Below are 144,179 nucleotides of genomic sequence, written 5' to 3' on the forward strand. Positions count from 1 at the left end.
GTGACTATATTAAGTCCCCCCATGCCCGAAGCTGTGAAGGTGAAAGCCTTAATAGACTCTGGCTGCACCCGCTGCCTCATTAGCCCAACACTAGTGGGAATCTGGGCATCCCATCGAGGAGACTGGAACAACGAATCTCATTTGGCCAGTTAGATGGATCCATAGCAGGGGGGGTGCCAGCTACCCTAGCCACTCTACCAACACACCTCTCCCTGGGCGAACATGAAGAGGACATAACGTTTGTGGTGACCCCAGGTATGGAATGCCCAATCATTCTAGGGATGGAATGGTTGAAAAAATGGAACCCTGGGTAAATTGGAGGACGACAGAAATCAAATTCCCAAAGGGGGACCCTATGGACTTAAAATCCGAAGGGAGGCTACCACAATCAAGAATAGAAAAAGCATCCATAGGAGAGGAAAAAGGATTAACAGAAATACCAGAGGAATATAGAGACCTTGCTGAAGTTTTCAGTGAGGAGAGGGCGAATGAGCTCCCCCCCCCACCGACCCACAGACTGTACCATTGAATTCAAGCCTGGGGCCAAACTCCCGAAGCCCAGATTATACTCCATGAGCCCAAAGGAGAAGGAGGAAATGGAAAGATTTATTAAAAAAAACCTGGAGAGAGGTTTCATTGAGCCAGCCAAGCCTAAAGTGGCTGCCCCGGTCCTTTTTAGAGAGAAGAAGGATGGCTCTTTACGTTTATGCGTGGATTATAGGGCCATGAATACAATCAGTGAAAGCAACCTATACCCGCTGCCCCTCATGAAAGACATGCTGTCACACCTATCGAAAGGGAAAATTTTTTCTAAACTAGACTTAAGGGACGCTTACTATCGCGTGAGAATCAAGGAAGGGGACGAATGGAAGACTGCATTTAACTGCCCCATGGGGTGCTATCAATTCAAAGTCTTGCCATTTGGATTACAAGGGGGCCCTGCAGTCTTTATGCAATTAATCAATGACGTTCTAAGGGAGCACCTGTTTAAGGGGGTCCTTGTTTACTTGGACGACATTCTTATCTGTACTGAAACAAAAGAAGAACACGTCAAACTTGTCAGAGCGGTTTTAAAGAAGCTGCGAGCCGCTCACCTATATGCCAAACTCTCAAAATGCGAATTCCACCAGGAAAGGATAGACTACCTAGGCTATCGCATATCCCCACAGGGCATTGAAATGGACCCAGAGAAGGTCAGAGCAGTATTAGAATGGGCACCACCACGCACAAGAAAGCAACTACAAAGTTTCCTGGGCTTTGCAAATTTTTACCGCCAATTCATCCCCTCATTTGCACAGATAGCCTTGCCCCTCACTAACTTACTAAAAACGAAGGGAACATCCTCAGTAAAACCTAGCCAGCCACTAAAATGGACAATGGAGTGCCAAGCAGCGTTTGAGAGACTCAAGAGACTTTTTTCTGCCGAACCAGTACTAAGGCACCCAGACATGGACAAACCCTTCATAATACAGGCAGATGCAAGTGATGTGGCAGTGGGGGCTGTGCTATTACAAGAAAATGATGATGCAGTATTGCAACCCTGTGCATATACATCTAAGAAAATCACGGAAACAGAACAGCGCTGGCCCGTATGGGAGAAGGAGGCTTATGGGATACGTGGGGCATTACTCACGTGGCGACAGTTCCTGGAAGGCAACAAAATCCCCTTCCAGGTATGGACTGATCACAAAAATTTAGAAGCCCTGAAAACTTCCAGGAAACTCAAGCCCAAACAAGCCCGCTGGTCCCAGCATTTTCACCAATTCCAATTTAAGCTCAAACATTTACCAGGAAGAAAGAACTTCCTGGCAGATGCACTATCTCGCATCCCCCAATATAACAGCGCACGAACCACAGACTCTAGACCAATAATGGCAGAGTCACAACTGGCAGCGCCAGTAACCCCAAGAACCCAAGCCAAAATAAAACCACAACTGGAAAGCAAAACGGGATTGAATTCAGCAAAAAGTTTGGAAAACAGATCTGATGTTCCAGCAAACAACAATGGGTGAAACAATGAGAGACGGATGTGCACTGAGAGTGTTGTGTGTGCGTTAAAACGTAGGGGAAAAGTATATATACCAACAACCAAAGACTAACTTTATCGCAAACTTTGCCATGAACACATCAGCAGGCATTTTGGATTTGTAAAAACTTTACACTTAATTAAACGGCAAATTTGGTGGCCATCAATAAAAAAGGACATAGAAAGTTATGTTGCCAGCTGCCCAACCTGTGCATCAGCAAAGAGGTTGCAAGGGAAATCGCCAGGGCTGTTACAACCAGTGGCAAGTCCCTCAGCCCCCTGGAGGGAAATAGCCATGGATTTTATAGTGGAATTGCATGAAAGCAATGGGAATACTGTTATCTGGACAGTCACGGACCTATTTTCCAAACAGGTGCACTTTATCCCTTGCCAAAAAATTCCCACTGCACAGGCCTTAGCAAAACTTTTTATCCAGCACATTTACAGATTGCACGGGGCACCCCAACGCATCATCTCTGATAGGGGAGTGCAATTTACGTCTACATTTTGGAAGGAATTTTTATCCCTCTTAGGGACCACTCAGGGACTGACATCTAGCAATCACCCTCAGACAGATGGACAAGCGGAACGCTGCCAGTCGGTACTTGAGCAATATTTGAGATGTTTTTTAAATTTCCAACAGAGTGATTGGACGGACTTACTTCCTTTTGCAGAAGTTGCCTACAATAATGCAGGCCACTCCAGCACAGGCTACACTCCTTTTCAAATAGCCAACGGCCAAAGTTTCAACCCTATGCCAGAGTTAACCCCAAAAGAACCAACGATCCCTTCACTGAAAGAATGGATGGAAAACCTACAAAACACCTGGCCACTAGTCAGAAAATCACTAGATGAAGCTAGGCGGGCATACAAAGCACAAGCAGATAAAAAAAGGGTTGAGCCTACACCATTCATTATAGGAGAAATGGTGTACTTATCTACAAAATACCTAAAGTCCCTACAGCCCTGTAAAAAACTTGGACCAAAATACATAGGACCTTTTCCAATTAAAAGAATCATAAATCCCGTAACAGTAGAATTAGAGTTACCCAAAAATCTCAGGCAAATACACCCAATTTTTCATTGCAGCTTGCTGAAAAGAGAGCATCAGTCACCTCTACGGCCAAAAATCCCCCCCCCACCACCTCCAATCATGGTGGAGGGGGAACAACACTTCGAAATAAAAGAGATCCTTGACTCTAGGAGATATCGTGGAACAACTCAGTACCTAGTTGCCTGGAAACACCTCCCTGCCTCACAAAATGAGTGGGTCCATAAACGTCACGTCAGAGCCCCGAAGCTATTGAAGAAGTTTCACACAGAGTATCCTAACAAGCCTAACTAAATTTTTTACTTGTGTTTTCTTTCAGGTGGATCTCTCTTATTGTTAAGAGGGGCCGGATGTCAGAATCCAATTATATTTCATCTTTAATTATCAAACATAGAAACTCCCAATTCTGCCTTCTCTGGATTCTGCCATAAGAGGGAGAAAAGGGGGAGAGCAAAGGGGCTTTATGGCCCTCACTTCCCTTCAGCACACTTCAAAGGACTGAATGTGTGTTTATTGTGGCCTCTAAGCTTTAACATATCAAAGAAGAGTAATTGCCTTTCATGTAGTTATCTGAAGTCTCCATCCAGACGGAAGAAAGAAAAAGGGGTGGAATTGTGATACTTGAAACTATCACTGGAAGGGGGGTTGATTGGGTGGGACTACTGGGGAACCCCTTAAAACCTTGAATGGGAGAGCTTGAACCCCAAGTCCTGTCTAGCATGCCTGCAACCATTTTCTCTTAATAAAGGATTCCTGTTGGAAGAATTATTCCAAGAGTTCTGTCTTCTTAAGATGCAAAGTGGGGTGGGTCCTCACAGCCGCCACCATGCCAGCCAAGAGGAAACTGGTGTCGCTGGCCCTCAACGTCACCCCACCATCGCTGAGGGACTCAGCCCCACTGGAGGTGGCGAGTGCAATGGCTCCAAGTGAGTGGGCTTGACCCCAGTGGGGCTTCTGGAGTGGGGTGCTGGTTATGGGTCTGAGGGGAGTGGCTGAAGGGCAAGGTATTTGTGAGGGGCGACCAGGGTGAGCAAGAAAAAAGGAGGAGAATTTGCTCCTGGAAGGTTATTTTGAGGTTGTGAGGGGTTGTGTTGAGCTGAGGCAATGAAAGGTCGGTGGAGTTGCTGGGAGGGAGGACGTGGTCAGCCTTTGGAGGAGCATCCCGATCTACAAATGGGGGGGTGCCGCATCCAGGTGAAGCCCTGAGAGCTAGACAAAGCGGGAGGCAGTGGAGCAGCTCAGAGGAACCAGGGGTGCTGGTGCTGTTGGTTGAGAGAAACTTCATTGGCCTTTAGGATCCAGGAAAAAGTGGAGGAAGGATGGGGGCATTGCCATGCGCCCCATGGGAAAGAGGAATGAGATCCTGCCAGGCAGGTTCTTCTGCCTTGAGACAGTCTAGTATGCCAATCAAGGAGAATACTTCTGTCTCAGGGTTAAAATGAAGGGTCCTTGGGGGAAGGTCTCTGAGGATGGTGATTTTCTTGTAGATGTTTCAGGACCCAAAATGGGATAATAAGTGAACTGATGATGTTACCTAGTTTGGGTCATGAGATGTCTACAAGAAAGCCATGAAGCTCAGAGAGGACCAAGGAACCCACAACTGCCCTCCTCCTCTTCTCTTCTCCTTCACTCCACAAACCCTCTCTCTTCTGGCACTGCTGATGTTACCTAGTTTGGGTCATGAGACATCTGCAAGAAATGCTGAATGGAAATGGCATCTTGCCTTTCTGACAAATGTAACAGAGCTACTCAACAGTTTCAATGTGCAACTTAAAGGAAAGGGGAAGCTCATCTGTGATATGCATTCATATGTGAAAGCATTTGAAGTAAAATTGGACATACTCATTAAACAAGTGAGAAAGGAAAACTTCTGCCATCTTCCCACAATTTAAAAACTATTTGTGGAAAAACTAGCAGTTGCATTCCCAAACAAAACATGTGTGGATTCACTGGAAATGTTGTATATTTTCTTCACTTAAAAACTCATTCAAATAATTAATCAATCAATTTTTCTTGTTTCATTTTTTCATTTTATACTTGATTTTACATTGTTCTATAATCATTATTTTTTTCAAATTATAGTCTGCCCGCCCCAACAATCTGAGGGACAATGAACTGGCCCCCTGTTTAAAAAGTTTGAGGAACCCTGATGTGAAGGAATAGCACCTCAAATTGTTTTTCAATTGGCTTCTCCATCATATCTAAAAGAAAACAATTATGTTTAATTAATATTTGTATCTTAAATATTTTCTGCATCATCATTTTTATATTTATCCAGTATATTTTCACATATTTGTAAGACCACTGTTGTGTCCTGAGCCTGCAAGAGCTGAAAGCAGGCTCAGAATGTTGCAATTGATCCCGGGCATTCCAAAAGCTGCCCGGGGCCAGACAGAGTGGCGCCAGCGTGAAAATGCTAAATTCCTATTGGTTAACACTGTCTGGTTTCTGGCCCTATAAAAGGCCTGCGTGCCTTTTGCTTTTTTGCATGGTTGTAGGAGGAGGGAATAAAGTGTTTGTTAATTGTCACCATGTGTCTTCATCAATTACACACGAACCAAGAACTCAACATTGGTGATGAAGGTGGGATCCTCTGCAAGCAATAAAAAAAAAGAATTAAGGACTCACCCAGGAAGTCCTGACTAGGGGGAAGACGGCGTCTGCATCAGCGTCTCAGCCTGCCAGTACAGCGTCGCTGGGGGTGAGCTTGGCTAAAGGACCCTTTCCCAAACATCAGCTTGCAGAGGAGGCAATTGGTGAAGGTTGTAAATTTTACGATGTTGAAGATTGGCTGCTTGACTGATTTTGATGTCTCCCACCCAGAGAGATGGAATTCCTACGTAGCACGGGTGGAGAACTACTTTAGAGTAAATCAGATAAGAGAAGACGGCCTGAAGGCAGCAACTCTTTTGTGTGCCTGTGGACAAGAAGCTTTTGACATCGCAGAAAATCTGGTGGCCCCTGCACTTCTGGAGTCAGTAACATATGCTGACTTGAAAAAGATGTTGAAGGAACACTTAAAGCCGAAGTTATCCATCATTGCTTGGAGGCATGCATTCCAGCAGAGAGACCAGAGGCCAGGTGAATCTGCTGCGGACTTTATTGCTGCCTTAAGGCAAGCAGCCAGGCCTTGTGAGTTCAAGGATCTGGAAGAGAGGCTGCGAGATTGCTTCGTATGTGGCTTAAGAAACAGAGACTTACAACAGAAGATTTTTGCAAAAGAAGATGTCTCCTTCCAAGACGCGATACGAGAGATGGCAGCTGAGGAAGCAGCAGGCGGGTCTGTGAAGGCTTTGAGGCTTGCCAGGAACCCTCCAGCCACAGCTACCATCCATCAAGAGGACGCTCAAGAAGAATCAGAAGCGGATCCTGAGGAGGAGGTGGACAGACTTCACCAGCCAGCTGAGAGGAGGCCAAAGGGATGTCCAGACAAGGCCCCAGCATCTCTTCAGTGGTTCGGGTGTGGAGGATGCCACAAGCGAGCTGACTGCAGGTTCCGCTCTGCCATTTGCAGGGCATGTAGCAGGCAAGGCCACATAGCCTCCATCTGTTTGGGTCGCCAGAAGGTCCAACCTTGGGAAGAATTGCTTCAGAAAGGTACCAGCGTCCCCAGCCAACACAGGGTGGGCTTCTGTGCATCGCGCAGGAGTATTGTTAGGACAGAGACACACACAAGCCCCTTAAGAAGAAAATTTGCATTAACATGAGATTGCAATGGGTTCCCTTATTGATGGAGTTGGACACAGGGTCCGCTCTCTCAATTATTTCAATTAACACCTTCAAAAGGATTTGCAGAAGCAGTGGCCTTCGAGTTAAACTCAGGCCATCGAACCTAATACTCACTGATTTTCAAAATTCTAAGGTATGTGTGAATGGGGAGGCCACACTCAAGGTACACCATAAGAATTTTGAAGGTTTCCTGGATGTGGTGGTAGCTGGGGGTGAATGTACAAGTCTTACTGGACTTGATTGGTTCGAGGCTCTGGGAATCCAAGTAACTGTGCTGCACAACTTGCAAATGTTGGGCCTTGCAGAGGTTTGCAAGGAGTTTGCAGATGTGTTTAGTTCAGAGCTAGGATCCTACAAGGGGCCTTCCATTGCACTACGGTTAGACCCAACCATCATGCCCATCAGGGTAAAGCCTAGGAGGGTACCTTTTGCCCTCAAGGGTAAGATAGATGCTGAGCTGGACAAATTGCTCCAACAGGGCATTTTAGAACCTGTGGATTCTAGTCCATGGGAAACCCCCATAGTAACGCCTCTAAAGGCTAATGGGGAAATCCGTATATGTGCAGACTATAAATGCACACTGAATAAAGCATTGCAACAGCACACTTATCCAGTGCCTGTTGTAAGCCACATTCTGGCCTCCCTCACGGGGGGGGGGGTGCATTTTTGCAAAACTTGACCTGGCACAGGCCTATCAACAGCTACCTGTTGATGAGGCATCGGCAGAGGCCCAGACTATTGTAACTCATAGGGGGGCCTTCAAGGTCAAAAGACTGCAATTTGGGGTAAATGTAGCCCCTAGCATATTCCAAAGTGTCATGGAGAGCACACTTCAAGGTATTCCTGGGGTCTGTCCCTACTTCGATGACGTCCTCATTGCTGGGGAGTCATCTCAAAATTTAGCAAAAAGGCTAAGGGCTGTCTTGCTTCGTTTTTGAAAAGCAGGCCTTAAATTAAAGCAGGATAAATGCAAGATAGGAGTCACTTCCACTGACTTCTTAGGGTTCAGGATTGATGCCCAAGGCATTCACCCTGCTGAATCCAAATTGCAAGCTATTCAGCAGGCCCCAAGCCCCGAGTCCAAGCCTTCTTGGGGCTCTTAAATTTTTACCATGCATTTCTCCCACATAAGGCTGCAGTGGCAGAGCTGTTACACAGGCTCTTAGACAAGCAGTTTCCATGGCAGTGGACCAAAGTCCATGACAGGAGCTTCAATGAGGTTAAGGCCTTGCTCACTTCAAATGCTTTTTTAGCACATTTCAATGAGCAATTGCCTGTTTGCATTACATGCGATGCATCTCCTTATGGGGTGGGAGCAGTACTTAGCCATCTGAAGGCTGATGGGATACAAGTCCCTGTGGCCTATTATTCAAGGACTCTGTCATCTGCAGAGCAGAATTTCGCTCAGATTGACAGAGAAGCCTTGGCCATAGTGGCTGGCATAAAGAAATTCCATGATTTCTTATATGGCTGCCACTTCACAATCTATACAGACCATAAGCCTCTGCTGGGTTTGTTTACCACTAACAAACAGACACCACATATCATTTCTCCTCGTATGCTGAGATGGTCCATTTTCCTGTCAGCATATGACTACACTCTAGTTCACAAACCTGGAAAAGAGATGGGTCATGCAGATGGCCTAAGCAGATTACCTCTGAAACAGGTAGAGGCAGATCCTGCTCCTGCTATCAATATTCTTTCCATTCAGGAGTTGCCTGAATCTCCCCTAAACGCTGCAGAAACTGCCACTGATCACATGCTTACACGCGTGCTGACCTGGGTGTTGTCAGGATGACCTGACAAGTGCCCAGATACTGAGTTCCAAAGCTTCTGGCACAAGAAGCATGAGTTTTCCATTTTCAAGGGTTGCCTATTATGGGGTAGCAGGGTAGTAATCCCAGCCTCATTGAGGTCTAGAGTCTTGCTCTCTCTGCATGAGGGACATCCTGGTATAGTCAGGATGAAAGCGCTTGTGCGCAGCCATCTTTGGTGGCCTGGAATCGATAAAGCCATCGAGGCTCAGGTGCACGCTGCCAACTGTGCCAACAGTCATGGCCTGAAATGCCTCAGGATTTCATAGGTAGGAGGAAACTCAAACCCCATGGTCAAGGGTGCATATAGATTATGCTGGGCCCTTTCAGGGGCAATTCTTCCTGATCGTTGTTGACAGCCATTCCAAGTGGCTAGAGGTTGTTCCTGTTTCCTCCACTACTACCGCCAGGACCATCCAGGTGTTGAGAGGAATTTTTGCATCGCACAGGCTTCCAAATGTCCTGGTTTCAGATAATGGCCCTCAATTTACCTCTTTTGAATTCCAGGCTTTTCTTCAGGCCAACTTTATCCAGCATGTGACTTCTGCTCCCTTCCACCCATCCTCCAATGGACTGGCAGAGAGAATGGTGCGCACTATCAAAGATGCTCCCAAGAAACTGACTTATGGTAACTGGCATCACAGGTTAGCAAATTTCCTTCTTGCACACCGCACCACACCATGTACAGCCACGGGGAAGAGCCCTGCAGAACTCCGCTGGGGTCGCCGCCTCATTACCAAACTGGACAGATTGCACCCAGACCGGGTGGCTTCACAGGTGTCACAACTGCAGGCACCTAGGAGACTTCAGGTGGGCGATCCGGTTTGGGCCAGGAACTATGGGCCTGGACATCTTTGGGTCACAGCTGTGGTCTGCAAGGTCTCTGGGCCGTTGTCATACGAAGTTGCCTTGGATGACGGTCGCATTCTTTGCCAACACATAGACCAGTGGTTCTCAACCTGTGGGTCGGGACCCCATTTGGGGTCAAACGACCATTTCACGGGAGTCGTCAAACCACGCTGTCCGCCATTTTTTCCCTTTTCGTTAGCTGTCCTACTCCCTCTTATTGGTGGCCACACCCACTTGGCCACACCCCTGGGGTCACCACAACACGGGGAACTGTATTATGGGGTCACGGCATTAGAAAGGTTGAGAACCACTGACACAGACCAACTGCGTTGGAGACTGGACTGCCACCCTTCCGCTCCTGGCTCTGCTCTGGGGGGGGGGAGGACCATAATATGTCACTAGCTGCTGAGGCTGTTTGGGGGTCATCCCAAGATTCCGCAAGTGCTCCAAACAGAAATTCACAGGATAGGGGGTCATCCCACACATCCGTTATTACTCCAGACAGGGAGTCACACCGGGGGTAACCACACTATTCAAACATGTCAGATAGTGCTCCAGACAAGGAGACAGACCGGGGGTATCTACATAAATCACACACAGCTATAGAAAGGGAATTCCATCAGGGGCACACTCATAATTCAGCAATTGCTCCCAAAAGAAAGTCAGTAGCAAAGGGGTTTGCCATGGAGGTGGCTCCTGACTCTGGCACCTCTGGCACGTGCTTGGGGGCTACAGAGTACTGGGGCACTTCCGCCACTCAGGCCTCTTCAACTGCTGGCCTTCGGCTCAAGGGACAGTGTTCCCAAGAGAAGTCCATTGTGGGCTCAGGGACTTCCACCCCTCTGAGGTATACTGGTTTGGACTCAGAGGGTCCAACCAGTCAGCAGCTGGGTGGGTCAACCAGGTATTTGGAGCATCAAAGTCCTGGCCTGCCTAGCCTGGTAGGCGAACAGGTAGGCCAGGCACCCTCAGCAGGGTCACCTGGATACTTAGGGCATCAATGCCCTGGCTGCCTAGCCTGGTAGGCGAGCAGGTAGGCCAGGCAACTTCACCGGCCCTTAGAAGGTCGCAGCAGGCCAAGTGCCCACCTAAACATCTAGCAGAATTTGTGAGGTTGCTGTCAACCCATGAGGAACCTGGCTACGAGGTCCTGAATGAAGAAATCAACATTTAAGTAAGAGTGTCATATGCTATTTTGTTTTGGGTATATTTTAATTGAGTTAACAATTATTTTTGAAAGAGGTTGCATACGTGCAGACCCAAGCATTTCCGCCCTCCTTGCATTTGGATAATGCATCTGTATACCACTCTCCCTGCATTGCACAATGCACCTGTGTGTAAGCTAGGTGTGTTCTATCTAGGGGGGAGGGGTGTTGTGTCCTGAGCCTGCAAGAGCTGAAAGCAGGCTCAGAATGTTGCAATTGGTCCTGGGCATTCCAAAAGCTGCCCGGGACCAGACAGAGCGGCGCCAGCCTTGAGCGCATGCGCAAGGCACGAAAATGCTAAATTCCTATTGGTTAACACTGTCTGTTTCTGGCCCTATGAAAGGCCTGCATGCCTTTTGCTTTTTTGCTTGGTTGTAGGAGGAGAGAATAAAGCGTTTGTTAATTGTCACCATGTGTCTTCATCAATTACACACGAACCAAGAACTCAACAACCACCATCTCTAATAAAATGATCCTGGATTTTGACTACGTTTCCAATACTTATTAAAACCCCTTTATACATTTTTGCTAGTCTATCTGGGGTGAAGTACCAATGATACATCATTTTATAAAGGTTTTCTTTCAAGCTGTAATTAAATATAAATTTTAGTTCAATGGGCTAATCATTTTTCTGAGCCAGTAATATCAGAAGCTATGGTGACCTGATAACAGAGTATTATTCTCTCTTTCTGCACAAGATCTGTACTGGATGGTATAAGGACTTTATTAATATTAATATTGGTTGCTCAGCTATGCCTCAGCTATCTTTAATATTAATTGTGTTTGGAAATGACTGACTCTTAGTGAATGTGGGATGGAGTTTGTCATTGTTCATACAAGATTAATACAATTAAATAGCAGATATGAAGAGATTTATAGCTGAAGAAAGTCCAGATCCACTACATTTTCTGTGATGTGTCTAAAACTCAAGTTGTTTTTAAAAGGCCATATAAGATTCTCCCTATATTTCAATTTCTTCATGAACTTTCATTATTGAAAGCAATCCCAAGAAATGGCATCCATCCTGAATTTTCAAGGTGGTTACATATTTAGATTTAGATTTTAGATCAAGAATCTAACACAGGAACCAAGTTTCAACTTTTTGCCCATGTTTTATTGCTACTTGGAACTGAGAGACCAGCATGTGCTACATTTGCAATGACAAAAATAAATTAATGAATGAATTAAATTAATTAATTAATTAAAGGCCAAATTTTAATTAGTAGAACAGACAGAAACCTTTTTACTGGTCATTGACCAGTAAAAATACTTTCAATAAAACAAATAAAATAAAGTTAACCCCTAACATCAAAATTGTTGGCAGCCATTTGTGAGCGAAGCTCACATGTAATGTAGCAAATTTTTGCTATTTTTAGAGGAATTAAGTTGTCCTGATTGCCTAACAAATAATGCATGTAAAAATTACCAGAGTGCCACAGAAAGTTTAAAAAGGGTGGCAAACATCCTTGTAGAAATGACAACACAGAAAAACATGAGCTGTAGTTTCTATGGTACCCACGTCAGAGGGGTAGTGTCAAGTTTCATATGATGTTTTCCTATATTTCGCTTCCAAAACAGCTATGGGAAGAACATTAAATCACACTACAAATGAGCTGTATTCAATCTGGGGGTTGTGATATGATGTAATTGTGAAACTAGTTTAGGCACTAGAATTTGGTTATTATATTGTGAGAAAAAGCAGTGATTTCTATTTGACCTTCTTTATCTAAACTCCTTTGCCTTAATATTAATTTAGCTTGATCTGGCCTTGAAGTTAAAATGGCATCCTTGGAAAAGTTGTATTGTCTCAGTTTCTTTTAAACAGCTATTCTCCAAGAAGATTTGAAGTTGTCTGCCTAAATTAGATGAATCAGTTCACTAGAACTCTGATGTAGTTTTAGAACAGAACAGAACAGAACAGAACAGAATATTTATTGGCCAAGTAAGATTGGAGACACAAGGAATTTGTCTCCAGTGCATAAGCCCTCGTGTATATACCTGTATAAACAACAAAGTAATATAATCATAAGATACCAATAACAGAAAGGTAATAGGAAGGGTGAGAGGGATATTAGTAATACAGCCATACTACCTGGGTAAATATTCTTAGACATAAGATAATACTGTGATTGTTATGTCCTGGACTCTGATTGACAGAGCAGGTTCAGGAAGCTGCACTGAGACCTGGGCAGACCATGTGGCCTGCCCAGGCCAGACAGGCTGTCTCCGGCTTACTGAGCATGCGTGGGAGTGGGAAAATACATTGCATTCATTGGCTGGTGCTGTCCCTTGCAAAAGGTATAAAAGGGGGTGGAGCCATTTTGTTTGCTCTTCTGTTGAAGCTGAATAAAGAAGTTCCTGTTTGTTACTCTTCCTCATTCAATGCCTACCAACGCGAGAAACAGAACATTGGCAATGAAGGTGGGATCGTGCTGCAGAAGATTCAAAGGCTGACTTCACAACAGAAAACCTGCAAGTGCTTAGAAGTTTGGCGTTCCAACTTCCTTCCACTCTGCCTGTCAGTACGAAGATGCTGGAGGAGAATACGGCTAGGGCCACCCTAGAACCCCTTCGAAAGCCTGCGCAGCACGAGGCGTTGAAAGAGGCCGCCAAGAATCATCATGGCAAAGATTGGGCATCTGTCTGAGTTCGACGTCACGCATCCAGAACGCTGGAGCTCCTAAGTTGCCAGGGTGGAAAGTTACTTCAGAGTCAACCAAGTTCGTGAGGATGGACTTAAGGCTGTGACGCTGCTGTGTGCTTGCGATCAAGAGACTTTTGACATTGCTGAAAACTTGGTTGTTCCAGGACTCTTGGAATCCATTGCTTAAGTGGAGCTTAAAAAATGCTAAAAGAACATTTTGAACCAAAGCTGTCGGTCATAGCATGGCAACATGGTTTTGAACAGCGGAACCAGCGTCCAGGAGAATCTACCGCAGACTTCATTGCTGCTCTGCGTCAAGCTGCAAGGCCTTGCGAGTTTAAAGACTTGGAAGAACGGCTACAAGACCAGCTAGTTTGCAGTCTGAAGAGCCAAGAGCTTCAGCAAAAGTTTTTTGCCTCTCACGGGCTCCCAGATGTCCTCGTCTCTGACAATGGACCTCAATTCACCTGCTCAGAGTTCCAGTCCTTTCTGAGGACAAATATGATTAGGCATGCTACTTCGGCACCTTTTTACCCGACCTCAAATGGCCAAGCTGAGCACATGGTGCACACCACAAAAGAGGTCTTGAAATGGCTCACCTATGGAAACTGGCATCACAGGTTGGCAGATTTCCTCCTCTGCCACCGTACCATTCCATGCACATCTACGGGCAACAGCCCAGCTGAGCTCCGATGGGGTCGCCGCCTTATCACCAAGTTAGATAGATTACACCCAGACCGGGTGTCTTCACAGGTGTCACAGCCATGGGCACCAAAGCATTTGTAAGTGGGTGATCCGGTTTGGGCGCAGAACTATGGATCTGGATATCTCTTGGTGCTAGCGGTGGTCTGCAAAGTTACTGGGCCACTTTCATACGAAGTGGCCTTGGAAGATGGTCGTGTGCCACACAGGCACATTGACCAGCTGTGTTGGAGGTTACCTAGCCACCCTTCCGCTCCTGACTCTGCTCTCGGGGGGGAGGAGGACCATGATTGCGATCATGGATCTCAGTCTCTCAGTGAAAGCATTTTGCCAATGAGGCAGCTCCTAACTCTGGCACAGTGTCCATGGGACATTGCACTCAACCAACTTGCCACACCACTCCTTCTGCAGGCAATGCGCCAATGGGCCACTGCACTCAATCAGATTTTCATGCCACATCTACCTCAGGCTTTGCGCCAATGGGACAGTGCTCCCAGCTGGCTGTTTATGCTGATCTGGGGAATTCCACCCTATCAAGGAACTCTGGTTTGGGCCTACCGGAAAGGGCCAGACAAAGTCAAATGGACAAAGGTTTGGGCTTACCAGAACAGACCAGCCTTCACGATCTGGTTTCACCCATATCAAATGGGTCTCAAAGTCCCGGTCTGCCGAGCCTGGCAGGCGAGCTTGCAGATCGGGGGCTTGCAGCAGCTCCGACACAATCGGAGCAGGCCAAGGGCCCACCAAAGTTTTTAAAGGACTATGTGAGGTTTCTGTCCTTACAACCATAAAATGCTTGTGTATTTTATTGTAATGGAAAAGCTTGTGTATGTCTTTTGGGGAACTGACTTAATTATGCTATGATGTAATGTATGAGGAATGTTGTATATATTCCTTGTAACTGATTTCAATTATTATTTTGGTAAGTGAATGACCTATAATGTTGTGTATTATTGGTTGTTAATATAACATTGTGAGGCCACATGTAGTATTGTAAAATATTAAGTATCTGTTCCTGAACCAGGAGGGGAGGGGTGTTATATCTTGGGCTCTGATTGACAGAGCAGGTTCAGGAAGCTCCACTGAGACCCGGGCAGACCATGTGGCCTGCCTGGGCCAGACAGGCTGTTTTCAGCTTACTGAGCATGCGCAGGAGCGGGAAAATACGTTGCATTCATTGGCTGGTGCTGTCCCTTGCAAAAGGTATAAAAGGGGGCAGAGCCATTTTGTTTGCTGTTCTATTGAAGCTGAATAAAGAAGTACCTGTTTGTTACTCTGCCTCATTCAATGCCTACCAACGTGAGAAACAGAACAGTGATCATTAGATGTTCAGCAGAGTGATGGCACGAGGGAAAAAACTGCCTTTGCATCCAGTTATTATGGCATACAATGCCCTAAGCGGCGTCCTGAAGGGAGAGATTGAAACAGTTTATGTCCAGGATGTGAGGGGGTCTATAGATATTTTCTCAGCCCTCATTCTGGTTTGTGCAGTATACAGATCCTCAATGGAAGGCAGCCTGGTTGCAATTGTTTTTTCTATCTGTTGAACTCTGTGCCTGTCCTGTTTAGTTGCTGTACCAAACCAGACAGTTATTAGAACTCCAAATGACAAACTCCATAATTCCTCTTTGGTGCTGTATCAACAATTCCTGGGGCAGTCAGGTAAAGCTTTTAGCCAGTAGGTAAAGATATTTATTCAGAGACTGGATTCAACTTTACAGTGGGAAAGCACTGTGGTTTAAGATTCTTATAAATATTTGGTTTGAATTCTTTCTAAATTTATCATTCTGTTATATGATCCTAATTGGTCTTTGTATAACAGTTGTGTTTGGGCTTTAACAGCAAAAAACTTAATTGCAGATAGTGCTCCTCTAGAAAAAAAAAGTTTGAATAATTGGGGCAGATCTCTATGCATTGCAGGATACCTAATCCAGGAGAGCATTTCTACTTCCTGAAGCTTGAAAACTATCCCTAGATATTTAAAGATCTTAACCTGCTCAAGGGAGTGCCCACATAAATTGCATTCCCTCTTTTGGGAACTATCTTTGTACGCATTTGCTATCTCTTGCCATATCCTTAATTCCAGGATTTCTTCATATACACTAGGCTCCATGTTTACTGTTTAAATATGTATAACTCAATTGTTGGCTTATTGACATGGTATAATTTCTGCCATGACTTAGTCACTGCACAGAAGATGGATAAAATCTTGATAAAAGTTCCCTAGGAATAGAATGTGTTTGATATCCAACAACAGCCAGAAAATCAAATTGATTTTTCAGTTCTAATTATTGTAACTTATTCTTAAAAATATTAATCATAATTCAGATATCCTATTACTCTGAGTCATATGATCAGATAGCATAAAATACTTGTAAGAAATCATAACCTTGCATAGTTTTGAAATTTCAGCTTCAATCAATCAAAAGGGACAAATTTAAAAAATGACAGATTTTAGGGATTTTCCAGTGATGTTGCTGAAGAATAGACCCAGGGAAGAGATTTTCCTCCCCCCCAGGTCTGATTTTCGCCTGCCGGTGGGCCCATATGGGCTGAAATCCACCCCAGAGAGGTGGCCACCGAGGGGTGAAGCTTTGGAGATCATGGGTCGGCAGTAGCCAGCTCGCTGGAGCCAAAGGAACCCCCAGCAGAAGAAAGGCAGACCGCATTTATGTGGTCTGCCATTGCCAGCTGATCATCGGAGAGGGAGAAGAAGCTCAGAATGGCAGCAAGCAGCTGAGCCGAGTGAGAATACCATCTTATTTCTTACTAGAGGTGGATTTTTGGTAAAGAGCTTTTTGTCAGCTCAACAGCGAGCCCTTCACTTTTAGGGAGGTGGTGGAATTTCTTCCCCCTCCCCTGAACTTAAGCAGTGGTTTAAGCTTTTTGGCAATTTAAAAATGCTTTATATAGTAAAGCTGTCTGAGGCTTGAAATTTGGAAAGCTCCTGACATGATGGAAAACTCCACCACCTCACACGTAAAAAACTCATTCCAGTTTATAGAGATCATAAAGAAACAAAACTTACAGCCCAGCGACCTACTCATGAGCTTCGATGTCATATCCCTCTTCACCCAAGTTCCTATCAAAGAAGCCTTGACAGCTATCCAAAACAAATATAACCCCCCCCAAACACATCTTAGATCTGACCAACCACTGCCTATCCAACGCATACTTCATCTATAATGGACAAAAATACAAACAGAAGGAGCACCCATGGGATCACCCCTCTCACCTGTCATTGCAAACCTCTTGTCAGAATCCAATTATATTTCATCTTTAATTATCAAATATAGAAAACCCCAATTCTGCCCTCTCTGGATTCTGCCATAAGAGGGAGAGAAGGGGGAGAACAAAGGGGCTTTATGGCCCTCACTTCCTTCAGTATACTTCTAAGGAACTGAATGTGTTTATTGCAACCTCAAAGAGTTTGAATGTAGTTAGCACCAAAGAACCTTACCATAACAAAGGAGGTTATTTACCTTTCATGTAGTTTATCTGAAGTCTCCATCCAGACGGAAGAAAGAAAAAAAGGGGTGGAATTGTGATGCCTGAAACTATCACTGGAAGGGGGGGTGATTGGGTGGGACTACTGGGGAACCCCTTAAAACCTTGAATGGGAGAGCTTGGACCCCAAGTCCTGTCTAGCATGCCTGCAACCACTTCTTCTTAATAAAGGATTCCTGTTGGAAGAATTATTCCAAGAGTTCTGTCTTCTTAAGATGCAAAGTGGGGTGGGTCCTTACATTAGACAGGACTTGCAAAATTAATCCACCTGGAAGGGAGACCCTTGCCGGGGGATTTTGCAAAAATTTACCATGTCAGACAATGGAGCAAGAGAGGGGGAAAACTCCCTGGAAAGAGAGCCGCTGACCCAGTTGGAACCTTGCCAGATGTTGGGATCCAAGAGGTCAGATTCCTCAGGAGAAGAAGTGGTGGAGACACGGGACCACAAGCCTCGCTGGTCAATGGGCGTTGGAAAGAAAAGTGAGTGGGGAAAGGAATCAAAAAGGTGACCCTGAGACGGGGGACCAAGCAACCAGAATGGAAGCAGGAGATGGAGAAATCCCTGCACGCAAGTGAAGAGGGAGGAAGCTGCGCACCGTACTCAGACTGGATCCTAGAGAAAGCTATTGACCTGATGAAGAGAACTCTCAGCTCCCTAGGAGAGAAGAATCCTGAGCCCTACGGCCACCCCAGCTCCTGGAGCCGCAAAGGGAGAGACACCGAGGGGGACGTGGAACCTGCAACCCCGGGGACATCTACTGATCCAGTAGCCCCCACCCCCTACCGGACCACAGATGGCAATCTGGACGGAAGACACTACCACCAACAACGGAGGCACCGATCCATTCCAAGATGTCCACCGTTGGAGGTGAAATTCAAAGGGGAGCCAACACGCTTGGGATTTTTCCTAACCCAAGTCCTCAGCTACATGGAGGAATATGGGCAGGACATTCACAGCGACAAAGCCCGCATCCGGATCGTGCAATCTGCCCTGGATGGACCGGCTGCAGATTGGGTGGTGAACTTGCATGACTCCAATGCCCCAGAACTCAGTAACTTCAACTGTTTCATGTCCTCTTTGAGAAGACGATTTGAAGACCCCCTGGCTGATCGCAAAGCCCGTGAAAGGATAAAAACGATGAGGCAAGGCAAACGCCTGGTGGCTGAATATACACAAGAATTCCGGGCCATTGCCAGCAAACTGAATTGGCCAGAAGACATCCTCCTTAGCCATTTCAAAGACGGACTAAACTATGATCTATATGACGCTTGCCTGCCCCGAGGGGACCCACACCGACTTGAGGAATGGTACGTCTTGGCAGAGGAAGCAGAGATCGACATATTGAAGAGGCACCGCCGAGGAAAACAATGGAGCCGCCCCCCGCCTGAGCTGACACACGAACCGGTGAAATCATCGGCTACAGCCAAGAAGCAAATGGGGTGTTTCAAGTGCAGAAGAGAAGGGCATCGAGCTGTAGAATGCCGCTCAAAGGCCGCCCAGCACAACCCAGACAGATCCCCAATCAACAAATCCGGAAAGTCTTCAGCTAAGACAAAACAAACGGCCATGAGAATGATGGAAATTGCAGAACCCCCCACTTCTGCTCACCAAGGGGAAAGAACTCCAGCCTACACCACAGGGCCGGTGGATGCCTCAGATGACAGCTCAGAGGGCGAACCCCTGGTAAGTGGATGCATCACACCCATCTTCAACACAGTGACTATATTAATCCCCCCCATGCCCAAAGCTGTGAAGGTGAAAGCCTTAATAGACTCTGGCTGCACCCGCTGCCTCATTAGCCCAACACTAGTGGGGAATCTGGGCATCCCATTCAGGAGACTGGAACAACCAATCTCAAATGGCCAGTTAGATGGATCCATAGCACGGGGGATGCCAGCTACCCTAGCCACTCTACCAATACACCTCTCCCTGGGCAAACATGAAGAAGACATAACGTTTGTGGTGACCCCAGGTATGGAATGCCCAATGATTCTAGGGATGGAATGGTTGAAAAAATGGAACCCCTGGGTAAATTGGAGGACGACAGAAATCAAATTCCCGAAGGGGGACCCTATGGACTTAAAACCCCAAGGGAGGCTACCAGAATCAAGAATAGAAAAAGCATCCATAGGAGAGGAAAAAAGATTAACAGAAATACCAGAGGAATATAGAGGACCTTGCTGAAGTCTTCAGTGAGGAGAGGGCGAATGAGCTCCCCCCCCACCGACCCACAGACTGTACCATTGAATTCAAGCCTGGGGCAAAACTCCCGAAGCCCAGATTATACTCCATGAGCCCAAAGGAGAAGGAGGAAATGGAAAGATTTATAAAAAAAAACCTAGAGAGAGGTTTCATTGAGCCAGCCAAGCCTAAAGTGGCTGCCCCGGTCCTTTTTAGAGAGAAGAAGGATGGCTCTTTACGTTTATGCGTGGATTATAGGGCCCTGAATACAATCAGTGAAAGCAAACCTATACCCTCTGCCCCTCATGAAAGACATGCTGTCACACCTATCGAAAGGGAAAATTTTTTCTAAACTAGACCTAAGGGAAGCTTACTATCGCGTGAGAATTAAGGAAGGGGATGAATGGAAGACTGCATTTAACTGCCCCATGGGGTGCTATCAATTCAAAGTCTTGCCATTTGGATTACAAGGGGGCCCTGCAGTCTTTATGCAATTAATCAATGACGTTCTAAGGGAGCACCTGTTTAAGGGGTCCTGGTTTACTTGGACGACATTCTTATCTTCATTGAAACAAAAGAGGAACATGTCAACCTTGTCAGAGCGGTTTTAAAGAAGCTGTGAGCCGCCCACCTATATGCCAAACTCTCAAAATGCGAATTCCACCAGGAAAGGATAGACTACCTAGGTTATCGCATATCCCCCCAGGGCATTGAAATGGACCCAGAGAAGGTCAAAGCAGTATTAAATTGGGCACCACCACGCACAAGAAAGCAACTACAAAGTTTCCTGGGCTTTGCGAACTTTTACTGCCAATTCATCCCCTCATTTGCCCAAATAGCCTTGCCCCTCATTAACTTGCTAAAAATGAAGGGAGCATCCTCAGTAAAACCTAGCCAGCCACTAACATGGAGAATGGAGTGCCAAGCAGCGTTTGAGAGACTAAAGAGACTTTTTTCTGCCGAACCAGTACTAAGGCACCCAGACATGGACAAGCCCTTCGTAATACAGGCAGATGCAAGTGATGTGGCAGTGGGGGCTGTTCTATTACAAGAAAACAATGAAGGGGTATTGCAACCCTGTGCATATACATCCAAGAAACTCACGGAAACAGAAAAGCACTGGCCCGTATGGGAGAAGGAGGCTTATGGGATACATTGGGAATTACTCACGTGGCGACAGTTCCTGGAAGGCAACAAAATCCTCTTCCAGGTGTGGACTGATCACAAAAATTTGGAAGCCCTGAAAACGTCGAAGAAACTCAATCCCAAACAAGCCCGCTGGTCCCAGCATTTTCACCAGTTCCAATTTAAGCTCAAACATTTACCAGGGAGAAAGAACTTCCTGGCAGATGCACTATTTCGCATGCCCCAATATAACAGTGGACGAATCACAGACTGTAAACCAATAATGGCAGAGTCACAACTGGCAGCACCAGTAGCCACAAGAACCCAAGCTAAATTAAAATCACAACTGGACAGCCAAACTGGAATTGAATTCAGAAAAAGTTTGGAAACAGACGAATGGTTCCAGAAAAACAAAAATGTGTGCACAATGAGAGACGGATTGCCTTGGGTAGGGGAAAAGTTATATATACCAACAAGCCAAAGTGTCACTTTCATGCACCTTTGCCATGACACAAAATCAGCAGGGCATTTTGGATTTGCAAAAACTTTACATTTAATTAAACGGCAATTTTGGTGGCCATCCATGAAAAAGGACATAGAAAGTTATATTGCCAGCTGCCCAACATGTGCATCTGCAAAGAGGTTGCAAGGGAAATCGCATTGAAGAACATAAGAACTCAGTCACAAAAGAGGAACCAACATCTTCTCTGGTCCAACACCTTAAAGCCACAGGACATGAAATTGACTTTAAAAATACCAAAACTATCACCAAAAATGAACATTTTAATAACAGAATAATTAGAGTAGCCATCGAGATAGAAAAACGCCCACACAGCATGAACAAACGAGATGATACTTCCCGCCTACCAGCCATTTGGAAACCCGCCCTTATTGACAAACAACTCCCTAACACAAAGAATGACACCAAACTCATAAAAACCACACAGGATGTCACCACCACACATCCACGCAAAAAGCAAACCCAAAGCCACACCGGTGATAAGGCACGAGCAAAAACCAGAAGCCAAACCACAGCTGCTTCATTAGCCATTTTAAACCCCTCCAATCCATACATGAAGCAAACTGACACCCACCATGAAGATGAGGCATGAACACGAACACGAAGCCAAAAAATAGCAAGGAAGCCCACCATCTTAAATCCCCCTGAAACTCAGACTAACCTGAGCACAACAAAGCCCCCACCCAAACAGAACACTCCCCCATCCAATCAGAGCACAACCAACCCCTCATCTAATCAGAGCACAGCCAAGCCCCTAACCAATGAGAACATACCTCCACCCAATCAGAACACAGCCAAGCTCCCACCCAAGTGGCAGTTAAAAGGAAGAAACAGCTGAGACCACACATTGCTCCTCAAAGCACGAAGCTGAAAACACCAGCCTGAAGATGATGAATGGGACTTCGTCGAAACATTGCCAAGACACTTCCAATTTTACACGAGAGAAAACCCGAATAACCAAAGACCTACATACAAACACCCGCACGCATTGAAGAACATAAGAACTCAGTCAAAAAAAGAGGAACCAACATCTTCCCTGGTCCAACACCTTAAAGCCACAGGACATGAAATTGACTTTAAAAATACCAGAACCATTGCCAAAAGTGAACATTTTAATAACAGAATAATCAGAGAAGCCATCGAGATAGAAAAACGCCCACACAGCATGAACAAGCGAGATGATACCTCCCGCCTACCAGCCATTTGGAAACCCGCCCTTATTGACAAACGACTCCCTAACCCCAAAATCTTAAACCCCTCTGCAACTCAGACTAACCTGAGCACAACCAAACAGAACACTCCCCCAGCCAATCAGAGCACAGCCAAGCCCCTAACCATTCAGAACACACCTCCACCCAATCAGAACACAGCCAAGCTCCCACCCAATCAGTTCATACCCCCACTGGCAGTTAAAAGGAAGAAACAGCTAAGACCACACATTGCTGCTCAAAGCACGAAGCTGAAAACACCAGCCTGAAGATGACGAATGGGACTTCGTCGAAACGTCGCCAAGACACTTCCAATTTTACGCGGGAGAAAACCCGAACAACCAAAGATATATATATATATATATATATATATAGATATATATATTAATATATATATAAGATGCAAGTGGGGTGGGTTATTACTATAATATATATATATATATATATATATATATATATATATGTAGGTCTTTGGTTGTTCGGGTTTTCTCCCGCGTAAAATTGCAAGTGTCTTGGCGACGTCTTGACAAAGTCCCATTCGTCATCTTCAGGCTGGTGTCTTCAGCCTCCCGCTGGCAGATCTCTTTCTTCACAAGTCACTGGTATATTGGTGAATAATGTAGGCTTGGTCAATCTCATTACTTTCAAGGCCAAGAGATGTTCTTGTTTGGCTTGAGTCACATCCATTGCCTCAGCCACGCCACTTGGGTCTTCCCTCCTTCAGTCAAGATCAGAAGTGGGCCGCCGCCGCATCACTCCCCATCCACCCTATAAAAAGAAAAAATCCGCCTGCTTCTGGCTGCTATTTTCCGCTATTTTCCATCAATAGCTTGTGCTTTGTATGCCTGCCTAGCTTCATCTAGTGCTTTTCTAACTATTGGCCAGGTGTTTTGTAGTTTTTCCATCCATTCTTTCAGTCATGGGATCGTTGGTTCGTTTGGGGTTAATTCTGGCATTGCGTTGAAACTTTGACCGGTGGCTATTTGAAAAGGAGTGTAACCTGTGCTGGAGTGGACTGTATTATTGTAGGCAACTTCTGCAAAAGGGAGTAAGTCCGCCCACTCGGTCTGAAATTAAGAAAACATCTTAAATATTGCTTAAGTACGGAGTTCATTTTTTCAGTCCCCCCATTTGATTGTGGATGATGGCTAGATGTCAGTCCCTGAGTGGTTCCTAAGAGGGATAAAAATTCCTTCCAAAATGCAGATGTAGATTGCACTCCCCTATCAGAGATGATGCGTTGGGGTGCTCCATGCAATCTGTAAATGTGCTGGATAAAAAGTTTTGCTAAGGCTTTTGCACTGGGAATCTTTTGGCAAGGGATAAAGTGCACCTGTTTGGAAAACAAGTCCGTGATCGTCCAGACAACAGTATTCCCATTGCTTTCAGGCAATTCCACTATAAAATCCATGGCTATTTCCCTCCAGGGGGCTGAGGGATTTGCCACTGGTTGTAATATTCCTGGCGATTTCCCTTGCAACCTCTTTGCAGTCGCACATTTTGGGCAGCTGGCCACATAACTTTCTATGTCCTTTTTTATTGATGGCCACCGAAATTGCCGTTTAATTAAATGTAAAGTTTTTACAAATCCAAAATGCCCTGCCGATTTTGTGTCATGGCAAAGCTGCATGAAAGTGACTCTTTGGGTTGTTGGTATATATAACTTTTCCCCTACCCAAGGCAATCCATCTCTCATTGTGCACACATTTTTGTTTTTCTGGAACCATTCGTCTGTTTCCAAACTTTTTCTGAATTCAATTCCAGTTTGGCTGTCCAGTTGTGGTTTTAATTTAGCTTGGGTTCTTGTGGCTACTGGTGCTGCCAGTTGTGACTCTGCCATTATTGGTTTACAGTCTGTGGTTCGTGCACTGTTATATTGGGGCATGCGAAATAGTGCATCTGCCAGGAAGTTCTTTCTCCCTGGTAAATGTTTGAGCTTAAATTGGAACTGATGAAAATGCTGGGACCAGCGGGCTTGTTTGGGATTGAGTTTCCTGGGCGTTTTCAGGGCTTCCAAATTTTTGTGATCAGTCCACACCTGGAAGGGGATTTTGTCGCCTTCCAGGAACTGTCGCCACATGAGTAATACCCAACATATCCCGTATGCCTCCTTCTCCCATACAGGCCAGCACTGTCTTGTTTCCGTGAGTTTCTTGGATGTATATGCACAGGGTTGCAATACTCCATCATCATTTTCTTGTAATAGAACAGCCCCCACTGCCACATCACTTGCATCTGCCTGTATTATGAAGGTCTTGTCCATGTCTGGGTGTCTTAGTACTGGTTCGGCAGAAAAAAGTCTCTTTAGTCTCTCAAACGCTGCTTGGCACTCCATTGTCCATATTAGTGGCTGGCTAGGTTTTACTGAGGATGCTCCCTTCATTTTTAGCAAGTTAATGAGGGGCAAGGCTATCTGGGCAAATGAGGGGATGAATTGGTGGTAAAAGATTGCAAAGCCCAGGAAACTTTGTAGTTGCTTTCTTGTGCGGGGTGGTGCCCAATCTAATACTGCGCTGACCTTCTCTGGGTCCATTTCAATGCCCTGGGGGGATATGCGATAATCTAGGTAGTCTATCCTTTCCTGGTGGAATTCGCATTTTGAGAGTTTGGCATATAGGTGGGCGGCTCGCAGTTTCTTTAAAACCACTCTGACAAGGTTGACATGTTCCTCTTTTGTTTCAGTGAAGATAAGAATGTCGTCCAAGTAAACAAGGACCCCCTTAAACAGGTGCTCCCTTAGAACATCATTGATTAATTGCATAAATACTGCAGGGCCCCCTTGTAATCCAAATGGCAAGACTTTGAATTAATAGCACCCCAAGGGGCAGTTAAGTGCGGTCTTCCATTCGTCCCCTTCCTTAATTCTCACACGATAGTAAGCTTCCCTTAGGTCAAGTTTAGAAAAAAAATTCCCTTTCGATAGGTGTGACAGCATGTCTTTCATGAAGGGCAAAGTGTATAGGTTGCTTTCACTGATTGTATTCAGGGCCCTATAACCCATGCATAAGTGTAAAGAGCCATCCTTCTTCTCTCTAAAAAGGACCGGGGCAGCCATTTTAGGCTTGGCTGGCTCAATGAAAACTCTCTCTAGGTTTTTTTTTATGAATCTTTGCATTTCCTCCGTCTCCTTTGGGCTCATGGAGTATAATCTGGGCTTCGGGAATTTTGCCCCAGGCTTGAATTCAATGGTACAGTCTGTGGGTCGATGCGGGGGAGCTCATTTGCCCTCTCCTCACTGAAAACTTCAGCAAGGTCTCTGTATTCCTCTGGTATTTCTGTTAGTCCCTTTTCCTCTCCCATGGATGATTTTTCTATTCTTGATTCTGGTAGCCTCCCTTGGGGTTTTAAGTCCATAGGGTCCCCCTTCGGGAATTTGATTTCTGTCGTCCTCCAATTCACCCAGGGGTTCCATTTCTTTAACCATTCCATCCCTAGGATCATTGGGCATTCCATGCCTGGGGTCACTACAAACGTTATGTCTTCCTCATGTTTGCCCAGGGAGAAGTGGATTGGTAGAGTGGCTAGGGTAGCTGCCCCCCCGTGCTATGGATCCATCTAACTGGCCAAATGAGATTGGTTGTTCCAGTCTCCTCGATGGGATGCCCAGATTCCCCATTAATGTCGGGCTAATGAGGCAGCGGGTGCAGCCAGAGTTTATTAAGGCTTTCACCTTCACAGCTTCAGGCATGGGGGGAATTAATATAGTCACTGTCTTGAGGATGGGTGCGATGTGTCCACTTACCAGGGGTTCACCCTCTGAGCTGTCATCTGAGGCGTCCACCGGCCCTGTGGTTTAGACTGGAGTTCTTTCCTCCTGAGGAGCAGAAGTGGGGGTTTCCGCAATTTCCATCATTCTCATGGCAGTTTCTTTTGGCTTAGCTGAAGACTTTCCGGATTTGCTGATTGGGGATCTGTCTGGGTTGTGCTGGGGGGCTTTGGAGCGGCTTTCTACAGCTCGATGCCCTTCTCTTCCACACGTGGAACACCCCATTTGCTTCTTTGCTTTAGTTGATGATTTCACTGGTTCGTGTGTCAACTCAGGCGGGGAGTGGCTCCATTGTTTTCCTCGGCGATGTCTTTTCAATATGTCGATCTCTGCTTCCTCTGCCAAGATGTACCATTCCTCAATTTGGTGTGGGTCCCCTAGGGGCAGGCAAGCATCATATAGATCATAATTTAATCTGTCTTTGAAATGGCTAAGGAGGATGTGTTCTGGCCAGTTCAGTTTGCTGGCAATGGCCCGGAATTCTTGTGTATATTCAGCCACCGGGCGTTTGCCTTGCCTCATCATTTTTATCCTTTCGCGGGCTTTGTGATCAGCCAGGGGGTCTTCAAATCATCTTCTCATAGGAGACATGAAACGGTTGAAGTTCCTGAGTTCTGGGGCATTGGAGTCATGCACGTTCACCACCCAATCGGCAGCTGGTCCATCCAGGGCAGATTGCACGATCCGGATGCGGACTTTGTCACTGGGGATGTCCCGCCCATATTCCTCCATGTAGCTGAGGACTTGGGTTAGGAAAAATCCCAAGCGTGTTGGCTCCCCTTTGAATTTCACCTCCAACGGCGGACGTCTTGGAATGGATCGGTGCCTCCGTTGTTGGTGGTAGTGTCTTCCGTCCAGATTGCCATGTGTGGTTTGGTAGGGGGTGGGAACTACTGGATCAGCAGATGTCCCCGGGGCTGCAGGTTCAACTTCCCCCTCGGTGTCTCTCTCTTTGCGGCTCCAGGAGCTGGGGCGGCCGTAGGGCTCAGGATTCTCCTCTCCTAGGGAGCTGAGAGTTCTCTTCATCAGGTCAATAGCTTTCTCTGGGATCCAGTCTGAGTACGGTGCCCAGCTTTCTCCCTCTACACTTGCGTGCAGGGATTTCTCCATCTCCTGCTTCCATTCTGGTTGCTTGGCCCCCCATCTCAGGGTCACCTTTCTTGATTCCTTTCCCCACTCACTTTTCTTTCCAATGCCCATTGACCAGCAAGGCTTGTGGTGCCGTGTCTCCACCACTTCTTCTCCTGAGGAATCTGACCTCTCGGATCCCAACTGGCAAGGTTCCAATTGGGTCAGCGGCTCTCTTTCCAGGGAGTTTTCCTCCTTTCTTGCTCCATTGTCTGACATGGTAATTTTTTGCAAAATCCCCCGGCAAAGGTCTCCCTTCCATGTGGATTAATTTTGCAAGTCCTGTCTAATGTAAGGACCCACCCCACTTTGCCTTTTAAGAAGACAGAACTCTTGGAATAATTCTTCTAACAGGAATCCTTTATTAAGAGAAAATGGTTGCAGGCGTTCTAGACAGGACTTGGGGTCCAAGCTCTCCCATTCAAGGTTTTAAGGGGTTCCCCAGTAGCCCCTCCCAATCACCTTCCTCTTTCAGCGAGTCTCAGGTATTGCATTCCTAACCCCTTTTCTTTACTGCCAGCTGGATGGAGACTTCAAAGAAAACTACATGAAAGGCAATAGCCCCATTCTTATGCTCTTTTGGCAATACACACATTCAGTTCCTTTGAAGTATACCGAAGGAAGTGAGGGCCATAAAGCCCCTTTGTTCACCCCCTTCCCTTCCTCGTATGGCAGAATCCATAGAAGGCGGAAATGGGGTTTTTATAATTGATAACTAGAGATGAAATATAATTGGATTCTGACATATATATATATATATATATATATATATATATATATATATACACACATATACTTAAGTGTGAGCAACTATGTAACAAATAGGAATGAGCAGTGCTCCCAAAATGGCATCTGACACAGTGAGACAAAACCGGGCGTTTCCAACTGCCTCACAAAATGGCGGATGCTATGAAACCAGGGTGGAGGTAGGAGAGATGAGATCCTATAATAGAACTTAGATTGATCTAAGGCAGGGAACTACTACAATTCTTCACCCTTCCAGGCTTTGAAATCGATGTAAACGAGTCACGCCTATCAGCTGTTATCCGTGACTGAGCTCACTGACCTTAAATGAAGCTTCATTCTCTCTGAACGGCAGCCAGAGGAAACAATGGGAAAATAATAAAGTACTTGTCCCCTGCAGCGCTCTCCGAGCATCCTAAGCCATCCGTCTGCTGGCCGAAAGGTCTTCGGCGATGATTTGAAGGCCAATGGACTCAAAATGGCGGCCGTTAGAATGGACCTCCAACCGGGCCCCCGTCAGAAAGGAAGGCCATGTGGCCTCAAAATGGCAGCCGCAAGAAAGACTGTTGTCCTCCACAATGGGAGTAGAAAGACTCAACCTCTGCTTAATTTAAAGAAAAAAAACACCCCCCTCACCTATCTAGAAGGGGTATTGGGAACAAAACTCAGTAGACTGCTGAGTTTGGTGAAAGAAAGCCGCCCTCCCTCCTTTTCTGGAGAGGAATACTACTTCCTCCCCTGATAGAAAGGGAATAAGGGCCAGAAACCCCAGTAATCAGAGTTGTAATTCTCTAATCAACAAGAATCCACCAATGGTTTACAAAATCTAGTCTAACCTGCCATCCAAAAGACCTGAGAGTCAAGCTATCACGTCCTCATGGGCAAAAGACTACGATGAAACTGGGAGGTTCCAGTCAAGGAAGGGCGTGACAACTTGACAACTTAGTCTGATTGGGCAGGAGGACTGAAATAACCCATTGGTGGATTCTTCAGTCATCGTGCTGGAGAAACTACAATATACATTCTATTCAAATAGACATAAGTCTTGGTCTAGAATTGATATGATATGGACATCCCTTGACTTGAAAATGATGATACAAGAGATGGCGATAGAAACTAATGTTTGGGCAGAACACAACCCAATAAAAATGACCTGGAAAGGAACCAAGAAAAAACTAAAATGGTCTTTGAATAAATCCATATTGAAAGAAAAAGAATTTGTACAACTAGCAACAAAGGAAATGGATTTTTTTAAAATAAACAAGAAAGAAGAAACATCCCTTCAAAATGTATGGGACATGGCCAAAGCATATTTTAGAGGCTATAACTTATACCTCTAAAAATAATAAAGAAAAGTAACGATTACAGTTAAATCTGAGAGAAGAACTTAAAAAATTGGAATTAGAGTTACAAATAGACCCACAAAAGAAAATCCTTAAGAAACAAATGGAGATAATAAAACATACATTAAACCTGGCAGAAATGGATATAATCGCACAACAGATTAAACGGACTAAACAGATTTTTTTTGAAAATGCCAATAAGCCAGAGAGATGGTTAGCATATAGATTGAAAAAAGAAAAAAAAAAGAACGATAAATAAGCTACAAGATTCAAAAGGAAAATTACAGTTCCATAATGATGCAATGAAAAAAAATATTAAAGACTACTATGAGATACTTTATAAGGCAGAGGAAGCTCCTTAAGAAAAAAATACAGACATACTTAAAAAAAAAACAGACTTGCCAAAAATCCCAGAGAATATTTGAAATATACTAAATGGGAAAATATCAATGATGGAGATTACAGAAGCTATAAAAAGACAAAAGAAAGATAAGACTCTGGGTCCAGATGGGCCACAGAATTTTATGTAGCATTACAAGATGTATTAAGTCTGACACTGAAAGAATGTGTAACAAAATCTTTTTGGAGACTAAAATACCAAAGTTGTGGACTGAAGCTAATATTACTTTGATAGCCAAAGAAGATACCGACCTTACACACAAAAAAACCTACATACCAATATCGTTATTAAATGTGGATTATAAATTTTTTGCTTCAATCATGGCAAAAAGAATTAAGAATTTTTTGACTGAATTCATACATACAGATCAAAATGGCTTTTTACCTAAGAGACAGATAAAAAATAAGAATGATTTTGGATGTTTTAGAATACTATGAAAACCACCCAGGGAAACAGATGACATTAATATTTCTTGATGCGCAAAAAGCTTTTGACAATTTAAATTGGCAATTTATGTTTCAGCAGCTGATAGAAATGGACTTTGGGAAAAATTATATAAATGCAATTCAAACAATTTACCACAAACAAATGGCTAGAATAATTTTAAATGGAGATTATACATAAACCTTTGATATTAAAAAAGGTACAAGACAGGGATGTCCACTATCCCCACTGTTAATTATACTAATATTGGAGGTACTGACTAGAAATATTAGACAAGACACCGAAATTAAAGGATTGGAGATAAAAGAACAAAAATATAAATTACAAGCCTTTGCGGATGACCTGGATTTTATCTTGGAGGAGCCACTTGAAACAGCTACCAAACTGTTGGAGAAAATAGAAAAGTTTGGAGAAGTGGCAGGTTTGAAAATAAATAGAGAAAAGACTAAAGTATTAACAAAGAACTTAACAGACAAACAGAAAACTCAACTCACAAAAAATACAAACTTACAAATAGTTAAAAAAGTTAAGTATTTAGGAATCTACTTAACAGCAAGATGTATAACATCAGGGCTTTTTTTTTTGTCATAGAATCCCCAGAACGGAGTTCCGGCACCTTTTTTGGATGGAACCTTGTAGGGTAGGCAGGGCGGGTTGTATGACATGTGTGAGTTTCGGCACCTTTTTTTTTTTTTTTACAAAAAAAGCACTGTATAACATTAAAAGAAGACAACTATGAAAGATTGTTGAAACAAATAAAATTGGACTTGGAAAAGTGGAAAAATCTTCAATTGTCACTGTTGGAAAGAACAGCCACAGTGAAAATGAATACTTTACCGAAAATACTCTTCTTATTCCAAATGATTCCTGTAAAATTGGGAAAGTTCTTTTTTGATGACCTAAATGCAACAATATTGAAATTTATTTGGCAAGGAAAGAAAGCATGAATTAAAGTGAAAATGTTACAAGAAGCTAAAGATAGTGGAGGATTTGGACTCCCAGACTGGAGACTATACTATCAAGCACCCATCTTACTATGGCTTAAAGAATGGATAACACTGAGAAATAAAAGACTATTGTACCTAGAGGGGCATGACCTACAAATTGGTTGGCATGTCTTCCTATGGTATGGGAAAAATAAAACACATACTTTCAAAACCACTTTATAAGGAATGTACTTCTTTTAAAATGGGAAAGAATAAAGCAGAAGATTTATATTAAACTACCTGAATGGCTTTCAACAATGGAAGCTTTTGCTTACCCAAATTTAATTAACTATGACAAAGTCGTCACTTATAAAGATAACTTGGACAATGAAGGAAAATTGAAAGATAGACAAGATCTACAACGACAAGGTATTGACTTAGCATGGTGGCCATATTTGCAAATTCAAACGAGACATGGAAAAGATGCAAAGACAATGGGATTTTATAAAGACAGAATTTGACCAAATATTGTTAAAAACAGATGAAAACCTGACTATGGAATAGAAATATTAAACTGACTAAAGCAGTCTCATATAAAGAAAATTTGTATAAAATGTTTTATAGATGGCATATGACACCAGTAAGACTAGCAAATTTTTTTAAAAATACTTTGAATAATTGTTGGAAATGTAAACAAAGGCCAGGCACTTACTACCATATCTGGTGGATATGTCCTAAAGCGAAAAAGTTCTGGCTTAAGATATATACATACATGGCTGGAAAAGATGACTAAAAGACAGATAGAATTCAAACCAGAACTGTTTATGTTAGGAATATTAAGAACTAAATATGAGAAGGAGAATTTTAATATTGCATGTACTGACAGCAGCGAGAATAGTATTTGCCCAGTACTGGAAAAATGAAAATTTACCAACTGAAGAGATTTTAATTAAGAAAATTTTAGAATGTGCAGAAATGGATAGCTTAACCTTAGAGATCAAAGTGAAAGAAGATTCAGTTTATTTTAGAACATGGGAAATTTTTTACCAAACGAACTAGTGAGAAATGAATGTGATATGTTATTTTGAATATATATTAGTAAGAAGAATGATGTGTATTGACCAACCAATACTGTTCATGATTATCATTTATCATATTTACTACAGCTATTTACCATTATATTAATCAGTGTTAATTGAACATATGTACCCGAACAATAATCTGCTTGCTAAAGCTTGAAAATGTTATTCAGGGGTAACCCAATGTTGTTTCCAATCCCGTCCTAACCCCAATCCCGATTCTAACCCTACGCCAAACCTTAATCCCTATCCTGGTCCTAGCCCTTCCCTAACCCTATAAAACTAAATAAAAACTTTTATTTTTTAAAAATGACAGATTTTTATGGAGTTGACTGAAAGGCTTGAAGCTTATATTGATCCTTATATATAAGATAAAACATTGTCTTGAATATTTAACTTCTCAATTTTTACCCATTTCTAGGTATGAATGGAACATCTGTTGAAAACTTTTCCTGTATTGTTCGCTCATATATATTTAAGAATCCTACTATGAATTGTACTTGGAATGCTGGCACAAATGCTCCTTCAGACACCCAGTATTTTATGTACTTAGCTTACCACAAGTAATGCATTTTCATTTAATAAACTAAAAAAATATTCTTGAAAGTATATTGTGTTTGATTGGTTCTTAAATAAAATTTGTTTGGTATAAACAGGGCTACAGATAACGAGTGTCCACATTACATAAGTAATATGCATAGAAGACACATTGGTTGCTACTTCCCTGATGTGATAGTAAATAAATATCGTGTGAATATTACAGTAAACGGATCAAGCACAAAATCTCCAATTCAATCGTATGTTGATGATTTCCGACTTTATAAAAAAGGTGAGAAAAAAAGGGAGAATGTTTATAACTAATAATAATAGAAGCATTTATACTAGATATATTGAAATATGAAGATGGCCAGATATGATATGCCCAGAATTATTCCTTCTGTAAGGGTCCAACATTTCATTTTAAAAAATAGTCTTGCATTCTTTTATGAAGAAAACATACATGGTAATTCATCTTCTGACTTGCAATAAGTAAGAAGTAACAAGGCTTTCATTTTTAAATATTAATTTTCATTGATCTAGAGACTGAAAGAACTAAAAAAAGAAAACCAAATATACCTATCAAATTTGGGCTAAAGAGACTGTGCTCATTTTGTTTATCTCTTCTCTTCTTAAAGTATTTCATTGCTTATACAGTATCTGTGCATATAGACATGATTTCCTAAGTCTTCAACTACTTATAATGCTGGTTATTTCATTCCAGAACAGCTTCAACCTCCCCAAAATATTACTGTGGATTATAAATCACCATTATATTATAGAATCCAATGGGAACCTCCTCCAAGCTCTCGTAAAGTTGGAAGGGAATGCTTTGAGTTCCAAATAAAGGTAAGAGCCAACAAATTGAAAATTCCCTTGCCACACTAATGTCAATTTTTGAGCTAGAAAATGACATCTATTGGAAAACAAATATTTCAAATTTTGAAAAGATTGCCAGATTGTTATTGATTTAAAGAATATAGGAGTGTTATTTCATGGTTTCATACATACCCATACAGACAGGGTAAAAATCCCAGAAATAATTGGATGAAGGGACTCTTATTGTCTCTTCAGTGGTTCTCAACCTATGGTCCGCAGTTACCTGGGGGGCCGCAATGTCATCAGACGGGGTCTGTGAAGGCTTGAAGAAATATTATGATTTAAATCTTAAGTCTTGTGGGTCACTGGCCATGGTTTGTGGCCACAAAAGATATTTAAAGGGGTCCGTGATGAAAAAAAGATTGAGAATCACTGCCCTAGACAGTAGATGGGGTTTTCTTCCCACCAGGCACTCCCAGGGATACAATAGATTAAATTTATTGCCAAGGTGTGTTGGGAAGATTAATCACTCTCTGGTACTAATCAATACAAAGAAGCTTGTATAAATCTGTAATAATTACCAACTAGGCTATGCAAAGCAACTGGAAGCAATGCTTCACAACGCTTTCCTAAGTTGTGTTTGTATGTGTACATCTGCAGACATACCTATTTGCTTTGCTGGTGATTCTGACAGAAGTAGTTTGTGTGTTGAAGGGTTTTCTATGGATTTTATATTGTATTACTTTATTTGAGTATTTGCTAAAGGAGAAAGATGGATCTATAAATCAAATATGGTTGCCTAAACTGTAGGCAAACTGGATGCAGGAGATGGTGATGCAAGAAGGCAAAAATGCTCATCAGAATAGGGTTATCATCAGGTAGCAGACTTGCTTCCATAATTTAGAAAGAGAAGTAATTAAAATAAAAGAGTAATATTTAGGGGGGAAAAGCATAAGTCTGCTCAAAAGATAATTGACCCAATAAAAAAATTAATGCTACTGGGCCTAGAACAAATCAAAGGGAGTAGATGAACAGAAATGTGCACATACACATTTTTCTTTTCAGTTGTGTAGTTAGCAAAGAATTAGATTAATAGGGGAAAGAGTATAGACTAGAGGGAGTGGCTAGTGCTTCTCTAGTACAGGTAGTCCTCGACTTATGACCACAATTGAGCTCACAACTTCTGTTGCTAAGTGAGACAGTTGTTAAGTGAATTTTGTCTCATTTTACAACCTTTCTGGCCACAAATGTTAAGTGAATCACTGCAGTTGTTTAAATTGATAACACAATTGTTAAGTGAATCTGGCTTCCCCATTGACTTTGCTTGTCAGAAAGTCACAAAAGGTGATCACATGACCCTGGTGTTCTGTTTTAGAATCAGAGACATTGAAGCAAGGCAGGAGTAACAAAACACAACTTCTTTATTGAGATCACAAACAGAACAGAATAGCAAACAAAATGGGGCTGGCCCTTTTATACTCCCTTTGCAGGGACAGCATCAGCCTATCAATACAAGGCTAGTCTCCCACCTTGCACATGCTCACAAGGCTGGAGACAGCCTATCTGGTCCCAGGCAACCACACGGTCTGCCCAGGTCTTCTGCAGCCTCCTGAGCCTGCTGAGTCATTCAGCAGGCCTAAGACATAATACCCCTCCCCCTTGGATAAAACAATAAGTGAATACTTACTGTTTTTATAGCAGCATACATACACATGTGTTCAATTAAGCATGTTGTTATTTCTAACACAGTGATGCCTGCATGCAGGCATACCCAGTCATGACATTTCTCATATTTACAAGAATACCACACATTGTTTAATACTATCAAACAAAACACCCCAACTCTTAGTGTGCCTAACTTAGTTCAAGAGAACTATTAAGCCACCCTTACATGCATTCTATATTTTCACAAGACTATTAGGCCTGTCCTGGAATTGACAAGAACCTTACATAGTTTTGTAAATGCTTGGGGGGACCCCTTGCTTGCTCTGATCTTCTTAGAGCTGTTGTGGGCACCTGGCCTGTGAGCTCGCCTGCCAGGCTTGGCAGACCAGGATGTAGATGCCCCCTTGAATCCGGTGACCCTTCATCGTACTGACTGACCAGAGCCTGTAACCCCAGACCAGAGTTCCTTGGTGGGGTGGAATTCCCCGAGTCCACAATGGACCCCTCTTGGAAGCACTGTCCCATGAACCCAAGACCAGCAGATGGAGAAGCCTGTAGTGCCGCTTGACTGGCCAAATCCATAGACCCAGTGCCCGAGTCAGGAGCCGCCTCATAAGCAGAACCCCCTTCTGGAGCCAGTGTATCCCCACTTTCACGGAGAGACTGTGGTCCACAATTGTAATCGTGGTCTTCCTCCCCCCCAGAGCAGAGCCAGGAGCGGAAGTGTTGCAGGGAAGCCTCCAGCGTAGTTGATTGATGTGCCACCTTAACATATGACCATCGTCCAAGGCCACTTTGTATGACAGTGGCCCAGAAAACTTGCGGTCACCCAGAGATGTCCAGGTCCATAGTTTCTTGCCCAGACCAGAACGCCCACCTGTAGTCTCCTAGGTGCCCGTGGCTGTGACACCTGTGAAGCCACCCGGTCTAGGTGCGACCTGTCCAGTTTGGTAATAAGTCTGCGACCCCAGCAGAGTTCAGCTGGGCTCTTCCCAGTGGCAGTACAAGGTATGATGCGGTGGCAAAGAAGAAAGTCACCTAACCTGTGATGCCAGTTGCCGTGAGTGATTCTCTTTAAAACATCTTTAGTAGTATGCACAATAGTATGCACCATACGCTCAGCCTGGCCATTGGAAGCTGGGTGGAACGGTGCAGATGTGGCATGCCAGATCATGTTGGCTTGAAGAAAAGCCTGAAACTCAGAAGACATGAATTGGGGTCCATTGTCGGAGACAAGGACGTCTGGAAGACCATGTGACGTGAAGATTCCTCTCAGCACCTGGATGGTTCTAGCAGTAGTAGTGGAGGAGACAGGAACAACCTCTAGCCACTTGGAATGGCTGTCCACAAGGAGAAGGAAGAATTGCCCCTGAAAGGACCCAGGGTAGTCGATATTTACCCTCAACCATGGAGTATGTGTCTCCTCCCACCTATGTACAGAGGCCTGAGGCATTTCAGGCCTTGACTGTTGGCACACTTGGCACCCATGAACCTGGGTCTCGATCTCTTTATCGAGCCCAGGCTACTATAGATGGCTATGCACAAGCGCCTTCATCCGGACAATTCCGGGATGACCTTCATGTAAAGATTGCAAGACTCTAGTCCTCAATGAGGCTGGGATGACTACCCTGCTTTCCCACAGGACACACCCCTTGAAGGTGGAAAGCTCGTGTTTCCTCTGCCAGAAACTCTGGAATTCTGAGCTTGGACACATGTCGGGCCATCCGACAACACCCATGTCAGCACGCGTGTAAGTGTGTGATGAGTGGCAGTTTCTGCAGCCAAGTCCCTAGCATTGAGGGAAGATTCAGGCAATTCCTGAATTGAGAGAATGAGAAGAGCAGGAGCAGGATCTGCCTCTAGAGGTAATCTGCTGAGGCCATCTGCATGGCCCATTTCTTTACCTGGTTTGTAGACCAGAGTATAATCATATGCTGACAGGAAAATTGACCATCTCAGCATTCTAGGGATATTATATGAGGGGTTTGTTTGTTGTTGTAAACAATCCCAGCAGAGGCTTATGGTCTGTGTAGACTGTGAAATGTCAGCCATATAAGAAATCATGGAATTTCTTTATGCCAACCACTATTGCCAAGGCTTCTCTGTCAATCTGCACGTAATTACGCTCTGCAGATGAGAGAGTTCTGGAGTAGTAGGCCACAGGGACTTGTGTCCCATCAGCCTTGAGGTGGCTCAGGCAAGCCCCAATCCCATAAGGGAATGCATCACAGGCTATGCATACAGGAATTGCTCACTGAAATGAGCTAATACAGCATTTGAGGAAAGCAAGGCCTTGACCTCTGAAAAGCTCTTTTCATGGACTTGTGTCCACTCCCAAGGAGCCTGTTTATCCAAGAACTGGTGAAATGGGTCAGCCACTGCGGCCTTGTGAGGTAGAAATGCATAGTAAAAGTTTAAGAGTCCCAGAAAAGCCTGAAGTTCGCTTTTGGACTTGGGACTTGGGCCTACTGAATTGCTTTGAGCTTGGATCCGGCAGGATGGATGCCTTCAGCATCAATACGGAACCCCAGAAATTCAGTGGAGGTAACTCCAATCTCACATTCAGCTTCAGCCCTGCTTGGCAGAAACGCAGCAAGACAGCCCTCAGCCTTTCAGCTAAGTTCCCAGATGACTCCCCAGCAATGAGGACGTCATCAAAGTAGGGACAGACCCCAGGAATACCACAGAGTGTTTGCTCCATCACACTCTGGAATATTCCAGGGGCCACATTAACCCCAAACTGCAGTTACTTTTTACCTTAAAGGCTCCCCGGTGCGTCACAATTGTTTCGGCCTCAGCCATTGCCTCATCAACAGGTAGCTGTTGATAGGCCTGAGCCAAATCAAGCTTTGCAAAGATTTGCCCCCCCTTGAGTGAGGCCAGAATGTGGCTCACCACAGGCACTGGGTAGGCATGCTGCTGCAATGCCTTATTTAGTGTACATTTATAGTCTGCACAAATTTGGACTTCTCCATTGGCCTTCAGTGGCGTGACTATAGGGGTTTCCCATGGACTAGAGTCCACAGGTTCTAAGATGCCCTGCTGGAGCAGCTTGTCCAGCTCTGCATCTATTTTGTTCTTTAGGGCAAAAGGCACCCTTCGGGGCTTGATCCTGATGGGTGTGATGGCTGGGTCTAAATGTAAAGCAATAGGAGGCCACTTGTATGAGCCAAGCTCTGAACTGAACATATGAGTAAACTCCTTGCAAACTTCTGCAAGGCCTGATGTTTGCAAATTGTGAAGTCCAGTCACTTGAATCCCAAGGGCCTCGAACCAATCGAGTCCAATAAGATTTGTATGATCACCCCCAACTACCACCACATCTAGCAGCCCTTCAAAACTCCTACGCTGCACCTTGAGCATGGCCTTCACGCTGACTCTGGAATTCTGGAAGTCAGTAAGGATTAAATTTGAAGGCCTGAGTTTAACTTGTAGGCCACTTCTGCTGCAAACCTTATTAAAGGTGTCTAAGGAAATGATCCATAGAGCGGACCCTGTGTCCAATTCCATCGACAAGGGAACCCCTTGCAACTTCACGTCAATGTGAAGCTTCTTTTTAAGTGGCCTATGAATCGCGGTTTTGAAAACACCTCTACGTGATGTGCAGAAGCCCACCCTATTTTGGCTGGGGACCTTGGTACCTTTCAGAAGCAATTCTTCTGGAGACCGGTTCTTCTGGTGACCCAAACAGATGGAGGCAATGTGGCCTTGCCTGCCACATGCCCAGCAGATAGGGAGCAGAACCGGCAGTCAAAGCACTTGTGACAACCTCCACACCCAAAACACCAAGGGACTGAAGTTGTCTGCTGTCTATCTTCCTGAGGCCTTCTTCCTGCTTGCTGCTGAAGCCTGTCTACCTCCATCTCTGGCTCCTCTTCGGAATTCTCCCGAGCGACCTCTTGATGGACAGTACTAGGCATTGGAGGGTTCTTGGTAAGCCTCAAGGCCTTCACCGCTCTGCCCACTGCTTCTTCAGCTGCAATCTCTCTTAACGCATTTTGGAATGACACATCTTATTTTTGCAAAAAGTTTCTGTTGCAGCTCACGACTCTGAAGCCCACAAACTAAACGATCCAGGAGCCTCTCTTCTAGATCCTTGAACACACAAGGCCTAGCTGCTTGTCTTAAGGCAGCAACAAAGTCCGCAGCAGACTCAGCAGGCCTCTGATCCCTCTGCTCGAAGGCGTGCCTCCATGCAATTACTGAGTGTTTGGGTTCAAAGTGATCTCGCAGCATACTCTTTAAGTCAGCATACACAATTGATTCCAGTGGTGCTGGGACTACAAGATTCTCTGTAATATCGAAAGTCTCTTGCCCACAGACATATAGCAATGTAGCAGGTTTAAGGCTATCTTCTTGGATCTTGTTTACTCGAAAGTAATTCTCTACTCAAGCCGCATAGGAGCTCCAGTGCTCAGGGTGAGAAGTATCAAATTCCGATAGACGGCCTAGCTTTGACATTGTTACAGCCTGAAGCCCCTTCAATGCCTCTTGCTGCAAGTTATGAGAAGGGGTCCCACGAAGCCAAGCTCACCTCCAGGCTCACCTCGTACTAGCAGGCAATCACTTCCTCTGGACGCCGAACTTCCCAGCGCTTCAGGCCTCCTCTGGTAAATCAGCCTAGATTCTCCTGTTGTTCTTCTTGCAGCCTATCCCACCTTCGTCACCAATGTTCTGTTTTAGAATCAGAGACATTGAAGCAAGGTAGGAGTAACAAAACACAACTTCTTTATTGAGATCACAAACAGAACAGAAAACAAAAGGGCTGGCCCTTTTATACTCCCTTTGCAGGGACAGCATCAGCCTATCAATGCAAGGCTAGTCTCCCACCTTGCACATGCTCACAAGGTGGAGACATGGTCTGCCGGGGCCTTCTGCAGCCTCCTGAGCCTGCTGAGTCATTCAGCAGGCCAAGGACATAACACCTGGGACACTGCGACCATCATAAATATGAGTCGGTTGCCAAGTGTTTGCATTTTGATCATGTGATCATGGAGATATTGCAATGGTCATAAGTGTAAAAAACAGTCATAAGTCACTTTTTTCAGTAGTGTTGTAAGGACCCACCCCACTTTGCATCTTAAGAAGACAGAACTCTTGGAATAATTCTTCCAACAGGAATCCTTTATTAAGAGAAGTGGTTGCAGGCATGCTAGACAGGACTTGGGGTTCAAGCTCTTCCATTCAAGGTTTTAAGGGGTTCCCCAGTAGTCCCACCCAATCAACCCCCCTTCCAGTGATAGTTTCAAGTATCACAATTCCACCCCTTTTCTTCTTTCTTCCGTCTGGATGGAGACTTCAGATAACTACATGAAAGGCAAATACTCTCCTTTGGTATGCTAACACTTCGAGGTTACAATAAACACACATTCAACATTCAGCCCTTTGAAGTGTACTGAAGGAAGTGAGGGCCATAAAGCCCCTTTGTTCTCCCCCTTCTCTCCCTCTTATGGCAGAATCCAGAGATGGAAGAATTGGGAGTTTCTATATTTGATAATTAAAGATGAAATATAATTGGATTCTGACATCCGGCCCCTCTTAACAATAAGAGAGATCCACCTGAAAGAAAACACAAGTATAAAATTTAGTCAGGCTTGTTAGGATACTCTGTGTGAAACTTCTTCAATAGCTTCGGGGCTCTGACATGACGTTTATGGACCCACTCATTTTGTGAGGCAGGGAGGTGTTTCCAGGCAACTAGGTACTGAGTTGCCCCATGATATCTCCTAGAATCCAGGACTTCCTTTATTTCGAAGTGTTGTTCACCCTCCACCATGAGTGGAGGTGGTGGTGGGGGGATTTTTGGCCGTAGATGTGACTGATGCTCTCTTTTCAGCAAGCTGCAATGAAAAATTGGGTGTATTTGCCTGAGGTTTTTGGGTAATTCCAATTCTACTGTTACTGGATTTATGATTCTTTTAATTGGAAAAGGTCCTATATATTTTGGTCCAAGTTTTTTACAGGGCTGTAGGGACTTTAGGTATTTTGTAGATAAGTACACCATTTCTCCTATAATGAATGGTGTAGGCTCAACCCTTTTTTTATCGGCTTGTGCTTTGTATGCCCGCCTAGCTTCATCTAGTGATTTTCTGACTATTGGCCAGGTGTTTTGTAGGTTTTCCATCCATTCTTTCAGTGAAGGGATCGTTGGTTCTTTTGGGGTTAACTCTGGCATAGGGTTGAAACTTTGACCGTTGGCTATTTGAAAAGGAGTGTAGCCTGTGCTGGAGTGGACTGCATTATTGTAGGCAACTTCTGCAAAAGGAGTAAGTCCGTCCAATCACTCTGTTGGAAATTTAAAAAACATCTCAAATATTGCTCAAGTACCGACTGGCAGCGTTCCGCTTGTCCATCTCCTTGAGGGTGGTGGCTAGATGTCAATCCCTGAGTGGTCCCTAAGAGGGATAAAAATTCCTTCCAAAATGCAGACGTAAATTGCACTCCCCTATCAGAGATGATGCGTTGGGGTGCCCCGTGCAATCTGTAAATGTGCTGGATGAAAAGTTTTGCTAAGGCCTTTGCAGTGGGAATTTTTTGGCAAGGGATAAAGTGCACCTGTTTGGAAAATAGGTCCGTGACTGTCCAGATAACAGTATTCCCATTGCTTTCAGGCAATTCCACTATAAAATCCATGGCTATTTCCCTCCAGGGGGCTGAGGGACTTGCCACTGGTTGTAACAGCCCTGGCGACAACATGCACACAGCTTAACTTTCTATGTCCTTTTTTATTGATGGCCACCAAAATTGCCGTTTAATTAAGTGTAAAGTTTTTACAAATCCAAAATGCCCTGCTGATTTTGTGTCATGGCAAAGGTGCATGAAAGTTAGTCTTTGAGTTGTTGGTATATATAACTTTTCCCCTACCCAAGGCAACCCGTCTCTCATTGTGCACACATTTTGTTTTTCTGGAACCAGTCATCTGTTTCCAAACTTTTTCTGAATTCAATCCCAGTTTGGCTGTCCAGTTGTGGTTTTATTTTGGCTTGGGTTCTTGTGGTTACTGGTGCTGCCAGTTGTGACTCTGCCATTATTGGTCTAGAGTCTGTGGTTCGTGCGCTGTTATATTGAGGCATGCGAGATAGTGCATCTGCCAGGAAGTTCTTTCTTCCTGGTAAATGTTTGAGCTTAAATTGGAATTGGTGAAAATGCTGGGACCAGCGGACTTGTTTGGGATTGAGTTTCCTGGAAGTTTTCAGGGCTTCTAAATTTTTGTGATCAGTCCACACCTGGAAGGGGATTTTGTTGCCTTCCAGGAACTGTCGCCACGTGAGTAATGCCCAACGTATCCCATAAGCCTCCTTCTCCCATACGGGCCAGCGCTGTTCTGTTTCCGTGAGTTTCTTGGATGTATATGCACAGGGTTGCAATACTGTATCATCATTTTCTTGTAATAGCACAGCCCCCACTGCCACATCACTTGCATCTGCCTGTATTATGAAGGGCTTGTCCATGTCTGGGTGCCTTAGTACTGGTTCGGCAGAAAAAAGTCTCTTTAGTCTCTCAAACGCTGCTTGGCACTCCATTGTCCATGTTAGTGGCTGGCTAGGTTTTACTGAGGATGTTCCCTTCGTTTTTAGTAAGTTAGTGAGGGGCAAGGCTATCTGTGCAAATGAGGGGATGAATTGGCGGTAAAAATTTGCAAAGCCCAGGAAACTTTGTAGTTGCTTTCTTGTGCGGGGTGGTGCCCAATTTAGTACTGCTTTGACCTTCTCCGGGTCCATTTCAATGCCCTGTGGGGATATGCGATAGCCTAGGTAGTCTATCCTTTCCTGGTGGAATTCGCATTTTGAGAGTTTGGCATATAGGTGAGCGGCTCGCAGCTTCTTTAAAACCGCTCTGACAAGTTTGACGTGTTCTTCTTTTGTTTCAGTAAAGATAAGAATGTCGTCCAAGTAAACAAGGACCCCCTTAAACAGGTGCTCCCTTAGAACGTCATTGATTAATTGCATAAAGACTGCAGGGCCCCCTTGTAATCCAAATGGCAAGACTTTGAATTGATAGCACCCCATGGGGCAGTTAAATGCAGTCTTCCATTCGTCCCCTTCCTTGATTCTCACGCGATAGTAAGCTTCCCTTAAGTCTAGTTTAGAAAAAATTTTCCCTTTCGATAGGTGTGACAGCATGTCTTTCATGAGGGGCAGCGGGTATAGGTTGCTTTCACTGATTGTATTCAGGGCCCTATAATCCACGCATAAACGTAAAGAGCCATCCTTCTTCTCTCTAAAAAGGACCGGGGCAGCCACTTTAGGCTTGGCTGGCTCAATGAAACCTCTCTCCAGGTTTTTTTTTATAAATCTTTCCATTTCCTCCTTCTCCTTTGGGCTCATGGAGTATAATCTGGGCTTCGGGAGTTTTGCCCCAGGCTTGAATTCAATGGTACAGTCTGTGGGTCGGTGGGGGGGGAAGCTCATTCGCCCTCTCCTCACTGAAGACTTCAGCAAGGTCCCTATATTCCTCTGGTATTTCTGTTAATCTTTTTTCCTCTCCTATGGATGCTTTTTCTATTCTTGATTCTGGTAGCCTCCCTTGGGGTTTTAAGTCCATAGGGTCCCCCTTCGGGAATTTGATTTCTGTCGTCCTCCAATTTACCCAGGGGTTCCATTTTTTCAACCATTCCATCCCTAGAATCATTGGGCATTCCATACCTGGGGTCACCACAAACGTTAAGTCCTCTTCATGGTTGCCCAGGGAGAGGTGTATTGGCAGAGTGGCTAGGGTAGCTGGCACCCCCCCTGCTATGGATCCATCTAGCTGGCCAAATGAGATTGGTTGTTCCAGTCTCCTGGATGGGATGCCCAGATTCCCCACTAGTGTTGGGCTAATAAGGCAGCGGGTGCAGCCAGAGTCTATTAAGGCTTTCACCTTCACAGCTTCGGGCATGGGGGGGATTAATATAGTCACTGTTTTGAAGATGGGTGTGATGCATCCACTTACCAGGGGTTCGCCCTCCGAGCTGTCATCTGAGGCATCCACCGTCCCTGTGGTGTAGGCTGGAGTTCTTTCCCCTTGGTGAGCAGAGGTGGGGGTTTCTGCAATTTCCATCATTCTCATGGCTGTTTCTTTTGGCTTAGCTGAATACTCTCTGGGTTTGTTGATTGGGGATCTGTCTGGGTTGTGCTGGGGGGCCTTTGAGCGGCATTCTACAGCTCGATGCCCTTCTCTTCCGCACTTGAAACACCCCATTTGCTTCTTGGCTGTATCCGATGATTTCACCGGTTGGTGTGTCAGCTCAGGCGGGGGGCGGCTCCATTGTTTTCTTCGGCGGTGCCTCTTCAATATGTCGATCTCTGCTTCCTCTGCCAAGACGTACCATTCCTCAAGTCGATGTGGGTCCCCTCGGGGCAGGCAAGCATCATATAGATCATAGTTTAGTCCGTCTTTGAAATGGCCAAGGAGGATGTCTTCTGGCCAATTCAGTTTGCTGCCAATGGCCCGGAATTCTTGTGTATACTCAGCCACTGGGCGTTTGCCCTGCCTCATCGTTGTTATTCTTTCACGGGCTTTGCGATCAGCCAGGGGGTCTTCAAATCGTCTTCTCAAAGAGGACATGAAACGGTTGAAGTTACTGAGTTCTGGGGCATTGGAGTCATGCAAGTTCACTACCCAATCCGCAGCTGGTCCATCCAGGGCAGATTGCACGATCCGGATGCGGGCTTTGTCGCTGGGAATGTCCTGCCCATATTCCTCCATGTAGCTGAGGACTTGGGTTAGGAAAAACCCCAAGCGTGTTGGCTCCCCTTTGAATTTCACCTCCAACGGTGGACGTCTTGGAATGGATCGGTGCCTCCGTTGTGGGTGGTAGTGTCTTCCGTCCAGATTGCCATCTGTGGTCCGGTAGGGGGTGGGGGCTCCTGGATCAGTAGATGTCCCTGGGGTTGCAGGTTCCACGTCCCCCTCGGTGTCTCTCCCTTTGTGGCTCCAGGAACTGGGGCGGCCGTAGGGCTCAGTATTCTCCTCTCCTAGGGAGCTGAGAGTTCTCTTCATCAGGTCAATAGCTTTCTCTAGGATCCAGTCTGAGTACGGTGCCCAGCTTCCTCCCTCTTCACTTGCGTGCAGGGATTTCTCCATCTCCTGCTTCCATTCTGGTTGCTTGGTCCCCCATCTCAGGGTCACCTTTCTTGATTCCTTTCCCCACTCACTTTTCTTTCCAACGCCCATCGACCAGCGAGGCTTGTGGTCCTGTGTCTCCACCACTTCTTCTCCTGAGGAATCTGGCCTCTCGGATTCCAACATCTGGCAAGGTTCCAACTGGGTCAGCGGCTCTCTTTCCAGGGAGTTTTCCCCCTCTCTTGCTTCATTGTCTGACATGGTAAATTTTTGCAAAATCCCCCGGCAAGGGTCTCCCTTCCAGGTGGATTAATTTTGCAAGTCCTGTCTAATGTAAGGACCCACCCCACTTTGCATCTTAAGAAGACAGAACTCTTGGAATAATTCTTCCAACAGGAATCCTTTATTAAGAGAAAATGGTTGCAGGCATGCTAGACAGGACTTGGGGTTCAAGCTCTTCCATTCAAGGTTTTAAGGGGTTCCCCAGTAGTCCCACCCAATCAACCCCCCTTCCAGTGATAGTTTCAAGTATCACAATTCCACCCCTTTTCTTCTTTCTTCCGTCTGGATGGAGACTTCAGATAACTACATGAAAGGCAAATACTCTCCTTTGGTATGCTAACACTTCGAGGTTACAATAAACACACATTCAACATTCAGCCCTTTGAAGTGTACTGAAGGAAGTGAGGGCCATAAAGCCCCTTTGTTCTCCCCCTTCTCTCCCTCTTATGGCAGAATCCAGAGATGGCAGAATTGGGAGTTTCTATATTTGATAATTAAAGATGAAATATAATTGGATTCTGACAGGTATTGTAACTTTTAATGGTCACTAAATGAACTGTTGTAAGTCAAAGATTACCTATACAATATTTGTAAGAAATGAGGACAAAATTGAATGATAATTGGTTCAGAGATTCAATGTAGGAATGTCTCCAAAGAAATGTTTCCTATAATGTAACATAAATAATAGTGTTTAAAGGGACAGTAAATAAATACTGTCCCAACAGTATCCTTCCCAACACCTTCTTTTCACTGAAGACTGTTTGACCATTATTATAATTATTATAAACAACTGACTGTGGGAAATGTATTCCAGTTTGGAAAAGGACAAAATTACCAATACTAGTAACTATTTTATTTTCCCCCTTTATTTTCAAGGATGAATGCAGGAATACAGTCATGAATGTAAGTGTTGTCATGTAATAAATTGCCATTTGTTTCATCATCTCATTCTGTCTAGATTAGCTATTACTATTCAGATTGGATCCAAAACTGAAAATTTTTCCAGGAGCTCTAAATATGAAGAGACACAGGAATAAATTGATAGTTGGGCAGAATTCCATTCTTCATCAGAAATATTTTTATAAATAAAAGTAGGCATTGGAAACTGCTGCTAAGGAAGGGAGAAATTGACATCCAGGTCTTAAAATTAGGTGGTCACAGTGATATATAGTTCATAAGGTGACCAACATTTTTACAATGAAAAGGAGGACACAAATAAATTGAAGAAAAAAATATCGCAAATAAAAGAAACATTTTATTCATTGCAACAATAATACAGACAACTTGCATGTGCAAAGTTTGCCGACTGGGTGTTTTGGCACGCTCAGCAGCAATTCCTATTGGCTTTCAAATGCCAATAGTGGGAGTAGCACAGCACATGCAAAAGTTGAAAAAAAAACCATCAAAAAATGGTGCCGGAATGCCATTCTAAGCGTTCTATGAGAAAAAAAAAGCCCTACAGATTAGTCTTCAACTATCAAAAAGGAGGACATGTAGGAGGACACTTTTTGAGGGAGGACAGAACTTACAAAAGGAGGACTGTCTCCCTAAAGGAGGATGGTTGGTCACCTTATAGTTCAAGATCAGTTATTTTCTTCATACAGAAAAACAGATATTATGCTCTTCATACAGAAGGAATCAAGTTTAATCCAAGAAAATCATATATAGTATAAAAAGCAACCATCAGGCCACTTAGGTGCTGGACTTCTAAATTTTGTAAGTAATTCAGAGTCTTCTACACTCAGTTTTTTTTAAAAAAAAGTGTTCTCCACAGGCACAGCAATGAAGTGTCCTTCCTTGTTTGTATGGCATTTCTGGGAATATATGAATGTGCACTGTTAAATTAGGAAAATTTGTACCTTAAACCTGGAAGATTGAAGATATTTAGACACCTTCTAAATCTATACTTTAACTGTTGGTTTATTGATTGATTTTGGAGATGAATACTGAGTTTACTTTTTGTCCGATCAATTGGGAGCAAAACAGAAAACCCTTGCATTTTGTCCAAGTGGAACTGTGATAATTTTTAACAAATTCTCCAGAATGCACTAATCTTAGACCACAGGACTTATCAGAGTACAAAACTGACTCTGATAAGTCAAAGTAATAATGCTATTCCTTCATCTTTTCTTGCATAAGGGGCACAAACAGGGCAGTTGTTAATTTTTTTCTTGTGATATCAAGAATCTACAGAGATGAAAGTTTTTAATCTCATATTCTAAAATTCAATAGCAGAAGTAAAGAACAGTTTGTTTTCTTTGCATAATTCAATTTTAAAAAAATATTGCACAGCCACAAGGAAATGGAAGCAAGGTTTGAAATTAAACAATTAGTTTTTACAATAATTCTTTTCATTAATAAGCAAAACAATAACTATAACGTGATTGATTCAAGATAAAGTATATTTTTATATTGAACATTATTTCATCAAGCAAAAATTTAAATAGATAAATATTTTGTTTTTAGGTAACAGGAAAAACATACTTCAATTTTGCAAAGCCTGCAAAATATATCTTGAGAATTCGCACAATTGGACACACTGTGTGTACAATTTCAAAAGAAATGAATGGAGAATGGAGCGAACCTATTGAGTTTGGTAATTTTATTTTTTCCTTAATTATTTTTCCTACTTGATGCTAACATTCCTTCTAATAGTCAGCTGGTGGTTAAGAGCTTCCTACTATCAAAATGATTATTGAAAAATAAGATAATATTAATATATTTAGTTAATTCTCCAAAATACTTTGGTAACAAGATTTTTAAAAATTCTGGGACCTAACTCAAAGTTTTTAGAGTCTCAGACTGTGAATTCTACTTTTAATGCAAGCAATCTTAGAGTAGATATAATAAATTTAAATTCTCCAAACATAAAAAATCCTATTTCTGCTACTATATTGAAGAATTGTAATAAATAAGTTATTACAGTTTAAATATGTTTATGTGAATAAAATTCCAATTTAAAGTCAAAAAATTAAAACATGGTAACAGCCTATTCCACTACCATGGGTCATTTGGTAACAATTATTATTGTGTTTCACTAAGATGTTAAAATACATAAGATATTAATAGAATGTGAAAATTAATACTTGATTTGGGAGACTCAAAATACCATATAACTAAAATGTATAATAGCTTATTAAATTTAGATTTAGATTATTATATCTTAACTGGGTTACAGAATGTGATTGTAGGAGAAGAGAAGGCACAGCTGGAAGGCAGAGTAAACACGTCATAGTATGTAGTCCTTGTGTTGCCACAAAAGATCCAATTCCAGTCCCTCATGAATTCCATTGACCCTTATCTAGTGCCAACTTAACACTGAACGTTAGTTGACAAAGACTAGTGCTGTGAACTTAACAAACACTCCTGGTTATTTGCTCCTGACACTGATATTTGAATAGAATTGGAAACAAATAAATCCATACTGGCATAAACCATTGGGACTAATTTGAAATTAATTCATAACAGATATTTCATAGATGCTCGTTCATAGTAAAACTGACACATCTGACAAATATTTTTCACCAAAACATTGGAGCAAGAATAGGTGAATAGTACCTATAGTATCTGTGGTGGCAAGATAATTGTAAAGCGATATATTTGTAAGAACCAATGCTATCACAAAACCAAAGATTGTTATAAATGCACAATTAGCATGGTTAAATCTATTTCTTGAATATACCACTGAAACACATTGGAACTATGATTACACTCTTATTATCAGCATGTACAGTATAGAGACCCAGTTTGGTACACTGGTTAAGGCACTAGGCTAGAAACCAAGAGATTGTAAGTTTTTTCTCACTTTAGGCACAAAGCCAGCAAGGCAACAGCAAATCACTTCCAAAATCTCGTCAAGAAAACTGCAGGGACATGTTCAGGCAGTTGCCTGGAGTTGAGATTGACTCAAAGACATCAAATATAATACAGTATATAGTTAAAATAGTGATTGGTAAATTCTGGTAAAGATTAGTAGTGTTATCATTTGAAATATGGTATAATAAAATTTGGACCCCTAACTCCTTTTGAAAAAATTAAAATTAACTTTAAAAATGAAATCTAATGACCAGTATAATATGAGCTTGAATGTGCACATACGCACAGAGACAAAATAACAGAAAAATATGAAAACCATGACATTCCATTTGTTTCTGGCATCTTTAGTTTGTGATGTAATGTTATTTTGTTCATTCATATGATAATCACTTCTAATGCCAAAGAGATATTTGCTGTATCTCATCATAATAAACAATAATAAAATTATTTTATTTTTAAATACTAATTATCTCAATAAAATCAAATTACTCTTCCTCCCTTCACGAATATTCCCAATTCCTTATCAACTTTATTCTGAAGATAATGGATGTGAAAGTCAAAGATTCATTTTTAAAAATACTTTTTACATTCTTTGATGGTAGCAGAACAACAAGATTGGTTTTGCCGTTTTCATAGATCCAAAATGACATCCACATTGAAAGTCACCAGCTAGCCAGAGATGGAGAACTATGGCCCTTTTATGACTTGTTGACTTCAACTCCCAGAACGATTAAATAAGAAAGCTCTAATTTCAAAATTCTCCTTTTGGATTATTAGTTTTTCTCTTAAGTTTTAATGATGCTTTGAGTTTGAGACAAGGTGATTGGATTGCTAAAAACGGAGGGAGAAAAACCAATCTAGATTATATTACTGCTAAAGCCAGTTTCAAAACAAAATTTAAAGCATTCCCTTCTCCAAAATCTGCTGCCACCCCCAAGTTCACAGCAGATTTGAAGAGCTAAATTTATTTTCTCCACTGAAGGATCATTTTAATGAGAAATTTCCTATGAAATATCTGATACAGCTTGGCTGAAAACATGAAAATGAATACATTTGTAATTCTTTTTAGTGTTCACTTGCCTTTGTTAGATGAGCACCTAATTTTGCTCTTCTAAAAAAAATTAGCGGCCAATATGTACATGATTTCCTAAAGAGAAATGTACAAATCTGTATTTGTTCAATTTGTTTTCTTTTCCTGCTAATACTATATTTATATATAGCTATATTAAAAATTATTTCATTAACTATCATATTAAAATAATGATACATTTAGGGTCAAAGGTTTCTGTTGGCTTTTTCTTTTTTTCCCTACCAAAAGAAAGGGCTGCTTCTTCATTGTAATTTTGTGTGTCTGAATATCTCTTTATGTAAATCAGTGTAAGAATACTAAACCCTGCTATTGTTTCAGGTACTGATCCTGATACATTTCCTACACTGCCTTTAGTCTTTGCTGCACTTGGAACCATGCTAATAATTATGCTCTTGACTTTGATTTGTAAAAGGTAAAATTTAATAATTTTTCATTGTTACGAAGACACAGAAAACAGCTTTCACTTTTGTCCTAGCAGTTGATAAAACTAGCCCTTTAAAAATTCAAGTGCAAAACAGTACTTCATCAGCATAACAGTCAACTAGACCAGGGCTTTTCAACTGGTGGTACACGTACCACTAGTGGTACGTTGGCACCTGGCAGGTGGTACGCATACGACGGGTTGAACAGCACTGTAAAAAAATGTAGAAAAAAGTGTAAAAGTAGATGAGATGAAGCAGCAGGCGGCAGGCAGCCTCACGCAGTCTTCAGGTGGAGATTCAGATGGAGCTGCGTGACTCATTCCCTGGGTCCTGTGGAGAGCCCAGGATTGGCGCGTGCAGCTCCAGCTGATTGGGGTGGCAGACAGCCTTGCGTAGTCTTCAGACAGAGATTCAGCTGGAGCTGCGAGAGGCATTGCCTGGGTCCTGCTGAAGGGGAGAGATGATATTAAAGGGGTGGGGGAAGAGATGATATTAAAGGGGTGGGGGAAGAGATGATATTAAAGAGAGTGGGGAAAGAGATATTAAAGGGGATGAGGGAAGAGATGATATTAAAGGGAGTGAGGGAAGAGATGATATTAAAGGCGGTGAGAGAGGGCTACCTGTACTTTATCACCTTTTTCTGTTGTTTTTTTGGTCATCAAGTTTTTGACACATTGCTAGGTGACTGGTGGTACCTGAATATTGCCATATTCTAAAAGTGGTACAATCGGTGAAAAGGTTGAAAAGCCCTGAACTAGAAAAGATGCAGATATTGAGAAAGATGTAAAGAATAAAAGATGTTTTTACCTATGCAAACTTTACTAAGTTTGTATCTTTCCTTAATAAAGAAAATTGTTTATGTGACATAACGATAAAAATAGATTGAATACAACCATTGTTACACAATAATTAGGTTAAATTTACTTCATAAGAAGAGCAGAACAAAAGAATCTAAAGAAAAGGCAAGGTACATTTTGCTGATCACTATGGATATAGCTCTAACAAAAACCTATCTTCTGCATTAGACCAGTTTTTGTAACAGATATTGAATCTTCTGTTTTTTTATTTATTTTTATTTCAGTGATTTCTCTCTACTTTTTCTTGTTTCTTTTTTTTTTCTCAGAATAATTTGTCCTCCAGTTGCCTGCTGTAAGAATTCCTCCTAGCTGTTGTCCTCAGATACCTTTTTAAAATTAATATATTGCCTGTTTATTCTTTCTTTTCCTTTGGTACAATTGGTTTGGGTAAATAAAGGTTCAGAAGAAAGCCTTTTCTATTTTAATCTATCTGAACCCTATGTTTATTTCTGCATCTAGTTTTGTAAAATATGGCTCAATACACTTACTGGTTTTTGTAGTGTTTTTTGTTCTGCTCTCAGACCCTGTAGGATTGATGCAATTAAATACACAGAATTACTAGTCTAAATTTTAAAAGTATGCTGTGTCAACGCTGCTGCACATTTTCAGGCACATATAGCAAGTTATTTCAAGAGAGGAATCTGGGATAATGCTCCAAATCTTTCTTTGTATAGGAACCACATATGGGAAAAACTGACAGATCCAGTCCCCCAACCAAAAGATATAATGTGGCAACATGAAAAGAATGTGGAGGTGGGTTCAAAATTTTCTAAATATAATGATCTGTAAAGTATTTTATATGTACATGAATAACTCTTTCATACCTACTTTATAATTTTAATGCTAAGTTAATAATTGGTTGTCATTTTTTTATTTGTGTCAGTATAAATTAAGAACAGAAATGTACTTCTAGCTATGAACTTTTAGCATGCTAAATGATTCAGGAGCAGATCAAAGGACCAAAATCTATGAAGAATTTCTTTTTCCATTATGAATCTAGCTTAACAGAAAAGTTATTTTGAAAATATACTAGTTCCACAAACTAGTAAACAGGAGAGTTTTCCTGCATAGCCCAAGGCCATAGACTTGCTCCCCAAGAAGAATGTCTTGTCCTCAATCTCAGTTTTGGCAAATGGCAAAAACTTCAAGGGGGCACACACCCTGTTCTCTCTTCCTACCGGTATTCCCGCGGCACAACAGTGACTAGCCCAACTTATCCACTGTTTTCATGGTGACTAGAACCTGGGCTTCCACTGTGCCAGTCCAAAGCTTCACCACCATCATCCTTGGAACTACTTTATATGCAATAAAAAATAAGGGTTTTGATATGTGTATTTGCAATGAGCTGTGATGTAGAAATGAAAATTAAACAATCATGACTTTTAGGAATTAATGCAAAGATATTTTCTTTTCTTAGAAATGGGTGACCCCAGTACCAATAGGAGGTGAATCAATAACAGTGGTTGAAGAAATGACTGCCATCTCCCCAAAAGTATGAGACATTGCCCACTACAAAAAAAAAACCTACCCTAATAAAATAGTAAAAGAAAACCTGTCTATACAGGTATGTGTACGATTTATCTGTTTCTTTCAAAATATGAATGCATTTGTATGCATTCAGACAGTGGGATTCAAGATAATAACCTGTTACTAGAGGCTGTCAAGCAAGAACTAGAACAATTAATTTTCCCAAGGTGTCACATGACAAACTGGGACTGTTGTGGAGGGCGGAACTAATAGGAATGTGTAGGTGCGTAGGCATGCACAGACACACATACATAAATTGAATTTAAAACGTTGCCTTCAAAGTAAAAGCATTCCACGTTGTCCAGACAAGGGCAGCCAAAGGGCTGGATGTAGCCCAGGAGCCATCAAATGCCCAGGTGTGGCTAGATTCATTGTGCATATACAAAGGGCAGAGTTTACATTCACCAACTTGCTTTGTGTTTTTTTTTTTAATTTTCCCCGTGGATGCCTAGATTTCTTTTGTGTAAAAACGGGGATAAATCTGTTGTTCATTCCTGTTGTATGGATCAGGGTATACAGTATAGTCAACACATAAGAGTATATTGAATGGATTTCTACCATTCTTTGAGTCACAGAGGGTTTCTCCCTTGTTATTGTTAGACACCTTCAGACATTTGATTAAAAGGAAAAACACTGAATAATTATTCCCCACTTTTGGAATACTGGGAAGATGAAATGCCTCTTAACAAAAGAAATAAGCTTTTCCTCTATTCTCTAAAAGCCTTGAATCCCAACTTCCAAAGAAACTGTTGTAGAAAAAACAAAAGCTGAATGTGGGAGAATTTGCACAAGCAAATTCTGATAGTACTTTGGACCAAACAATCATTAAGGGAAGGTACAATATATATTCATAGATAAGGCCATTCATGGATAAACTAACTCATTTTTTTCAATGTTTTTGTTTTCATATTTTAAATAACATTTGTTTTTTACTTGGCTTATCCAAGGGTGGCACGATACATACATACATACATACATACATACATACATACATACATACATACATACATATATATAGCAACAACATCAGTATTAAATAACACATTTTTAAATAAATTGCCAATAATAGTCTAGGATAAGAATGTCAAACGCCATGTCACGTGACACAACATATCACTTTTTCTCCTTGCTGGAGCTGGGGTGGGTGCAGCTTCTGCGTGATGCATCAGTACTAAATAAAACAGGTTTTCCAATTGACTATCTGTTCTGATGCCTATATATATTGTACCTTCCCTTAATGATTGTTTGGTCCAAAGAACATCTGGCCTTCATTCAAAATAATACTAGAGCTGGAAAGTCAAATTCTCTCATTGTACCATCTACCTTTAAACCTACTAATCTAAATTAGTAGAAAATTCTAATTTTCTCTGATGTCATATTTAATTTTTTATTCAATACTCTAAACATCAATACCAATACAAACACTCCTAATAGTTATTTGTTTTTCAACACGACAGTGTAAAAGCATACAAATGAGAATCTTGCCATGTGGGCACATGAGTAAGATATCTTTCTTCAAATAATTAAAAACTCATACAGCTGATTCATCTAATGCTACGTACATGTGCTTCTTTACAAAGCATGTATATTATATTTTCCCCATAGCCCTACTTCCTACTTATTCTTAGGTGAACTATAATTATTAGCATCCCTATATGCACACTGCTTAACCATTGCATTATTATTTTCAAGCTTTTTTCTCCATATTCAGAATGGGTTCCTATTTCAAACTATTTTACCATTTTCATAAAAACATGATGAAAACTTCTGAAGGCCTATATAAGCATATCTTATTTAAAGAGCCTTTAAATCCAGTCTAAGAATCCAACTATAGTACTCTGCCCCAACACACACCACGGGACAGCTTTTTAAAAAGTCTTGCCATACTAGTTCTTTCCTTACTTTGTTCCACTCCCCCTTTTTGTGCAGATGGATATGCACATGCATAAATGCTGCCTGAGGCCAGTAAACCACATCTTACTGCATGGTGAGGCTGGCCATAAAACTCAAGATGTAGTAGTCATAAATTCAACACATAGTTAATTATGTTTATTGTTCACAAAATGCCCCAAATTGGAGAACACAAATGCTAGATGTTCAGCTGTGCAAAAACAGTACATAGTGTTTAAGTACAAGTGGAAAAACAAGATTGGCTAAATGAATATTTTTCAAAACATGATTTTTATGGTTCTTTTAAGACAGGACTTGAAACTTATAGCTGATCTTCAGACAAAAGCAGATCAGCTTCCTTGGACCCTGAACTGTACCTACTATAACCAACACCAAAGACAGACGATTCTGGACTATCTGTTCTGATGCCTATATATAATGTACATCAGTTCACAGAAGGCAGTTTGTAGTCCTACTTAAACATGATCTGGCCCCGATACATAAGACTGAGTAGGAATTTTTTTTAAGTCAGTGGTCCATAATGGCAAGTTATTCTACATGATCCATCAATTTAACTTACATTTCTAAAAATTTTTTGTTTAAATGACTTTCTTGAACTCATCATACAACACAAGCACAAATGCACCACCCATGCCTCGAAGAACATTAGACCATGCGCCTTTGAAGAAAGCCTTTCCACCTTCATCTCTTGCAATCTTCCTCCAACAGTCCATTGTTCCAGAGTACATAATGTCAGCTGTGGAGAAAATAAATCAATTTTTTTGAATTACTTAGGTACAAACATAGCAAGAAAATCAGAAGAAATAAGGAAGCTACCCAGAATTCATAGTTTAATAACATAACCACCAATTCCATTTACAAGAATAGACCACATCTGTAGTGCAATACAACTCAAGACATGATTCTGTCAAGCTGCTAGCACTGAATGACTTATTCAGATAAATACTTAAGTCTTAACCAATAACATCAACTGTGAATGAAGTAGCAAGGCTTTATATTTAAACAGAGCACAAAATACATCAATGAAAAAAAAAACACATCCTGCTTCAAAGTTTATAAGCAAGTTCTATTTACCTGCTTTACGACCAGACTGCATCATCATTCGACGTCGCACTGTGTCAAAGGGATAGGAGACCACACCAGCTACTGCAGTCACTGTTTGGGCAATCATCCAGCTTATCACAATATGAGTGTTCCTAGGATCTGGCAACATACCTGTAATATAACAAAACTCTCATGAAAATATAGACTTATTCTACCCAGACAGAACAACTTGCTTCTGTGTTCAATCTAAGGCAGATAGACAACTCAATAGAAATAATTATAAAACAGATAAATGTTTATTCAGAGTAAATACTTGCTTTTACAATGTTACTTCTGTATATTACATCTCTCTGTTCATTTCCATAGGCAAATTGATAATGGATTTTCCCTCTTCTTCTGCATAAGTATCACATGTTGGCATAAGCATGAGATCTCCAAGCCGTGTGGCTAGGGGCCATGAGGCTGGATGAACAAAGGCATTCCCCAAGTGGCTTGTGTCCAGGAAGTCTCCCAATGCCCTTTGGAAACTCCTCCCACTGACCCATTAACAAACCAGCACTTAACCCAATAACTGCCAGATATTCTAATATACTGATACATGCTCTCTAGTTAGGGTTACATAGAGCTATACAAGGTAACATAGAGCTATACGAGGTTACATAGAGCTATATGACCCAGAACACTCCCCACTTAGAAATTTATATTTCCACTATTAACTAACTGAAAGAGCAAAAAACATAGCATTAAGGCATACAGTACTCAATGTTAAGTAGCTTGTGACTAAATAGGTGAAAACTTGGTATGAAACATGCATAACTATAAAGTAAATATAAAACATGCGCAATTATGCAAAAAAAAAAAATCAAGCAAGTGTTACATCAAACAATGCATAAAGACAATACATAATTTGAGGTTTAATCTTCTGGTTCAGGCTTCATCAACAACGGGATCAAATCGGTGATAAGCCTGGTACAAGAGTCTTTGAGTGATGACCTGACTCGCGTAGCTTCACAATCTGGACCGCAGCTTGGCAAACTAGTTCATCAACTGGGTGGGCCCGGTGCGTAAGTCCCATGGGCCAATAGTTCTGGTATGCATACTTGTCTCTCAGAAAGACAAAGTCTTCTTCCTGTAAAAGAAACTGGAACCAAATCTGGAACAGAAAAACTGGAACCCAAAGTTTCTCAGGAACAAGGGGAACTGGATTCACAGGATACACAGGAATTGAAGAACCTGGAAAAACATGAACAGCTGGATCTGGAAACACAGGAACAGCTGGGGCTGAAGAATCAGGATCAGGAACATCTGGAAACTCAGGAACAGCTGGAACTGGAAACTCAGGAACAGCCGGAACTGAAGAATCAGGAACAACAGCTGGAACTGAAGAATCAGGAATAACAGCTGGAACTGAAGGATCAGGAACAACAGCAGCTGCAGAAGACTCAGGATATTCAAAAACCGAAGAGTCTGGCACCACCGATGGAGTATTGAAGACGGCTGCTACTATTGTCATCAGGGTAGTGAGGATTTCATGTGTGGGTGTGGGTGTGTTTAACGATATAGAGTCCATGATTTCGCGGGATGCACCAATCATGTGCTCCCACGCTTCGGCTATGCACGTTTCACCCGTGTGAGATGCATGGGGAAGGCAATTTTTGGCCTTCAGACATTTGACAATCATCGGATCATGACAAATATCTTCAATAGTCAGTAAGTCCTTGCAGGCTCCTACAAGGCTAATTCTTGGGGTGCTGAGACAAGTGATCAAGATGATCAAAACTATGCCTAATTTCAGGTGTCTCCGTTTAGACAGGGTTTTGAAGAGGATTGGTTGACTTTTACTGGGTGTCTGAGGTTGAAGGTTGGCACTTTGATCTGAAGCTGGAAGTGCATAACGTTTTGGTCTATGTGGCATCTGTCTGTTTGGACAGGCCAAGAACTCAAGACTTTCTAGCCAGATCAATTCTGTTAACTGTGTGGCAAGGTTGGGCCACTTCACTTGGTTAATAAAGTTCTTATTTGTTGGCACATGTTGCCACTGTTCAGGGCTTAAAGATGTTTCAATCCTTTTCACTCTGTTGCCTACATAGATGTAGAAATGTCTGCTTTGTTTGCAGATGTAGCTTGACATCACCTTGCTGTCTGCGTAGAAGGTGGTAAACTGTAGTTCAAGGCACAACATCTTTGCTGTCGAGTTGGTGAGCTTACAGCCAAAGTGGTACCACATAGCTCTAATCTTGGTATGGTGTAGCCTTCTTGCATTGTTAGTCTCGCTTTTCCAAAGAAGACACCGAGACTGCAGCTCTCCCCGCTGTAGACTCTGATGTATCTTATGGTTGCAAACAAGACGACGTAAGTGTGACTGCAGCTCTCCCCGCTGTGGACTGTGACATATCTTATGGCTGCATTTACCTTCGTAGACACATCTAAGGAAGCGTACAATTCTTTCTTTTGTACGGTGGCGGGTGAGCTGGAGACATACGTGCGCTGCACTTGCATACTCTAGAGACATTTATTTTATTTTTATTTTTTTATTTACAAATATTTATATGCCGCCCAATCCCAAAGGACTCAGGGCGGCGTACAAAGTTAAAACAGTCATAAAACAATAAAATAATACAGTCATACCGCGAGTCCGATCATATCCCGCCCCCCCCCCGGGGACATCAGCCCCAGGCCTGCCGGAACAGGAGAGTTTTAACAGCTTTCTTAAAGGCCGGCAGGGTGGGAGTAGTTCGAACCTCGGGGGGAAGTTGATTCCACCAGGTCGGAGCCACCACAGAAAAGGCCCTTCCCCGGGGGCCCGCCAGACGACATTGTCTGGCCGACGGGACCTGAAGGAGGCCCAATCTATGGGACCTCACCGGTCTCTGGGAGCTGTGCGGCAGAATGCGGTCCTGTAAGTAACCTGGCCCTATGCCACGAAGGGCTTTGAAGGTGATAACCAACACCTTGAATTGCGTCCGGAGACCCACAGGAAGCCAGTGCAGCTCGCGGAGGATAGGTGACACGTGGACGTACATCTTGGGAGTACACTCCATGACTCCCAGTCTTGTTTCTGTTCTGGCAGACGCAGCTTATCCCAGTGTGAGGTGTTCAGGGAGAATGCGCGTAGCTGCAGACGTTGTTTATCTGGCTTGTCCTCTGTGGACAAGGCTAAGTGTGTGAGTCTTGCTTGTCTGGAACAGTTGCTTCCAAAACAGGTTTGGTTGTCACAAGCGTGCAGTGTTCTAGGTGTGGTTTTAGGTGAGCTGCTGTTCCATTACTGGGAATGGAGATTTTTGAGATGCTCTCCTGGCTTGGGGTTTGCGATTGATCAACACAAACCGTCCCTACTATGGCCCATCTGAGTTCCATTTTAATGGCAGTTGAGGAGCTTGTTGGATCGCTGACCATTCCATGGTAAGCAAAGGGGTTGGGGGCGTCTACTCTCAATGGAGCCAAATTTTCTGGTAGAGTGTAGCTAGCCCCCTGGTAGGTTGGCATGGCTGGTGTTCGAGACTCTCCTCTGTGGTTAGGTCTGGTGGTGGTTCCTTGGGACGCTGCCTCCTGTTGGTGCAGCAGGGACTCTAGTGTGGCTCGAGTTCTTTCAATCTCATCCCCGAGCAATGGCTGGTTCTGCTGTGGGGCCGTTGGCGCTGCAGGTGGACCCATCCAATTGCCATCAGTGGTATGGTTCAGCGGGTTCCGTGGGGCAACAACAGCGGAAAGTTCTTGTGGCACTGCCTGCTGTGTAGCTGTTGCCGCTGCTGGTGGACCCATCTGGTTGCCCTCAAGGGTATGGATCAGTGGGTTCAATGGGATAGCGACGATGGGAAGATCTCGTGACCTAAGTGTCACGACATCAACTCTGTGGCCGACCGGCGTATCTGGTCGTTGAGATTCTTCTGTTCGTCTACTTGGTCTTGGGGGGTTTGTGGCTGGCTGTGGCGCTCTCACCTGCTTATGCTGGAATGCGCTTTGGTTGTCCACATAGGCCTGTACACGACTGTGAGGGTTTTCCCTTCCTAGCCATTCCAACCTGTTTGTAGATGTAGCTTCTTTTAGCTCTCTTTGGAGAGCCGCTTGTAATATGGCTGCCTCTTTTGCTTCCTGTTGGCGTCGGGACATCTCGAGGTTGGCATGATCTTTGACCATGTCTTCCCTCTGCTGATGCTGTGCCTCTTCCACACGACGAGCTGATGCAGCTTGCACTTTGGCTACATCTTCCCTTTGTCGTTGTTCAGCCTCTACCACACGTAGAGCTGCTGCAGTCTCCGCTTTTGCCATTTCCTCCTTCTGCTGTTTTTCTACTGCTGCTGCTTGTGCAGCAGCTTCAGCCCTTGCGGTATTGACTTGTGCTTGTGCGAGTTGGGTGGCAATGCTCTCTGCCCTTGAGGCCCGAGATGCTTGGCTGTGACGAGAAGAAGCTTTCGAATGGCGGGAGGCGCCTGTGACATGCAATTGTTGGGACACGCTGGAATGTGCCTTGGATATATGGCGAAAAGATGAGGCCTTTTCAGACATGTGAGATGGAGCCGCATGCGACCGTTGGGATGGTTCATGTGAATGGCGGAAAACTTCAGACTCGGCCCTTTTGACTGGTCCATCTCTCGGGCGAGGTTCGGGCTCTGGAAGACGTGGGCTCTCTAGCAGCTTCTTATACTGCTTGTTGAGTAGCTTGAGGCTGTGCATCTTGCCATTGGAAGTTGGATCTCCTAATTGTGCCTGAATGTCTTCGAGTTGCCGTTCGGAGTCCATCCATTGCGCAAAAGCATCTTCCTTATCTACTTCCACTGCGTGCGCACGTTCGGGGGAGAGTTCCTCCTTAGGCTCTTGGTAGAATTTGTGTAATCTCTCCCAGCATCTTTCATGGCGCTTGTAGTTTGACTCCCATCTTTCTATCAGATGTGAATGCATGGCTGCTGTAAGCTTTCTTTGTTGCCTCAGGTCATAGGGCACTTGAGATGTCTTTGGCCTCACTGAGGCTTGAGCTTCAGCCTCTGTGTGCAGGTCAAAGTTGGCTGTTTGCAGCATTTCTCCTTGGCCGGCTGGTTGGGGTGTCTCAACTAGGCTGGTTGGTTGAACCCCTTCTGCTAGACCAGTGGGACACTCTGCCATGGCTAGGGTAGGTTCAATGTTCTTCCCAGCTATTTTGAAGCAAATTTGAAGAACTTCTCTCTTTGACCACTAGGGGTCGCTACTTGCAGATCAGCTTCAGAGGTGCTGTCTGTGGGTGGAGGTGCCACTGGGTGCATTCTCCTTCGTTTCTGGATACTTCAGCACAATTTACCCCTTCACCCCTAGGGTCCTTTCCTGTGAGTCAGCTACCAGGGTGCTCCTCCTTCGAGGTACACCCTTTGTCCACTAGAGGGCTTTCTCTGGGCGTGATTAAATGCTTGCGTGTAGTTCCTCCTCAGGGGGCATCTGAAAAAAGGCCAGCCAAATTCTTCCTATTACCACGTTACTGCTAGCTGCAACTGAGAGAATGTAGAGCTACAAAACTCCCATCTGGCCGTTAAGTTGCAGGCTGGAACCCCTTGGTCATCAGCTTGTGATAATAAGCAAGGACAATTGGCTCTGCTTTCTTCTCCTTAATTTCCCTCAAATTGGAACAACTTGATCTTCAGCTTGAGTGAGTGAATACTTTGGTGAAGTTCACTCTGTGCCCTTTAAGGGGTGCTGGTAACTTGGAATAAATTTAAGTAGCTTACACTTTAACTAACAGATTCACTCTGCGTAGATAGTGATGCGTGCAGTGAAGTACCTTCTTTCCCTCTATGGGGTACTCTTGGCCTGGCTTGGTATGAGTCTGCTATGTGCTGAATTAATTATCAAGTTGTTGTAATCCAGCATATAGATTGCAAGAAGCAAAATATCGTATCAAGGTGTCATGTATAAATTGACCACCAGGGGGTGCTATTGCAATGCTATTGGGGTTGTTTCTGCCTCTGAAACCAGATGCCTTCTTATTCCATTGACATTGGTTGAAATTCCAACATTCCTAAGGAAGGGGGGAGTTTAGCTTCTTTCACCAGTGCTGTGGCTGGGTGAAGAGGTTAATTGTCTTAATTGCTTTTCTTAGTGACGAGGAATTTGGCCTGGTTGCTAAGGCGACAAATGTTTTTATTGCTTGCGTTGGGGCCCGAAAAGAGGGGGGAAATCACGCTTTCTGACCATCAACAAAGCCAATAGAATGCTAAAGTTAGCAAGAAACCCTTTCCATCCTGCTGTTCGTTTAAAGCAGCGGTTCTCAACCTAAGGGTCGCGACTCCTTTTCGGGTCGATCGACCATTTCACGGGGGTCGCCAAGCAAGGCTGTCTGCCATTTTTTTCCCCTTTTCCGGCGGGTGCCTTACCTCCCTTGGGCTGGGCCAGCTGGTGGCTCAGCCGGTGGTCGGCCTGCTCCGTCTTTGCTGCTTGCCAGCTACGCCTCGGCCAGCGCAGGGGGCGGCACCATGCATGTGTGGTGCTCCCGGGCAGGGAAAGTCCTCGATTTACGACTGGTTGGGTAGTCCTTGACTTACGACCGGTTTAGTCCTTGACTTACGACCGGTTGGGGGTCGCAGCATTAAAAAGGTTGAGAACCACTGGTTTAAAGAGTCGGTTTCATACATTCCCAGACATTCCAAACAAGCTAGTTGAATTCACGTGCTAACAACAAAGCTCTTCAAGGCTTACTGGCAAACTGAGTTGAATTCACAGACAATCCTTTGAAACCATCCCCTCACTGCCTCAAGACAAATTGCCAGCAAAGGAAGGGGGAAGGGGGGTTGCTGCTCACAACTGCTTTCCTCTCATGAATGGAGATACATGCAAATGACCTTAACAACTGTTTTGAAAGTGGCTGAAGAAGGCTAAACTTTTCCTTAGATAGACAGCACAATATCGTTTTGACTTAAACGTTGGCTTGTAACAAATCCTAAGGCAGACTTCGCAGAAGCATCCAAACAAGACACAAAGCACTTTATAATCTTTACTTTAAAACATTGGCTAGCATGCAGAGTTTTACTTGTAGTGAATCCTTGCCAGCAGATGCTTGTCAATATGCAGACAAACTTTATCATGCAGTGGCTACTTGCAGAGTTAACAGCGAATCAACAAAACAATGCATCTGAATCACACCTTCCTTTGAAAGGCTGTCTGCCAAACTGACACTCTGATTTTACTTTGCAGACGTTTAGTGGGAGACTGGCCCCATTACTGTTGCAGTGGATTGAAGGAATGTAGCCACATCCAGTTACTTTGTCTTTACAAAGCTAGTATGACTCTGAGCATTCTTTCACAGGCAAGAAAATATTTACTTTACTTCCTTAAGGGCTGATGTAGAGAAAGATTAATGATTTTACTTTCTTCCTTCAAACTGTTGCAGGAGATCAGAGAAGAATTAATCCTATCAATTCACTATTCTGCCCAGACAGAACAACTTGCTTCTATGTTCAATCTAAGGCAGATAGACAACTCAATAGAAATAATTATAAAACAGATAAATGTTTATTCAGAGTAAATACTTGCTTTTACAATGTTACTTCTGTATATTACATCTCTCTGTTCATTTCCATAGGTAAATTGATAATGGATTTTTCCCTCTTCTTCTGCATAAGCATCACATGTTGGCATAAGCATAAGATCTCCAAGCCGTGTGGCTAGGGGCCATGAGGCTGGATGAACAAAGGCATTCCCCAAGTGGCTTGTGTCCAGGAAGTCTCCCAATGCCCTTTGGAAACTCCTCCCACTGACCCATTAACAAACCAGCATTTAACCCAACAACTGCCAGATATTCTAACATACTGATACATGCTTTCTAGTTAGGGTTACATAGAGCTATACGAGGTTACATAGAGCTATATGATTCAGAACAAGACTGCTTTCCATTAAGATTTAGAAGCATCATTTAAGAGTATCCAAGGGCATGTATAAATTATTTTATTTATAGCAGGATGAACATTTAATAAGCAGGTGCTCATCCCACATCAATGACAGCTAGCGGTAAAACCATGTTTAGCCTTATTCTTTCCATGTTCAGGAAAGTTAACAAGACCTCCTTTAACTAGGCATTTTTTAGCCTTAACAAAATATAAAAAGAGAATAAGGTTGAGCTGTGGAGTACTTGGTGCCCCCTAAACTGGTATTCTTGCACATGTTTTATTACCTAACAAGGCAACATTGTCAGTACCATTAATAAGAACTGATGTTACCTAGTCGAGTAATGAAATATCTGCAAACAATCAAATTCAGAGAATCCCAAGGTCTCTAAATTTAACAGAATATTTTAAGTATTTTTATTTATCTGAATTTTATGTCTTGTGGGAGAAAAATCACAGAATCAGTATTAAAATAATAAATTATTTTGAGTGAATGCCATCCTCAAAACTGATTTTGAAAACTGTTTTTGAGATTAGATATCAATGTACTGCTTCGTACGATAGTTCACAACTCTGATAGTACAGCATTGACTCTGAGAACCTTACACATCAATGAAATGAACGTCTCAAATAAAATAGCTATGAAAATGTTACCTTTAAGGATAATTGTGAATATATTTTATAAAAACAGATATTAAATACTGCCCAAAGTAGTTGTACTTCTCTAAATGCAAACATTCAAATAATGTACTGTTACCATTCGACTTTTTTCTTTGAATACAAATCCCTTTCTTTTCAGTCTTGGTCTTCTTTTTTCCCCTTTCTCTCATTTCCTATACCTTAGCTCAGTGAAATTTAAAAGGTGTTTCCAAACACCATACCACAAAATTGATCATATTTTAGCAATTGAGTCCAGTGATTATAACTTCTACATGTCAAGAGTATGCTAAGTTATTTGCCAAGATCAGCCTGAGTATTTTATTTACCTTTTGCTGTATCATATATTCCAAAATAAGCAGCTCTATAGATGATTATGCCCTGGACAGAGACATTGAAGCCTTGATATAAGCCACGCAGGCCATCAGACTTGAAGATTTTGACGAGGCAATCTCCCAGACCGGTGAACTCTCTGTCAGCACCAGCTTTTCCAACATCAGCTGCCAGGCGGGTTCTCGCAAAATCCAAAGGATAGACAAAGCAGAGTGAAGTAGCTCCAGCTGCACCACCTGAGGCCAGGTTACCAGCAAAATATCTCCAGAACTGTGTATGTTTATCTACTCCTCCTAAAAACACTTGCTTATATTTATCCTTGAAGGCAAAGTTAAGTGCCTGAGTTGGGAAGTATCTAATAACATTGGCTAAATTTCCACGCCAGAAGGATAATATTCCTTGCTCTTTGGGAATGCGGACCACACAATCTATGATTCCTTTGTATTGTTTATCAGCAGCAATCTGCTTACTTGCATGCTGTACCTGTAAGAAGTTTTATAATGCTGAATTAGACGTAGTTTTCTTTCTGAAGCATTATTTTAATAACATGAAATTATATTTATGAGTGTGTTCTGAATACACATAAATATTAAAAGGACTATATACAACCTCAAATGAAGATCTGTGGTTTTCACAATACAAAAATGTAGAATTTGAACTTTACGCCAAAAGTAAGATTTTTAAAGACACTCCTTTAGAAAATAATGGCAACAGGCAAGTGTCCCTCAAATTTACAATGCTCAGATAAGAACAAAGATGGAAGTTATTTCCACCTAAAATGTAATCAAATCAAACTTTATCACAATCATAGACAATAAGGGTGGATTACAGTCAACTAAAAAGTTTTATGTATGGGTATATATGAGAAAAGCCAAGACAATATTAAGACAGAAAGTGTACATAAAAATAAGAGTTCAGGGTATTATATGAGAATAGGTCAGGGTATTATATGAGAGTAGGGATATATTGCTGCTTGGGAAAATTATCATTACATTTTAATGTCTTTGTAGTAACCATAAACCTTGTAACTGTAACTTTGTAGTAACACATAGGAAACTGCCTTACAACAAATGAAACCAATGATCTACCTAATCAATTGTTATTGATACTGTCATTGTTTTTCAAGATTTCAGGGCAGACTTTTTCCAAACCCCTTAGAGATGGTAAAAACACATCTGGACAGTTTTTGCATATAAAAATTCAACAACCTTAAAATTTCTCCCTTATGAGTCTAAATCAATTTAACTGATTTCAAAACCTATGCAATTTTGAACAAAACTCTCATACCTTTCTAAAGTCTAGGAAATTATGATTCTCCTGTTAATGTAAATTGCAGAAATACTAAGAACATTTTATTATGTTTTATTATTTTATCTTTTCATTCCTATTTGACATTTTTATCCTTTGGAAGTAGTTCACATTCGCCTGTTGAACATACAGCCATATAAACTGAACCAAATACACAAAATAAGTGACAAGCTGAATGGAACAATGTGCGGATTTGGTAAAATAGAAAAAAACGGTTCGCAAAAGATAGTAGTAGCTTCCTCTCTATCGCTCAGATACATCCTTTACTCTCCTTACCGGGAAGTAACAGCATTTAAAAATATAAAGCGGAGGCCAGCGGACAACGAAATCAACATCTAGGTAGCTAAGGGGCAGGACTAATCAAACCGCCGCATTAGAAACGTCACTCCTCTCGCCTATTCCGCAGAGGTTTGTCCCTCTGCCAAATCACGCGAGATATAAGTGGGAAGAGGCGAAAGCACCACCGCGTCCTCTTCGCGTCTACTAGGGACCTATACGTCCTCCGCCCTGTCAATCAAAGACACGACGCCGGAAGAAAAATGGCGCCCGGCTCCCACTTTCTTTCGTTCGACCTCTCTTGTTCCCGCCCTTTCTTCCGACTCAAAGGAGACCCAGCGGGAAACAGAACAGGGGAGGGATCGAATGCGAGTGGATGCCCTCACCTTGGATCCCGCTATCCACTTTCCAACCGTCCCAGCTACCTACTCCGGTGGCGCGATTCAAAGCCTCCAGGAAGGGAGCCGGTTTGACAAGCACCCTCGAGCGCCCGCCACGCGGAGCCCCCAATGTCCCCACAGCACAGCCTCTGCGAGGCCGCTGAACCCCCTCCATAGTCGACGGTCCTGGAGAGACTGAGGTTTCCCTTCCCGGACCCTCCTCCCTAGAGCTTCTCCCCTTCCCCTGCCACGCGCTTTGCGGGCCTAACCTGAAGGAGGAGCTTGACCCGCTCGATGGGAGCCACCGCTGTTTTGCTGATGGCCGCCGCGATGCCGCCGGCGAGGAAGTCCTTGGCGAAGGAGATAGCCTGCTCTGCCATGCTCTGCAGTGGATCGGAGCCTCCGGGTGGTACCGAAGGGAGGGGCTGGAGAACGGGGCACTCTGTCGTTGCCGCCGTAGCGCAGCACACCGAAAGGGAAGGGCTGCCTCTGCTCGGGAGCTAAATGGCCGGCTCGGGAAGCTCCGCCCGCTGGGCGCCATTGGCGGGCCCAACGAGGAGAGGCGGTCTGTGCCGGTCGGCTGTGTTTCCCTTCGGTCGCTCTTGCTCCCCACGCGGCCTTCCTCGTGCTTTCCACTAGAGTGCCTTCGAATGGAAGGAAGCCGAAGATTTTAGAGCCACGTGGAGAGCAAGTCAAGGCACCTTTCCCCCAACTAAGAGTGTGGCCATACGGTGAAGGCACTCCTGCAAAGCGTTGTCTTCTGCGACATTTCAGGTGGCGGCTAACATTTATTTTTAAAGATATATTGATTGGATGCTTTCGGGTTTTCTTCCAGGTCAACCTTTGATATCCCGTGACTACAATCGAATAAATTCGAAAAGTCACGCAGTTAACTATTTCATTATAATCTGTTTGATGGGAGTCAATTACTGAGTTGATCCTTGGGTTGCTGTTCTTACTGCCCTTCAAACCTTTGATGAAAGTTAGCCCAGAGAAGAAATATTAAAAAGGGCAGAAAAATATATTTTTCCTCAAAAGGACTTTTTAAAACCAAACCTGGCCCCAAATCTATCTCTCTGCCCCAAGCAAGAGCTAGGCCCATGCAAGTGTAAAACCATCAGAAAGTTGAAGCCAGAGCAATCAAGAAGACAAAAGAGAAGATCTGCATACCCCACCCAAACTCTAGGAGTCAGCCCCATCACCTGGGAAGCAGGATATGATAATAGAATTAAACCACAGATATCAAGGCCTAGACAAACACTCAGAAACAGCCTCAAGGTTCATGCCACAGGAACAGGAAACTTCCAAACAAAAGGCTAGGGGGGTATAAAACCTACTGCCCATGTGCTCAATCTCTCTCCTTCGCTCTCCTTTTCTCTCCTCTGTACTTTCCTGAAGAACCATCTTTCTGCAATAAACTGTAACCTTCTTCCCAAAGCAGTCACCATGTTTGCTTATTTATTCCCGGCTTGGATGAACCAGGATGAAGACCTTACTTCTAACACCTTCAAATAATAAGATTGATAATAGCAGAAAGAATGAAGTATTACAATGTTACAGTACTGTTTTTGAGCCATTGCAGTCCATTATAAATTTTGCAAATATTGGATATTTTCACCTTGTAGCTGTTAGTTGCTACATAGATATATTTCCACTGACTGCTACTGAATTTGTTTTCTCATTCAACTGGGAGAGTTAAATTCAGTAATATTTAGAGAAATCATATTTCCTGTTTTCCTTTCTCACTTGATATCTTATTAATACAGAGTTCAGAACCATAGGTTGTTTTAATATTACATCTCCAGTCCAAGATGTAGTCTTTGGTGAATAAAATTAATCCACAATTTCTTCTAAAAGAATTTTGGAGCTGGAGGTGCCCCAAGGTTTCGCTAAAACATTAGAAGGGAATCCCTGTCTCAGTGTTCAATTAAAGTCTTAAATTTATTGAGACCATATCAATGTTCCATCTTCCACTCTTTATCTTAAAAAAGGCATACCCTAAATTGGAGAATTGGATAGCATGCAATACTGAAAATGTTGGAACAAGGGAAGAATTCTTGAAGAGAAGGAACACTGCTGCCTCTTTCAGGGCAGATGGAATTATTTTCAGATAATTTAAAAATTTCTCAGATCCCACTGCTCAAACCCTGCCTAACTATCCTGAATAATCAAAAAAAGGCACCATTGTAGTTCATAAGCTAAGAATTCTATTCTACTGTCTCAGGAACTATAACTAAAAACCCTGAGGCTTCTGGTTTTGCTCAGTAGCCAAGTAGCCAAGAGATTGTGGGACTCCACATCCTACGGCCAATTTCTTTGAGTGGGTCTAAAGTCACCCCGGAGAAGCAATAAAGAAGGAGGGAAGCCCTGCTGACTGTGGAGAGATGGCGGTCGATCCAGTCATTTGAGGAAAGCTCTACAGAAACCAGCAGGAGAAAGGCTAGCTTAACTTCAGAGTCTAGCACCGTGGTGGTGAACCTATGGCATGCATGCCACAGGCAGCACACGGCGACTTCTCTGGTGGCATGTGAGACATTGCTGGGCCGAGCTGCTCCCTCCTCTCTGCGGATGTGCAACTTTCCGCAGAGCTGCGCAAGTGCAGCTCTCCACACATGCACAGTCTGGGAATAGGTGAGAGGCTATAAAGGGATCAACTTTTGGCAGAAGCAGCATTTGCAGCAGACAGCGAGAGAGTGAGCACGAGCTGGAGTGACAGCAAGCGAGCATGAGCCGACCGATAAGTTTCAGCAGCTGGCCACACGGGAGGAGGATGAGGGGCAGCCGGCAGCAGGGGGGAGTGCCTTGCCTTGGCCTCGTTCGGCGACAGCAGCAAGCAGAGCGGTAATGGCGGCCGGGGGAAGATGGGGCTATAGCGGCAGTGAAAGGCGTGAGGGGTGGCGTACCTGCAACGAAAGCTCCCCTGCTCCAAGGTCCTCTTCTTTAGCGGTCTCTGCCTGGTGGTCAGCACACCATCCAGCCGAAGCTTGGGACAATGCTTCCTTTCCCTCAGCTTGTCTGTGATCCCACCTGCCGGGCGGGGAATTGGCGGATCGCTTCCCTTGCCGGGGCTGGGCTAGACTTGGTGTGGGCAGTTGCATTCCATTTCTCCCATGTGTTTGTGGGACAAAAAAATGTCCCACAAACACGTGGCAAAGGCTGAGAAGCAAATGGAGAAATGGAATGCAGCTGCCCAGCCCTGCCCTGCCCTGGCACAGAAAGCGATCCGCCGATTCCCCGCCTGGCAGCTGGAATCACAGACCGTCCAAGAGCAGAGAGCAAAGCAGGCAAAGGGGAGGCTGGGCAGATTGCCAGCACCGGCATGGAGGCCGATTGCAGGCATGATGGGACAGTCGTGCATGGCAGAGGTGGGGAGGCTGGGCAAATTGTGGACGCTGGCACCTACACCGCCAGTGCCTGCAATCTGCCAGCCTCCCCTCTGGCCCTGAGAAGTGCCTCTGCCATGCGCAGCTGTCCCGCTCGTGCATGCGATCACCCTCCGCGCCAGTGCCGCTGCAAAAGTCGTGCAACTGGGGCGTGTATTCAGGCAGCTCGGACGAGAAGAAGGTGGGCTTCATAGGTTTGGACCCCGGTGCCCCTGAGTCCTCGTGACGGGGCCCTGCTGATCGCCGGCTCTGAAGGTGGCAGTGGCAGCAAACGCAGCTCGATCCTCAGCAAGCCCCGTTTGCCGCTTCCTGCCCAATGCCGCTGCCCTGAGGCCGTGGAACAAGCCGGGCAGAGGTAAGGAATCAGGTCTGAGCGGCAGAAGGGCACTCTGCGAGGGTTGGGTCCAATGCATGTAGGGCTGCTGCCTCGCTTTCCGTGCCATGTCGGGGCTGGACTGGGCATGGAACCTCGCCGTTTCTTCCCCCACAGAGATCGGGAACGCCCACCTCACCTACCGCTCATCCCGGGGCACCTGCCGCCATCCCACGCTCTCCAGCCCATCGCCGGTTAGCTGGGCACGCTGAGCTCAGGCCTTGGCAGATGGAGGCCGGAGGGGAGTGAGAGCCGTGGCTGCCCAGCTCCTCCACCTGAGGATGCGTGCAGGGAGAGGCACGCCTGGCTCGGTAAGCCACAGTCCACCTTTAGAAAGATGGAGAACTGGCTGGGGATGGGCGCGGGGCTGCCCATGGGGGAAATCGGACCAGCCTGGAGGGGGGAGAGGTGAGGGAGCCTGAAGGGAGGCATCCCGGCATGCCTGGCTGGCCAGTGATGGGCTGGAGAGCGTGGACGGCAGCAGCCACTCTGGGATGAGCGGTAGGTAGGGTGGGCGCTCCTGATGTCCACAGGGGAAGAAGCTGCGAGGAGGCTTCGCGCCCAATCCCAGCACGAAAAGCGAGGCAGCAACCCTATGTGTGTCCCTGTGTATGAGCACCCCTGCCCTGCCAGGCAAGCGGAGCTGCGGCATCTTCAGCAGAAGAGCACAGACGGGCAGCAGAAGGCACGAGGAGCTCCAATCCCAGCACAGCCCCTCTTTCCTCCCCCTCAGAAGAGCTGCGGGGCTCAGGAGCCTCCCCCCATGCCCTCCTGTCCACTGCCCCACCCGCCAGAGCAACATCAAGTTGGCTATGCCCACCCTGGCCACGCCCACCCATTCTGCCATTTCCACCATAGCCATGCCCACCAGGCACCTGGAGATACATAAGTGGGTTTTGGGTTGCAGTTTGGGCACTCAGTCTCTAAAAGGTTCGCCACCACTGACAGTCATACCTACCATACTGCCTGTTCAGACCTAGTCCCCTTCCTGGTAAATTGTTCTGATGTTCTGTTGTGCCATATGGGAAAAAGGTACTAACTTTTTTACCAGCAAGTATGAGGAAACATCCAGAAAATTACAGGTAGTCCTTACAGCCTGCCACTCACACATCCCAGTTCCTTTGCCCCCCCCCATATAGGCCACCAAGCCACAAAGGTTGGTGACCGTTGACTTAGACCAGTGGTTCTCAACCTGTGGGGGTCGAACAACCATTTCACGGGGTCGCCACACAACGCAGTCTGCCATTTTTTTCCCCTTTTCCTTAGCTGTGCTACTCTCTTTTATTCTATTGGCTTTTGAAAGCCAATAGAATAGACTCTCTTGAATAGAGTCTAATTCTATTGGCTTTCAAAAGCCAATAGGAATTGTCCAGGCTGTCTCTGCCCTGCTGAGCCCGCCAAAAGTCCCATTCTGCAAATGGTGCTGCACCAGTTGAGTAGTCCTCGACTTATGACCGGTGAGTAGTCGACTTACGACCAGTTGGGGGTCACGGCATTAAAAAGGTTGAGAACCACTGACTTAGACCCTTTGTTTAACAATGATTTGGAATTACAATGGCCTCAGAAAAAATGGTTTCTGGCTGTCACAAAGTGTTGCACCAACAACACTGCAAGTCCTTTGATCACAATATGGGTGCATGGCAATTTGTTTATACTTATGACTGATTGCCATGCATCCCATGTTCATGTTATTGATACTTGCAATCTTCTCTGTTGCCTTCCGCAGAAAGGGGAGACAAACAGGGAAGGTCACAAGCTGCCACTGGTCTTCCAAGAGGACTCCCTTTTATCTTTGGAGACTTCCTAGTAGTTCATAACCAGATATGATTCTCTCAAATGGGTAATATTGACATAGTCATACTCATGTTATTCCATCTCTGGACGCTAGCTGAAAGAGCTGCCTGCCAAGGAGAGCTGAACTCCCGAGGATTTCAGCTATATTCCTGGGATTGCAGTTGTGAACAATCATGTGGGCATCTCACTTGACTACTTCACCCAATGACCACAGTTCTGGTCTCAATTGTAGTTGCAAGTTGAGAGCTACCTATACCAATGTTCTGTGCTATGTGTTTGGAGATTCTTAAGTTTCCTAATCTCTAAATGCACATGCTGTATAGAATGGCCAGACTCTTCCCCAGTTTTTCTTTTATTATCTGACCAGAGGAGAAGAGAACCCTCAACAACACTCCTTAGCAATCAGACTCCAGAGGCTATCTCCACCACAACCATTCCCAGTTAAAAGTGGCACTGCTTGCAAACTTCTTCCATCCTTCTCTGGCTGTTCTTGCTGTTGTAGCCAAAAATGCAGCTTCTTTCCAACCACTTCAGCTGCACAGCTTCCTTCACAGTTGTGTTCAGGGCGATGTAGATTAATAGTGGATATTGCAATCTGACAGGTTAGGTTAACACAGCATACAATAATTATGGCACAATTGTCTCTGCTTTGCATTTTTCTGCCTATTGAATTTTCTACAAATAGGCGAGTATTTGTTCACAAATAGGACTTCAAAATAGAGCCCTATTGTGCATAAGGAGAGTGAATGTACTGGCATTGCAAGGTATTAATTTTATAGCCTCTGAATTTGTTTTTTTGTTTCTGAAAAGACAGCTGGTAATATAGAGTGAGAATATGAAAATTCTGAAAATATGTTCAGAAGGTTAGTATGTTTAAGAAAACTTGGAATCAATCATTTGTTTCTTGAGTTGTACACATCTGTATTTAATTCAGAAGTCACTATGGATAACTAACCATAGTACGCATAGAAAGTCATAGTGTTCTAAACTGTAAATAGAAATAACATCTTTCCAGTGAGCTGAGCCATAACATGTATCAGGCACAAACCCAGAGATAACAAGATCCAATCAATTTCAATCCTTTATTTGCTTATATATCCTGAGAGATTCTAGGATGTGGCTATCCTGATTTTTCACCTCACTCCACTAGCTGAGGTCTGCAGTTTCTTAATCCAGGCCTCTTTCCGGGAAAGCTGTTTTGCCAAAATTCTCCCCAAATGCTTCTTCAGGTACATATTCCATTACATCATGTATGGTTTGGCATATATGGCTTGTGTCATAGTTCCGACTAATGAAACAGTTCAAAGAACTTCCAGGCATTGTTTATCCTAGAAAGCCTTTATTACAGTGTAACAGAGTGTCAGCACAACATGGATTGATGCCAAGATCTGAATTTCCCTTCCTTTGCACATAACATTCCAGGCTATTCTCCACCCCTATTTTGCTGTCATGATTCACATTTTCTAATCAACCTGGAGGGCAAAGATTCACTTCCGTTCCCTTCTTGCATGCAGTCCTTATCTTTCTCCCCCCCCCACCATCATCTGAATTAACTCTAAAAATACCAGACAGTTCTGCATATCTTGTCAAAGCAATAATATCCAATATTAGCAGCTTTGACATCCGGCCCCCCTTACAAAAAGGAAAGGTCCTGTATGTGAACAAAAGCATATGTCAGGGATTATCCCTTGGTTTGTTGGGGTTTTTCCCATGAAACTTTTTGATGAGTCGGTCAGCCTTCACATTGTTAGATTTCACTCAAGGAGCCTTGGACAGCGAGTACCCCTTCCATTGTACTAGGTACTGCAATTTCCCTTTAGAAATTCTAGAGTCAAGAATAAGTCTCACTTCATAGTAGGTCTGTCCCGCAACTACGAGGGGCTTGGGTGCCTTCTTAGGGAGAGGTCTTAAAGTGGAGCCCAGATAAGATTTCAACAAGCTGCAATGGAAGACAGGGTGAATCCTCCCTTAAAACCTAGGGAGTTTCAATTCTACTGTGATGGGGTTGATGATCCTTACGATGGGGAAAGGCCCCAAGAATTTTGGTCCCAATTTCTTGCTGGGCAATTTGAGGCGTAAATATTTAGTTGACAGATAAACCTTTTCCACAACTTGGAATGTTGTATGGGGAGTCCTCTTTTTATCAGTCTGCTTTTTCTAGGTCTCGGAAGACTTTTTTAACACAATTTTCATGTTTCTCCAAACTTCTTCCCACCCCTTCGTCCATTGATCAAGTATCTGGGAGTCGGAGGGCACCTGGGGGTATTCAGGTATTGGGCTGATCTCTTTTCCTGTGGCTATTCTGAAAGGTGTGTAGCCGGTACTGCTGGGAACAGAATTATTGTATGCCACCTCTGCGAAGGGGAGGAGGTCAGTCCAGTTTGTCTGTTGGTAGGAAACATAGCATCTGAGGTATTGCTCCACCATTTTGTTAGTGGATTCTGCAGCACCGTTGATGGCTGGATGAAAAGCAGATGATAAGTCTTGAGATGATCCAATTAATTTAAGAAAACTCCTCCAAAACTTTGCTGTGAACTGTACCCTCCTGTCCAAAATTATTCACTTAGGGGCGCCATGCAGTCGGTAGATATGTTTAAGGAACAATTTAGTCAGTCATTGGGTAGATGGGAGTCGTTCGCAGGCGATGAAATGAGCCTCCTTCGAGAACAGGTCTATCACAGTCCATATGACAGTATTTCCCCTACTTTCAGGTACGTCTACTATAAAGTCCATAGCTATTTCTTCCCATGGTTGAGAAGGGTTTACCACTGGCTGCAGTAACCCAGGGGTTTTCCCTGGCATTCTTTTCATTGTGGCACATACAGTACAACTTTTTACATAGTTTTCCACATCCCGTTTCAGCCCCAGCCACCAAAATTGCCGGCGGGTGAGGTGAAGAGTTTTTAAATATCCAAAGTGTCCAGCCTGTTTTACATCATGGCTGTGTTTGAGAGCATTAAGACAGAGAGCTTCAGGCAAATATAGTTTCCCCCCTTTGTAAGCCAAGCCATCCCTGCACATTAGGGAGGTTTGATTATCTTTGAACCATTGATCGGTGAGGAGCTCTTGTTTTATTTTCTTTACCCCACAGTCATCAGGATTAGGGACTCTGTGAGGCGTGAGTTGAGCGGCCGTTTGTGGACTGGAGATAATTGCCTCATTAACCTCTTGGCGTTCGCTTTTGTACTGGGGCAATCTCGATAGCGCATCAGCTAGGAAGTTTTTTCCTCCCAGTAGGTACTTTAGAGTGAAGTTGAAATGGTTAAAGTACTGTGACCACCGTACTTGCTTTGGAGACAATTTGCGGGGAGTTTTCAGTGCCTCTAGGTTTTTGTGATCTGTCCTTATTTCAAAAGGCACCTTGCTCCCTTCTAGTGTCACCAGTTTAACAGCCCCCACCTAATTGCGAAGGCCTCTTTCTCCCAGATTGCCTATCTCCGCTCGCTTTCAGTAAATTTTTTAGAGGTGTAGGTGCAGAGTTGCAGGACCCCACTTTTGTTCATTTGCAGTAATACAACTCCAACTGCCACATCGCTGGCATCGGCTTAAATTACAAAGGGCTCCCCTGGGAAGGGGTGTTTTAGGACTGGTTCAGCAGCAAATAGTCTCTTTAAGTTCTCAAAAGCTGTTTGACAGCCCATTGTCCATGCTAGTGGTTGGCTCGATCACACTTCCTTCCTTTTTTGCCTGTTTTGAGTAGTTTTGTAAGGGGTAGGGCAATCTTGGCAAAAGAGGGGATGAATTGACGACAGAAGCAAAACCTAGAAAGCTCTGGAGCTGTTTGCGACTTTTGGGGGGCTGCCATTCGATTATAGCTTTCACCTTGGCTGGATCCATTTCAATGCCCTCATTGGAAATTCTGTAGCCAAGATAATCTAATCAGTCTGGTGAAATTCACATTTTGACAATTTGACATAAAGCTTGGCACTCAATAGTTACTTTAACACCTCTCTCACCAGTTTTATGTGATCAGTCATGTTCGTGCTATATATCAGGATATCGTCAAGATACACCAGAACCCCTTTGTACAAGTGATCATGTAGGACCTCATTAATCAACTGCATGAATACAGCTAGGGCCCCCTCTAGTCCAAATGGCATGACTTTGAATTGGGGCAGTTGAAGGCAGTTTTCCATTCGTCTCCCTCCTTTATTCTCACCTGGTAATATGCCTCTCTCAGGTCTAATTTAGTGAAGACATTCCCCTTAGTCAGGTGGGTTAATAAGTCCTTTAGGAGGGGGAGGAGGTATTTGTTTTCCACATTCAACAGCATTGAGACCCTTATAGTCTACGCAGAGATGAAGAGACCCATCTTTTTTCTCTTTGAACAACACAGGGGCTCCCACGGTAGATTTGGCCTGTTCAATGAACCCCCTCGCTAGGTTTTTGTTCACGTATCGCTGCATCTCTTCCATTTCAAGGGGGGACATAGCGTACATTCTTGGGCATGGGAGTTTGACTCCTGGCACCAGTTCGATAGAGCAGTCATTGGGTCAGTGAGGGGGCAGGGCATTGCATTCTTTTTTACTAAATGCCTCCGCTAGGTCCCGGTATGCATTGGGGATGAGTGTTTTGCCTGGTGGCGGTGAGGCAGCCATGTGCACTCACTCATTGGGTAGCCTAAGGTATCCTGCAACGTCAGTCGAATCAGTGGGAGGATTAGGCCCTATAGGTAGTCTCACAGTTCTCATTCCTTTCTCCCACCAATAAATGGCTTCCATTTGTCCAACCAGGCTAGCCCTAGGATCAGAGTGTTATTTTTGGAGCCACCAGGAAGCGAATAAACTCCCAGTGCCCATCTATTTCTAGGCGTAGGGGCTCAGTTAATTGCGTGACAAGAGTCCCTCCCATCAGGGAGCCATCGGCTTCCTCGAACCTCACAGGCTTGGAAAACAGTTTGCCTGTATACCCAATTTCATGGCAAATGGCAAGCTAATGATGCAATGGGAGCATCCATAATCGATTAGCACGTTTAAGTCTATTTGTGCCCCCGACTTAGGGATTATAAGTTTGACGTGTTGACTCACCATCAGGTCATTCTCTCCTTCGCCGTCGCTGTCAAAGGAGGGTACAGCAGGTGCAGGTCCACCCAGACTCTTGATGTCCTCCTGTGTGTGGGGTGTAATCTGGGCAACAGGTTCCTGTGTCACCCAGTTGGATCTCTCTCTCATCAGCCGCTGAGCAGGTTTCCTTCTTGCCGTTGGTTCAAGTCTGCTCTGTACCCGGGGGTAGGACTGGACAGTTTGCTGCTCTATGTCTCTCCTGTCTGCAACGGAAACACTTAATTGATGGGCCTGCAGGTGGCTTGGGTCTCTCAGCCATTGCAGTAGTTGGAGGTTTTCGTGGGGTGATGGCTGTTCGGGTTGCTCTGGCTGCTGCTCGGATTCAGGTGGGGGAGGCTTCTTATAGTGGGCAAGCTGAATGTCTAGCTTCACTGTCTGGTACCATTCTTGCAGCTGGTCAGGTACTGCTCGATAGATGCAAGCCTGAGATAGGTGGTCATCCAATCCCTCTATTCGATCTGCTAACTTGCGAAATTCTCCAGGGCAGGCCTGCCAGCTTGTTTTATTTTGTGAATTTGTTCTCTTGCCTTGAGGTCAAGAGATGGGTCCTCAAATCTTTCTCTCAGTCCTAGGAGGAAGAGGTGGGGATCCTCCAATTCTGGGGCTTGCTGTTGGAATATTCATGAACAGGAAGAGTCATGTGGTAACTCAATCAGCCAATATGAAGAAAGTGCTACTGAGTCTGTGCAAAAAGAGTATTGAGTTAGGAGCTGGATTTCCAGTCTCAGTTTTGTCTCTGGTCTGTCTCTGTAAGAAGTCTTCATTAAGCTATGTTGCTGTAAAGAAGAATGGTATTGTAAATATTTTTATATAAATATAAAGTTATTTGAATCAGCTAAATGCAGTCAACTGTGAGAGCTTCTGATTTATTTTTCATCAATGGAGAAATTAAAATTCTCTAACACTTGCTCATTATATAAATTGTTCAGTCATACAGATACTTCTCCCTGTAGGCCGGACACAATCACATCGACCAAGGCCCCTCGGTCCGGATAGAGATAGGCCCAGCAATTCAAATGAGAGTGTACTTGGTTGAAGAAAAAAATCAGCTTCTCTGGGTCCCCATCGAAGGTTACTCCGAAAAGTGATGCAATTATAGGCTGTTGGGGCCCCCACTGTGGCTGTTGCTGCTGGCCCCATCCTGGCTGCAGATTTATGCTCAGGGGTTGCACTTTTGGGGGCTGTGGCCAATCTCCTTCCTGTGGTTGTTCTCCCACCAGCTGCTGATCTGGCTTCTGCACCAAGGTGTTGCAAGGCCTCTATTAGCTGTGGCAAGCTCAGAGGTTGCTGATCATGTACCTGCTGGGGAAGCCAATCTCCCCATTGCTGCAGAGGCCTCAGCGTGGGATTCACTCTCTCTTCAGGGCTGGAGTCCCTGGCAGGGGAAGACAGGATCTGAAAGGATGTCTGATCTACAGTGGAAGGGCTGCAGGCTCCTCTCTGCAGGAATTGATTTTTGCTTCTCACCTCTGGGTTTTGAAATCTTTCCAGCCACTCACCCAACATTTGAGTGGCAGGCAATTCATTAGCTCCCCACCATTCTGCTTTTAAAGTCTTTGAAGGTGGCAAAGTTGTTTCGAAGTCTCCGCTGGGCTTATCCCGGTCTGATGACCAAATCAGCTCTCCTAATTGCTTTGGTCTTGCTCCCAGCTGGAAGATCTGCCAGAGTTCCTTCCCCCCCGGCTTGCTGGCTGTCACTCCCCCCCGGGGAAGCTGCTGCTGCCAGGGTACTGACCTTAGGCAATCTTTCTTCTTCCATAATGAGATCTTCCCCGAATCTTCGTCAGCTCGGGACCCCATAAATGGTTTGAAAAGTTTGTTGATCTTGGCATGATGTCATAGTTCCGACTAATGAAACACTTCAAAGAACTTCCAGGCATTGTTTATCCTAGAAAGCCTTTAGTACAGTGTAACAGAGTGTCAGCACAACATGGATGGATGCCAAGATCTGAATTTCCCTTCCTTTGCACATAACATTCCAGGCTATTCTCCACCCCTATTTTGCTGTCATGATTCACATTTTCCAATCAACCTGGAGGGCAAAAATTCACTTCTGTTCCCTTCCCACGTGCAGTCCTTATCTTTCTCCCCCCCTCACCATCATCTGAATTAACACTAAAAACACCAGACAGTTCTGCATATCTTGTCAAAGCAATAATATCCAATATTAGCAGTGTTGACAGCTTGTTTATTAAAACTCATCACATATTGAATAAGCCCAATCACTGTTACCAAACCTATGTGTGTGTGGGGGGGGGGAATGGAGAGAGAAACAGAGTGATTGTTTAATTTACTGTCTGGACTACCTTGAAGGATTGACAAGCATCCCAGAAGAAGGTAATGGCAAACCACTTCCACAATGTAGCTAAAGAAAATTCACCAGCATCTCTGATTAGCTCAAAGATATCAAAGAGAAGAGAAAGTAGTAATTAAAATGCATGTGTGATGGTATGCAGGGAATAATCTTGGGAGACAGGAGGGGTAGCTGAATATTGGACAACCATCATTAAAACATGACTTGGCCCTTAATGTGCTTCTAATCTGGACTACATTGCAGAGATCTTGATCTGTGTGTGGGGGGGGGGTCTGTATGTCTGTGTGTGTGTAAGTGAGACCTGGAATAGATTCCTTTTATGTTTTCTTGTAATATTTCTTTGGTTTTTCCTATTACAAAATAGAGCCATTGGACTATAGAATTGATGCTGCCCTATTAAAATCTGTTTAGCTCATGATGCATAGAAAAGCTGTTGGATTACATTAGAAGCCAAACATGTATTGGGGGGGAATGATTTAATGCTATCAGTTGCTATTAATTACAAAAAACCCAGGACTTTTCAGGAAGAAAAGAAAGCATTTAGTGCAGTTTTTACAATAAAAAGTGGAATAGCTTTTACATACAATTTACTACTGTAACAATTCAGACACCAAAATCAGAAATAGAAACAGTATTCTGGAAAGCTGAAATAATAAATTCCGTACTATTTAGTATACTGGGAAGATAGTTTCTTAGAGCACAAAATTACATCTAGCAGATTTCCCGTTATTTTAATCTGCACATTACTAAATCCATGTTCTTCCAATAACTGTTTGTATTCCAAGGTACTCCTTTCCTTGCCTTCTGTCATACTGAGAGACTGGAAAACAGCTCTAGCAGGGTTTATTCGCTTTTCATCAAGCAAAATCTCTGCTATTAGCAATGCAACTCCTATATTAAAAACAAAAACAAAAATTTAGTAACATATGTCTAGTCTTCTATGTTTTTCCTCCTACAGGAAGCTTTTCCTGTTAAAAGGAAAACAGGATTATATTTTTTTTAAAGAACAAACCACTGATATTTTAAAACAAGTACAGACAACGTGCAGTCCAGTTCTCCAATCCCATTTTGTGGCCTCCCACAGCATCCACAAATTGTACCATAGAATTCTTCAACAAAGCATTGAAAATAAGCACTTGTAAACAGTCCCAGAGATTAAATTAGCCCCTGCCACATAACTGCAATCTGGAAATGTGGACAATAATATCCTCCTGCTTTTAAATATAAACAATTCAGAACACAAACATCTGAAAAAGAAAAGTTTGCCTCTTCCTTTGTAAGTTCATGGCTGTTTTGATTCTGACATCTTTTCTTATTGAGATCAAGATACTAAGAAGGAATTTAAAACTCTTTTCTTGCAGGACTAATGAAGAGGGTTTTGATAAAAAAAATTCTGAAATAGTTTTCACAATCTTTTTCCTTCTAGGTATCTTGAAATTTCAACATTTTTCAGTTTCAGGTAAGAATATTAGTTTCAGCAAGAATTATAATGTTCTTACAATATTTATTTTGAATGTTACCTTTATCTGCTAAATTATGGGTTTTAGTCAAACAGTAATTAGTTGTACCCTTAATCCTTAGAGAAAAAAAGTTTGTGAAGTGTTTTAAGTAAAATACTTTGAAGTTAGGATTAGCTATGATTCAGATTGTCTTAATATCCTTAATTTTCAAATCTTGTTTAACTGAATGAAAAACATCATTCATACAGTTAAGTAAATGTAAATCAATATCGGGGGAGGGGGATTTAAACTCTTACCTTGCTTTGAAACAGCAGAGAGTTTGTTTAATAGTAGAGAAATCTTTTCCTCAGAGCAATGATGTAAAACCCTTGAAAGAATATAAAGGTCTGCTTCTGGAAGATTATCTTTGAAAATATCACCTATTGGAAAATATATTTTCATTAGTTCCCCAAAAAGTGACTACATTTTCAGCTGAACAGCTTCATAAATAAACTGAAACATGAGATATAAATAAATTAAAATAAATAAATAAGCAAGTTTCAAATGTGTGCAGAACATTTATTGGAGGGAAGAATGAAAAAGTTCACTCTTATAATATTTAAAAAAAACTCAGGCCTACATTTAACATAATGTGCATAGATTCAAAATATAGTAGTCAGATTGTATCAATTTTATGTAATTTAGCATTTCAAATTTTAACATTTTGCCATGAATTTCTGGATGTGAAAAATTATGCTAGCAACCATTAAAATAAAAACTATGAAGCATATTTCTGTCAATATTTTCATTAGAGATGTTGTTAGAATTCAGTTAGCTTCATTTGCAATCACATACATCAACATTTTACTGCAGAGATAATTGAAATTTTATTACGATCTTATTATCTTATTTATGCACTATTACTAAGCCAAGTCTATCTGTTTGCAGAACAGGTCACTAATCCACATAAAATTAGCTCATAGGTTTTGGATTGCAAGTGCCCTTAGTTTGGTCTACAACTGGCAGAAACACCTTTACCTGATACAAAGGATACTTCACAAGCATTTTGTCTTGAAAGTTGACAGCTGGTGACATCTGTAATAACTTCAGGAAGATCAAGGACAATGACTTGCATTTCTGGGTAGATCTGGACTAGATCATCACCTAAAGCTCCAGTGCAACCTGCAGAGAGAATACAGAAATTTATTTTAGTGCTCTATGTTATTGTGTTATGTACAAATGGGAAAGTAGAAGTTCAGATATGTTGTGTTTATAAGATCTCCCATAGAATTTATACATCTACACCCCATTTTTATTGGTTGGATGGAAGAATAACGTATTGTTCAGCTTTTCAGGAACTATTCAAATTCTGCAGTTGGCATAAAATTATGCTAGTGTTATATCTGTTGTCCTTATACTGATCCTAATCCATCTGTTTCTATTCCCAATTACTTGATTTCACTCCTAGTTAAAAGTGACAAACAAATTTTATATACCTTGAAAGGACACTAGTTTAATACTAGTACAGTTAAGGATAACTTAAACTTTTCTCCCTGGGGACTAAGTGAAATTAATATTATGGGAACATGATTGAAAAAATCCTGCCAGGGCATGATACAATAGCATTTGCTGAACAAAATGTATGTAATTTTGAACATTTAAGTTAAAGGAGGCAGAGATACAAAGACATAAACCTAAAACTGTGTTTTGACTGAACATTATTTCTCTGAATAAAAAAAAATCCTGTATTTAACAAAGCTATCCATCTAATCACAACTGTACTTTCGAATATTTTCTGGCAATATTTAGGGGTAATAATGTTATAACATATACCTCCCAAATCACATACAACTTTGAATTGTGAAAGATCAAAAGCTGTGCTTATGTCTCTTGCTGTCACTTTGGAACTGCTGTGCATGGCTCTCACAAAACATTGCTTCAGTTCTGTAGATTGACAGTGGAAATCCTTAAAAAAGAAAGTGAGATCACAAAACAAGTAGATAAACAAATGCTAAAATGCAGATCTTGAAAAAAGACCTAAAACAGTTTGGTTTCTCTTCCCTGTTTAACTTATAAAGGAATGACAGAATTATATAACCCAAATAAATTACATTGCTTAAAATTACAGAATATTTAATTAAAGCATTTTAGAATATCCTACATACAAAAAAAAATCTGTTCTCTGAATCTCAGTAATAAAAGTTAGTGAATTTGGCATGAAAAATATCAGATAAATAAAATAGAGATACAATACACTATTTTAATGACTGGAAGCAGGGCACAATAACTATTTTAAGATCTTATCTTACACCAAAATAAGTATTTTAAGATGTTATCTTGTGATCAACATCCAACCAATCAAAGATATGAATTAGGCAGATGTACATATTTTCCAGCAGGATCATAATTGTGCAATGTCCTTGAGGAAGTAATCTTGTAGACCAACCCCACAGAACCACTCCAGCTAAGCAGAAGACCGGACATTGTCCACTTGTACACCTGTCGAATGCTACTCGTAAGGAAACCACAAGACAGGTATCCTGAAAGTTTCAATGCCAAGAGTTGAAGAGAACCATTATGCTCCCAACTGTGATAGAATCTTTTAAGGACACTGAATTTGCTCACTCACTTTCAAATTCTCTTTTGGAAATAACCTATTCAAATTCTATCTTAAAGATATTAGAAATCTTCAAAATGAGAAGTTTGAAAAGCCATTTAGTGGGTTTACTTTTCTTCTTTAAAAAACTGACTATAAGCTTAAGAACAAAGAATTAGAAATAAACAGCAAAGAGCTAAGATGTGATTTAAGAAAGTTATAAACGAATTAAGGGATCAGACAAACTTGAAATAATGGAGTATTATGACTTGTTATAAATTTGGAAATAATTATATAGAACCGTGGCGGCGAACCTATGGCACATGTGCCATGGGTGGCACGCAGAGCCCTCTCTGTGGGCACGTGCGCTGTTGCCCCAGTCCTAGGCCATCAGCTGAGTTTTATAAAACCTTTTCACTTTAGGCCTCCACTGCCGTGCAAAAAAAAAAAAAAAAGTTCCAACTTTTTTCAATCATTTTCAACTTCTCGTGGGAAAAAAAAAAGATCTCGCAAAGTTGGAATTGACTGAACGTTTTAGTCCCACCCAGTCTGCCGTTACCACGGCAGCCACACCCACCCAATGGGCCATGCCCACCCAATTGGCCACACCTACCCAATGGGCCACACCCACCCGGCACCCGACGATACATAAGTGGGTTTTGGGTTGCAGTTTGGGCACTCAGTCTCTAAAAGGTTCGCCATCACTGGTATAGAACAACACATTCATGGGAACCAAACTGCTTAGTCTACCTTAAGTGAAATTAGCAACTTGAGACTTTCAGAAACTGAACACTAGAGGGAGATATAGGTTCCTTGCAGAAAGAGAAAAGGAATAAAAAGTGAAAAACTATTTTTAGTCAGCATTGAAACTTGCAAAATGACAGAAAATGCTTGACATTGACATTGCAAAATACTTTTTAAAAAATGAGTCAAAAATAGCAGCTTCATGTCAGTAATAAATAAACTATGTCTAAAGATTAAAGAAGAAAATACTATTGCATAAGAGAATATTTTGGAAGATTGACAAGATAAAGATGAAACAAATTTTGTTTGATGCAGAAATATCAGGACATAAAGAATTTGCAAAAGAACTGGAAAACAAAGTTAGGACCTTAAAAAGAAAAAAAAACAAGTAAAGTAGAAATTTAAATAAGAAATTGACCTCAATAAGGACTTTTTACTGAACTTACAAAAGAAGTTGGTTAAAGTTTTGGAAGAAATTTTTAGATAGAAAAAGGAAGGGAGATCAAATCCTACAACTTCTGAGTGAACTAAAGATTAAGACTGTTAAAATCAGAAGAAAAGAGTACAAAGCTGGTTGGTTTGATCAAGTTTAAAATAAGACATGTTTGTATAAATCTGGGATCTCTTTTTTCTGACCCTAGGACTGAAATGTTAATGATTTACAGATTTATGTATGGGTAAAGAATAGGTTATGGGAAAAAGAGATATTTGCATGTAATGTTATAGGGAGTTATGAATTATTCAGTTTGTTTGTACTTGTGATTAAGACGGAAAACGATTTTTTTCTTTTTCCCTTTTTCTGTATGTTTTATTCTTTTTATTTTTATTTTATTTTACTACTATTAAAAAATAGAAGTTGAAAGAAAAATAAAAATATGATAAAATATGTCTAGTAAGCTTTATTTTTATTTTTAAGTTCTTTTTTTTTTAAAAAAGTGTTCACCTTGATTAAAAAGTAACTAGATTCTTCCCTACCTGAAACAAATCATTCACTTTCTTCCCAAATATATGATGGATCTGTGAAGTTCCTTCTTTAACTGCTAGCTCCAAATGTGTAAACAAAGGCCACAGGTGGTCATTACAATGAAGAATGTAGTCATAAAGTGAATATTCACTATTGGATACCAGGCATAGATTTGTCAATTCTGCATTACTGTAACCTTTAAAGACATTTTTTAAAAATTACAAATACAAATTACAAACACATATTTTTAAAAAATAAAATTTCAGCACCAAATTCCAGAAATTTATTTATTATTCTTTCAGATTAAGTACTATGACTGCATGTAATTAAACAATTATCTTTGCTTATTAAATTTTGCACATCTCCTTCCATAAAAACACTAAATAAAATTTTAAAAAATTCTAAAATGTATGGTTCTTTAAAATGGAGGGATCATAAACAGTTTGGGTACAGTAGGCTGCAGATACCAACAAAAAAATATTCAGGAAGTGGCAATGATTTTTCCCCGAAGGACAGAGCTAGTTTTCCTACTGCACAATCCTAAAAAGCTAAGCATCCTTTATAAATTTGCTAATACCCTAAAAATGGATAATTTAAAATTCGAAGACAAGTAACATTTGAGAAAAAACATTTTAAAACAGAAAGCTGTTTTCATGCCTCAGAATGAAGGCTGCCTCCCTCCCAGCATTTTAAGGGGAGATAGAAACCAGGCAATTAATTCAACATCACAACTGTGATGTTGTGCTAGGGTGAGCTTCTTCTAAGGCCATTCTGAGTTCATTTTTCTCCAGATGTACCTTTTTTTCTAAATTATGTATAGATTTACTCTTATTATTCTAATTACATTTGGATGACATTAGGATGTCATGTACTCAACTTATTCTATATTTTGCTTCCAGAGTAATTTTAGAACAAAATATGACCTTGATTATTCTTTTCCAACAGACCAAGAGATGCACAAGCATCAAATAATCTTTCTGTTCCACGTAGGGAAGTATTAAGTTGATTTGCCGCATCTTCTGTGGTCAGAGTGTCCCTATCTTTAAGAAGATCAAATACTTTCAGCTTACATGCCACAAACAAAACCTGCAGATATAAGATAAATATTTTAAATTTTGAATTCCACAGCTAAAATCATTTGTGGATGACAAATCAAAGAAATGCTACAGTCCATTTTGCATAATAAAACTTAAATACATATGGTCAAATAACAAATGTATCACCTTTGAGGCTTTAAAACCATCCAGAAGATGTGTAAGTTTTGAGAGGCACTGTGTTACATTTCTTGGTACTCTATTTTGAATTTCCATAGGTATCTTATAACTGCAATTGCTTTCTTTGCATTTTCCCAATTCCACAAGTCCACCATTTGTTAGCCTTTTGGCATTTTCCATTTTTGTATTATCTGAAGGATCACAATCTCCGTCACTTAGAATCTCAAAAGTCTCCACTGAAGGAATAGAGTCATATTTTATATGATGGATGGTGTGCTTTGGGGGTGGATAATACAGTTCAGCTAACTGTTTACAAAAATGATTTAAAGGAAACCCAACCACATTCAGGAAATCTCCATGAACGTATTCCACCAACATTCCCCCGAGAGCTTGGATCCCATATCCACCAGCTTTGTCCCTGAAGAAAAAAATGCATGTACATGAACACACGCAAACATACAAGCATGAATTTAAAATATTAGTATTTAACTTTTTAAATAAAAATCCATAAAAACTCCTACTAGTTAATAAATTAATAAAATGTATGTCAAAAACAAAATAGCCAGATGTTAAAGCTTAAGAGACTCAGTTAAGGACCTCTTTAGATTCCTTTTTTTTTTTTAATTGAAAATTTTTAAATTTTACAAAACAATACGGTTCCCTTCCCCAAGCCCCCCCAACCCTCCCATACCTCCCCCGACCTTTCCAGAGCTGAATACAGGCTTAATTAATATTTTTTCAAAAAGTCTTAAAACAAATATAAACCATAAACAAATCTAAATACATTAATTAAACAAATTGTAAACTAATTAACAATAATATATGTATAAAAAAACAAAAATACAAGAAAATACAAGAAAATAGGAAGAAAGAAAAAGGAAAAAAGTCTATAAAATATCTTAAATTTTAAGTATAAGTTATTGAAAAGCTAAATAATATTTTTTATATCCAACTTATATTGTATAAAGTCTATTCATTTTTTCCATACCAAAAAATACTTCTCTTGCGATTGGTCTTTCAAGAAAGCCGAAATCTTTGCCATTTCCGCCAAATAAGAAACTTTAAAAAACCACTCTTGCAAGGTAGGCAAAGATTCCTTCTTCCAACATTGCCCTACTAACAACCTTGCCGCTGTGATTAAATTTAACATCAATATAGTCTCTTTAGTATCACAATCAGAAACAATACCTAACAAAAACAGTTGTGGGGTAAATTTTACCCTTCTTCTAAAAATTCTTTGAATATTCCACCATATCTTAATCCAAAAAGCTTTTATATTTTTGCATGACCACCAGATATGATAATAAGTAGTATCCAAACATCCACATCTCCAACATTTAGGCTGTAAGTCAGGATACATACGAGACATTTTTTGTGGATCAAGGTGCCATCTATAAAACATTTTGTAAAAAATTTCCCTTAAATTTTGGGCTTGTGTAAATTTAACATTTCTCACACAAATAATTTCCCAAGTATCTAATAGAACCGGTTCATCAAAATTTTGTGCCCATTTGACCATACATTCTTTAACTAATTCTACTTCTGAATCCAATTCTACTAACACCCCATACATTCTCTTAATATGGGTTCGTCTTTGATCTTTTATTTGTTTTAATAAATTCTCATCTTCTCTAAGCAAACCCACGTTATGATCTATCTTCCACCTCTCCACTATTTGTCTATAATGAAACCATGAGTAAATAATATTTTCTTGTATTAAATCTTCCAAAGATTTTAATTGCCAATTTTTACCATCCCATCTAAGTAGTTGTGCATAAGAAACGCTATCCATCTTGACTCCTCTCCTTATCCCTTCTATCGCATGCCCCGGTATAGCCCATAGTGGAATTTTAAAATCACTTCTATAATATTTCCTCCAAACCCGAAGTAAAGAAATCCTTATAATATGAGATTTAAAGACCCTATCAACCTTTTTATTAAAAATTAAATAGGCATGCCATCCAAAAAGTAAATCCCAATCCTCTAAGAGGAGTATTTCTACATTTGTTAAATTAACCCAATCACTTATTAATGTTAAAACCACAGCAACATAATACAATTTCAAATTCGGTACCTTGAGTCCACCTTTAGATTCCTTTTTAAGAACAAGCTAATGATATAACACCATACTTCAAAACATTTTTTCCCTCGGAACAGAAATAAAAAGTGATTTAAATTGGTAATACTGTAATAGCAATTTTGAAACATAAGAAATAATCAATGAATTTCACGCTCACTTTTTTGCCATTCCCAGCTGATTTATAAACTTCACCATGTATATTAGTTAATATAGTTTCCTAAAATGGTACTACTGATAATCTCAGAGATAAAATGAAAAATTTATTATGCTATTTATATGATATTTCATATACTTCAGTGCCATTGATATTTATTTACATTATGAAGTTGAATTTCCTAATTTACAAGTTTCTAGAACAATACAATGAAGCTTATATTGCACTTACATTGGCTCACCGCTGTGGATATACTCCCACAGAAGTTCCTCAGAGAGTTCAGCAAATTTGACTTTTGTTTCTTCAAAGAACTCAGTGACTTCAGTGTCTAGATAATCATCTAAAAATGCAGAAGTATATATTGGATAATAACATCAAGATGAGCTACTTTCAGAAGACTTACTCCTGGTCTTCACCACCTGTAGTCCATAAAGCAAGTTGCTGTGAGCATTTTGAAAAAGCTTTCAAGAAGCTTGAAGCAGTATATCTGCACTGAAATGGACATTTCATCAAATTTCACATTTAAAATGTTTTAAAACATATTGTTCCATCAACTTAATTTGTTGGAAATAGTTTCATAATTTCTCTGGCTTTTCCAGTCAATAATGTCTTATCATTATTAACAGCACAGAACTATTATAATTTGGAAGACAGCAGCAAAGCATAATAAACCAAATTGCTATAATACAGAAACATGTTGCAGCAAAAAAAAAAAAAAAATCATTAAGCATTCAAAGTTATTGTGTCCATCTTTCCCAAATATCTATAATTATCTGAAAATCTAACCATACAGTAACTAGAAATGTTCTCAATGCTGAAACTTGTAGGTGGAATCAGTACATAAAAATTATCAGGTTAAGGCAAAATCAGTAGGTTTAATGCCTTACTTGGCATAAAGGATCTGGAAAGTATGTGACACCCACTTCTCTTAGAACAGTTTCTAGACACCAGTCCAAAATACTTTTCAAGTTGACTCAAGTATACAATCTTAAGTCCAAAGATTCCTGAAAATTTAAATATTACATATTCTGACTACAAGAAATTCAGCATAATAAATCATGAAAAAATCAATCAAAGGTAAAATATAGTTCACCTTAAGTGTAAAGAGAGCCCTGTGGTGGCATAGTGGTGAGAATGCAGTATAATTGCAGTATAATTCTGCTGACTGCAAGCAGTTTGATTCTCACTGGCTCAAGGTTGACTCATCCTTCCAGCCTTCCGAGGTTGATAAAATGAGGACCCAGATTGTTGGGGCAATATGCAGACTCTGTAAACTGCTTAGAGAGGTGAAGTGAAGTGGTATATAAGTCTAAGTGCTATTGCTAAAGTGGGGTACAAGATCTAACTTCACTCACACACACACAGATGAGGTCTGCATTGAGTTTAATTAACTAAAGCAGTGGTTCTCAATCTGTCTCATTATGTATTCATTGATTTATTTGTATACATAGTCTTTAGACACTAGCTGTAAAACAGATTCCTTGCTAGAAATTATTAGAAAAGGTACTAGAAATAAAACTATCAGCACTGCAATATTTTTAAAACAACCCATAGGATGTCTGGAATACATGTGCATAGTTCTGGTTACTTGGGGCTTTTAGCTATGAACAAAGATGACTAGGGAATGTATCTCCTTAACAAAGGAGTATCAAATGATAAATGGCATGTAGAACATTGTTGTTGTTAATTGTGAAGTCGTGTCCGACCCATCGCGACCCTATGGACAATGTTCCTCCAGGTCCTCTTGTACTCCACCATCTTCCAGAGTCCATCCAAGCTCACGCCCACTGCTTCAGTAACTCCATCCAGCCACCTCATTCTCCGTCATCCCCTTCCTCTATTCCCCTCAATCCCAGCATTAGGCCCTTCTCCAGTGAGTCCTTCCTTCTCATTAGGTGGCCAAAGTATTTGAGCTTCAACTTCAGGATCTGGCCTTCTAAAGAGCACTCGGGATTGATCCTTCTAGGACTGACTGGTTTGAATGCCTTGCAGTCCAAGGGACTTGCATGAGTCTTCTCCAGGACCATAGTTCAAAGGCCTCAACTCTTTTGCGCTCAGCCTTTCTTATGGTCCAACTTTCACATCCATACATTGCAACTGGAAAAATCATGGCCTTGACTATACGCACTTTTGTTGGCAGGGTGATGTCTCTGCTTTTTAGTATGCTGTCTAGATTTGCCATAGCTTTCCTCCCCAGGGGCAAGCGTCTTTTAATTTCTTGGCTGCAGTCCCCATCTGCATCTTGGAGCCCAGGAAAATAAAATCTGTGACTACCTCCATTTCTTCCCCATCTATTTGTCAGGAATTGAGAGGGCCGGATGCCATGATTTTGGTTTTCTTACTGTTGAGTTTCAAGCCAACTTTTGCACTCTCCTTCTTCACCCACATCAAGAGGCTCTTTAGTTCCTCTTCACTTTCTGCCATTAGAGTGGTATCATCTGCATATTTTAGGTTGTTGTTATTTCTCCCGGCAATCTTAATTCCAACTTTTGATTCATCAGAACATGGATATGTTTTATACCTCAGTCAAAATATTAGGACAGCTGGCCTTTCCTCTTGGGTTTTACGGAGAATGTCAAGTGATCCTTATAATGCCACTGAGAAAAGGTCATGTATCTACAGTACTGTTTTGGATGCTTGCAACATATCATTTTTAAAAATGGGAATTAAAGCTGCTCTAAACCACCTTGAACTCCTGGAAGAAAGGTGAAATATATGTCCAACACCAAGGATTAAAGTTTCAGAACTTTAACTGAATAGAGATAAGCTTAATTCCTGAAATCTCCAGACTCAGAGTGATACTAAAGAGTGGACAATTGTACAAATAATGAAAATTGATCTGACACAGACATCATATATTACCTTTACTACTGCAGTGAACAATTGCAACACCTGTAACAACACTATGCTCTTTGCCACTTAACCTATTAAAAAGAATAGAAAATTAGTGTGCCGTCATTTTGAAATAAAGATTAATTTCCTTTAAAGTAACAACTCCGTGTGATGAAGAGATGTTCTGTCATTTATGAATAATACAGCATAGCATTATCCACCACATATAAGAATTTGGTAATGCATTCTCACATATTATGGTATAAAGTTTCTTTCTCTGTACATACATACATACATGTATATGTATATATGTATAAATGACATTGTGCAGAACAATATGGTACAACACAGTATCTGCAGTACTGGCCTAAAGATATTTACTCATGTAGTAGGGTTGTATTGCTATTATCCTTCTCATCTTTCTCATCTTCTTCTTTCTCATCTTTTCTCATCTTCTCATCTTTCTTACTACCTTTTCCTATTGCTACATTATGATTTATCACTTGTTGTTTGTATTTTATCATTAATGATTGTAGCTATGATTTACGATCTATGACCTATCACTTGTAGTTTGTATGTACACTGAGAGCTTATGCACCAGAGACAAATTCCTTGTGTGTCCAATCACACTTGGCCAATAAAGTATTCTATCATCCATCCATCATCTAGACTGCTAAATTATGGTCTAAATCAGTATTTTCAATCTTGCAACTTAAAATGTGTGGACTTCAACTCCCCAGCATGCCAGCTGGGGAATTCTAGGACTTGAGTTCCACACATGTTAATATTGATGAAATTGAGAAATGCTGATCTAAGTAATGCAATATTTTCAGACTAATGAACATTTACAACAAAAAAAGGATTCAATTCTTAAAATTGATGTAGCACATTGGTATAATAGCATAAAGTCTTTGAAATCCAGTACAATTCTGTCAATAATACACTGAATATCTAAAATGAAAATTAAAAAATGTAACAAATAGAAATACATAAGTAAAAAAATGCCACATAAGACATTAGATACCAAACCCTAGTGTACTATCCTACAGTTTAGATTTCTCTCATACTAATAATATTTTAACAAAAAAAATGGGGTTTTTCGTATCGTATCTATAAAAGTCTGGTGTAAAAATAATACACTGCAAATGTCCAGGCCTAGATAAAAGCATTATTTGCATTAAAGTTTAATTTTAAAGCATATACCTAGAAAGCATCTTATATGCATCCTGCTTGTCCACTGGTTTCTCCAAAATTTGTTCTTCTATAGTCTGAAATGGAAATGTACATATATTACTACATATATCTTATTAGGCTAAAAATATTATGAAACTCCAGGAATAAGAGTTTCAAAATTTGCACAACCATTAGATTATAAATAAAATTTGGAATAGTCTTCCTATACTTTTTATGTTGAAATAAATTATGTATCCAGTACTTGTTACAAAGAAGATAGAAACAATGTGTATTTTGAGTAGTTAATGGTAAGTATCTCTTAAAGTATATCAAAATAATTTCCTTTGTAGCCAAAGCTCAAATAATACATAATTTATATATTAAAACATTTTTCCTTTAGTTTTATGATATCCCTAACATGTATACTGATTTTACAGTTCTTCATACAATTTTATCTATACAACTGAATAATGCTTGACAGAAACTATTAATTAAAAATCCTCTTTCTGAATGTGTTTTGCAAGCAGAACAACTGCTCAGAGACATTTGCCTTTCTACAAAGATATGAACATGAAAACTAAAATAGTCATAAACAAAATACTAAAAAAAGAAGCATATCAAAGTGAATAAAATGAAGCATGTTAAGAAAAGCCATAGAAATACTATTTACAGGAATTAACCTGACACCAAGTTGAATTATTGGTCCACCTAGTACTGACATTAGCAGCAGCAGTAGCAGCAAAAAAGGGGTTTTACCCCATTCTGACTTGGCCTTTTGCAAATACAAATGAGTGTTTTTTCTTTTAGATAAGGTGTAGGCAAACCTTTAAAAAAAGCTTTGTGGTGGAATTTTCTGAATGAAAACAGTATGAAGAAATCAAAGGACATACTGATTTCATCACATTTTTGATCACTATCATAATATCTCTGCTAGTATATATTGCATATATGCCTCTTATTCTCAACAATGGTACATTTCAGTGCAAATGAATGACTAAAACATCATAAGAGAAGTGTAAACATTTTTTCTTATAAAAAAGTCTGCTAGTATAAAAACTGTCTGTTTCCAAGGAAAGTGAGAAACCACACAGGAAAAAGACTGCCAAGTTTAACTGTTCACAAAACATTTATTTTACAAAATATGAAACTGCATTGTTTGATCTTTCTTCCACTTTGCTCATGCCTTTTTCATTCAGGAGCCACTGGGAAGCGTTCTTTCCACATTTGTCTAAACTGGCCTTCAAAATTATTTCAGTTGCCTTACCAGCTCCTTTCATCCTCACATTGTGTTTATGTAAAATGGTTACCGTATATGCCGGCGTACAAGGCGACCCGGCGTATAAGACAACCCTCGTCTTTGTCGCCGAGTCGCATTCCTAGAACGTCGTCTTATACACCGGAAACTACCAGTATTTCTGGCGTATAAGACGACTCGGGGTATAAGACGAACCCCGTCTTTGGCGCCGATTTTAACGCTTGCGGAGGTCGCCTTATACGGTACCCATTTCCCTTGCTAGAATAAAGCTGTTATAATTGAATTTAAAAAAAACTCAATATTGGATAGACAAAATTGACATTTTTAATTTCTATTATGTGTGCTCATCAAGGAATACTACAGACCTACACAACTATTACTAAATAGTTGTCAGCATATTATACTCACCACTATAGTGTCTGCTCCGATAACAATATCTGGAGTTTGAAGATGTTTCTGAAAGAAAAAAGAAAGAAAACATAAAGGGTCTGTGTATTTTATTCAATTTTCTCCATGACAGCATATAAATGCGCCTATAAACCTGAATGCTATCAGATAACAAATTAAACAGAAAAAGCAACCTTAATATAATAAAAGTAATCTTCAGTTCATTCAAGTGCAGACATTAATAGAAGATCAAATGTAAGAGGGTGGAATACTTGTAAGCTGGTTGGGTATTTGGTGTTAGGTGGAAGGTGGGATACGGGGGAAGAACTAGCATATTTTCTGTAATTTTTGAAGTGCCAATGGCACATACTGTCTTCTGAAATTTTCTCAGAAGAAATGTGGACATACAGAACTCTTTGTCTCACACTATTACAATTCAAGATCATCCACTGAAGCACTACATGGGGAAATTCATATAGTGAATAGGGAAGACATCTATGCACAGCACATAATTAAATTATGCAATTTTCTGCCATCTGATGATGACTACTATTTGGATATTTTAAAAGGGTATTCATTAATTCATGGACAATAGGTGAAATACTAAACATTAATCCCAGAAACAAAGATAGTAAGTCTTAATCAATAAAAAACTCCAATGGAAAAGAACTATCATCCTCTGGTCATGCTTATGATATGTGGGAAGAATCCAGAGAAAGAAATATTTTGGGAAACATTAAAAACCCACCACTCCCTGATCCATGTGGTCAGCTTTCCCAGAGCCACGCTTCTGTCTGGTTCTGCTCTTCAATAAACTCCAACCTTCTTCTAAAGCAGTCTCCATGTTGTTTATTCCCAGCTTGGACTAGACTCTGATGAAGATTTTTCTTTTTATAGTTTGGTACCCAGGATGGGACTCCAAACTAACCTGACTAATGGACTGGGACTGATAAGCCCCATCTTGCCGGCAGCAGACCACTTGTGTCTATGGATGGGTTTCCCAGGCCCTGCCCATGTGGAGCGAGGGTAGTAAAGGGAGGTTTGAGTTTGAGCTCAAGGGCTGCTTTGGAAAGAAGGTGAGTACCTTTAAAATTTAATTTTAAAGCCCAGGGGAGTGAAGGAAATGTGTGTATGTCTCTGTGTGTGAGTGAATGAGAAGACCCTTTTCCCAATCACAGTTGGGTTTTGCTCCCTCTGGCCTTTCCTAACTACAGAAAAGATCTGTTCAACCAACAGACTCTGGAAAGCATAGAGGTTTGGCCAGAGCGCAGGACCTTTTGTTAGGGAAAAGGGAGAGGCTCTGTGAAAATGGAATGGAAAAGTGAATGAGAGACTCAGAATCAGCTGATAAGGCCCTGTAAGCAAAGGGGTCTGGGAAGGAGATGCTCATCTTTGCTGCTTGGAAAAAGCAGTCAGGTCCTTCCAGACTCCTCTGAGTCCAAAACAGTAACAGTAAAAGTATAATCAGCAAACATGTAAACAGGAAACGATGTTCAGGAAAAGTTGTGAAGAAAAGTGTACTTGTGAGTAGTTGTGAAAAGCCGGAGGAAGGAGGTGCCCATACCTGCTGGATGGGGACAGCAGTTTCTCTCAGACCTTTTTTTGGTCTGCAAACTGAAAGGCAGTGTTCCCATTAAAGGAGGGGCCCTTACTCTGCGTTGGGAACTAGAGTCCTCACGGACATCTTTTTTTTGTCCGAAAACTGATATGCAGTGCAGTAGGGATTTTGCCGCGAGGGAGACCCAGCTAGAGCCCATTAAATCCACATCTGAAGGGGGATACGGGAAGCTGTAGCTCAGAGGTTGTGCCTAGAACCCTTCTAAGTGAGTTATTGATGGCATGGGACGAGAGGCGATTGCCCATCCTAGCCGGTATGAAGAAAAAATGATAAAGGGAAATTTGTGAAGAATGGGCTTTGCTGAGGGCTTTGCTGGGAAACCAATTTGGCTAAATAAAGGTACTTAAAAAGAAAAGGAAAATAAAATATAGGAATAGTGATTTCTCTCTCTCTTTTTTAAAAAAATATGTTTTATTGATTTTTTTAACATAGTCACTTTAATATTTGGTAAACAGTGTGTTGTCTGGGTTTACATTTAAAAAACATACACTAACAGTTGGTTTCTATAATCTATAATCCACATAATAGTTTTACTTGATTTCCTCTTTTTCCCATGTTTTCTTTTACCAACCTTAAGCTAATACAATTCTTGTTGTTTTGGTAGGTAACAATTGAATATAATTTTTTTCTAATATTTCTACAGATAATCACATCAATATAATATTTCTTTTCTATCTGGTCATTCTGGTTGCCTCATCATAGATCCTGTTCACAGTTCTTGTTTACATCTGTTTTTCCCACAATGTTCAAAACATTCTTACTGATTAAGATTTTCTCAAATTTAATTACATTTAAGTATTTAAGTCTATTTTTTCTCATGTAAGCCATCTCACTACTTTTACCTTTCTTAAGGAATAAATAAGACGAAAAAAAGAAAAAAAGAAGAGTAAAGAAAAATAAAAGGATAGTATGCTACCTAAAATCCATGTTTCCTATAAGCTAATACATATTTATTTCCAATTTTTTTCTGTTCTTTTTTACCATAATTAAAAATATATTTAATCTTTAAATATTCCATTTAATAAATCTAGTCATCTAGTCATTTAATTCTTATTCAAAACATTTTTAATCCATTTTCTTAAATTTTCTTAAAGCCAATCACATTTAAATATCTAAAACATTTCCTTTATATAAGCCATTCCAACTCTTTTATATTACTCATATCAAGAAATAAAATAAGAAGAGAGAAAAAGAGAATACTATGTTACTTGAGGGGCTCTTCCCTCTTAAAATAAAATTCATATCCAAAATCTTTCTATTTCTTTAATCATATTCAAACAGGTGTTTCTTTTTTAAATATTCTCTCTGATAGGTCCCATCGTCTATTTTCTTAATTTTCACTTTAGCCTTTTTCTTTTGCCCAATACCTTTCTTAATCAATATGTTCTGCTGAATCAAATAATCTTTCCATATTCTTGTGTTATTGTAGACATAAAAGGTAAGTCAAGTACAATATCTTTGTAAGAGGCATTTGCCCATTCATGTTTGTTGAAAATCTTATTCTTTCTTTTTCTCTCTGTTTCTCTTATCATTTTTTGTCTCTTCAGTTCTAGTAGTTTTCCTGACATCTCTGCAGTCCATTTTGTCCAATCTTTTTTTCTTATTCTCAAATTTGTTTTGTGGTGTTAAAGTATAAGTTGTCTTTTCCAAATCCAGTATTTCCTGTAAAAAAATTTTCCACTTGGGTTAAATCATACTTCTTTGTTTTGTTAGGTTCCATCTTTAAGTCTCTATCCTCGAATTTGTATTCAGTTATCTGTTTTATCTGTTCCTTCTCTATTGTTGTTTTCTGGGATTTTTTTGTTTTAAAGTTAAATTGAAGATGAGTTGGTTTATATTTTCACAGTTATTATGGATTTCTTTGTGGTTTGAAATCATTGATGTTTGTATTAGTTGAAGCATATCATGTCTCCTCTTGAAAAGTATTTATTTTTTCTTGATAGGTTCTTTCTATAAATCTCTGATTTTTCATGATGACCAAGAATCCAAATTTTCTTTTCTCTGCAAATAGCTTTGGGGTCAGAGTTAAATAGATACTTGTAATCCAGAAAGTTCAAAAAAGTTTGGGTTTGTTTTTTTGGGGGGGTTCCCTAAAGTTTATAAGTCTCACTTTGTCTGCAACCCAAATTGTTTTCTTTTTTGTCACAGCTGTTCTCTGTTGTTAAGAGCTTTGAACGTCACAAGCACAGATTAGTTTTTCCAGATTTTGCCAAGTCCTATATGAAAGCCATAGTTGTCATAGTCTCCATCCACCACTAGATGTCAGCATCGATTTATTTTTCAAAATTGCCTTTAAAATGAGAATCTTAACCATTCAGCAATTTCAAACTTATCCAAATTTAGGTTTTATAGTCATTTCATTTCAATATATTTTGTTCCTCCATAAAAGGTTTAATTTGCCACTTCTGTTAGTAAAAGGGTGGGGCACACTGGCTAACCTCAATTGGATGCACTGAACTAAGAGCTAAGGCAGAAAACAGCCCTTGAAAATGGGCAGCCAGTGGTTATGTACTGAGGAAAACATGGCTGTGAAGAATTTTGGGAGGAATGTGCAAACCTGACTGGAAGCTCAAAGTGACATCCAACATCTGAAAAGAATTGGCACAGAATATTGGACACTATAAATTTCTTTTCCATCTAACAGACCTTTTGCCCTGACTTTTAGAACTTTATGGGTTGGAAGCTCCCCGTTTGGGAGCTACTGCAGGTATCTTTTTCTGCTGCCTCTATTAGTGTCTTCCTTTTTTTTTTTTTTTTTTTTTGCATTAACAGTTTAAACGCTTGTTTACCAAGTTTCCCTGACCAGATAAATTTTAATCTTGTGCCAGTAGAAGTGTGTCATCCACACTCTTATGGCACAAAGGAGGGATTGTGGGAAGAATCCAGAGAAAGAAATATTTTGGGAAACATTAAAAAGGCAGAATATATTTATCCAAAGGAATAATGGAGAAGATCTTAAAGGCAGAAAAGCAAGCCCAGTTTTCTTAATAGCCCCAAGCAGAAACTAGGCAGAGGTCAGCTTTTAGAAATGCAAATTTAATGATCCATTCAGGAAGGTTGGGGCCAGGAAGCTAGCAGCTGAGATTAGGAAGACAAAGAAATCTAGAATCTACATACCCCACCCAAACTCTAAAAGACATGATTAACCCACCAATACCAAAAGGGCACACTCAGACTCAGGTCAAAGTACATGACACAGGAAATACAAAGCCTCAGGAACAAGAAACAACCCTCAAGAGCCCCACCACTCCCTGCTACATGTGGCCAGTTTTTCTCAGAGCCATCTTTCTGTCTGGCTCTGCTCGTCAATAAACTCCAAACTTCTTTCTAAAGCAGTCTCTACTTTGTTTATTCCCAGCTTAGACTGGATCCTGATGAAGATTTTTCTTTCTACAGATATTTCTGAATTAATTTGATGAGCTACTACGTGACAATGAACATTGAGCATTTAATGCTGGTTTGGCCTCATCCTGCCTCAATATCTTAAACTCTTATATGTATTTGAGTTCAATTTTTTTCTATAGTAAGTCAAATGATTCATCCATTGGTTCTGTATTTTATGTTTAACAGGCTACCAAATATACATTTTGCACAAATAATAATAGTGATAGTAAACAATATCCTCTTTAGCTATAAACATTCAATTTTCATATGGACAATATCAAGCACATGATAAGTTGATGATAGACCCATTATTTCACCCATTGACTTTCTACTAAAGGGGGTAGTATTTTTCCTGTTATTTGAGGCCAAAAGAAAGATATGAGAAAAAAAATGTTAGTAAATCAATGCAAGAAACAAACCAGACCCATCAATAAAATAAACAAATAACTTTAATATGGAATTAGGCTCACCACATGCATTCTATTTGCCACTTCAAGTGCCTTCTGTTTTGCAGTTTCTACAGCATATTGATATGGGGCTAAAAAGGTTGACTTCTCAAGTGTTTCTTTGAACCATGACGGAACAACTTCAAAACGGAGACCCTGTTAACAGAAGAATACATGAAACAAGGGGGAAAATCATGCAAGATTTATATTTTATAGGCTGCAACTTTAATTGACCTTGTTCTAAAGTGGATGGTGTTAAGTAGTCTTTAATCAACAAGGTTGATTAAAAACTACTTAATACCATCCTCTTCAGAACTGCAGACTGCAGTCTAGAATATCTAGCATCACAAATGCAACAGGAAAATATAGTACAGTAGCTTTTCCCATTTCACTTTTCTACTTTACTAGCAGAACTTAACTATTATCTCTCAGAAAGTAAGGGCTGCCTGAACTGAAAGACTTGAGTGAAGTACAGTAGTAACAAAATGTTCCTTATCATATTATGATAAAGCCTTCTTCTTGCTACACTTGAATGATATCTTAAATACATTATTAATAAAGTAAAAGTTTAAGGTTTTAGATGCAAACTGTTTCACTAATTCTCACAAATTTCATATAGAAGATATTGGAGGAATAAACAATTCGCTAGCTAGAATCCTGAACTATACGTTAGTTGCTTGTCTCCTTTGAATTTAGCTGCCCTTCAATTACAAGCACAAGAATTCTTATCCACCTTATGAATTCACAGATTTCTTAACCACTTAATAACTCAGCCTCCTGAGTGAAATATAAGCAGCAAAAGAAAATTTTAAGGAAAAATTAGAATATATAACACTAATATGATTATTAGGCTACAATTCTTCATTAGTAAGATAACTAAAGCAAAGAGTGTGGGAAGAAAAGGTGGACCGTTTCTATACTATATAATCTTTATAAATTCATCTTATAAAGATGAACCATATCTAAACCATGTAATCTTTATAAATCCATCTTATAACCTATCTTATATAAAGGAGAGCTGTCAACTTACCATGGCAAAAAAACTGAGAAGGAGTCTGATAGCACCTTCTTCAGCTAACAAATTGTATTACAATATATAAGCTATCGCTCACAAAAGCTTATGTATTTTAATAAATTTGTTAATCAGAATAAGTGTTACTACTAGACTTCTTAAAATGGAATCGAACACTACATCACCAGTTGTCACATTAAGTTTCATTACTTGCTGAGATTACTTCAGTTTGGACATAGGCTTCTCCTGAAAGCTATGAAGATAATCCCACAATATTTCATCCTCAGTTTTTAAAAATATAAAACTTTTTTTTAATAAACAGCAAAAGGGTGATTAGAACATTGATTATGGACAGTTACAAATAGACTAAAGGTCAGGTAGATTTGAAGTAAGATTTTGAAATTAATTATAAGAAACTTTCCCACTTTCTGGTGGGAAAATAGACATTCTGAATTCTATAAAAAAGGGTAATAGGATGGTACTTTGAAGGCTGGTTGCTAGAAGGAATTGCGAAATTCAAGATTATAATTAAAGGAGAAGAATACTTAAGTTTGACTTACTAATATAGAATGGATCGAAATACTGTAATAGCAGAGGTTTGGAAGGGTATTTGTGAGCAATGGACATAGGATACTCAAATAACAAACCAAATCTGGATAGCTTTTCTATATTGGATTTATAAAAGAATCTTGTTAAACTTTTGAAGGATTTTGTAAAAAGAGACAAAGAAAAAAATGAAATCGAGTAAGGCTTAACAGAGGCAGAAGAGATTAAGAAGAGGTGGCAAAATTACACAGAACTATACAAGAACAAGCTTAGCGTCCCTGATAACCATGATCCTAGAATGTGAAGTGAAATGGGCCTTAGGAAAGCTGAGCAACAACAAAGCTAGTTGAGGTGACATTATTCCAGCTGAGCTATTCAAAATCTTAAAAGACGATGCAGTAAAAGTGCTACACTCAATTTGCCAGCAAATTTGGAAAACTCAACAGTGGCCACAGGATTGGAAAAGATCAGTTTACATTCCAATCCCAAGGAAAGGCAATGCCAAAGAATGTTCAAACTATCGCACCATTGCACTCATTTCACATGCTAGTAAAATTATGCTTCAAATCCTACAAGCTAGACTCCAGCAGTATGTGGATCGAGAACTACCAGAAGTATAGGCAGGATTTTGAAGAGGCAGAGGAACTAGAGATCAAATTGGCAACATACATTGGATCTTGGAGAAAGCTAGAAAGTTCCAGAAAAACATCTACTTCTGCTTCATTGACTATGCTAAAGCCTTTGATTGTGTGGATCACAACAAATTGTGGCAAGTTCTTAAAGAGATGGGAGTACCAGACCATCTTATTTGTCTCTTGAGAAACCTATATGCAGGTCAAGAAGCAACAATGAGAACTGGACACGGAACCACTGATTGGTTCAAAATTGGGAAAGGAATCCGGCAAGGCTGTATTCTGTCGCCCTGCCTATTTAACTTATATGAAGAGCACATCATGAGAAAGGCAGGGCTAGATGAATCAAAAGTGGGAATTAAGATTGCCGGGAGAAATATCAACAACCTAAGATATGCAGATGATACCACTCTAATGGCAGAAAGTGAAGAGAAACTAAAGAGCCTCTTGATGCAGGTGAAGGAGAGTGCAAAAGTTGGCTTGAAACTCAACATTAAGAAAACCAAAATCATGGCATCCGGCCCTCTCAATTCCTGGCAAATAGATGGGGAAGAAATGGAGATAGTGACAGATTTTATTTTCCTGGGCTTCAATATCACCACAGATGGGGATGCAGCCAAGAAATTAAAAGATACTTGCTCCTGGAGAGGAAAGCTATGGCAAATTTAGACAGCATACTCGAAAGCAGACATCACCCTGACAACAAAAGTACGTATAGTCAAGGCCATGGTTTTCCCAGTTGCAATGTATGGCTGTGAAAGTTAGACCATATGAAAGGCTGAGCGCAAAAGAATTGAGGCCTTTGAACTATGGTGCTGGAGAAGACTCATGTGAGTCCCCTGGATTGCAAGGCAATCAAACCAGTCAGTCCTAGAGGAGGTCAACCCTGACTGCTCTTTAGAAGGCCAGATCCTGAAGTTGAAATTTAAGTACTTTGGCCACCTAATGAGAAGGAAGGATTCACTGGAGAAGAGCCTAATGCTGGGAAAGATTGAGGGTAATTGAAGGAGACAACAGAGAATGAGGTGGCTGGATGGAGTCACTGAAGCAGTAGGTGTGAGCTTAAATGGACTTCAGACGATGATAGAGGACAGGAAGACCTGGAGGAACGTTGTCCATGGGGTCGCGATGGGTCAGACACAACTTCACAACTAACAACAACAAAAACAAGGAATATGATTTGGCTTATTTAACTAAGGTTAAAATGTAGTTAAATCTGTTTAAGTCTTAATGAACTTTTTTTGGTACTTTTTCACTTATTTTTTAAGCACTTGTTATGTATTTTTTATAATGTACATATTTTTGAATGTTGTTCCTTTTGTTGTTTGCTTTTTCTATTATTACTTTAAAAGAAATAAAATTTATAAAAAAGGAGATGGGAAAAAGAGATTATTTGTTGTATTTTAAGAGAAGTGGTAAGTTACTAAAATTGTTTATACTTGTTATGAAATTCATTTCTTTATATACTTTTCTTTTTGTCTACTATATTCTTATTTTTTCTTTCTTTTCTGTCATTTTTGTACAATTTCTGAATATTTTTCTTGTAGCTTAATTTGTATTTATTCTTACTGCTTATTAAAAATCTTTACTACAACTATTACAAAAAAAATGTAACACTAAGACTGTGAATACATATACTAAGTCTGAACAATGTTCTTCCAGTCCATCTTAATAAGTTTAAGAAACTGACTCGAATTTCACATCAGACTGAATTTCATATAACACTTATGCTTCTGTCCTGTTCAATCTATTTTTAAATTTAGCTAAATGAATATATTTACATTATCTTTTAAATCTTTTATTTGTAAATCAAGAGTTATCTGGACAGTGAGAGAGTGGTACTTAAATACAATAAATATTAGTTCAAAAGCCTATTTGTTGTAATTTTTAAGGTATTATGTTACAATAATAGTTAGTAGTTATTTCTAATCATTCCATTTGTTTGTGCTTTTCTATGCTGAGGCAATGGCTGTGGTACATAGTAACATGAGGATTTTATGTTATCCATAACAGTTAATTACTGTGATGGTTTATATCCAGTATTATTAAACATTTTAGGGCAGAAGATAGCTACTCAGTCTGACTCTAAATTTACCATACTTGATTAATTTGGTACTGAACTTTATCGTTGATTAGCAAGTATGCCATATCAGAATACAGAATACAAAACACAGAACATTAATAACCATACGCATGACTAGTTTCAGAATCTGTTTCATCATGTGTAACAGTAGCAGTGCAGATGCCACTGTGACTTTTTTTTCTTGAATCATTCTTAAATATGATAAATAAGCTGATTTGATGGGATATATTCCTTTGTGCATGTCACAAAGGTACAGGTAGTCCTCAATTTACAACAGTTCATTTAGTGACTGTTCAAAGTTACAATAGCACTGAAAAAAGTGACTTATAACCATTTTTCACACTTATGACCACTGTAGTATCCCCATGGTCACATGATCAAAATTCAGACTCTTGGCAATTGATTCATATTTATGCAGTGTACCTGGGTCACATGATCACCTTTTGCAACCTTCTGACAAGCAAACTCAATGGGAAAAGCAGATTCACTTAACAACCATGTTACTAACTTAACCGTATTGATTCACTTAACAAGTGTGGCAAGAAAGGTCATAATATTGGGCAAAATTCACTTAACAAATGTCTCATTTAGCAGCATAAATTGTGGTCATTAGTCAAGGACTACCTATATTGCAAATCATGCATTAAGGCATTACAATGTGCACATTCTCAAAATCAGATCAAGAGTTAATCTATTGCAATATTCTGTTTCCAAATCTTTTTGGAAAACCTACAGACTGGAGATAAATTTAATACAGTACACTTCTGATTACTGTATGCCAAAGGAGGGTCCCTCAGATCTGAGAGGTGCCCCATATTTATGGGGACAGCAGGTGGGAGCATTATCCTCCATTAATTTTTTACATCCTGTTATATTGATGTCTACAGCTATATCTGATGAATTCCATATGAAGCAATCATGTATGTGTATGCTCTTCTTTTCACAGATGTGCTGTATATGGATACAATTACTTAGAATAAAGTGTTCCTGACTCTGATCTTCCATGTGATAAGCTTTCTCAACTTTTTCACCGTGTACTACTCTTGTAGTTGTTAAAAATCTAACAACTCTGCCTAGATCTGGGTTTTTTTTTTTTTTGGAAATGCAAGGAATTCTTCGAAGCACACCAACCCCGCACAGGGCCGTTTAAACTAGTCAGCGCACTCACCGCGTTAGTTAAGATCTCCTGCCTGCGCGGAGAGCTGCTTGCCAGTACTACTCTTTTGTCGACCAGTTTTTTAATGACCGGGTTGAGCACCATGCCTGCAGCCGTTGTGAAAGCGACTTCGCAAAAAGACGAGGAGCTAGAAACAGCCCAACGGACAACCGACCAGATCCGCGGAAGGGCTGAGTCCAAAGAAGACGTTCCTCCTTCCTCTCGCCTTCTGCGCTCTGATTCGCCAACGTGAGCAGCTCCTATATAGCAGGGGTGGGAATTCTGGGAGTTGAAGTCTCCAAGTCACGAAGGGGCCAGAGTCCCCCAATTTCTGTGCTAGGAAGGGTGGTGGAAGGGCTTTTTTCTTTCTCGGTTCGGGTCGTTTTTCACCCCGAGGAAGAATATCAGTTGAGAATTGCTGAGGAAAATGCTCTTGAAATCCTTGCCCAAGCAAACTTACACGCCTATTCAGATCCCTCCTCAAAAGAATTCAAAGATTGCAGCACATGTGTCCTTAGTTGAAAGGACACTTGGCAGTTTCGTAGAACTAAGGTGACCAACTTTTTTACAATGAAAAGGAGGACACAAATAAATTGAAGAAAAAAATATCGTAAATAAAAGAAACATTTTATTCATTCCAACAATAATACATATAACTTGCATGTGCAAAGTTTGCCGACTGGGTGTTTTGGCATGCTCAGCAGCAATTCCTATTGGCTTTCAAAAGCCAATAGTGGGAGTAGCACAGCACATGCAAAAGTTGAAAAAAAAAAACATCAAAAAATGGTGCTGGAAGCCATTCTAAGCGTTCTATGAGAAAAAAAGCCCTGCAGATTAGTCTTCAACTATGAAAAAGGAGGACATGTAGGAGGACACTTTTCGAGGGAGGACAGAACTTACAAAAGGAGGACTGTCCTCCCTAAAGGAGGACGGTTGGTCACCTTAGCAATGGTTCTCAACTTGTTGGTTGGGACCCCATTTGGGGTTGAAAGACCATTTCACGGGGGTCGGCAAACAACGCAGTCTGCCATTTTTTCCCCCTTTTCCTTAGCTGTGCTACTCCCTTTTATTCTATTGGCTTTTGAAAGCCGATAGAATAGACTCTCTTGAATAGAGTCTAATTCTATTGGCTTTCAAAAGCCAATAGGAATTGTCCAGGCTGTCTCTGCCCTGCTGAGCCGACCAAAAGTCCCAGTCTGCAAATGGTGCTGCACCAGTTGAGTAGTCTTCGACTTACGACCGGTTGAGTGGTCCTCAACTTACGACTGGTTGGGGGTTGCAGCATTAAAAAGGTTGAGAACCACTGCCTTAGTAGAACTGAACTACATTATATTCTGCCTCTGTTGATATAGTGGGCTAAAGTATGGGATGCAGCTAACAAACCTGCAATTACAAAAGCTCTCTTAGAAGGTTCAAGTTACTATTTAACTTAGCTTCAAAATCTGAATGGTTTCTTTATCATCTCTAACTGGGGAATGGGTATCTGGATTTTTGCAGCAGGGATCTGAAGCCTCACAATTGACATGCTCTGGGTTTGTGCAAAACCTTGAGCCTTAAATTTTCCAGATGGGTACAATTTATATAGCTAAGCTAAAAAAAATAACAATTGTTCTCTAACGAAGATCAGCACTTGCAAAGCTTGTAACCAGCTTGGCTAGGTATGTTGTTTAGACATATTATTATATCTTGACCTCTTGAGCCATATTTGCTTATTTTGGCATGGATGAACATGGCATTTTGGAGGTTTAACCATAATTCATGGTGTAGAACGTGTTCCTAACCCCCGGTCTGTGGACTGGCACTGAGCTGCAACATGCCAGAAAATAGTTTGCACAAAGCCCCATCCATGAGATGCAAGCAGCACACAAAACCACACACCCTCTGGTCCACAGAAAAAACGTCTGTCCATGGAACCGGTCCCTGGTGCCCAAAAGGTTGGGACCTCTGGTGTAGAATGTATGAATAGCTATATTTCAAGAAAACAAAGTCTCAAATTGATGTAAATCTGTAATTGTGGTACTGTATAAAATGACTGTTTTACAGTATAGTGCTCTTTAATTTATCAACTGTTCAAAGTCCCAGAGGCACTGACTTCAATTGATCCTCCCACTTAAAACTCTCACAGCATTCACACTCTTGGCAACTGGTATACATTTACAATGATTGCAACATCCCAGGGTCATTTATTCACCATTTATGGTCTTCCCAGCCAGTTTCTAACAAGCAAGTCAATGAGGGAAGCCAGATTCACTTAACAACCACATGACCTACTTAACTATTGCAGTGATTTTCTTAACAACTGTGGCAAAAAGGTGATAAAATTGGACACTTCTCACTTAACAACCACCTTAATTGCAATGAAAATTCTGGTTCCAATTGTAACTTGAAAACTATCTGTTATGGCACTTTTCTCTCCCTCCCTCCACTTCTGTGGCAGGAGAAGCAGAAGGAGAGAATATTGGGGAGAAGGAATGTGAGTGCCAATTTTCCAATTTAATATGAGGATCTTGTTGAAACAAAAATCTTCATCAGAAATGAAGAAAATCTTATTCCAAGCTGGGAATAAACAAAATGGAGGCTGATTTAGAAAGAAGCTTCTAGTTTATTGAGTTGCAGAACCAGGCAGAAATATAGCTCTGGGGCAGCTGACTACATGGAGCTGGGAGTGGTGGGTTTTTATTCCATCTTGGGCTTTTGTGTTTGGAGTTGTTCCTGTTCCTATGGCATATACTTTGACCTGAGCTTTTGAGTGTGTCCTTTTGGTATTCTGATGGTAGTGGGTTAATCCTATTATGTCCTAAAGGTTATGTCCTGATTCCCTATGGCTGTGGCTATCTCCTGTGTTGGATTTTTGGTTGAGGGGTTGCTAGTTCTAGGGGTCTTTGTGTTTCTAATCCCATCAGCTCCAAGCTTCTTGGCTTCAGTCTTTCTGAAAGAATTATCAAATCTGCATTTCTATAGAACTGGTTTCTGCTTGGGGCAGAGAGACTTGGGGGTGGTCGTTTCTGCCTAATATTTTCTTCATTATTCCTTTGGGGAAATATAATATTCTGTCTTTTCAGAAAGAGAAGCAATGGATTATTAATTTGGAAGATGAGAAATGAGAGAATCAAGGGGAGGAGACTATAAAAAGGGGAATCGCTCAAAGATACTATGAAAAATTATATAAGAGAAATGAGGGGGGAAATGTAAGAAGGATAATAGAATACTTAGGGAAGGTAGACATACCAAAGATTCCGGAGAAAATAAAATCTATGTTAAATGAAGAAATAAGAATGGCTGAAATAATCAGGGCTATAAATAAACAAAAGATCAATAAGGCGACTGGTCCAGATGGAATACCTGCGGAACTATATAACGAACAACAAAGTGCACTCAATAAATACCTACAAGAAGTTTTCAATGCAGTATTAATTGATGCTAAAATACCTAAGTCCTGGTCGGAGGCAAATATAATATTGATTCCAAAAGAAGAAGTGGAAAAAACACGGATACAAAATTATAGACCTATATCATTATTGAATTCTGATTATAAAATTTTTGCCTCAATAATGGCAGAGAGATTCAAAAAATACCTAGTTGATTTCATACAGTTGGATCAAAATGGGTTTTTATCAAACAGGCAGACTAAGCGGAATATAAGAATAATTTTAGACATCCTTGAATTTTATGAATTGCATAGTGATCGTCAAGTGGCACTTCTGTTCCTTGATACGCAGAAGGCTTTTGACAGTGTTAATTGGTAATTTATGATCCAACAACTAAAATCAATGGATGTTGGGGAAAAATTTTTAAACGTGATAACCGCAATATATTCTGAACAAAAGGCCCAGATCATAATAAATGGAGAGGCCACTGATAAATTCAACATACAGAAAGGCACAAGACAAGGATGTCCTCTCTCACCATTGTTATTCATATATACATTAGAAATTCTTGCTAGAGTACTAAGACAAGAAGAGCAGATTAAAGGACTTAAGATCAAGAAAGAAACATACAAACTTCAAGCTTATACAGACAACTTAGCATTTATATTAGAAGACCCAGAACAATCAGGCCAGAAATTATTCAAAATATTGGAAGAGTATGGGGATCTGGCAGGTTTGAAAATAAATAGAAACAAAACAAAGATTATCACAAAAAACATGACTAACGTACAAAAAAGAAATCTTGAGGCAAAATTAGGTATACAAGTAGTTCCCAAATTAAAATATTTAGGGATAGTTATTTCAGCTCGCTGCTCATCAATTAAAGAAGACAATTATGGCAAATTGGTCAAGAATATAAAAGTAGATTTAGATCACTTGAAAAATTTATATCTCTCATTACTCTGGAGAATTGCCACAGTGAAAATGAACATCTTACCTAAAATGATATTCCTGTTTCAGAATATTCCAATTCAATTAGACAAGAAATGTTTCAAGGAGCTGAATAAATTAACCTTAGAATTTATGTGGTCCAGTAAAAAGGCAAGAAGAAAATTAAAGGCACTATAGGATGCCAAAGAGAGGGGAGGTTTAGGTTTCCCAGATTGGGAGCTATATTACCAAGCAGCAGCCGTAACATGGATTAGAGACTGGATAAACTTAGAAAATAAAAGATGTTTACATTTAGAGGGTTATGCCCTCCAGCAGGGCTGGCATGCTCACATATGGATGGGGCAAAGCAGAAACCACCAATATTTTTTAAGACATAAGGTTCGGCAAGAATTAATAAAAAGCTGGAATATAGTTAAACATCAATATTACACAAAGTTCACGGCTTGGCTATCGCCATTGGAGGCAGTCACATACCCCAATTTGTACAGGATAGACAAAGCTATTATATATAAAGACATCTTAACAGAAGAAGGTTATTTAAAACAAAAACAAGAGCTAAAATAACAAGGCATAGACATGGAGTGGTGGTCTTATCTCCAGATACAAGCAAGATACATGAAGGATAAGCAAGAATGGGGAATTAACAGACAAGATACGGGGTTAGATAAAATACTGTTAGGCCCGAAGAAAAAACAAATAAAGAATATTTATAAACACCTGTTGGAACATAAGCTATATGAGGAGCAGGTTAAAGAAACAATGGTGACATGGGCAATAGATCTAGGATATAATATAAATATGGATCAATGGCAGCAAGTATGGGAGCGAAATAACAAAATCACAGTGGCAACATCATATAAAGAAAACCTGTATAAGATGGTTTACAGATGGCATCTCCCTCCGGCCAGATTAGCCAAAATGTATAATGGATATTAATCTATGTGTTGGAAATGTAAAAAAGAAAAGGGCACCTTTTTTCATGTATGGTGGACATGTAGAGAAGCACAGGTGTACTGGTGTATGGTCTGGGAGTGGGCAATAGAAATGACTAGGCAAAACATTCAATACAAACCGGAGACATTACTGTTAGGAATACTAGAGAAAAATGTAAATAAAGAGGACATATATTTAATTATCCATGGGGTCACAGCAGCAAGGATACTATTTGCTCAAAAGTGCAAAGCAATGGAAGTACCGAGTGGGGAAGCACTAATAAAGAAAATCATGTATTGCGCAGAACTAGATAGGATAACTAAAAGATTAAAAAAATCAGGAAGAAACAGAATTTTATCGAATATGGAATAAATTTTATAGATGGAGGGGAAAAAATGGAGGTCACAGTAAAGAGATAAACTGAGATAGAGACTAGAAATGTATAGTTGTATATAGGTATATTATATGTAATTAATGTATAACATGGACTGAGATGTCAGTCAAAGACGATTTACCATGTTCAATGTTTTTAATCCTTTTTTTCTTTGTACTTAATAAAAAATTATATATAAAAAAATATTCTGCCTTTTTAATATTCCCCAAAATATTTCTTTCCGTGAGAGGGGTGCTGTCTTCCTACAATCTGATATGGGAATATGGTACCAAAGGACCAGAGGTGTTTCCCAATTTGTCTCTCTCATCTTTGCAGATCAAATCCCAAGGCCCAAAGCAAAGTAAGAGTTTAAAACCATTTATTAGTATTAGAGCTTTCCTTGTTAGGTTATCAGTAGAAAAATTCAAGTTTAGCCTGTGGGAACAGGGTAAATTATACCAAATATGCTAGAGAAACCTTCTAATATTTAATAAGTATTCATTATAACTCAGTAAATTTTGAGAAAGGAATAAAGTTTCAATTCTTTTACTCTCTTGATGATATTGTATACTTTTGTTTGTTCTCTAATCCATGCATAAGTCTTTCTATCTTGTCTTTTAATGCTGAACATGTATCTTTCTATGGCTCTTTGTGCCACTTTTATCTTTTGTATCAATTGTGAGGTTAGTGTCCAAGTTTCACCAGCATATGTTAGAGCAAATAGCACACACTGATGGAAAAAATTTCTTTTCAGGCATAGGGGGAGGTTGTTATTGAAAATTATGCTTAGCTTGCCAAATGCCTGCCAACCACATTTAACATGCCATTCAATTTCCTTTATTGTATCAACTTCCATTGAGATTCGTTGGCCAAGGTATATGTAGTGGTCTACTATATCTAGTGTCAAGGTCCCAACTGGTGAATCCAACAAAGTAAACACAACTGAGATGATTAAATCTCTAATGAAAAACTTTATTGTGTAGCGTTACCTCCTCAGAGGCCACCAAAAACCAGGCCCTCCCAGCCCCAGCCCCCTTTGTCAAGCCCTGCAGTAGTGTTCTCTAGGGGTTGATATGATGTCTCTTCCAGCCGGAGCTCATGCAGAATTAGTAGGTAGCAGGCTCTTGTCATCAAGGAGGGGCTTCCAGGAATGAAAATAACCAGTCACGATAATCAATGCTATGATGATATCCAACAGCCCAAGGCCGGTATAGCAGCAGGAATAAAAGATTCCTCAGCGATCGTTCAGAGTCAAGTGGGATGGAGGAAAACCCTGGCTCCAGACGGTAGTAGAAACAACAACAGTCAGTGTCCTGTAGCAATAGCTCGTCCCCCAGGGCAACTCCCCCACAATGTCTAAAACCTGTACCAGCAGCAACAGTCCAAATAGCCTCCAGGCTTCGCAGCAACAATAGCCACCACCAGTCTCTCCTCTCCTTCTGTGGCTTCTTCTTCAGTCAGGTTTCAGCGTCAAAGCCCTCCCCCCCCTATCTTTAATGTTAAAATCTGAGGCTAGGAGCCTCAGCCAGCTCCTTTCTACACACACTCTCTCTTGCCTCCGTTTGAGATATCCTCCTTACGAAGGAAGCAATAAAACTCCACTCCCTCCCTCCCTCTAGCCTCTGTTTAAAATATCCTTGTTATGAAGAAAAGCAAATAAAACTTCCAGTCCCTTTACCTTCACCTGACAAACAGCAACAGCCCCTTCCCTTCCCTTCCCTTTTCTATCTTTTCTTCAGCCCATGCCGGCCACACCCAAAGCCAGCAGCAGCTGTCCCAATCTCTCCCTTCCCAACCAAGTTCCTGCAAACACTCTCAGACAGCCCTGCTACAATTGAGTGCACCAAAGCAAAAACCAGCTCTGAGGTTTTCATGCCTAATTTGCTATATTAAAAGAATAGAAACCTCCCTCCCTTCTTCATGCTGGTCACATTGCCCAGTTACAAGTTAGGCAGTTGTTGTGAGAGAATCCACAATCTTCAATAAACATATCTTTGTATGTCCTTGCTTCTCATAAAGTAGCCAGCAGATGTAAATGACTCACATACTAATCTCCCCCCTCCCCTCAAGCTGTTGGCAAGCCACGAAGCAATTATGTCTGGACCAGCCTCGTCATTCTGCGAGGCTTGACATCTAGTTCTTCTCCAGATATATATTTTTTATTTCTTTGATGCATTTATTAAACATAACATAAACATAATCATGAAAGAATTGAAATGAAAATGGACTGGTCACATAGCAAGGAGAACTGATGGCAGGTGGACCAAGACAGTCATAGAATGGATCCCACATGATAAAAAGTGTCCACAAAAGAGACCTAAAACAAGATGGATCGATATCAAGTATTGCAGGCTCAGTTTGCAAAAGAAAACTCAAGACCGTGTTGGTTGGAAATATGCAGAAGAGGTCTTCATCCTGCAATGGATAGACAATGGCTAAAAGGATGATTAGCATGAGGATGAGGATGATAATAAAGTAAATTAAGATGGAGAACAATGACACCAGATGATATCAGGAAAATTTCTGCTTACAGAGGAAATAGTTAAAGATCACTATGTTCGGAGTTCAGTTATTGATTTTTACAAATGTACTCAGTACTTTTTTCTACATTATAGACTAGAAGGGAAAATACGCAAATTGTATTATTTCATGAAAAATACTTAAAATTAATTCTGGCACAATTAGACAGCAAATTAATCTGACAAAACTTCACCTACAAACACTATGTATTTTTTTCAAGTTTATGAAATCTTGTAACCCATTGTATTATAGTCATGTATCAAACAGGTGAAGTTTATACATTTGTAATACAATAAGGATGAAGCCCAAAAAATGTGATCATGCACATTCATGCGATAATAGATGTCATACAAATATTATGCTGGAGATTACCCAGTCTGCTAATCTCCAATATGTTGAAACTACAACTTTGAATTCTTAGCCAGCGTGATACTTACTTCAGTTACTTCTAGGCAGTGAGATGTTTCAAGTTTTCTAGAATTATTTAAGTTAGTTTCTACAAAAATATGTAAAATTAAAATTACTAACATTAACAGCTTCCTGTTTCTGTTATACTTCTAGGGAAATGTTTTTCAAACTTGTCAACTTTAAGGAGTGTAGACTTCAAGTCCCAGAATTCCACAGCCAGCATTCTATGGGAAACTTAGGATGCTCTGTGTCCATTAAAGTAAATTTCAGAAGATAAATCCTATGGCCAAATCACAGTTCTTGGAATAAGGAAGAGGCAGATTTCCAATAAAATCTTGATTCCTTTAAATCAGAACTTTTGGCTATAAAGCAGAAGAAAGTTGTCTTTTTTTTTTAGAAATTGCATTTGGGCTAAAAATCCAAGGAACTTGGGTGCAGCGAGATATGAAAAAGTTATGTCACATACCCAGACAATAACAGAACTTTCTATCATTTGGGCCTAGAGTGATTGATGTTTTTGGTTGCTTTTTCATAAAGGGCACCTCAGTACAAACTTGGTAAGTGGAACTTGATTTTCCATCTTGATGTAGCAGTATTCATATGGAACACAACACACCCAGGACCCACCTAATTCAGTTTTTATTTCCAGTAGTGGTCAGTGAGAAGCTTTGGGGAAGTATGTGGGTTACATCATGCCATTTGCTCTGCATTAATTATTAGAGCATAGCTCCTATTGATCCTCCTACTTTTCTATTAACCATCATAATAAGGAGAATGTGGCTGCAGACTGTAGGAAGAATCCAGAGAAAGAAATATTTTGGGAAATATTAAAAAGGCAGAATATATTTCCCCAAAGGAATAATGTAGTAATCAGTCCTTAGTCATTGAAGGGTGCAAAAAGATGGCTACTCACACGTAGCAGTTTATTGTTTTTATAGTGTTTTACAAGCAGCAAAAATTCTACATGGCAATAGCATTTCATTGGCTAAACTCCTTGCCAATCCTCAAGAGTAAAAAGGCCAGAGGCCATAAACAGGGAAACTTGTTGTTTGCGAGTCAGCCTTATCAAACTGGCAAGGTTACACAGACCTACATACTTTCACATCACTATGGTGATGTGAGCGGGGGAAGATAGATGCAGAGAAGACACACAAGCGTTGGGGGGGGCAGTTTTCTGCACATGACCTTTGCCTGTCTCTCACCTCTACATCTCACTCCTTTTTGTTTTGTTAGACAAAATATCGCAGTAAGAGGAGTTATCCTGGCAGTTGTTTATATAGGACCAAACTTGACCCTAAGGCAATGTGGGAGAGAATTTGGGGTTAAAAAGCTCTAATACATATATTGCAAAATGAAGGAATACATTGCATAAACAGCACTCACAAAGATTCTAAGGTACCAATTTTCAAATCAGAGGCCAAATTGTGTAAAATATAAATCTGGTGCTGGATGGTTCGTGAATTATCAGAAATATTGAAACAATACATTTCCTCAAAACTTTCACAACCCAAATGCTGGTGCAGAAGCAAATAATTGCAGCGTGATTTTGCAAAATAGCTTTTCTCAAATTTTGCAGTTCATGGTTAATCGCTGAAATAGCTGAAGAAGTAGTATTAATTGTTTTTGCCAAATTTCATGTAATAGCATTAATGTTGAGGTGAGCACAAACAGCAAGTCCTGGCACGCCCACTGGAAATATAGCCAATGCTACAAAGTAAGGTTGTCTCAGAGTCACAAGTGTTGTCTAGTGTGACACCACGTGGAGAATGGTTCATGTGAACTTGTTGTTTGGAAAGCAAAACAGGAATCAGCTGGCTGAGGCAACATTGCGCTTCACTAATATTAGCAGGAATATAATTTAAAGTTTCTTTTTTTTTATTGAAAATTTTTAAAATTTTTACAAATAGGGAAAAGAAAAGACAAAAAACAAAAAACAACCCTACCCAACCACCCCAACCCTCCCACTCCATCCCCCCAACCTTCCCAGAGCTGAATATAGGCTTAATTAAAATTTCTAAAAATCTTAAAAAAAGATTAAAAAAGTATAAACCATAAATATATCTAAATACATTACATAAACTTATAAGATAATTAACAATAATATATATGTAAAAAAAGCATAAATATTAAAAAAGAAAAATGCTTAAAAAGAAAAAGAATAAAAAAGAAAAGAAAGAAGAAAAGATGCATATATATATATATATATAAAAGAAGTAAAATAAGATAAAATAAAAATAAGAAATATAAGGAAAGAGAAGAAGAAAAAAAAATACAATCTATAAATATTAAGATTTATATATAAGTTATTAAAAAACTAAGTAATATTTTTTATATCCAACTTATGTTGTATAAAATCTATCCATTTTTCCCATACCGCAAAAAACTTCTCTTGCGATTGATCCTTTAAAAAAGCCGAAATCTTTGCCATTTCCGCAAAATAAGAAACTTTAAAAAACCATTCTTGCAAGGTAGGCAAAGATTCCTTCTTCCAGTATTGCCCTACTAACAACCTTGCGGCTGTGATTAAATTTAACATCAATATAACCTCCTTAGTGTCACAATCAATAACAATACCTAACAGAAACAATTGTGGGGTAAATTTAACCCTCCTTCTAAAAGTTCTTTGAATATTCCACCATATCTTAATCCAAAAGGCTTTAATATTTTTACACGACCACCAGATATGATAATAAGTAGCATCCAAACAACCACATCTCCAGCATTTAGGCTGTAGGTCAGGATACATACGAGACAATTTTTGTGGATCAAGGTGCCATCTGTAAAACATTTTATAAAAATTCTCCCTTAAGTTCTGGGCTTGTGTAAATTTGACATTCCTCACCCAAATAATTTCCCAGGTATCTAGTAGAACTGGTTCACCAAAATTTTGTGCCCATTTAATCATACATTCTTTAATTAGTTCTGGTTCTGAATCCAATTCTACTAGCACCCCATAAATTCTCTTAATATGAGTTCGCCTTTGGTCTTTTACTTGTTTAAAAAGATTTTTATCTTCTCTAAGCAAACCCGTATTACGATCTATCTTCCATCTATCCACTATTTGTCTATACTGGAACCATGAATATGTAATATTTTCATGTGCTAAATCTTCCAAAGATTTTAACTGCCAATTTTTACCATCCCGTCTGAGTAATTGTGCATAAGAAACACTATCCATCTTAACTCCTCTCCTTATCCCCTCTATCGCATGCCAAGGTATAGCCCATAATGGTATTTTAAAATCACTTTTATAATATTTCCTCCAAACCTGAAGTAAAGAAATCCTTATAATATAAGATTTAAAAACCCGATCAACTTTTTTATTAAAAGTTAAATAGGCATGCCATCCAAAAAGTAAATCCCAACCCTCCAAGTGGAGTATTTCTACATTTGTTAAATTAACCCAATCACTAAGTAATGTTAAAGCCACAGCATCATAATACAATTTCAAATTCGGTACCTTGAGTCCACCTCTCTCACGAATATCTTGCATAATTTTAAGCTTTACTCTTGGTTTTTTTCCCTGCCCAAATAAATTTATTGATACCTTTCTGCCATTCATTTAAGTTAACCTCATTCTTTAAGATAGGTATCATTTGAAATAAAAAGAGAAACTTTGGCAGGACATTCATTTTAATCACCACAATTCTTCCCATAAGGGATAATTGCAACTTCTCCCAATTTTTCAAATCTCTTTGTACCCTGACTCACAACCTTTCATAATTATTTTTATACAATTTTACATTAGAAACAGATAAAGTGACCCCCAAATATTTTATCTTATCAACAACTTCAAAGTCTGTCAAGTTAACCAGAGTCTGCTTATCCAAATTAGTCATATTTTTGGGTAATATTTTAGTCTTATTATTATTAATTTTAAAACCCGAAACCCGTCCATATTGGTAAATCAATTGTAACAACTCTACTACAGAATAGGTAGGTTGAAACAAGGTAACCACCAAGTCATCTGCAAAAGCTCTTAGTTTATATTCTTTTTTATTAACTTCTATTCCTTTTATTTCCTGAGATTCTCGAATTTTAATCAGCAGAATTTCCAAAGTTAAAACAAACAGTAGTGGTGACAATGGACATCCCTGTCTTGTCCCTTTTTCTATTGTGAAAACCTCTGACAAACCCCCATTGACTATAAGTTGTGCCGTTTGTTTTTGATATATAGCACCAAGAGCTTGTAAAATTTTTTCTCCAAAGTTTATATCCTCAATTAATCTTAACATAAACTGCCAATTCAATTGGTCAAAAGCTTTTTCAGCATCTAAAAATATCAGTCCTGCAGAATCTTGGTTATTCTTATCTAAATATTCTAGTAAGTTAACAATTTGTCTAACGTTATTCTTCATATACCTACCAGTTATAAAACCCATTTGATCCTTATGTATAAGCTGGTGCAAAACCCTCATAAGCCTATTGGCTAAGATTTTTGCAAAAATCTTATAATCTACATTTAAAAGAGATATAGGTCTATAATTCTTTGGTAAAGTAAGATCTTGATCTTCTTTTGGAATTAAAGATATAAAGGCTCTGCCCCATGACGGAGGAGTCTCTAAACCCTGTAATATATTATTAAAAAGCTCACATAAGGGTTGAATCATCTCTTCTAGCAAAGTTTTATAATAAATAGATGTCAGGCCATCCGTACCCAGTGCTTTACCTAATTTTAATTCCTTAATCACTGTCACAATTTCCTCACTAGTAATTAAACCATTAATTTCTTTTTTCTGATCTTCTGTTAATTTGGGGAAGTTGGCTTCACTTAAATAATTATTTATATCTAAAGTTTGTACGTTAGTACTCTTATATAGTTTTTGATAATAATCTAAAAAAGATTTCTTAATCAACTCCTTCTGATACACCAATTTACCATTATAATTTATTTTATCTATAATTCTCTGTCTCTGTTTCTTTCTCAATTGGTAAGCCAACCATCTCCCTGGTTTATTGGCATTACAAAATGTATTTTGTTTCATATACAATAAGTTAGTTGCGGTTTGATCAGCCATCAACATATTAAATTGTGTTTTGAGCATTAAGCATTAAGTTTCTTGACCACACGTAAAAAACCCTCCTTGCAGTAGCCAAGCATGTCCAAAATGAAAGGAAGTCCCTATTGAAGCTGTGCAATTTAAAGCAGGTGAGCCAATGCGATGACAGTGAGGTTTTTTAAGCAATAACCTCCCAGAGTCAGTGAAGTTTTGAATTACTGCAGAAGGGGTGCAAACAAAGACTAAACATGTAGAAAGCAAATTTTCCATGTCATACATTTCAGATAAACAACAGAAATCATTTTGTGTGATGTTAGGTTTTGCTTCATTCGTTGCTCAAATGATTGTTTGAGTGGGATGACAGTTGCAGTTATCAAAAGGCAGATGTTAATGATCAGACATAAACAAATGATGGATAAGAAATTTGCAGTTAAAACCGCAAAAATGGCAGCACACAGGTTCTCGGGGATCAAGTTCTTTACATCTCCCCCATGTCAATGACTGCCTGGCATGTCAGGATTGGATTACTTGCTGTGCCATCTGTAGAGTCACCCTTGCCATTTCTGGGACTGGGTCCAGGGACTGGTGCCACGACATACCTGGCTGGGTGATCACAACACGCTGGAATCCACAAAGGTCCTGTTGGAGCAAGCACAGCAGCGTAGCCCCACCCCCAAGTGATCAGAGGGACAGGTCCCAACCATGCTTTGTCTGGTAATGCCCGATAATATACCAGAGGTGGAGGCAAGCTTGTTTTCTGTTGAAAGTGTCTCTGATAAGCGGTCAAATTTTGAATGAAAATATTCAATTGGTGTAATGTAAATAATACTTTTTGAACCTGTTGTATTGCCCACGACAAATTGGGTACCCTAGATAATCCGTCCTTTTTTATTTGTTTGTGAAGGCAGTCCTTGAAGGACCGATTAGCATGTTCCACAATAGCTCAACCCGTGGAATTATAGAGAAGACGATGAGTAAAAACAATATGTCAGGTTGTATAAAATTGTAAAAAGGCCACTAAAAAATAGCCTGGCCTATTGTCAGTTTTTAGGGAAAAGGGTTTACCCAGGGCTGTAACAGCCGAAAAAAGATGAAAAATAACATGTGAAGCTGTTTCCCCTCGTAGAGGTGGGGGAAATTGTTCCTAAATACCTATTTATGAATATACATTTCTAGGAAGCCAAAAAAAGAGAACATCGATAACATCCATTTGTCATAGTTGATTAGAGGCAAAACCACATAAAAGACAAAAAAGACATACAAAAAAAAATTAGGCCCAGGAAGGGAGGAGTGATTGTGTATATGAGAAACAAAATTATAAATATTTCAGTTCTGGAGCAGCTGCTGCAAAGTTAAAAACAAAGTCATAAGATTGGGGTCAATCCTGGGCGTGATATAAGCACCTGAAGGAGTAAAAGTAAGTTGGCATACATAATGAGAGTCAAAGATTAAGTTAAAAGGCTGTTGAGAAAAAATTTGAAAAGCTAAAATAACAGTAGATAAGTCTGAGCATTGTGATAAGGATTGCATTGCAGTGTAGGACCCTTTCCAGATATATCATGAGGATCCTTGTAAGCAATTGCTCCTCTCATTCACCCTCCATTAGAAAAAACAAACAAGCAAGTCAAAGATCATTAGGCAAATGATATGAAATACAGCCTATATAGTCAATTAAAGCACATTAAAGAGATAAGTTATTTTTGAAAACAATATTAATAATCAGTTCCTTTTCGACGGCAAGCTCTTGTGCATCCTAAGGTTATCATTTTAGCAACCACCTGGATAAAAAATAAACATTTTGGGATGGGATGTGGGATAAGTAAATATTATTCAATCCAATATACTTTCTGCACTTCTATTACAGTTAATACTTCGTTAGGTCAAAAGTGTGGAATTCTGTCCACAAATTGAGTACTCATGATGTCATCAATTTGTGCAACTATATTTTTTCTGGGACTTATTGCAATCCTAAATCATTTTATATTTTCTGAAAGCCAATTAAATTGTATCTTTGGTGCTTCAATTTAAGCAAAGTCCATTCAGATGGAAACAAATTTTATATAAATAGGTTAAACATTTATAAATCTATAACAAAGTAATTCAGTTAGTTCTTTTGGTTGTTGGATATAAAAAAATTGTCCAACGATTACTGTTTCCTCTTTTGAGTTAAAATTTATTTGTCAAAACTGCATAAGTGAATATCAAGTTTCAGATTCACTCCATTCTTCTCAGATTACAATTCCAAGCAGAGGAAAAAAAATTTTTTTAAACGAACAGTTCCCCCTCCTTCCTGTCTCTTGCTCTTTAAGCAATGCAGCCAGCCAAAAGAGACCACCCAAAAATAGTTTTCCCTCCTTCATATGCATTTTTCAATAAATTCTTTCATACATTCTCCATGAAATTCTTCTCATACAAATATTTACTATTATTTTCACAGTTTGGGAGAAAATGGGTGGGTTTTGAAGGCTAACACACACTTCAACAAATTAACTCATTCAGTTCCATACTGATTCTTTGCATAAAACCATTCCACATACAATTATTTCATTTCATACTTTCTCCAGGCAAACATATATTCTTAGCAAGGCCTTTTTGTATTGTTGTTATCAGAGAGGGGTTTGACCCTCTTGGAAATAAACACAGAACAACACAGACAAACGTATATACACAAATACTGTTACAACAACATTTATTTAGACATATGACTTGTCCTGCAAGAAGCAAGAAAAATGACAAGGTGATTTCAACCAAAAAGTGGTTTTGAGGGCCCTTAATCATCTCCCATTTTTCTCACCATTCCAACCCAAGCATAATGTTCTGAGTGGCCACACACATACACATAACACAAAACACAACCAGACATTGTCTGACAGAGTTGTACTTAACAGATTGTAGAGTTTCAAAGCATTCCGATTTCTCAAAACACTTTACAGAGGGAGTTCATTTTGATTTATGTCTCTAACTAAACAGCAAATGAATTAGCCTCCTCAGAAGAAGCTGAAAATCCAATTAAAAATGTTTTAGGAGGAATAAATTTTACTTAGTTGCAAGCAGAAGGGGAGCTGGTAGTTAATTGCTGCCCTTCTGAAGCATTTTGAGCCATTTTTTTCCTTTCCTGATGGGACTGAATACTATAGATGTAATACTGGAGCCCAAGGTTCAAGATGTAATTTATGCTCTATCTTTTAGCCTAAGTGTCCGATGCTCAGGATTCGAAGAACACTGTTTTCCTATCTCTGCCCACCAGCTCCCTTGTGTCTGCCCCAGATTGTAGGAGGAATCTGAGTTCTCCCATTCCTGTCTTTGCTTTTGCTGGGGCCGAGATAACTTGCAACCCACACCTAGCAGTGAGAGGTCTCGTAAGATGAAAATGCACTTAGGGGTCTGTTCCAGACAATGATAAGTATGTTGGCAGTTGCTTCTTCCCATAGGGGTCCCAAAACCAAATGTCCCTGTTGATCGGTTGCCAGCTGTAGTAATCAGTCCTTAGTCATTGAAGGGTGCAAAAAGATGGCTACTCACACATAGCAGTTTATTGTTTTTATAGTGTTTTACAAGCAGCAAAAATTCTACATGGCAATAGCATTTCATTGGCTAAACTCCTTGCCAATCCTCAAGAGTAAAAAGGCCAGAGGCCATAAACAGGGAAACTTGTTGTTTGCGAGTCAGCCTTATCAAACTGGCAAGGTTACACAGACCTACATACTTTCACATCACTATGGTGATGTGAGCGGGGGAAGATAGATGCAGAGAAGACACACAAGCATTGGGGGGGGCAGTTTTCTGCACATGACCTTTGCCTGTCTCTCATCTCTACAGAATAATGCAGAAGATCTTTAAAAAAACAGAAACTCTCCCACCCCAACCAGATAACTCAGTAGAAATCAGCTTTTAGAAATGCAAATGTAATAATCTTTTCAGAAAGGTTGGAACCTTCCAGCTAGAAACAAGGAAGACAAAGATCCTTAAAATCTATATACCCCACCCAAACTCTAAAAGACATGACCTTGGGGACATAATAGGATTAACCCACCAATACCAAAAAGGCATACTCAGACTCAGGTCAAAGTACATGACACAGGAAATACAAAGCCTCAAACACAAAGTACATGACACAGGAAATACAAAGCCTCAAACAAGAACATGAAACAACCTCAAGAGCCCCAGAAGGTATAAAAGCCCACAACTCTGCTCCTTGTGGTCACTTTTTTTCCAGAGCCATCTTTCTGTCTGGCTCTCCTCTTCAATAAACTATAACCTTCTTTCTAAAGTAGTCTCCATGTTGTTTATTCCCAGCTTGGACTGAACCCTGATGAAGATTTTTCTTTCAACAATTTGGCACCCAGGATGGGACTCCAAGCTAACCTCTCCAGTGGACTGAGACTAGTAAGCCCCATCTTGCCAGCAGCAGATCCCCTGTGTCTGTGGATGGATTTCCCAGGCCCTGCCCATGTAGAGTGAAGATAGTAAAGGGAGTTTTGAGTTTGAGCTCAAGGGCTGCTTTGGAAAGAAGGTGAGTACCTCTAAATTTTAATGTTAAAGCCCAGGGGAGTGAGAGGAATGTGTGTACATCTGTGTATATGAGTGAGAAGACCCTTTTCCCAATCACAGTGGGATTTTGCTTCCTCTGGTCTTTCCTAACTGCCAAAAGATCTGTTCAAGCAACAGACTCTGGAAAGCATGGAGGTTTGCCAGAGCCCAGGATCTTTTGTTAGGGAAAAGGAAGAGGCTGTGTGAAAATGGAATGGAAAAGTGAGTGAGAGAATTGAATTTGGGCAACCAGCTGGTAAGGCCCTGCAAGCAAAGCCCTGCAAAAAAGAGTGATCTGTATCTCTGGGAAGCAAGTGGAGGTCTTCCCGGACTCTAGTGAGTCTGAAAACTGAGGCAGAAAAAGGAAAAGGCCAGGGAAGGAAGTGCCCATACCCATTGCAGGGAGCAGTTGGAGTCCTCCTGGACCCCTTTTGGGCCAAAAACTGATGGCGGAGTTCCCCTGGAGGAGGGGTCCATACTCTGTAAAGAGAAGCAGAATCATCCCAGACCCTTTTTGGTCTGAAAACTGAGATGGGGCAAGGGCTTCACTAAGAAGCCCAAATTTCCCAGGGCCTGGCAGAGCCGAATTGAACCCCACATCGGAAGGGGAACATGGGATGCTCTAGCTCGAGGGTCCAGGTAAGCTCCCCATTGAAAGACTTGCTTGATGCCTGGGACAGGAGGCAGTTGCCCATCCAGGCAGGTATGAAAAATGATAAAGGAAAATTTGTGATGAATGGGCTTTGCCCAGGACTTTGCTGGGAAACCAATTTGGTTATGTAAAGGTATTTAAAAGAAAAAGGGAAATAAAATGTAGGAATAGTGATTTTCTCTGTGTCTCTGTGTGTGTCTGTGTCTGTCTGTCTGTCTGTCTGTCTGTCTGTCTGTCTCTCTCTCTCTCTCTCTCTCTCTCTCTCTTTCTATGCAACCACGTGATATGTTTAAGATTTGTGCCTTCTCTAATTTGAGTTAACTGAGATTTATAGTGAGAATGACCAGGATGTGTAAAACTAAGAATTCTGCTTCCTTTTCTGTTCTCTTTTCCTTGTCTTTGTGTGTGTATGTATGTCAAAGTCTTTGTGTGTGCAGCAAATGTGACTGTTAATTGTCTTTAATCCAAAGAGAAAAGAATTTTAAAATTCTGATGGAATTTCTGCTTAAAATAAGCCACCAAAAGGAAAATACCTTCACTCTTATTTTGTCTGGCCAACAAAATAGAGTGAAGGAAGAGAATTGAGTTCCCTTTTGCCTTCCCTTGTCAAGAGGGAATGTTTTAAGCTCATTTAGAGAAAAAAAAGTTTTAGTTGTGCATTTTCTGTACGTGTTGTAAATGGGTTTTATCTGTTTATCCTTTTCCTGAAACATGAGGTGTGTCTAGCTACAAGAGCCTCATGAGCTCAAGTTTGCTTGTGTAGGGAAATAACCTTCTTCTTCTTCTTAACTTACTTTCCTTATCCTATCACTAATCAGTGAAACTACTATGAAACTAATCCTGGAACATATAAGCATTTTTAATCTCTAAAATAATGTGGTCTATCTTAGAATAAATGTTAAAAGTAGATTCTCCTGCCCCTGGGAAATTGCACACCTTAAAATATTAGGCTTTTAAAATTATTTGGAGCTTTCAGCATTCTCAGGGTGCAAGTCCTTAAGTCCTCTCTAACATGTTGCAAATGTTCAATTTCAGAAGTGAGACCTTTCATTTTTTTTGTTCTCTTACCAGCCTCTCTTTTGTCCTCATCTGTAATGTCCCCATTTTGTCTGCTTATCTGTTTCTTTAACAACTGCAGTAATGTCTTTTCAAACTGCCTGCAAGCTACCCCCGTCCTATCTACTTCTCCATTTCTTGTCTTCCATTCTCCATGCCTTTGTCTGATCAGCAAAGCCTCTCCTGGGAGAGTCCGCCCAGAAAGGGGGAAGATCTTGTTCTCATGTCTTTCAGCCCTGCAAAGATGACCCCCACAACCTTTGGAAGCAGAGCACACTGACTCAGATGCTGCCTCTATTCATTTGAGCCATGGAATTGGGTTTGATCCAGCCATCCACTAGAAAACCACTATGCCACCAGAGTGGAACAGATCTTCCCAAGTCCTACTATCACCCAGATGCCTGTGAAAGCTGCAGAGGAAGGAAGGAGTCCTGGAGCCATTGGCCCTCATGTGAAGCCTCAGAAGACAACTGGAAAGGCTATGGGGGGGGGGGCAGAAACTCATTGTAACATTTTCTTTCTTGCCTCATTTTTATTGTAATAAGCCATTTGAATGTATTTATGGAGAGATGGCATATGGGAGTGGTTGGCACAGCAAGTATTGAACACATTGAACTTCTCTACTAGTGGGAGGGAAAATTTGTCCAGAATGTTTGTATTGCCTGTCTTGTAGAAGTAGCTGCACATGCACACACATGCACACCATTCAGAATTACACTGAGTCTATCCACTTCACCTACCTTCAGTAAAGTTCCAGGCTGATTTTTACTCTGTGGCACCAACGCTTTGCATGCACAACTTGCTGCAAATTCCAAGGGGGAGGGAATCAGGCTGCCTCAGGCAATTTGCAATTCATATGCTGGCACTGAACTACTCAACTCGTTTTTTGCATCTGTATTTACACAAAGAAAAAACAGTCCAACCTATCAAAAATAGTACCGTAAAAAACAGATTAGAAACACAAGTTAAGATAGGCAAGAAAATGGTGAGCACCTGTCCACCCTAGATGAGTTCAATCAACAGGACCAGATGGACTACACCCCAAGGTTCTGAAGGAACTGGGGAACTACCAGAGGACTGGAAAAAAGCTGATGTAGTTCCCATCTTCGAAAAATGGATCCAGGAAACTACAGACCTATCAGCCTGACCTCAACACCTGAGAAGATCTTGGAAAAGATAAGCAACAAATCAGTGAACATCTAGAGGCAAAAGTCATTACCAAAAGTCATTACCAAAAGCCAACATGGGTTTGTCAAAAACAGATCATGCCAGACAAATCTTATGCATTCTTTGACCAGGTGACAAAATTAGTGGACCAGAGGAATGCTATAGATATAATTTACTTCAGTAAGGCATTTGATAAAGTAGATCACAACCTACTACTTGATAAGATAGAAAAATGTGGGTTAGACAGCATCACCACCAGATGGATTCGTAGTTGGCTGACCGGCCGTACTCAGCATGTGGTCCTCAATGGAACCACATCTACATGGAAGGAAGTGTGTAGTGGGGTGCCCCAGTGCTCTTCAACATCTTCATCAATGATTTGGATGAGGGGATAGATGGGGAACTCGTCAAATTTGCAGATGACACCAAGCTGGCAGAAATAGCCAGCACTCCAGAAAATAGATATAAGATACAGAAGGATCTTGACACACTTGAACATTGGGTGCTATCTAACAAAATGAAATTCAATGGTGAAAAAAGTAAGGTTCTACATTTAGGCAAGAAAAACCAAATGCACAAGTATAGCTTAGGTGGTACCTTACTGAATAATAGCAACTGTGAGGGAGATCTTGGAGTCCTAGTGGACAATCACTTAAATATGAGCCAGCACTGTGCTGCAGCTGCCAAAAAAGCCAACACAGTGCTAGACTGCATTAACAGAAGGATAGAATCAAGATCATGTGAAATGTTAATACCACTTTACAATGCCTTGGTAAGGCCACACTTGGAATACTGCATCTAGTTTTGGTCACCACAATGTAAAAAAGATGTTGAGACTCTAGAAAGAGTACAGAGAAGAGCAACCAAGATGATCAGGGGACTGGAGGCTAAAACATATAAGGAACGGTTGCTGGAATTGGGAATGTCAAGTCTAATGAAGAGAAGGATGAAGGGTGACATGATAGCAGTGTTCCAATATCTCAGGAACTGCCACAAAGAAGAGGGAGTCAAGCTATTCTCCAAAGCACCTGAAGGCAGAACAAGAAGCAACAGATGGAAACTAACCAATGAGAGAAGCAACCTAGAACTAAGGAGAAATTTCCTGACAATTAGAACAATTAATCAGTGGAACAACCTGCCTCCAGAAGGTGTGAATGCTCCAATACTGGAAGTTTTTAAGAAGAGACTGGACAGCCATTTGTCTGAAATGGTATAGGGTTTCCTGCCTGAGCAGGGAGTTGGGCTAGATGACCTCCAAGGTTCCTTCCAATTATTATTATTATTATTGTTGTTGTTGTTGTTGTTGTTAGTAGTAGTAGTAGTAGTAGTAGTAGTAGTAGTAGTAGTAGTAGTAGTAGTACTGAAGAGGTAGCAGGAAACAGCTCTCCAAAACCCAAGCCCTGAATATGTTGCACTGGTGGACTCAGAATGAGAGTCCTAGAGCTCACTGTGTGCAACTTAATAGTCTGGCTTGCACACTAGCTAACCTCAATTAGATATACAAACCTGGATTCACTAAGCTAAGGAACTAAGGCAGGCTCAGAAAGCAACCCTTGAAAATGGCAGCCAGTGGTTATATACTGAGGAAAACATGGCTGTGAAGAATTTTGGGAGGCATATGCAGACCTGACTAGAAGCTCAAAGTGATATCCAACATCTGAAAAGAACTGACACAGAATATTGGACATTATAAATTTCTTTTTTATCTAACAGAACTTTTGCCCTGACTTTTAGAACTTTATGGGTTGGAAGCTCCCCTTTTGGGGGCCACTGCAGGGATATTTTTCTGCTGCCTCTGTTAGTGTCTTCCACCTTTTTTTTTTTTTGACATTAACAATTTAAAAGCTTATTTACCAAGTCTCCCTGACCAGATAAATTTTAATCTTGTGCCAGTAAAAGTGTGTCATCCACACACTTATGGCACAAAGGGGGGATTTTTTTTCCAGAGCCATCTTTCTGTCTGGCTCTCCTCTTCAATAAACTACAACCTTCTTTCTAAAGCAGTGTCTATGTTGTTCATTCCTGGCTTGGATTGGTCCCTGGTGAAGATTTTTCTTTCATCAAGACCTTCTACAGTGTCAATAATGTTCAAGAACTGGCTGTATTTGTTTTTAACTGCATTTTAATGTGTTTGAAATTGCAGTGAAGCTAGTATTTTCTTTGGCAATACTTTTAAACATTAGCTCAGAATCCCCCCCCCCATTGGTATGAACTCTTGGCTTACTCTTTTATCAACTCCTGAATAAAAAATAACTATTAATCTTATCTCTACTTCAAAGCTACAGTTTAAAATATATCTCTGAAGAAGTATTTCAAAAGGGGTCATATGACAAAAAAAATATATCTGTGAGCAGCTGCTTAGTGTTTGTAATAGGCTTTTCAATCAACTATTCCTGATAGCTTTGTCTGGTTATTATGACCCAGGAGGAGTTGCAACAGAGGCATCAGAAAATATGTGTCCTGTCATTACAAAGCGACCAGCAATCCTTGCAAACTTGTATACAGTATCCATGTTATGTATACAGAAGGGGAGGAATTTATATCACAAACACACATTCCCCCATGAATGCCGATAAATTGCAAGAATCTACAAGCAACCAAAACAGTCCAGAACAATTTTGTCTATATTTTACACTGTAATGTATTGAGGTGAATTACTTGGAATTGTTGAAAAAACGGTCATAAGACTCTGTCAGTTAAGAGCCAGACTTACTGTCTACATGCTAATTATCTTGTGTTAAAGCAGGAACTAATACTTGAATCCTATTGGCTGCCACCTAGTGTTTGAGTGTATAAATAGGGGTGGAGCTGCAGTTATTCAGGCTTCTGTTTAAACCTTTAATAAAGAGTTGTTTGTTCACCTGCTGCCTCATCGATGCCTCACAGAACACCAAACATAACATACACTCAACAGCAACAAACACTTAGAACTATTGTAAAGGGCATGTGATTGCAAAAATGTGACATGCAAGCCTCTTGCAGACTAGGTTGGCTTTTAAACAGAGAGAATGGTGCCTTTGCAGTTGAGTACATTCATAGTGTGACAATTGTTCAAACATAGCTGATAAGCACAAGTCAATTGTGCAAATGATATGAAATACAGGTTGTCCTAAACTTATAAACTTATTTGTTCAGCAACCGTTTAAAGTTATAATGGCACTGGAAAAAATTACTTACAACCAGCCCTCATAGTTTACAACTGTTGTAGCATCCCCAAGGTCACATACTCAAAATTCAGACACTTGGCAACCAACAGATATTTATGACGGTTGCCCAAAGTCATCTGATCAACATTTGTGATCTTCCCAGCCAACTTCCAACAAGCAAAGTCAATGGGGGAAGCTGGATTTGAGTAAAGACTGTGTGATTCACTTAACAACTGCAGTGACAATCTTGGCAAAAAAAGTTTGTAAAATTGGATGTGACTCATTTAATGGACACCTTGCTTAGCATTGGAAATTCTGGTCCTAACTGTGGTTGTAACTCAAGGACTGCCTATGTGCAATTTTATGATGTGTAGGAAGACCTCCTCCCAAGACTAAAATATTCTTTATTCTTAATATTAAAAAGAGACAGAATATTATATTTTCCCAAAGGAGAAATAGAGAAAAAAAATCTTAACAAAAGCAGAAAGCAGCCCCAGTTTTTCTTAATAGCCTCAAGCCAAAGCCTCAAGTCTTTAGAAATGGATATTTTGTACCTATTAAGAAAGACTAGGCCAATCTATTCATTAAAAAAATGACTTCAGCCACCACAGCTGATGGGATTAAAAATTTACATTCCCCCACCCAAAGTCTAAGGACAGGACATGACCTTTAGGACATAATAGGATTAACCTATTAACCAGGCTCACTACATTGTACAACCACCTGGAGTATCTCAACCAGAACTTTATAAAGATCTGTACACTCACTCAGCCATTTTATCAGCTGTCCCAGAACTTGCTGGTTCTGCTCATCAATAAACAGAAACCTTCTTTTCTAAGCAGCCTCCATTTTATTTCCAGTGTCTTACTTCCAGCTTGGAACTGGACCTGATTTTTCTTCCTACAGATATGTAATTTCATTGGCTTCCTACCTGGTTCCCCTGCAGATTCCTATACATTCCCCCCCCAGATTGACAGAAAATATAGAAGAACAGAACACTGGATGAAGATTGTTTCTAGCAATTTATTTTCATTCTCTTATGCTTTAACTGCAGATCAGGAGAATTTTAATACATCATGAATAGCAGTAGCCCAGTGAGCGGACATTGATTGTGTGATAGTTTGCATTTTTCTATTGGCCCACTAGAGGGAGGAATGACCACCCTGTGGTGTTCTGTTTCTGTTGGAATAAAGATGATTGTACCTTCAAATTGCTCTAATTTGAAAAAAAGTAGTATTGGGGAAATGTCTCCACTTTATCTTAACCTATAAAAATACCCTTATTTTTATAATAAATTCTATACAATGAAGAAATATTTTTAGTTTGTACTAAATTTATTGTAAGTCAATTTCACCAATTAGAGTATTTTTCAGTCATATCATCTGACTGATTTTATTGTTCCTTCTATTATTATTTTATTGTCCATTGCCCTTTTCTGGTCATTTCCATTCTGTACTAATCTTTTTGAGAATTATAGATGCCATTCCCAATGTCATTACAGAATAAATGTCAACCTCCAACTTGAACATCCAAATAAAGTCCAGGATTATTGAATACATGTCTTGTGGAAAAATAAAAGCCTTAAAAAAAGAACTTTTACAAATTCCAAGGGTGAAACAGAGAGGTTTTATTTTTGTGCAAAGATTCAGAAGTGATTAACAATCAGCAAATTTCTGAACAACGGGGCGGGTCTAAACTAAAGCTTTATAGGTTTCTTTTTCTCAGGAACAAAGGAAGCATAGATAGAATCTTACATTGTATATGGAATCTACTTTGTGTAACATTCAGATAGTTTCTCACACGTTAGGTCCATTTCTCATGGGAATACAATGAAGGCAGTTTTTACTTTTTTTATACAATGTTTCTAAATATGCATTAGGTCATTCACGTACTGTTAATACAGCTTTTGGCTAACACAGCTTTCTTTCAGAAATTATACAGACACATGATTTTTGCTTTTAGTGATTTTTCATTATTTTCATTATTATTCTACTTTATTCTTCTTTATTCTATGTTATTTTATTTCTTTCCCACTTTACTCCCCCCTTTGGAAGTTTTCCAGCTTAAACTTCCATTCTACCTCTGATTCAGGATCTCTTCAGGATCTCAGAACCATTTTCTATTCCCATAAGGCTAACATTGTTTCATGTTTTGCAGTTAATTGGGCTGTACTTTCTGAGATCCTCCGAATCATGGCTATAAGAAAGGGGAGCAAGCAAGGAATTAAAATACATCCTAGAATTAACAAAACTGCTATAACTATGATGATTTGTAGGCCTGGTAACTTTGGCCACCATCCTGAAAATACATCTTCCAAGTTAAATCCATTCCAGGTTTGCACCCGAACATGTGCTAACTTGATCATTTGATCTGTTATGCCTTTCAATACTTTTCCACTTTCATCTACTTCGATGCAACAGTTTGTTAGGTTGAATTTTCCACATACCCCTCCTTCTTTGGCTAAAAGATAGTCCAGGGCTAACCTATTTTGCATGATATATGTTCTGGATTTCACATTTTCTTTAGCCAATTCAGTTAGTCCCTTCACAGTCTCATTGGTGATTAACTCTACCACTGCTTGTAACTTCATGATCCTGTTGATCATATAAATAGGGGTACGGTATCCATACATTCCATCCTCAGCCCAAGTAGCCGGGCCATAGACTAGAATGATGTGACAAGGTGGCCATTCATTCTTTTGCCAAGTGATTCCTGCACATTGGGTGTATGCACTTGGTTCCCTTTTTTGTCTTATATTGCCAATTTCATCATATACAGGGACTCCAAGAATTTGCTTAGTTTTTAATGGTAACAGGAAAAATCCTGGTTGAATTATTCCCAATACACAAGATCCACAACAGTTCTTAGGTAGTTGCCCGTATGCCATTTTTCCGCAAATCCAGTACATTCCATCTGGGGCTAACCAATGGAGACTGGTATTTGTGGGGTCTTTTAGATAGGGCATCCCAGGTATGTTAGTAAGGGCATAACGATCCATAGCAGTGGTCTCATTGGTTCCAGACCACCATTTACCATTTTCCCATGTCCCTGTGCATAGGAGGTCACCTACTGCTACACAATATTCTGTTTTGTTTCTTGAGTAACATACATGTCCTACCAAGTTGGAAGCGAGAGCCCAATCACCATCTTTCCCACTTGTATAGGTTAAATTATTATTTTTAGACATTTCTAGTACCTTGGTATATAACTCTTGTGCCTCCCATGGCTACCTTTCTCCCATGTTTGTTCCACCACATACAAAACAGTTAGACACGCCTAAAGTATGGGCAATGTCTTCTGCTAACTTAACAAAGGTATTGGTTACATGTCTAGGTACTTCAGGAATATGTAGGTTCTCCATTTCCTCATAATATGACCAAAATAATGATTTTTATTCTGGCCTTTTGGTTGCAGTTATAATTTTGACTTCTATTTCTGACATTGGGTCATAGCCATTTGTATCTATTCCTATCCCAAACATCCATTTCTTACTTTCCCACCTATTTTGTTCCAGGAACCAACTGCCATTCTTGACTGTGAGAGTCACCAAATTATAGTTATCTGTTCCACAGGAATCTGCTTTTGTTTCATTCTTTTCAAACAAGATGTGGTCTATCACTTTTGGGTCTTGGGATGCCACTTAATACATGACCACCACTTACATTTGACCGCACATCCATCTGGTGGGCACAAGTACTTATGTTTTGGGATAAAGTTGTGAATATTACCGATCCCTCCGCAACCATATGTTGGAGTCCAAAATTAGCTGCTTTGCAAACATCAAAGGTGATGCTAAAACTGGAGTATGGATTGGATTTCCATTGGGAGATCCCTAAGAGTGTCTGGTCCTTATAGCTAGATCTTGTTCTATGTGTTTTGATTTGTAAGGCCCAACGATCAGGATCAGACTTTGGGTTATAACACTGATATTGGACACCTTTTCTACAAACTCTATATGTAGTTCTATTGTATGTACAAGAGTCAGGAGAACTATTTGGCACCCTTCTGGTTTAACTGTATGGTAATTCAAAGTCTTGGTTATCTGGTTTCCTAGTTTTGTAGTTTTGATACAGTTTTGACAACCTTGGTTTCCCTGTGTTTCTGCTCTTTCTTGATGTGTGCTACTCAATAATTCTTTATTAGAGGGTTTCTGCATTATGACCTCTCGTGTAGCCATTGTATTGATTTGTATAGGAATGTGTGTGCATATTAAATAATTAACAAATATTACGAGCTGTAGAATTCTCCTATCTTCCACCGTGCATAGAGAGACAATTTCCTGGGGTGTCTCAGCAAGGTTGTTGATCACACCATGTGTTGGGAACCCGTTGCTGTATTTCTTGTAAATTTCAACACCAAAGGCTTGTCAGTCTTGTCCACCTTGTAGGTTACCAGATCTGCAGGTGCAGCTGCTTTCACTCTACTCCAATGGATACAAAACTTTTCTTCCAAGGTTTTCACTGCCAAAAGAGAACACATGACAACAGTATATGGCCCTTTCCATCTTGGGCTCAAGGGATCTGATTTCCAGTGCTTTACCCACACTCTATCTCCTGGCTTGAACCCATGTGTTGCTGTAACCAGTGGAGGGAGTTGTTGTTCCATCATATAATGGCGCAATTTTGAAACGGCCAAATTATGAAGCTGTAACTGATGTAACAATTTCTGTTGATCTACTCCCCCCATATGGCCCAAATCTGGCCAGCCTTGACTGTCAGGTTTAAATAGGCAAGGAGGACGGCCAAACATGAGCTCATAAGGAGTAAGTTGTAATTTAGTGTGGGGGGCCAGTCTGATTGCATACAAAACCATAGGCAAAACATCTGGCCAATGTAGATGAGTTTCCAAACAAAATTTGGTAATAAGTGTTTTAATTGTTCTATGAGCCCTTTCCACTCTAGCAGCTGATTGAGGGTGGAAAGCACAATGAAATCTCCACTTAATTCCTAATGCTTGGGCTAAAGCCTGATTGATTTGGTGTACAAATTCAGGGCCATTATCTGATGAAATCCTAGAAGGGCAACCAAATCTAGGAATAATTTCTTTAAGAAATATTCTGTCAACCTGTATAGCTTTCTTATTTACAGTTGGAAATGCTTCAATCCATCCTGAATAGGTATCAATTATTACTAACAATGCTACATATTTCTTACTTCTAGGCATATCAGTAAAATCAACAACGACATAGTCCATAGAAAAATAAGCGATTGGTTGTCTGCCAGGTGATATTACTGGTCCTTGGCATGCATTGGTTTGGGCACAAATGGTACATTGAGAACAAAATGTGCTGTTAGCGAAGAAGCAAAGGGAATATTAAAAAATCGTTCAAGTTGCTGTAATAATGCAGTTTTTCCCAAATGATGTTGCTTGTGTGCCTGAAAAATAAGTGGGCGAGCAAGTGCCAAAGGAACAGCAAGGCATCCATCAGGTAAGGTGTACCAGCCTTTAACTAGTTTGGCTTGTACATCTTGTTGTAATTTTTGAGTTTCCTCCGTCGTATATGTAGGATCAAGTTGTTCGAAGTAAGTGTCTAGATACATGAACCTTGTGACATCTGATTGGAGAGGGGGACCTTCTAATGCAGCTCTTTTTGCTTCTTTGTCTGCCTTCCTATTGCCCTGGGTAATAAGGCTTGAGTCTTTTTGAGGTCCAGGACAATGGATGATTGCAACTTTGGATGGCAATTGTGCTGCCTTGATAAGTCTTTTAATCAAAGTTGCATATTGGATAACCTTGCCTGTGGAATCCAAATATCCTCTCTCTTTGTAGATGGCCGTATGTGCGTGTATTGTCAAAAATGCATATTTACTATCTGTATATACATTTAAAGTCCTTCCTGCTGCTATTTCTAATACTCGGGTTAAGACATACAATTCTGCAAACTGTGCACTGGCTTGACTAGGCAACTGTGCTGACTCGACAGTAGAAGTTTGAGAAACTATTGCGTAACCAGAGTATCTACATCCTTTATCCCTAAAGCTAGAACCATCAGTAAACCATTGACAGTCTGGATTATGCAAGGGTTGGTCTGTAAGGTCAGGTCTGCAATAATATTGTAGTTCTATTGTTTGCATGCAGTCATGAACGGGCATGGTTGAATCAGGAATTGGCATTAAAGTTGCTGGGTTTAAAGTTGAGCATTGTTGCAGTGTAACTTGTGGATTCTCTAATAAAAGAGCCTGTATTTTATGCACCCTTTGATTACTTATCCATAAATGTCCTTTATTGTCAATGATGGTCTGCAAGGTATGACTAGTATAAACAGTCACTAGAGCTGAAAAGGTTAACTTGTTTGCCTCCTGTAGTAATAGCATAACTGCTGCTAGAATTTTTAATATTGGGGCCAGCCCTGGGAAGAAATGTCCAGGTGTTTTGACAGATAAGCGACAGGGCGGTTCCAACTTCCCTGTTTTTAGGTAAGGACCCCTAAAGCTACATTTTGTCTTACATCCACATAAAGTGAAAAAGGCTTAGATATATCAGGTAGTCCTAGGGCGGGGGCTGTGGTGAGAGCCTGTTGCAGTTGTCTCATTGCTTGGGTTTGTTCCTGTTGCCACAAAAGAGGTTCTTTTTCTGGTCCCCTTAAAACTTGGTACAATGGTTTAGCTGTGAGAGCGAAGTTAGGAATCCAAATTCTACAGAAGCCTGTAATTCCCAAAAAGGCTCTAACTTCCTGTTTTGTTTGGGGGATGGGAATCTGTAACACAGCTTGCTTTCTCTGGGGGCCCAAAGTTCTTTGTCCTTGTGAAAGTTCATAGCCTAAATACATTACAGTCTCTTGAACTAATTGTGCTTTCTTTTTGGATGCTCTATAACCACAGTCTTGTAACAATTGGAGCAGTCTGGACGTGTTTTCAAAGCAATCCTCCCTGCTTTGGCCAGTTACTAAGACATCATCGACATATTGAAGGCAACAATCCTCTTGTCTGACTAACTTCAAATAACCAAGATCTTGGACTAGAGCTTGACTAAAGCACGTTGGTGAATTTTTAAAGCCTTGTGGTAGCCTGGTCCAGATGTATTGAGTTTTAACCTGTGTTTTTGGATTAGCCCACTCAAATGTAAAGATTGGCTGGCAACACTCAGCTAAAGGTATTGTGAAAAATGCGTCTTTCAAGTCTACAACTGAAAACCATTTAGCAGATGCAGGTATTGTGCTCAAAAGAATATATGGATTAGGAACAGTTGCGTGTAGGATTAGGGTCAAGTTATTGACGGGGCGTAAATCCTGTGCTGGTCTCCACTGTGGGTCAGGCTTACGAACAGGTAGAATTGCAGTATTCTAGGGAGACTGAATTGTTCTGATGATTGTTGCTACCAAGTATTTTTGGATTAATTCTTGAATGGCAGTGGCAGCCTCTGGAGTACAATATCGTTGAGGCACCCTAACAGTGCCTCAACGATCCCTCAACCACCCATCTTGGGCTCAAGGGATCTGATTTCCAGTGCTTTACCCACACTCTATCTCCTGGCTTGAACCCATGTGTTGCTGTAACCACTGGAGGGGGTTGTTGTTCCATCATATAATGGTGCAATTTTGAAACGGCCAAATTATGAAGCTGTAACTGATGTAACAATTTCTGTTGATCTACTCCCCCCATATGGCCCAAATCTGATCAGCCTTGACTGTCAGGTTTATATAGGCAAGGAGGATGGCCAAACATGAGCCCATAAGGACTAAGTTGTAATTTAGTGTGGGGGGCCAGTCTGATTGCATACAAAACCATAGGCAAAACATCTGGCCAATGTAGATGAGTTTCCAAACAAAATTTGGTAATAAGTGTTTTAATTGTTCTATGAGCCCTTTCCACTCTAGCAGCTGATTGAGGGTGGAAAGCACAATGAAATCTCCACTTAATTCCTAATGCTTGGGCTAAAGCAGTGGTTCTCAACCTTTCTAATGCCGCGACCCCATAATACAGTTCCCCATGTTGTGGTGACCCCCAACTTGATTGCTTGCCAATGGATTTACTTCATATCCCTAACAGGATATGCCTGTGGCTTTAGCTTTACCATAACGGGTGTGGCATATTTTGCAAATCCAGGGGGATTATCCTCTGCCCACAGGAGTGGGACATTAAATTGTTGCCAATTAGAATTTCCCATTTCCTTTCCTGTTTCTGTTACGATCATTAAACGCCATATTTCTTCCATTGGGTGGCGCACTTGCATGAATTGTTTTCCATGGTCAAAAGATATCGTAGCCTGCAATTTGGTCAGTAAATCTCTGCCTAATAACAGAATGGGACATTCGGGTGCATATAAAAACCGATGTTTAATGACTCCTTGTCCCACTTGGCATGTTAGGGGTTCCAGGAGTGGTCTGATTTGAGTTTCTCCAGATACTCCCTGAATTTGAATAGTCTGCTTTGATTGCTTGCCAATGGATTTATTTAGGACAGATCTGGTGGCTCCCATGTCAACTAGCATCGGGACAACCTGTCCTCCCACCCGTATTTTAACAATGAGCTCGGGGGGTGGGGCGATAGAACCTGGACTCTTCAGTCTTCCCATTCCATGTCAGCTAAGCTGATCATGTTTTCTTCTCTTTCCTCTGTCTGATTGGGATAAGCTGAATGCCCTCTTCCTTTGAAGCTCTTTCTGAAGCCTCTCTGGAAAGTCCCTCTAAATCCTCTTCCTCTTCCATACTGGCGAGATTGTCCCCTGGGTTGGCCATTCCTCTGGGGGCACTCCCTTTGCCAGTGTCCTTCTTGTTTACAGATGGCACACTGATTGGGTCCTAGGCATGTTCCTCCCAATGCCACAGCTAACATTTCAACTTTCTTTTTCTCTTTCTGATCTGATTTGCGTTCCTCCTCCTTGTCATGGTTACGGAACACTTTTCTTGCTATTTCCATAATCTCTGCTATATTTTCCCCTAAGGCCCCTTCTGTCCGCTGTAGCTTTCTTCTTATATCTGGGACACTCTGGGTAATAAATCTTTCAATTAGGAGCGGGTGGTTTTGAGCCATCTCCATATCAAGACCTGTATTTATCTTGTAAGCTTCTATTAATCGGCTAAGGAAAGCAGTTGGGGATTCGTTTTTCTCCTGCCAAACATTGGTTATGGCAGAATAATTAACTGGGCGGATGGCTGCTTCTCTTAAAGCTTCTAAACATAACATCTGATAAGCTTTTAGCAAAGTCTGATGTTGTACATTATTGTTGTACAGTCTGGTCTCTGTTCCACAGCGTCTTTATTTCTGTTTATCTCATAATTAACTCCTCCTTCTGGATGCCTTCTAGCTAAAACTTTGTTTTTTCCTAATTTATACTTTTCTCTGCCTTCAACATCTAGTAAAGTAGAGATAAGCTGTTGGATATCATCCCAGTTAGGATTATGAGTTTGAATGATACTTGCAAATAAATCAATTATCTCTTGAGGTTTTTCTGAAAATGGTCCAAATTGCAATTTCCAATTAAGGAGATCAGTGGTTGTAAAGGGAACATATTGAAGCATTGAAATATTAGTATTATCTGGTCCCGGGACCAACACCTCTCTTAGAGGGGCTATATTTTCTTCTGTTTTCATTTCTGCCTTACTCCTGGTTTGGCTAGAAACTGATGTTTTGTTTTCAAAGTTATCCAAGCTTTTATCTGTCTCTTGAAGGGATCCAGCTGTTGCTAATTTTCCTTCCTCACCAGCTTCTGGCTGAAATTGGGCTACATCTCTTCCAGGCAGAGGGGGTGGAATTTGCTGATTTATTCTCCCTTCTTCTCTTGTAGGAATGTAGGGTGGTGTTGGTCTGGGCATTTCTTCCCTATCTTCCTGGCTGAAAATCTTAGCTTTTGTTTGAGGCTTGGCTTTTTGGCTTGCCAAATATATCTTAGCACATTCTATCTGACATTTTGCTAACCATCTGGGTCTTTCTGCAATGTTGATTTTCCACTGGTCAATATAGGGATACTGGTCCCAATAACCATTCCCAGTCACAATTTGATGAACCCGTGCAACGAGTTCGGGATTCACCGATCCCATTTTTGGCCACCCTATGCCAAGGGCAGTCCACTCAGATTCACAGAATCTTTTTAACATGGCTGGATTTGGTTTTGGATTTCCATAATCCCTAGAAAAACCCTTTTTGAAATTCTTTAACATGCACTGGAGTGGCGTCTGGTCAACGCTCTCCTTTGACTGTTTCCCACCCATCTCTCTAATACACTACCATCGATCACTCAGCAGGAGCTACGATGGTTTAACCTCCCCACACAATCCTGCCTATTGAAGGCTTAAGGATGACACCTTTGCCTTCTCAGGGGGTGATCGGTCCCCTCTTCCGATCCAAAAGGGATCAGGTTTTTACCCTGTTTTACAATACTTGCCTGCAGGCGTTTTCCAGACTCCTTTGTTGATTTAAGACCTGTCTGTCACCCTCACGGATCCTTAGACTGGAGTGCTTCACTGATGGGTAAATTCCCTTTCCTCCCATCGAGGTCTCCCCGCAGTCAAGAGCTATGGAGCCGGCTTGGAGCTGTCGTCGTTTAGGAGAGGGGCCCCCACCAGGGCAGTTCGTCTTGGAAGGTTAAATTCCTTTTCTTAAAAGTCCTTCACAGTCCCGGCGGAGTCACCCTAAATCTTGTGGAAAAAGTAAAAGAACTTTAAAAAAGGACTTTTACGAATTCCAAGGGTGAAACAGAGAGGTTTTATTTTTGCGCAAAGGTTCAGAAGTGATTAACAATCAGCAAATTTCTGAACAAGGGGGCGGGTCTAAACTAAAGCTTTATAGGTTTCTTTTTTTCAGGAACAAAGGAAGCATAGATAGAATCTTACATTGTAAATGGAATCTACTTTGTGTAACATTCAGATAGTTTCTCACACGTTAGGTCCATTTCTCATGGGAATACAATGAAGGCAGTTTTTACTTTATGCAATGTTTCTAAATATGCATTAGGTCATTCACGTACTGTTAATACAGCTTTTGGCTAACACAGCTTTCTTTCAGAAATTATGCAGACACATGATTTTTGCTTTTAGTGATTTTCATTATTATTATTATTATTATTCTACTTTATATTCTTTATTCTATGTTATTCTATTTCTTTCCCACTTTACCTGGCTTGATATAGGTGAAGGAAAACTAACTCTAAAATCCCAAGGCATCTAACCATAGCATATAACAATGACATTCTCAGCCCAGCCTCCCAGATGTCCACGTAGCTCATGTGAACAATTTCTCTTTGTTATGAGAACTGTTATCTTCTCCATACCTGCTAGAATGTTCTTGAAAGGTTTCCAGACAGCCATATTTCAGCAAACTTCTGAAGAACTGGAGAGGTTTCGTTTCTCTAACTAACCCAGTCGAAAGCATCATCTCCCCACCCCCGCCTCTTATTCTAATGACAAGATGAAAACAAAGAGCCATGTATCTGCAAAACTTTCACTGTTGACAGGCTACCCCCTCAACAGAAAAATGGATTTGAAAAAATATTAAAATAAACATATACATACATTGATTACTATTTCATTAAATTCTAGTGGAAAAAATTTCACAAGAATTGGAAAAAACAACTTATCTTTTAAGGCCGCAAAATAAATCTGAGGACAAGAAAACAGATTGGATAACATGGACTGTAGAGATGTCAGGAACATCGGAGAGAAAGGAAATGATAAGAGAAGTGGAGAGAAAGAAAAAGATTTTCAACAAACATGGAAAGGCAAAAGCCCCGTACAAAGACATTTCACCTAATTTACTTTTTATATCTACAGTAACAGTTATAAACATATAGAATAGTGGTGGTGAACCTATGGCATGGGTGCCAGAGGTGGCACTCAGAGCCCTCTCTGTGAGCACGCGTGCCATTGCCCCAGTCCTAGGCCTTCAGCTGGGTTTTATAAAACCTTTTTGCTTTAGGCCTCCGCTGCTGTGTGCAAAAAAAAAGGTTCAATCAATCAGTCAATTTCAACTTCTTGCGGGGAAAAAAAGATCTTGCAAAGTTGGAATTGATTGATTGAACTTTTTAGTCCCACCCAGTCTGCCATTACCACTGCAGCCACACCCACCCAATTGGCCACACCTACCCAATGGGCCACACCCATCCAGCTCCCGACAATGCATAAGTGGGTTTGGGGTTGCAGTTTGGGCACTCGGTCTCTAAAAGGTTCGCCATCACTGATATAGAAAGACCTTTCAACCCAGCAAAATACATTGATCAAGAAAGATACTGGGCAAAGAAAAAAGACTAAAGTGGAAATCAAGAAAATAGATGATGGGACCTACCAGAGAGAATACTTAAAAAAGGAACACTTGTTTGAATATGGTTAAAGAAATAGAAAAGATTTTGAATATACATGTCATTTTAAAAGGGATGAATCCCTTAAATAATATAGTATGTTTTTTTCCTCTTTTTTATTCTATTTCTTGATATGAGTAATATAAAAAAGTTGAAATGGCTTAGATAAAGGAAATGTTTTAGATTTAATTCAATCACTTTTAAATGTGATTGAATTTAAGAAAATTATAATGGATAAAAATGTTTTGAATAAGAGTTAAAGGACCAGATGACTACATGTATTAAATGGAATATTTAAAGATTAAACATATTTTTAATTATGGTTAAAAAGAAAGAAATCTTGGAAACAAATATATATTAGCTTAGGAGGAATATATATTTTAAGTAGTATGTTATTTTTTTATGTTTCCTTACTCTTACTCTCCTTTTTTTACTATTTTATCTATTCCTTAAGAAATGTAAAAGTGCTGAGATGGTTCATATAGAAAAAACAGACTTACATTTTTAAATGTAATTAATTTTTGAGAAAATCTTAACCAGTAAGAATACTTTGAATTTTGTGGGAGAAACAAATTTAAATAAGGACTGTAACAGGATCTATGATAAGGCAACCAGAATGATTGGATAGAAAAGAAATATTATATTGATGTGAATATTATTTTTAGGAATATTGGGAAAAATTATATATTTAATTGTTATCTATCAAAACAATAAGAATTGTATTAACTTAATGTTTGCAAAAGAGGACATTTTGGGGAAAAGAGGAAATCAACTAAAACTATTATGTGGATTATGAATTATAGAAATCAATTGTTAGTGATTGTTTTACAAATGTAAACCCAGAAAACATACTGTTCACCAATTATTAAGTGATCTATGTTTTAAAAAAATCAATAAAATATATTGCAAATAATAATAATAATAATAATAATAATAATAATAATAATAATAATAATGTAGTAGACATGGAAATATCTTGAGGGATCTCAGTCATAGCTACATATTCAATCCCAGAAGTTACTTTAAAAGGTGAAAAACCAGTACTACTGTGTACTGCACGTTAACAAATAGCAATAAGTCTGTCCAATCGTTGTGTTGATTATTTAAATAACACCTTAAATATTGTTTTATCATTGCATTAGGTCTTTCAGCTGCACCACTGGTACTTGGATGAAAACCAGAACTGAGTCCTTGTAACAATCCTATTGATCTAATGAACTCTGTCCAAAATTCTGCTGTGAACTGCACCCCTCTGTCTGAGATGATTCTTTTTGAGACCCATGTAGTTGCACAATTGGATGGAATGCAGAACTGAGACTGTTGTGTCCTGAGCCTGCTGAAGCATTCAGCAGGCTCAGAATGTTGCAAATGGTCCCGGGCAGATCAAAAGCTGCCCGGGACCAGACTGGCTGTCACCAGTCTTGCGCGCATGCACAAGGCGCGAAAACAGCCAGATTCCTATTGGCTGATGCTGTCCTGGTTTAGGACAGTATAAAAGGAGTCAATAAAGAAAGTTTGATGTTCACCATGTGTCTTCGTTTAATGCCTGAGACCCGAAAACATAAAACTGGTGACAAAGGTGGGATCGCTGCAGGCAAGAGGAAGATTTACAACTGAATCGAGGACTCACAGAAGGTCCTGAAGCTTGGGAAGTCGGCATCCAGCTCTGCGACTCAGCCTGCCAGTACATCACTGGAGGTGAGCTTGGCAAATGGACCCCTTCCCCCCAGTAAGATGAGCCTTGCAGCGAAAGGCATTAATAAGGCCTGTGAAGACTTAAGATGTCAAAGATTGGCTGCTTATCTGACTTTGATGTCTCACAGCCGGAGCGCTGAAATTCATACATGGCACGGGTAGAGAACTGCTTTAGGGTCAATCAGATAAGGGAAGAAGGCCTTAAAGCGGCAAACCTGCTGTGTGTTCGTGGACAGGAAACATTTGACATAGCAGAGAACCTGGTGGCCCCTGCGCTTTTAGAGTCAGTAACTTATACTG

At 40.6% G+C, this 144,179-nt stretch overlaps 3 protein-coding genes across 3 annotated transcripts; 1 reads left to right on the forward strand and 2 right to left on the reverse strand.

The window, feature by feature from the left end:
- The first annotated feature begins 3,900 nt into the window (after nt 1-3,900).
- Nucleotides 3,901-55,895, forward strand: LOC120297521 (interleukin-5 receptor subunit alpha-like). The gene is made up of 9 exons (XM_039320242.1): nt 3,901-4,003; nt 32,814-32,955; nt 33,049-33,221; nt 33,654-33,778; nt 46,619-46,645; nt 48,209-48,338; nt 50,967-51,060; nt 52,602-52,680; nt 53,345-55,895. The coding sequence occupies exons 1-9, from the start codon at nt 3,904-3,906 to the stop codon at nt 53,423-53,425; spliced, it is 951 nt and encodes a 316-aa protein (XP_039176176.1). The 5' UTR covers nt 3,901-3,903; the 3' UTR covers nt 53,426-55,895.
- On the reverse strand, nt 55,489-67,932 carry LOC120297522 (ADP/ATP translocase 3). Its single transcript, XM_039320243.1, has 4 exons — nt 67,477-67,932; nt 65,240-65,726; nt 56,440-56,580; nt 55,489-56,101 (listed from the first exon to the last, which is right to left on the reverse strand). The coding sequence occupies exons 1-4, from the start codon at nt 67,585-67,587 to the stop codon at nt 55,944-55,946; spliced, it is 897 nt and encodes a 298-aa protein (XP_039176177.1). The 5' UTR covers nt 67,588-67,932; the 3' UTR covers nt 55,489-55,943.
- Nucleotides 67,933-80,080: 12,148 nt separating this feature from the next.
- On the reverse strand, nt 80,081-106,082 carry ASMTL (acetylserotonin O-methyltransferase like). The gene is made up of 13 exons (XM_039320253.1): nt 105,862-106,082; nt 100,445-100,576; nt 94,994-95,041; nt 93,361-93,425; nt 92,188-92,249; nt 89,557-89,665; nt 87,101-87,509; nt 86,801-86,963; nt 85,889-86,073; nt 83,407-83,539; nt 82,612-82,755; nt 81,891-82,013; nt 80,081-81,025 (listed from the first exon to the last, which is right to left on the reverse strand). The coding sequence occupies exons 1-13, from the start codon at nt 105,952-105,954 to the stop codon at nt 80,799-80,801; spliced, it is 1,893 nt and encodes a 630-aa protein (XP_039176187.1). The 5' UTR covers nt 105,955-106,082; the 3' UTR covers nt 80,081-80,798.
- Between the last annotated feature and the right edge of the window lie 38,097 nt (nt 106,083-144,179).

The sequence above is a fragment of the Crotalus tigris genome, unplaced genomic scaffold (genome assembly GCF_016545835.1).
Source record: "Crotalus tigris isolate CLP2741 ecotype Arizona unplaced genomic scaffold, ASM1654583v1 scf7180000023627.613776, whole genome shotgun sequence".
Classification (NCBI taxonomy): domain Eukaryota; kingdom Metazoa; phylum Chordata; class Lepidosauria; order Squamata; family Viperidae; genus Crotalus; species Crotalus tigris.

Bases quoted from the DNA above. Each gene is read 5' to 3' on its own strand.
- LOC120297522 (XM_039320243.1), bottom strand. From the start codon at position 67,587: ATGGCAGAGCAGGCTATCTCCTTCGCCAAGGACTTCCTCGCCGGCGGC. The intron at 56,581-65,239 runs GTAAATAAAATA...GTTATATTACAG, and splicing joins AATATATGATACAGCAAAAG to GTATGTTGCCAGATCCTAGG. The intron at 56,102-56,439 runs GTAAATAGAACT...TTTTCTCCACAG, and splicing joins GCAGTCTGGTCGTAAAGCAG to CTGACATTATGTACTCTGGA.
- ASMTL (XM_039320253.1), bottom strand. From the start codon at position 105,954: ATGGTGCTCAACCCGGTCATTAAAAAACTGGTCGACAAAAGAGTAGTA. The intron at 100,577-105,861 runs GTGAGTGCGCTG...TTCTGTTAACAG, and splicing joins AGGAGATCTTAACTAACGCG to GGTCTCCGTTTTGAAGTTGT. The intron at 95,042-100,444 runs GTGAGCCTAATT...TTTTTCTTTCAG, and splicing joins TGGCAAATAGAATGCATGTG to AAACATCTTCAAACTCCAGA.
- LOC120297521 (XM_039320242.1), top strand. From the start codon at position 3,904: ATGCCAGCCAAGAGGAAACTGGTGTCGCTGGCCCTCAACGTCACCCCA. The intron at 4,004-32,813 runs GTGAGTGGGCTT...ACCCATTTCTAG, and splicing joins GGCGAGTGCAATGGCTCCAA to GTATGAATGGAACATCTGTT. The intron at 48,339-50,966 runs GTAATTTTATTT...CTATTGTTTCAG, and splicing joins GAGCGAACCTATTGAGTTTG to GTACTGATCCTGATACATTT.